A 144,179-nucleotide genomic window follows, 5' to 3' on the forward strand; every position below is an offset into this window, starting at 1 on the left:
TTCCTAAGAGGTTTGAGAATGCTGCAGAAGGGGTGTGAGTAAACAGTTAAAAAAGAAAACTTCAAGACTAGATGAAAAAAATGGGTTATGATGTGTTCAAAAGAAATGGTTGTGATCAAACATCGGAGACACTGTGGTCACCAAAGGGGCAGCTGGGTGACAGTTCAAATATGACTTTGAGCTAAATCTGTCACCATTTTTACTTTCTTTCTATAGATGACTGCCCTGATTCACTTTGTAAAGATTTAAAGTTTTTAGTATCTGTCGGGTCATGTAAAAAAAAGGCTTATAATCTTTCAGCTGAGTCTTTCTGTGTGAAGTTCATATAGCATAATTCCAGACATTTAATTTGCCCACTTAGTAAGGAGTAATAAAAAGGGACTTTGCCGGTGGCTTTCTCAGCCAGGAATAGAGAAAAGAAATGAATCTATGTGAGGGATCATTTTAAAATGTTAACATTACAAATGGGATCTATATAATACTTCATGATCAGGAAAAGATTAAGACTGACACAAAGAGGATTGGGACACAAGGAAAATCAAACACATGAGTCCCCTACAAAATGGATTCAGAGGTCCTTATGTACATCTGTGTGTGTATCTGCATCTGTCTATGGCTATGGGTATGGGTATGTGCATCCAATCCTTTCATGCTTCATAAACACAAGGAGTGCAATGCTGTATCTGAAATCATGGTCCTACCTGCATTTTTGTATTCCACATATGGTAGTCCTACCAAAGGGCATAAGCAATTGTTGTTCAGTTGTTCACTCACTTCTGACTCTTTGTGAAGCAGTGGACCTCATTTCACCAGGGTTGTCTGTCAGTAACTGCTTCCTTGAGTTTTTGAAAGCTCCTGTTTCCATCATCAATAACATCTAGCCACTTTGTCTTCTGTCAGCCTCTTTTTCAAATGCCTTCAACTTTCAAAATGTCAAGAGTCATGCTTTCACATTATATATCCATTTTTTTGGGGGGGGGGACTTTTCTTCACTATTAGAACTGTCTGGTTTTACTCCAGGTACTACTGAATTATTTGGTTTTTCTTTCGGTCTAAAGTATTTTCAACAATTTTCTCCAGCATCACAACTCAGACAACTATTTTTGTTCATTCAGCCTTTCAGATGGTCCAGCTTTCACTGTTATATGTTTTTACCACTGGAAAAATCAAGGTCTGATAATACATACTTTGCTGTCATTGTGATGTCTCTGTACTTTAATGTTGTGAAGATGATTGTCAACTTCAACTATTTCTTCAAGTAGCAGATATCTCTTTATTTCATGGCTATAGTCAACATCCCTATGAATGTTTGAACCTAGAAAGATAAAGTCTTCAACTTCTTCTCTGCCTGTTTGCCCAAGGTTGGCATTGCCTGTTGACATAACCTTAGGGTATGTGTATGGATGGATAGTTGGATAGATGGATGGATAGATAGATATAGATGATAGATTGCATTGCCTTCTTTCACCTTCTGCAAAAATCTTCCTTTCTTCCAGCCATCAAAATTATATCATCAGCTAGTACAGCTCATTCTTCTTTCATGTATTATTGAAGATCAGACTGCAGAATCACAAATATTATCTTACTAGCATGTAAGTGAAGTGCATAAGCCATACAAATATTTGTTCTGGGATTAGGAATCAGATTTGTGGATCATGGTGACAGTATTTCCTTTTTTGTTTTTTGTTTTAATTGATCAATGGACAGGCTCTCATTCCTCCTAATGTGTATTGCTAAACACGGCTGCAGATGGGGTGGCAGAAAGGCTAATACAGCTTTGGGCTTCGTTCGTTTCACAGCTTTTGGCTCCTTAATGTGGCCAGCTGCAAGTTTTAACTTTGCTCTCTATTGTGTTTATGGAACGTTAGTCTTCTACACTGGTCTTGCTAACACAATTGTGTTCAGTTCAGTTCCTAGCTCTCTGAATATGTGCTTAAGGCTGACCAGTCTAGTATTCAGTTTTGAATCAAACCTTACTTACAAAGTCTGCATGACTGACACAGGTTGAATTCTCTTGGCATTAAGTGAACACTGAGAAAATCAACTAACACTGAGAGAGATTAGCCCACACATGCGCTGCATTTAAGAATAAGGGGTAGCAAAGCTAGTGTGCAGCTGTGGCCTGCCTACCCTGGTATCACTGTATCTCATTATGCCAGCTTGCTTCTGCTATCTCTGCTAACAAATTAATTAACATACTGCATAGTATTGCCAGGAAGCCACAAATTGGGTCTCATGTCAATCCTCTGGCATCTCAGAGAAATTTTTTTTTTAGTTCAATCCCGAAGGCCTTCCTTGACTTTGGCATCTCCTGAAGCTAGTGCTGAGGGAAATCTTTCCCTAGAATGGCAAAGCATACCGACCAGCTATGCCAACTCTCCTGGCCCTCCGGAGAACTCAATGTTCAGAGGCCACAAAACACAGCAACCCAGAATGGAATGTCTTCAGAGTTCTGCTAAGTTGGCACTCCATAAAAGTAAGTTTAAAAGTAAGAGTCCTTATTATGCCCTCTTCAGATCTTGATTCCCAGTCTGAATCACATCAAGACTGATTCCCACAAGCCTATTATGTATTTATCTCCTGATTATAGAGCAGGAATATTTATTATTATAATTGGTAATGGGCATTTATAAGAAATATTTTATTTTTATTTATTTATTAATCAAATTTATCACCGCCCATCTCCCAAAAGGGACTATATAATGTTGGTTATTTTATGTAAAAAAAAACTTTAATGGAAACAGCATTAAATGATCGTACATTAGTGAGAACTAGGTGTTATGGACAATATGGTTGCTGCCAAAGGACCAACCATGTCCATCTTTCTTCACCAGTGCTCTACTGAACTAGTGAACAAGCGTTGTAGCGAAGGAAGTAGTAGTAAGAAGAGCAGAGATGAAGACCCATTGTCTTCAGTAAGATTGTGTAATTTTAAAAAAATCTACTGGGGATTACCTACGTTTTTGCTATAGAACGCCTCATTCATTTTGTGTTTCATTTGCTAAAATCTCACTCATTTCATGCCTCATTAATTAGCACTTCATCTGCCTCAATAATCACATTCGTCAGTAAATGTGCTTTTTCCAAATGTGTTACTACATTTCACTGCAACTTTTTACAGTATCAGCAGGAGAATCGATATCACAGCCAGTCCTGGTGGCTGCTTCCCCGCCCCCCCCCCCCGAAATATGGCTGCCACCCAGTTGGTTGCACTGAGTTGAGAAAGACGTAAAGGAGTTAAAGTGTGGTGCGAACTGGTGGCAGTGTGCCAGGAGAAATAAGGAAGTTAAACATCTGGGTGTCAAAAAATTGATTGTAGAGGTCTCTAACTGAAGGAAATCAGAGTCAAAGAGAAATAATCTTGGGTGAGAGAAAATAAATAGAAATTAAGGAGGAAATAAAGAACTTTTGGAGTCAAAGGAAATCAGAAATCAGAGCTCCTCAGCCAGGGAGTTGTTCTTTGTCATAACGCAGCATTTCTCAACCTTGGCAACATTAAGATGAGTGGACTTCAATGCCCAGAATTCCCAGAAATCTGGCCTGGTGTCACAACCAGAAAAAAGAAGAAAAGGAAAGGGTTAGCTGAGAAATCACCAGCTGAAGGAAATAAAGGGAATGAAATAGCAACTTTAAAGCAAAAAAGAAAAGAAAGACTACTCATAAATAATCAAGAAGTAAGAGGGAGAACGTGCAAGGCTTTTCTCCTTGTAGCCCTTACCAAGGCTTCAGAAAAAAAAAACATGAAGCTATTAAGACAAGAAGAATAGGTGCACACAAGGTATTCTGGATCCTGAACACTCATAATATTCCTTGTCTTGGACTTGTCATGCAGTAGCATGAATGTGTGCATCTGCCTACACTTAAAAAGTTATTTCTAGTAAAACCCTCTTTGAATTAATGGCAGCTATTTAATGTAGGCCAGGCATCTTGCATTACAGCTCGGGAGGAAAAGGCCTCTTAGATCTCTGCCCAAGTGAGCCATAAGAAAGATAAACAAATTGGACTTCCAAGTGAGGAAAATGGCAATTTAGATGTCTCTGAATGAGCAGAGACCACGACACAACTATGACTGAGGGACCAGCAGCAAGCTTGGTCCAACAGAACCTCCCCAGACAAAAGTCAGTCTTATGAAAATGTTGTTTCTTCATTCAGTCACTTCCAACTCTTCGTGACTTCATGGACCAGCCCATGCCAGAGCTTCTTGTCGGTTGTCAAAACCCCCAGCTCCCCCAAGGATGAGTCCATCACCTCTAGAATATCATCCATCCATCTTGCCCTTGGTTGGCCCCTCTTCCTTTTGCCCTCCACTCTCCCTGGCATCAGCATCTTCTCCAGGGTGTCCTGTCTTCTCATTATGTGGCCAAAGTATTTCAGTTTTGCCTTTAATATCATTCCCTCAAGTGAGCAGTCTGGCTTTATTTCCTGGAGGATGGACTGGTTTGATCTTCTTGCAGTCCAAGGCACTCTCAGAATTTTCCTCCAACACCACAGTTCAAAAGCATCTATATTACTTTGCTCAGCCTTCCTTATGGTCCAGCTCTCGCAGCCATATGTTACTACTGGGAATACCATTGCTTTAACTATGCAGATCTTTGTTGTCAGTGTGATGTCTCTGCTCTTAACTATTTTATCGAGATTTGTCATTACTCTTCCCCCAAGGATTAAATGTCTTCTATTTCCTGACTGCAGTCAGCCTCTACAGTAATCTTTGCACCTAGAAATACAAAGTCTTTCACTTCCTCTACATTTTCTCCCTCTATTTGCCAGTTATCAATCAAGCTGGTTGCCATAATCTTGGTTTTTTTGAGGTTTAACTACAGCCCAGCTTTTGCATTTTCTTCCTTCAACTTTATCATTAGGCTCGTCAGTTCCTCTTTGCTTTCAGCCATCAAAGTGGTATCATCTGCATATCTGAGATTGTTAATGTTTCTTCCAGCGATTTTAACCCCAGCCTTGGATTCCTCAAGCACAGCATGTTGCGTGATGTGTTCTGCATACAAGTTGAATAGGTAGGGTGAGAGTATACAATCCTGCCATACTCCTTTTCCATCCTTAAACCAGTCTGTTGTTCTGTGGTGTTCTGTTCTTACCGTTGCTACTTAGTCGTTATACAGATTCCTCAGGAGGCATACAAGATGACTTGGTATCCCCATACTGCTAAGAACTTGCCACAATTTGTTATGGTCCACACAGTCAAAGGCTTTAGATTAGTCAATAAAACAGAAATAGATGTTTTTCTGAAACTCCCTGGCTTTTTCCATTATCTAGCGGATATTGGCAATTTGGCCCCTAGTTCCTCTGCCTTTTCTAAACCCAGCTTGTACATCTGGCAATTCTCGCTCCATGAATTGCTGAAGTCTACCTTGCAGGATTTTGAGCATTACCTTACTGGCATGTGAAATAAGTGCCACTGTTCGATAGTTTGAACATTTTTTAGTGTTTCCCTTTTTTGGTATGGGGATATAAGTTGATTTTTTCCAGTCTGATGGCCATTCTAGTGTTTTCCAAATTTGCTGGCATATAGCATGCATTACCTTGACAGCATCATCTTGTAAGATTTTGAACAGTTCAGCTGCTTTGCTGTCGTCTCCTGCTGCCTTGTTATTAGCAATGCTTCTCAAGGCCCATTCAACCTCACTCTTCAGGATGTCTGGCTCTAGCTCACTGACCACACCGTCAAAGCTATCCCCGATATTGTTATCCTTCCTATATGGTCTTCCGTATATTCTTGCCACTTTTTCTTGATCTCTTCTTCTTCTGTTAGGTCCTTACCATCTTTGTTTTTGATCATACCCATTTTGGCCTGGAATTTACCTCCGATGTTTCTAATTTTCTGGAAGAGGTCTCTTGTCCTTCCTATTCTATTGTCTTCTTCCACTTCCATGCATTGCTTGTTTAAAAATAATTCCTTATCTCTTCTGGCTAACCTCTGGAATTTTGCATTTAATTGGGCATATCTCCCCCTATCACTGTTGCCTTTTGCTTTCCTTCTTTCTTGGGCTACTTCTAGTGTCTCGGCAGACAGCCATTTTGCCTTCCTGGTTTTCTCTTTCTTTGGGATGTATTTTGTTGCCGCCTCCTGAACAATGTTGCTAACTTCTGTCCATAGTACTTCTGGGGCCCTATCTACTAAGTCCAGTCCCTTAAATCTATTCTTCACCTCCACTGCATATTCCTTAGGAATATTAGTGAGCTCATATCTAGCTGTTCTGTGGGTCTTCCCTAATCTCTTTAGTCTGATCCTAAGTTGTGCATTAAGAAGTTCGTGATCTGAACTACAGTCAGCTCCGGGTCTTGTTTTTACCAGCTGTATAGATGTCCACCACCTTTGGCTGCAAAGGATGTAGTCAATCTGATTTTGCTGTTGTCCATCTGGGGAAGTCCACATATAAAGTCCACATCTCTTAGGTTGTTGGAAGAGAGTGTTTGTTATGCAGAGTGAGTTGTCTTGGCAAAATTCTATCAGCCTATGTCCTGCTTCGTTTTGTTCTCCCAGGTCATGCTTACCTATAATTCGAGGTGTCATTTGACTGCCCACCTTAGCATTCCAATCTCCTGTGATGAAAATAATGTCTCTTTTAGGTATATTGTCCAGTAGGTGCTGCAGATCCTCATAGAACTGCTCTACTTCAGCTTCTTCAGCATCTGTGGTTGGGGCATATATTTGGATCACTGTGCTGTTAGATGGTTTGCCCTGAATTCAAATTGAGATCATTCTATCATTTTTTTTGGATTGTTATAGATCCAAATACTGTTATGAATCCAAATACATATGAAAATACTGTCTCCAAATCCAGACATCTTTAGAAAGGGAGAGACAGTCTGGTATCCTGCAGATGTTTTGGACTTCAAGATCCATAATCCCTGATCACTGGCTATACAAGCTGCAGCTTATGTAATTTGGGCATGAAAACATCTAGTGAATACTAGCTTATCAACCTCTTCCTTTACTAGTCACTAAAGGAACCTTTTAAAAGTGATTAAAGATATGTAGGATCTCTACTTTGATATGGTGATGTACTGATCCACATCTGCCACTTTAAGGTACTATTGCCTCATCTTTTGGTTTTTTCCCCTTGTTTTTCTTCATTTAAATTATTGCTCTGAAGTGATTGATTCTGGTTCTCAATTTGAGTAAACAGAGAAAGCAAGAATCACTCCTTCTTCATCTGAGGGAGAACAAATTTCCCCCCTGATAAACAGCCAAAAGCTGAATGTATTTGGGAGCCGAAAGAGAATGTGGCAAAGAAAGTAGCACAGAAATAAAGCTATATGTAGTTGCTTATCTCTTTAAAAGCTCCTTCTCATGATTTATAGTCTTTTAGAAAGCCTGAATGCATGCTGATAAAATGTACAGTGGATGAAATAAAACAGAAACAGACACTTGATTCTTTAAATCAGAAAACAGTGGAATGAAAACTCGGTGATTGTTTCAACCTGCTTGAAAGTGCTGTCAAATAACTTCTATCAATAATTGATAGATGTTGAAACAGTGATGCAAATAAATAAAAATACTAAATTTTATTTATTAGCCTCATTTAAAAAGGCAGTCTTTCTCTTTATATCTAATTTTGGAGGGGGCATGTTATTTCACAAAAAAACAAAACAAAAAAGGACCAGTTTATCTTGGAAAGGTATGCTATGCTGTCTTTTAGTATATCTGTTCCAGTGCTCTCTATTGTACTGGATTTTTTTAGATTTTTAGATTTTGCTTTCTATCTTGTTTTTGATTTTTTAAAAAGACCTTCACTAGTTTTAATTCACTTATTCAGTACTTGAAATTTATTTCTCTTTTTATTTGTGGTTTTTCTCTTAGCTCTTTAAAAACTTTGTCTTGGTTCACGCGTTGATAAAATTGTTGGCAGAGTGCTGGAAAGCATTTGGCCCAGAGAGATCAGAAAAAATGGCACATCAGGCTTTTCTATAAAAATAGATTTATTTACAGAAAGCACAAAAACATATTTACAGGCTTGTGCATTTTCACAGGGTCTGAGAGAGGAGAGAGCTCTCTCAGAGAGCTGCTTACTGGCTCCAAGGCTAAAAGAAAACTGAAACTAAAATAAGTCCAGGCAAGGTTCCTCCCTTCAGGCAATACAACTATTAACACCTAAACTGAGGACAATTAAATTCGACCTCTTCACCTGGCCAGAATGATTAGTTACCATAGTAATCTCAATCTCTGTAGCAGAAAAACAATATACCAACAAAAATACCATCCAGATGTTTTTTCACAGATGTTTTGAATATCCTTTTGGTTTAGCTGTGCAACAGATAATTATGACTAAAGATTCTAGTCAAGGTTTATTTCCTTTGTCAGATAATACTGTTCCAGCTAAATTTATGTTGAAGTGCTTCTAACCTGATCGTTTAATTGATGGATATATTATGACTTTTAGATCCTTCACAGCAGTAATGAAACTTATTTTCCCAATTCCACACCAGACTTGTTCCTGATTGCATTATTCTTAGTATCTTGATTTTTAGTTAAATGTAACATTGGTCCTGTTACAATAGCAAAACTCGTTCTAGTAACATTATTACTGTAATCACAATAAGAAAAAAATTCCAGTTTTCAAGGTGGTATTTAAATACATCACAGTTAATGGATTAATACAGGGGAGATGGGCCATGATAAAATTTGACAAATAAATAAATAAATAAAAATAAAACAGATCAAACAAGATTTTGAAACTGAATTGTTTTGATATAAATAGGCACTCTGTAAAGATGGGAACTTTTTAAGGCATCTATTCTATTTATGGTGTTCTTTATAGAATTTTTATATATTTTTAGTTTTATGTATAGTAAACTACCTAGTGTTGTGAAAGTAAAGAGCATACAAATATTGATAAATAAATGATTGGTTATTATTGATCTTATTGATATTTATGGTTGTATTATTGCTTTTGCTTCATAGAGAAGTAAGAATAAAAGTTTTAAACAGGAACTTTTAATAAGTGGTATCAAGGAACTTGAGAGTACATATGCAAGACAACCCACACGTGAACTATATAAAACTTATATCTGCTAAATTGGAACTTGAAAGCGAGTTTGTTGTGGTGGTTAAGGCAACAGGAAAAACCAGGAGACCGTGAGTTCTAGTCCCGCTTCAGGCACAAAGCCAGCTGGGGGACCTTGGGCCAATCACTCTCTCTCAGCCCTAGGGAGGAGGCAAGGGCAAACCACTTTTGAAAAACCTTGCCAAGAAAACTGCAGGGACTTGTCACCAGGAGTCAAGAGTGACTTGAAGGCATCAAAGAAAAATGGAACTTAAATCCTTTTATGCTGCCAGTCAGGATGGCTATTCTATTAAGCATATAAGACATGCATTGATTTGCTTCTTTGCTCGTTAATGCTCATATATTGTTGGAGGTTTATAATGATGCTTTTTTCCACGATCCTTTAAAAATGGTTGGATTCTGCCGATTGCAATTATCAAGAACACTGGCAATAGTTCGTGCAATGTCAACATTTTGACAGCAACTCTGGCATAGAGACTACAAACATGATTACCTTCCACTGTTCACCTCACAACCATAGGAGAAAGATAACAGAGCTGTGATAGCTTGTTAATGTTGTCCTGATTTCTGCAGTTTGGCAGTTGCTGATTGATTACTGTAATTGACGATATTATATTATAATATATATTATATTCATTTACTGTGCCTCCAATCATCAACGTCACATGCATGTGTATTGTAAAATTGCTGTTTTTTCTATAATGACCTAAGAGCTGTTGCTGTAGGGCAGTTGTTTTAGAAATGAACAGCAAGGAATAAATCTTGGATCTGTAGAAAGTGTGGAAACATAAAGTATTGGTTTGTTTCATTGGCTAACAATTATCTGATCACAGCTCCTTGGCTTGCATTCCCTGTACTTTAAAATAGAAATGGTCAACCAACTCACCTAATACACTTCCTTTGGGTTAATGAATTAAGGATTGCAAAGTCCTCAATTCTCTCATTGCATTCTGTAAATGAGATCTAACATTTGCACAGATAAGGAATATTATTGTAATGGTAAGGATAAAAAAATATTGGCTGGTTGATGTTGACTTCTCCAAAATAGTTTCAGTTTTGGTGATGAAAGGATGTTAGTAAAACACACCTTTGGGGTTAACATTCTAAAATCATTGACATTTGTTTATAACCATATCTTTCATTTCAACGAATTCAATGAATCGCTGAGCAGTTGTAGTCAAGATGAAGCTGTCAGATGGGCAGTGGTGCTGTGAACACTGGAAGAACTGAGCTACCAGCAAGTGGCCCAGGAGGAATATGAATCTAAGGAGGTACAGAGGCAGAGAAGGTTGAAGACAATGGCATTTGCTTCAAGAAGGCCCAGAGCACTGGCACCCACAATCCAGGGGGCTGGCAGCTGTCCAAGGAGGCTTAAGATATTGGTCTAGTGGGTGAAATTCACCAAGAAGGGGAATATAGCAATATAATAGTGAAAATATCTTAAGAATATGACATATTGTTCTACAGAAACTAGAAGACAGGAATAAGATAGGATGTAAGACTTACGTATGTGAGATAAGAGGTAGAAAACAAGGCTTAAAAATAGGAAATAAGACCAAATAGGACTTGCAGCATAGACTTTCTACCAATGTTAAGGGAGGGCAATAGGGTGAGCTTTTAATACTTACCTGGTAAAAAGCTTATACAAACTCTTGCTTTTATCCAAAGGGACTTTTTATAGATAAAACTTTTATAATAAAATCCCTAAGTACCCAAATTGGGGTGCTTTATGGCTGTGCCTGGTACCATCCTAAATTGAACTAACAACAGGGGAAGAATTGGAGTGGGGAGGTGCAAAGAGGAAGGCTGTGTAACCCTTCCCAGTAAGGTGGCTTTCCTCTTGTCCTCCCTCATCTCCTTCTTTCTTCCCTGTCCTCTTGAGGTTCAACAAACCCCCAGGATGGGAATCTTATGTTTTCTGTGCCTAGTTCTTGTGTACTGCAAGCTTCATCACTGTCGGCCCATTTTTCTTACCTTCCTTACCAAAGTCTGCCGAGGGCTTCCAGAAAGGAAGGAAGGAAGGAAGGAAGGAAGGAATAGGGAGGGAGGGAAGGGCACTCTGAAGAGTCATGCAAATATTCTTGAGTCCATGCTGCATATGTTGGAAGTGAATGTAGTTGTTTGGAGATAAGTTTTATTCAACACATTAAATCACTCTGAGCATGGCTGAAAGACACTTTGGGGCCTGGCCTAGTTTGAAGTTGTAATCCCTTTTCCAGCACAAGAGTTCTGTGTCTCTATAGCTCAAGTTTTCTTTACCCTGTATAGAGCTTTAGGCATACTGTACATAGCTGTTCAAAAAATTAAGCAAGCACCTAACTGGGTGTTCACATGTGTCAAGTTTCCTTAGATCCTTTCTTTTCCCTGGAGAAGACTGCTGCTTTAATGCAGTGTGATGCAACTGTCGGGGTATATTAGCAGCTTTTAAAAAGTCATTAAATAAAACTACCCTTGGGTATCAAGGATAAGCAAATATCCTACCATCAGCCTGCTTCTGTCATAAAGTTGATTGAATTTACTTGGCCTTCCTTTCAAACCTACTCTAAACCCTGTGTTTTTCCTTGGTCATCTCTTTATCCAGACTAATAATCCAAACAAACTTTATCAAGGACAGCTTAATAACTAGGAATGACAAGTCAAGAGATACTTAGCAAAGGCAGGTGTTTAACGCTGTTAGGAAAGGAATACTTGAAATGATGGTAATACTTTATTTTCTTCATACAACATGAGCAGGAAACATTTAGTGTAAGGATAAAAAGGTAAAGGTTTCCCTTGACATTAAGTCCAGTCGTGTCTGACTCTAGGGGGCGGTGCTCATCTCCGTTTCAAAGCTGAAGAGCCGGCGTTTGTCCGTAGACACTTCCATGGTCACGTGGCTGGCATGACTACACGGAATGCCGTTACCTGCCCACCGAAGCGGTACCTATTAATCTACTCACCTTTGCATGTTTTCGAACTGCTAGGTTGGCAGGAGCTGGGACTAGCAATGGGAGCTCACCCCGTCACGTGGATTCGAACCGCCGACCTTCCAATCACCACCACTAGAATGCTACAGAATGTAAATTAAAGTCCTTTCAAAGAAATGTGAGGCCAGAACCCTTCTGCTTCTAGAGCAAGTAGTTTTTTGAAGCAAAACCAAGAAAGTCTTATGGTACTTTAAAGACTAACCATTTTATGACTGCTCATGCTTTGAGGATCATAGATGACTTCATCAGATAAATGGTGTATAGACTTAGGAAATGATATGTAGACTGTGGCAGAGAGAAGGAAAAGAGTAGAGTGGAGTGGCAAAAGAAAAGGTAAGAGGAAGAATTGCTTAAGAAGAGGGGAAAGAACAGAAATGTGTAAGAAAGACCTTCTTGCATTCAGTACCTGATTTACATATATAGAATGAGAAGAAGCCTTAGTACTGATTTAGAAGAGCTGGAGTGCAGAGATTCAACTGGAAGACAATTCAGCAGACTCTTCAAACGGAACTGATTTTTCAAATCAAATAGGAAAGTTAAATAGAATCAAGTAGCTTTATGCCAAGTTAATGATTTGGAGGAGCTTTTGCAATTCAGAAAATGAAATCAATGGACCCTCATTAGGTACTAAAACAAACCGACTAAGTTTTCCAAATGAATTCAAATAATCTATCAGACTGATGACTTGAGTCAGATTGTCTATTTGAATTGTACCAGAGCCAGTTCAAATACCCCTGTTATTTAGTCTGTGAAAAACTGTGGTTAAATGTTTCAGTGAATCCTGCTTGGTTAATTCATATGAAAGCGGTCTTTTCATTCCTTTTCTCAAAGATTGCCATCTTGAGGTAAGCAATAGCATGTTCTGGAGAACTTAAAAGTTCCTGTTGTAGCATCCTTGCTTTCCAGAACGACTTGGACACTCCATATATATTATCTGGAGGACTTTATAGGTTCATGAGAATCGATTAACAAAAGGACAGCATACGGTTGCTTCTTGTGATTTTTTTAAAGGTTTATTTCTAGGTATGTAAAGCAATGTAGGCAGATTTCATTACAGTAGCTAAATCAGATGGATTCCTTTCTCCTACTCTCTTGCTTCCCTCTACCAAACTGATGAGCAGCAATAAAATAGTAAACCAAAGGCTTAATTTATGTACCTATGTCCCAAGCATTTTAAAGTTATTGAATATGTATGCAGCCCACACTGCTAACTAAATACCTTAAAAGTGGCCAGTATAATCTTACCACCTCTAGCAGAGAAGTTAAGAATAGCTGTGGGACTTATATGCTTTCTGCTGCAGATTTTACTTGCACATTCCAGGTGCCCGAGACAGGAAAGCAATCCTAAAATATCTAAGGGCCCTGACCTGTTCCATATATTTTCCACGAATCTGCTGTCCATACCCATGTCTCAGAGGTCTCTTTGCAAAAGCTGTAACCTGCATTTTTGTAAAATTTAAGAGTAAGCTTTCTTCAGCAAAGCAAGAGGCAAAAATCTGCATTGTTGAAAGAACTGCTGCATCATGATAACCCTACAGGAGCACAACCACAGATTAGTTGGCAATGTTGGGAAGTGAAACTCGCTTTTAGTTAGAGACTGTACCGTAGAGCTGATGGAGATGTTGAGATGATATAGCTGAGAGGCAAGATAGGAAGCAGTCTTGCCTGGCTCCTTTGCAGTAGGAATAAGATCAGCTAAATTACATGCAATATTAGAGGTATTGTAGTAACAGCTATCTCTCGGTGTTGAGTTGATTCAGCTTCTCCATAGCCTGCTCAGGGATATTAGCCAAATGCAAAAATTATGCTGTTAAAGGTTACATGCAAGGGCCTTCATAGGATACAACATTTCTCAGTCAAGTAGTAAGCTGCCACATACTTTTCAATCTGATCTCCCAAGATTTTCTCAAGCACAAGGCACTACTAGTCAATTTTGTGCATGGGTGGTAATGCAAGTGATGTGCTGGCAATCGCTCTTGCTGTAAGTGGTTTTTTCCAATAGCAAAGGTGGGCTCAGGAATAGACTTAAACCTTGTCTGTCAGGGTGGGTATGAGTAGTCAAGGACCCGAGAGATCGTAAATTCCCCTTTCTCTCTTTCACTCTTACTTGGTGGTTCAGGTAGTCCTTGTTTAGCGACTGCCTCGTTTAGCAACCGTTCGCTGTTGCCACAGTGATGAAAAAATAACTTTGTGAGCAATCCTTGCATTTGTGACCTTTGCAGGTCTAAAAATCAAAAGGAAAGCTGTAGTAAGATCATAAACACAGTCGCAGTTTCACTTAGCAACCCCTTTGCTCAATGACTGAGTTGCCGGTCCCAATTTTGGTTGCTAAACAAGGACTACCTGTATCTCATACTTCTGTAGCTTATTCAAAATAGTGGTGTGTTTATGTCAAGCGGCTTGTTTTCAGGTTAGCAGTTCCATTATGGAGTGGAAAAAATAAACTCCATGAACAGTCTTTCACTTCTATGCAGAAACATAGCTCTGTAGCGTGGCAGTGAATGATTGTAATCATATAGATCCCGGAAGAAAAACCAATGGAATGAAGTGTACCTTGCATTCATTTCACAGTCATTCAGTCTCTTTCAACACTTGGTGATCCACTGGACTTCACTTTGCCAGGATGGTCAGCCAATAACTGCTTTTCTGAATTTTTGCAAGCACCTGTTTTTATCATCAGTGATGTTGTCTTCACACCTTGTCTTCTGTGGGCCATTGTTTTGATTGCTTTCATCTTTGCAAGTATAAGGGTCATCAATGAATCATGTGTCCCAAGTATTTAAGATTAAGTGTCACCATCAGTGTTTCCAGCAGGTAGTCTGGTTTTATTTCATTCAGTATTGAATGACTTGCTTTTCGTACAGAATTCTCAACCATTTCCTCCAGCATCACAATTCAAATTCATCATTTTTAATTCATGTAGAATTTCAGATGGCTCAGCTTTCACAGTCATATGTTATAAGACATACCTTGGTAATCAGTGGAATGTCTCTGTACTATGCAGTCTAGATCTGTCATAGTATTTTCCCCAAGTAGCAGGTATCTGTTTATTCCCTGGCTATAGTCACCATACAGTCTATGTGGATTTAAATACTGATACTGCATTGGATTGGCTGTCCCTGTTGACATAACTTTAGTCTTTTGGATATTGCTCAACAGACCAGCTTTTGCCCTATCTTCTCCTTCAGCAAGAGGTCTTCTTTGTTTCCAGCCATCAAAATAGTATCATTAGCTAAGGTGGCTAATATTTCTCCCAGCTCATTTCTTCTAATCTCACAATTTATTTACTATAGTAATACCTCAGCATCACTATCAATTCTGTATATAAGTTAAATGGACAGTATATGATCTTGGTGCACTCTTTTCCCAATTTTGAAACATGTCATTGTTATATATTCCATTTTAATTTCCTGGGCATTATAGAATTTTTCAAGAGATAGATGAAGTGGCCTAGGACCCCCATGGTTTTAACAGCTATCTACAATTTGTGGTATAAACAGTCAAAAGCCTTGGTAAATCAATAAAGCCAAAACAGGCATCTCTTTGGAAGTCACTTGCTTTTTCCATTACTCTGACCATTCTGATCTACAGTACTGTATATGTATTACATTGTTCTGTAAGGCTAAGAATTGATAATTCAGAAAAAGGGAATTAATGCATATAGACACACGTGGATCCATTACATAGATCATCACTTCACAAATCTTCAAGCCAAGTATGCAGGCCTTGAAAAAACAATTTTGGCAGCATTAAGCAATAGAAAGAGAATATCGGATGCATACAAACTGTTGAGAGAACCCAGTAACAGAAACAAGGTAGGAAAAACATTCAAAACATGACTTCTGAAATTCTTTCTAATCCTTTTACAAGTGGTGGCCATAGGAGACCTGTAATTTTCTCCGCATCACAAAGTAATTGTGTGTGTGTGTCTTTGTGTCTCTGCTTTCTTCTCATGTTGGGTCTATGTTGGGGTACGGGAAGCACAGAGCTGGCTGCATAATCCTCACTCTGGATCATGTTATGAAGAGGGAGAATGGCTAAGGACTTAGTGTGGAGCAGTTGAATTCCAAGCCACTGCCCACTTGCCCCAGGGAAATCTTTTAAGGAACATTCTTCTCTACAGCCTCAGCCAGAACTGACCTGTTCTGAAATTTTATCTTTCTTTTGCTGACTTCTCCCCCCTTACAAAAATTTGCTAATGGACAGGGAGATCAACAGAATCCTGAGATTCTGTATATTATTTATTTCCAACATTTTCAGGGGGGGGGGATGGAAAGGATAAGAAATGTTAATGGTGGGATCTTTAATAGTTTGACTATAGTGGGAGAAAAGAGACTTTGGCATGTGGTTGACCAGTATATTGCCTTGGATCTGCCTTTGTTCAAGAAAGGAATAAGAATATTTCAAGACACCTTTCTAGGAAAGGTGTGATAGAAGGGTGTTGACGATCGACAGGAAGCTCTGGCGTGGGCTGATCCATGAAGTCACGAAGAGTCGGAAGTGACTAAACGAATAAACAACAAATCACAGGAGTAGAAGCTGCCCAGACTGAGGTCCAAGTAATGTCTATTTTAGACAAAATGGTGACCTCATAATTGTTTGACATTTTTAATATACTTTAGACATTTCTAATTGCCACAGAATTTGAAGAAGGGTTAATATTATTCAGCATGATATAAATTCCACTGCTTCAGCTTCACATTTAAAAGATGCTCCCTTTATGAATGGTTGCCCCCAACCTTTCAGCAGGACAATTTAGTTTCAGTTTATAATTTCTCTTAGAGCTTTTTCCCACTTGTACCTAAATTTGGCTCCAATATGCCCTGACAATCTCTTTTTTTTCTGCCACAACTTCATGGCATTGCCTTCATCTGATCCCATACTATACTTGAGGTGGCTTAGTCATCCATAGAGGTTCTGGTATTAGAGCTTTTCTCTATAAGGAGACAAAAAGGGACAGCAGTTTTGCCAAAAATGCCTTTTTTTTTTTTTTTTTTTGCTGAAATGAACTTGTGATTTATGGTTTGACAATTAGGGTAGCTCATAGAAAGAAGGAAATCATGATGCAACTTTAGAGAGAGGAGGTAAAATATAAATGCATTTATAACTGCTGTTAAGAAGATTGGAAACCACTTCTTTATAATCTTTTCTTTTTCTTTCTTTCCTATTCCCTTTCTTTTTTCTATTATCTGTTCACTATTTTTCTTTATTTTCTTTATTTCTTTTCTAAAATTTGTACTGCAAATTTCAATCATTTGGGCAGGATGAATAGATGTAGCCACTAGAGACCTGAGTAAGCCTTAGAAAAATTATTTGCATAGTTTGGGGGATTGTAGAAACTCTGTAGAAGTAAAATAGTCTAGAAGATAAGGCATGGTTGTAAATGGCTGTTATATGCCACTCCAAGTATACCTGAAAATACTCTGAAAAGTACAACTCATGGCATTAGGTGTATCTTCAGCCACATTCTAATCTCGGACAATCCAACAGTGGCCCCAGTGATGCTGCTAAAGCTTTAGATAAACGACTAGTTCATAGGCCATAATTTTTTCACAAGAATCTGATGCAATGCCCAGCTTCAAACTTTTTTTTTTTGGAAAGGAACAGTTTTCATTCAATAGCGTTCAACAACTGCAGAAAAAACAAAATCCGTGCTAGGGATTTGGAAGAAAAGGAGAGAAACGAAACATTTTGTAAAAAACTCTAACATTTTTATACCCAGGTGAATTGTAAGGAATTTAGAAAGCTGTGAATAATTCTGTCCCCTTTGAAAACTGATAAGTGTGAGACTGCACAGAATATGAACCACCAAAATGATTAAGGAGCTTAAGCAATTCCCCTGCAAGGGAAGTTTTTACCATTTGGAGAATGTTATTTTTTAAAAAATGCACAGTGGAAGAACTAGCTGGGTACTCTGATTCTTCTAGAAGGTGAAGTCATCAAGGAACCTGGAAGCAGTTGCAGGACAGATCAAAGAAAGTAGATCTGCATGTGAGACATTATCTATTGATGAAATTAGCCCTGAGAAGATGTGATGATGACCAGTGGTTCATGGCTTTAAAAAGGATTGAATAAAGTCATGGGAGCTAAGCTAGGGGTATACAGAAGCTCCCCCATTTTGCTTCAGAATAGCCTATCAGGAGCTACAGAAATGAACTGGTCTGAGTCTAGATCCCTTTAAAGGTAACTAATCTAATGAGGCCCTGTCCTTTTGTTGTTCTAGGACAGAATGTGATGAAATTTGCCATGATGGTGGAGTTGAATATTGAGTGATTGAGATAATGCTACAAAGGATGAACTCACATAAAATCAAGCATGTACTAGGGGAGATCAGTTAGCAGATGTAGCCTATAATACATCATCACATAACTGCTCAGGACAAGAGACCAGATGGCAATGAAGTGAGGCAAATGCTAAAATTTTGGAAATATCATCTCTTGGGACTCTCTCCCTCCCCTCTCTGAACAGGGTAACAATTGTGGTCTGATCGCAAGAGTCATTTTTATTTGCAAACAAACCGATCAGGCCATTGAGCTATCTCTTTGCACAATGTCTTATTTAAATAATGGAAGTGTCTTGCAACATTCTAGAACTGTGAAGAAACAGACCAGGGACACTGTGGAGATGAAGAACTGGGATGAAGCAGTGTCAGACTGTCTGTTCCAGCCCCCACTAAAGTGAAAATGTGTTCCAAATTTCACTACAAGGTCAGGACTTTGGCTGAATCCAATGCATGACTTTCTTAAATTAGGTTTTTGTTGTTTTGTTATTATGACATGAAATTCATAGTGGTAAGATTGGAATTTCCTCATTTAATCTCATAGCAACAGTTTTGTGACATAGATTGAGCTTAGAGAAAGGGACTGCTCTACTCACTAGTCACCTACTAGTGGCCTCCATGTCTGAGGATGGAATTGGACCCAAGTCTCCCAGATCCTAGTCTAGCAATTTTCTCAGTGGGCCACATTAGCCCTCATTATATCAGACCAGGTCCCATTTTAAAAATAATGGGACCTGTGATAGCTACACAAATTAGTGAAGAGGTAGAATGGAATGAATTTATAAAGGAACAAATGTGAAACTGACACCAAACAAATATACAAAATTATCTCCATCCACAGAACATCTAAAGAAGTGGTCACCTGTAAGTTCATGAAATCCAGAATACAAAAATACTTAACTGCACCACCGCTGACTAGAAGCTCTGCCAGACATCCTACACTAAAATCTGCAGGTCTTAGAACCTCAGCGTGGTAGTCATCATAGCCCATGCCTCCTTTTAGAAATACAGAAGCACAAAGCCTGCAGTGCAGCTTTTGTAAATAAAGTTAATTTCTTAAGAAAATAAATCAATGAACATATTATGCTTTTCCATTTCCCTGATATGTTACACTGTATTTGGCATTACAAAAGACTATGGCTTTCTTCAGATATTGATAGATGGTAGATGGTGGATGGTAGATGGTAGATATTGTGTGTGTATTTTGAGGGGGCAGCTTTGTTTTCTTTTACTGCTGACCATTCTGAGCATAACTGCCTTTTCCAATTAAACAAAAAATACGGTGGCTAGACACCATCAAAGCCAACACCAGCCAGAGCATAAAACAACTAAAAGAAGCCAGACAAGATTGGAAAATGTGGAGAGAGCTGGTCTATAGAATTGCCAAGAATCAGACACAATTGAACAGATAGCATCATCATCATCAGTGTGTGTATATGTGTTTGTGTCTGTGTGTCTATGTATACACATGCACACATCCTACCAGGAGGCAGTCTATGCTGTATGCCTAGGAAAAAAGTCAGAAGGACGTGACCTCAAATTAGCAGTCTCAAAAATTTGATTTGATTTGATTTGATTCAGTCAATTCATGGCAGCTTATATTCAGTAATTTGGAATAACATGTCCAAAGCATAATCAATCAAAGTAAGTGGTCCAAAAATTGCAAAATACCATCAAAAATATAAATTCTAACACACACAAAAAAGGAGCAGGCAAAAATTACAGACAGAGAGGAGACAGAGAATAAACCCTTAACTCTCTTCTACCTCCTCCTAACCCATTGTGTTCAGTCAGTGATGAGATCATTGGATTTGCACCTTCAACATAAATAACTTAAAAATTCCAATAAACTAGATACTGTTTCATTTATCACAAGATGATCTATCAGTTGCATAACAGAATGTCAGGGTAAAAAGAAAGCTTTACACGGGCTTTCTAAAGCATGGTACATCGCTCCATTCACTCCTTACTGTATTCTTGTCAGGAGCATCAAAGCTCCACCTTGTTTGTTTTCTTTGTTAAGAAGGACACGCTTTTGATAACTCTTTCTAGTTCTCCTGCTTTGAAAATAGCTGTCAGTTGGAAAACTTCATCTCTGGTCCTATGAATGGATGCAGATAGTCTCTTGGCCTTAAGTAAATCTGTCCCAATATATATGGACAGAGAAGAACAGGAGCAAATGAGATCTTTCTTTAAAACCAATATGCTAAATGAGGATTAGTAATGTGTTGCTGTACCAGCCTGCTCCGCAAAGGATCGTTACCTTGTCGTGGTGCTGGAGCTTGAGCACCTCAATGATGCCATGAGCTAAACCGTGAAGGGCCACCCAAGACGGGAAGGTCATGACAGAGAGGTCAGACTAAATGCGATCCCTGGGGAAGGTAATGGCAACCCACCCCAGTATTCTTGCCGTGAAAACTAAATGGATCAGTACAACCAGAGATATGTCGGTATACCATCGGAAGATGAGACCCCCAGGTCGGAAGATGGTCAAAATGCTACTGGGGAGGAACAGAGGATGAGCTCAACTAGCCCCAGTCGTGATGACGCAGCTAGCTCAAAGCCGAAAGGACGGTTAGCGGCCGACGGTGCTGGTGGTGAACGGCGAATCCGATGTTCTAAGGACCAACACACCATTGGAACCTGGAATGTAAGATCTATGAGCCAGGGCAAATTGGATGTAGTTATTGGTGAGATGTCAAGATTAAAGATAGACATTCTGGGCGTCAGTGAACTGAAATGGACTGGAATGGGCCACTTCACATCAAATGACCACCAGATCTACTACTGTGGACAAGAGGACCACAGAAGAAATGGAGTAGCCTTCATAATTAATAGTAAAGTGCCTAAAGCAGTGCTTGGATACAACCCCAAAAACGACAGAATGATCTCAATTCGAATTCAGGGCAAGCCATCTAACATCACAGTGATCCAAATATACGCCCCAACCACAAATGCTGAAGAAGCTGAAGTAGAGCAGTTCTATGAGGATCTGCAGCACCTACTGGACAACACGCCTAAAAGAGATGTTATTTTCATCACAGGAGACTGGAATGCTAAGGTGGGCAGTCAAATGACACCTCGAATTACAGGTAAGTATGGCCTGGGAGAACAAAACGAAGCAGGACATAGGCTGATAGAATTTTGCCAAGACAATTCACTCTGCATAACAAACACTCTCTTCCAACAACCTAAGAGACGGCTTTACACATGGACTTCACCAGATGGACAACACCGAAATCAGATTGATTACATCCTTTGCAGCCAAAGGTGGCGGACATCTGTACAGTCGGTAAAAACTAGGCCTGGAGCTGACTGTAGTTCAGACCATGAACTTCTTCTTGCACAATTTAGGATCAGACTAAAGAGATTAGGGAAGACCCACAGATCAGCTAGATATGAGCTCACAAATATTCCTCAGGAATATGCAGTGGAGGTGAAGAATAGATTTAAGGGACTGGACTTAGTAGATAGGGTCCCGGAAGAACTCTGGACAGAAGTTGGCAGCATTGTTCAGGAGGCGGCAACAAAATACATCCCAAAGAAAGAGAAAACCAAGAAGGCAAAATGGCTGTCTGCTGAGACACTAGAAGTAGCCCAAGAAAGAAGGAAAGCAAAAGGCAACAGCGATAGGGGGAGATATGCCCAATTAAATGCAAAATTCCAGAGGTTAGCCAGAAGAGATAAGGAATTATTTTTAAACAAGCAATGCGCAGAAGTGGAAGAAGACAATAGAATAGGAAGGACAAGAGACCTCTTCCAGAAAATTAGAAACATTGGAGGTAAATTCCAGGCAAAAATGGGTATGATCAAAAACAAAGATGGCAAGGACCTAACAGAAAAAGAAGAGATCAAGAAAAGGTGGCAAGAATATACAGAAGACCTGTATAGGAAGGATAACAATATCGGGGATAGCTTTGACGGTGTGGTCAGTGAGCTAGAGCCAGACATCCTGAAGAGTGAGGTTGAGTGGGCCTTAAGAAGCATTGCTAATAACAAGGCAGCAGGAGAAGACGGCATCCCAGCTGAACTGTTCAAAATCTTGCAAGATGATGCTGTCAAGGTAATGCATGCTATATGCCAGCAAATTTGGAAAACACAAGAATGGCCATCAGATTGGAAAAAATCAACTTATATCCCCATACCAAAAAAGGGAAACACTAAAGAATGTTCAAACTATCGAACAGTGGCACTCATTTCACATGCCAGTAAGGTAATGCTCAAGATCCTGCAAGGTAGACTTCAGCAGTTCATGGAGCGAGAATTGCCAGATGTACAGGCTGGGTTTAGAAAAGGCAGAGGAACTAGAGACCAAATTGCCAATATCCGCTGGATAATGGAAAAAGCCAGGGAGTTTCAGAAAAACATCTATTTCTGTTTTATTGACTATTCTAAAGCCTTTGACTGTGTGGACCATAACAAATTGTGGCAAGTTCTTAGTGGTATGGGGATACCAAGTCATCTTGTATGCCTCCTGAAGAATCTGTATAACGACCAAGTAGCAACAGTAAGAACAGACCACGGAACAACGGACTGGTTTAAGATTGGGAAAGGAGTACGGCAGGGCTGTATACTCTCACCCTACCTATTCAACTTGTATGCAGAACACATCATGCGACAAGCTGGTCTTGAGGAATCCAAGGCTGGAGTTAAAATCTCTGGAAGAAACATTAACAATCTCAGATATGCAGATGATACCACTTTGATGGCTGAAAGTGAAGAGGAACTGAGGAGCCTTATGATGAAGGTGAAAGAAGAAAGTGCAAAAGCTGGCTTGCAGCTAAACCTCAAAAAAACCAAGATTATGGCAACCAGCTTGATGGATAACTGGCAAATAGAGGGAGAAAATGTAGAAGCAGTGAAAGACTTTGTATTCCTAGGTGCAAAGATTACTGCAGATGCTGACTGCAGTCAGGAAATCAGAAGACGCTTAATCCTTGGGAGAAGAGCAATGACAAATCTCGATAAAATAGTTAAGAGCAGAGACATCACACTGACAACAAAGGCCCGCATAGTTAAAGCAATGGTGTTCCCTGTAGTAACATATGGCTGCGAGAGCTGGACCATAAGGAAGGCTGAGCGAAGGAAGATCGATGCTTTTGAACTGTGGTGTTGGAGGAAAATTCTGAGAGTGCCTTGGACTGCAAGAAGATCAAACCAGTCCATCCTCCAGGAAATCAAGCCAGACTGCTCACTTGAGGGAATGATATTCAAGGCAAAACTGAAATACTTTGGCCACATAATGAGAAGACAGGACACCCTGGAGAAGATGCTGATGCTAGGGAGAGTGGAAGGCAAAAGGAAGAGGGGCCGACCAAGGGCAAGATGGATGGATGATATTCTAGAGGTGACGGACTCATCCCTGGGGGAGCTGGGGATGTTGACGACCGACAGGAAGCTCTGGCGTGGGCTGGTCCATGAAGTCACGAAGAGTCGGAAGCGACTAAACGAATAAACAACAACAACAACCAGCCTGACTGCTATTCTGCCAATCAGCAGAGCCAATATATTAGGCTATCAGTTACATAGGAAAATTTCAGAAGTTCAGAGCACCTGTTTGACCTTGTCTGGTCTCAGAAGCTAAGCAGAGTTCAGTCTGGTTAGTAATTGGAGGGGAGAATACCAGCACTAGAGGCTAGACTGTAAAGGGGAAAAATCATCCCAGAAGAAGGCAATATGGAAACTTCGCTTCCCTGAAGCAAAGGAAATAATATGGGTATGTCCATTATGTCACCAGGAGCCAAGCTCAGATTGAAGGCTGTATATGGAAAAGAACTCTAATTCAGAGACTGTGTAGCGAGGGTCCAAGATGCAATCTCCTGTTAACTTTAGTTTGAGATGGACCAGATCAGTGAAAAAGCAAATCCTTTGCAAGCAGAAAGCCCTGTGTCTGAAATTCTGCACATAAAACAATGATTTGAGTTAACAGACCTGGGTGCAAAAAAATCAGACAATAACTTGGTGCTATCAAAGAGATACAGAAAACTCTCATTCTTTTCTTCCACCCTGATAATTGCCTTATCAGTTTGGTAGCCTGACTAGTGCTAAGACAGCAGAGATGAGAGGATTTGGTATGGTCAATTTTTGATAGGAACTCACCAAACCCACTGATGTCTTCATAAATAGGATGGAAGGAAGAACAGAACCAAAATAAGTAAGGAAGTGATACTGACAGATTCACTTACCCAGATAGAGGACTTCGATTGCCTCACTCAAGAGTCAGGTTTTGAAATATCATCCCTATGGATTCAACCATGTGGAACGAATTAAAGTGAATGAAATTATTCTTTAAAAGCTCCTGCAACTTTAAAACCACGTGGCCAACAATTACAGCACAACCCTTTCCATGCTGAGAGTAGCTATATGTCAGACATTCCTCCTAGCAATCTGGAGAGGACAGGAAACAACTCAATTTTAGAAGTCTCTTAGAGCTCTGATTAGCAACATTTATTAGAAGGAGGGTTAAGTTACAGTGTGAGAATTCCAGCAAGGACTTTCCTTTCCAATGAGGCATCGAGATGTGGAAAATTCAGGTGGCAGAACCTTCTTCTGTATTGTCACATTTTTTCAGTAGACAGGGTTGGAAGCCCACCACTTTTGTGAAGACCGATCTGCTTAGGTCTGTTGATTGCTTTGGTAACCACTACTAAACTTATCAGTATGAGAACCAGCTCTCATATTGTACATACTTGAAGTTAGCCACTACAGAAATGTAAACATTTCCTTTTCTTACATTGGTTTCAGTGGCCAAGGACCCCACTTGGCTTTCTTCTCAGTCCAAGGGACGGTGGTGAGAAGGGTTTGACCATTCTGGTAGGATGCAGGACAAATATAAGGCAAACTTCTAGACTCGTGATCTAACTCTTGCTTCCTGTTCCTGGGCTCTTAGGTATGAATGCAATGCTTCTGCAGCAGAATACTTCTCTGTGTCTTCTTTAATACAGCCTCTTGCTTTGCCCAACAGTGTGAGAAAACTCTCCATTAGCTGTACTATACATTCGAGTCTAAAGTGACTTGCTGGTGAACTGCAATTTGTTCTGTGGTGTGTTTAATGCTATTTTAAGAGAACACATCTGCTTCACTTAATTACACTCCCTTCTTTCCTTTTATTCTCACCCACCTCTTACGAGCTTCTACAAAGGAAGAATGAGATGCTGATCAACCATTCAGTAGGTGGTCACAGGGTCTGGGCAAACAGATTGTTCATTCACTGGAAATGATGCATAAATGCCATTTTTATAAGCCCTGTCCAGATCCTGTCTCCCTGATGGCCATGTATTAGGACTCCCATGAGCGATAATGGCTCAAGGGCAAGATAGTAAGTACAAATTAATGGCCAACGAAAAGTAATGACCCACAGCTTTTTCCATCTGGTCATTAATCCCCAGGCTTTGCCCAGTGGCTTGATTTTTATTGTTTATTTATTTTAAAGATTTGTCGTGGTGGTTATTTCTGTTTTCCTGCAATCGGATAGTGCAATTCAAGGACTAGCCTAGAGAAGGAAAAAGCAAACTGCTCTTATAAAGTCTGAAGTTCAACTTCATGACAGCTCCAAATGGAGGCTTACTAGGGTGAGCTAATGATGCACAAACAGAATCAAAATGGATGAGTTGGTGATTTAGAGTAGATGAGCTGGTTTGTATTTTCCAGAATAGCCTATTAATTCCCCATTGCTATTTCATTCTACCACACGGAGCTAATGGTAGTGGCTCCAGATATGGAGAAGCCAGGTACAAATCTTTGTTTAGCTATGCAGACTATTGACTGGCCAACACCATTAAGAAGTTTTAATGAGGGGGGAATAGATAAATATGAGCTCCTGAAACAATGATGGAATAAAAATGCCATACATTTATGTTGTACTTCAGAAGGAGACCACCCATGTTCTGTGGTTCCCTAACAGCAAATGTGCAGCCCTCTTGAAATCATACTGCTGAAATTTGGCCCTCAAATGGACAAATTGCAGTGACATAATTGCATTCAGGTTTGGGGGGGACTTTAAGTGTAGTGGTTTGCTTCCATCCTCACCTTAACCCCCCTCCTAAAGGCCAACAAATGCTCCCAAATTTAGCAATGCCTCATCATAGCATCAATGGATACCTCTAGCAACCAATGATGGCTTTCTGTTTAGAACCCTGGAAAATGTAAATTCTGAATTGAAGAGGGAACCTACATACAGTTAGTAGAAAAGGTCTGTCTGTTTCCAATAGTCATTCTGGATGTCATGTGGAATCTGAAAGCAGTTACTTTACAGTAAAGGCAGAGCTACCCCTTTAAACTCCTCAAATGAGTAACACCTATATAAGACTAAGCTAAGAGAAGGCAATTTAGTGTCCTCCAGACAGTATCAGTCAAGTGCAGTTGTCCCATTCTCTTACTATTGAGACCTGGGCATGATAGCTGAGTCTAAAGGTAGTTGAAGTCCAAAATATTGCTACTGCTGTGGGAAGCTATGTGGAACTTTATTTTTTCCACTTTGAATTTTATAGAGAGAAGCAGACCATCAAAACACTTTTTTAAAACTTCTTCCCTCCAGTCTCTTTCTCCCAATATCTGAAGTCTTTTTACTGACTGTGGTCCAGTTGTTAGTCATTTGAATTAAGTGACCACTTGAGTTATCCCTTTCACAGTAACACTCTCGTGAATTTGTCCCATATGGATGAGGATGACGGTCATTTGCATGTGCTTTATACAGACAAGACAATGTGCATTTTAGAGGCACAATAGTGTAGAAATTTCAATTAATCTGTTGCACAGCATGCCTGCTTAATGCCAGATAATCTTGGTGCCAGATGTGGATGTGAACTAGAATAATAATGAAAAGGTGAAGTAGGTGTAACATATATTAAAAATAGCCTGATACAAATAATGTATTAGGTTCATTGGTCAGCACATAAAATACAGAAAAATACCAGTAGCAAGAGGTTTATAGAATCCATGTGCATATATCTGCTCAATGTATTGAGCATGTGTTGGTACAAAATTTCTTTATATTTTCTGAGGCAGTGAGCACTCAACAAGAAATGTGTTCCTATGGAGGTTTAGCAAAAAGAATTGTGATACTTTCTAATCACAGACTCTGTAATTGGTGCAATAGCATTTGAACTATCAGTCGAATCTTATCTGCATAATATGGGCTGATATGATCCGAAGATGGCACACATCAGAATATGTGATCCCAAAGGTATCAAGAGATGCTCAGGTAAATTCATAACAAGGTAGCTTTTCCTCCACAATTTTGCCTGAAGTAGTCCGTCAATTGTTCTGGAGTATCAGAGACTAGATCTAGAAAGGAAAAATAACAACTCTCTTCTTAGCGTTTTTCCCACACTATGGCACGGTCCGCTTGTCAGCATATCCATCTCCATTTGCCTTGGTCCAAGGCATCTTCAGTGGTGACGTTCATGCATTCCATGTCCTCCTTAATGCAGTCCATCCACTGTTTCTTAGGTCTACCACAGGGCCGCCGACTGCCAGGTCCAGGCACATGGCTGTTCTCGCCACTGAGTTTTCTTTGCCGCATATGACGTGTCCATACCATCTAAAAATAACAACCTCAGCCAGAATTTGAAAACACTGCCCCAGTGTTTTTAAAGCAAGACCTTACATGGTCTTACTTGCAGCTGAAAAACTGCCTTTGGGACAGACTGTTGGAACACCATTTCTATGAATCAATGAATGCGTGCATGCATGCATGCGATCTCCATGTGTGGCTTTTTCCATCTGCAGTTATTCTATCAGTTTGTGAACTTCATGCTAGATGATTAGCATCTCTTCATGCCATAAATCTGACCTTATCTCAGGAGTTGGAGCAGGATTGTCTGTGGTTCTGTATCTTGTAAAAGAGCCATTCCCAACCTTTCTTACCACACAACCCATTTAGATCACTTTCTATGAAGTACTGAGTCATTAGATCATGGTGCATGGTCAGCTGCATCTGTGAATCCCTAGCCATTGAAAATCTATTGCCAGTGAAAACCCAGTTCTTGTTTCAGACACCCAAGTTGCATTTTTGGCACTTTAATTTATTCCAAGCTGATGAGCAAAGAAGGGAATTCTAGGAGAGTCTTTAATTATCATGGTACCTAAATATCATAAATGAATAGACAAAAGGGAAAGGGCTGCATCTGTATGGGTGTCCTGAAATTCTAACATTGCAAGTGACCTCCCATGTTCCCAACGGTGTTGGAATAGGCTTGATGTCTGAGTAAAGGGAGAATGAAAAGGATAGCCGAATCTTTGCTGAGTGATGGATGAGCCAACCAAAGTCATTTCCTAAGGTCCTTGACAAAGGGTTATGTGGCATGCCACCCAGTTGCATTTCCTCACCTCTATTTTCTTATGTAAGAAAAGTAGCATAAAACATTAGCCAGCTCTTACAGTGGCCCATGTAGAAAGAAGCATGAGCTATATGATCCTCTATTCTGGTATTTTATAATTCTAGCACCTTTGGGGTCAGGGAGAGGAAAGGAATGTTTGTGGTACATAAAAGTCTAGTTTTAGCTCATTCCTTTGGTGGCAGATGACATTTTCCCAGAACCCAGAATCATCAAAGCTTTGAATTGCTTCCTTCTACATGTGTAATCTGTTTAAGCAATTATGAAAAGCTAGGGTTAAGGATGTGAAAATATTCTTTGACAGATCAAAGTGTTCTGCAGCATGATGCTGAGCAAATTCTTAAACACCCTCCACCCAAAAATATGTTCAACCCCGTTTCTACCATGATGTCTCCACTTCATATGGGTATGCATTTATGTAAAATAAATTTGCGTTCGTTCAAGGCAAGCATTTCAGAATGCTTTTTCTATTCAGACACTTCTAAATACATTCATTTCAAGGCAAGCATCTTTAGGAAGGACTGTTAAGCGTAGCTCGAGTTATTTATGAAGTTACACGGAAAAGGGAGGTTTGAGAAAAGAGTTGAAGGAAAATAATCACATAGAAGCGTTCTTGTTTTGCAGTTCCAGCTGCATCAAAGGACAAAAGTGAGAATATTTCCAAGAACAAGTTATCCCTGAAGAAAAAGCATGACATTTTGAATACCTGTTTATTTGTGCAGTGGAAGAACACTTGGGTTTACTGTATCCTTGTGCAATGATTTCCTGCTGCTGAATATCCCATTGCTCAAATTCCACTCCTCGGTGCTCTAAATTCCACTCTTCAGTGGAAGTCCTTCTTATTCAAGGAATGGATTTACAGACATATAAAAAAGGAAATCCTCCTAAGTTGGAGTTCATAATTGATTTGTTACTAAGAAGCTATTGTTCATGGCATCCCCGTTTATATTTGTGCTCACGGAGCTTGAAAAAGCTGAAAGGAGCTCCCCAGAAAACAAATGAGATACACTGAAAAGAACTTTATCAACAGGCTGAAGTAAACATTGTTCCTCGATTTTTTGCCATCGGCCTAAATTGTACTCCTAACTGGCTCAAGTTTTTTGCACAGCCTCAATGCTCCAGCCAGGCCATGATGCCAGAAAGCTCACCCGTGGGTGCTAGAAGGTGACTTTTAAAGAAATCATAGATGGCAGAGAAGCAGTGTGCCCACAGAGACCCCTCCCATGTTCATCTGCACCATTGGTGCCCTTTTCAAATAGCTACGTAACTGTAAGTGTGCACCAACCCCCTGGTTAGTCTCTTCCCATTTGTTGATTGCCAGAAGACGGATCTAGCAGGAAGCCATCTGCATAGGTACTTCCTCCAAGCCATGAATTCTTTCTGGGCAATTCATTTGTCAATCAAATGAAGAAGCCAGATCTATCTCAGGGATTCTAATCTCTTTCGCAATTATTTGTCTGGGCCAGGAGGAAAGCAATTAAACAATCCAACCAGGTGACAAAGCAGGTGCCCCTTCTTTGTTTCTTCTTGATGCTGCTTTTTGGAGTTCTGCCACCTTCCTTTTTCCTCCATTTTCCTCAGGTGGACATACTTGAATTTGCAAAACTTGTGACTCAGGACAGAAATTGCTCATAAAATGCAAGGTGTGATCAAAAAGTCAGGAGGGCGGTCACACCAGAAAATGGAGCCGTGATCATTATGGCCATTTTGACTTTATCATACTCAGTGGAAACCCTGGTTATATTTCTGTATTCACAGACTGCCTCTCTTCCTTTCCTACTCCCAACAACACTAAAAGAGCTTGCATCACACCCAAATCAGCAAGACTAAGCTTGGCAGGAAAAGGTACAGTATTCTATCTCTCTGTGTGTGCTTTCTCATCCTCCTCAACCCCCAAATTCTTGCTCCTCTTTTTCTTCCCCAATAATGGAGTCTTCTTGCTTCTCCTCCTCCATTCCCAGCTATGTTGTGCCCTGCAACATGTTCAACCGCTCCCTTTGTATGCTTGTGGCTACACTGCTTTTTCAAACCGATTGCTGCAGGACAATGCCTTTGCGCCACAGCTTTCTGCTTTGTCCTGTTTTTCGTTTATAGCTGAACTCTGTATATGCTCCATTTAAAGTGCATCACCTTCTTCCATTGCCCTTCTTTGAGCTTGCCCTTCTCTTTCTGTCACTGAACTGAATGCATTAAATCAGCTGCTTACAATTTCTGTGTTAGCCTTTAGACCCTGAACTCCCTACCTTTCCTGTGTTAGCCTTCAGACCATGAATGGTACTTACTGAATAGTGATTGCAGAAGCAATTGCTAGATGTAAGCAACTCTTGTACATGAGGTGCTGGGGTCACAGGAGATCCCACTCAGCCCACACTCAATCCTTGGCAACCCTCCTAAGGCTTCCCCTTCTGACTTCCAGCAACCTACACACTCCACACGGCAGCTAATTGTCAATAAACCACCTTCTGGGGAATTCCATGACTGGTGCAGGTAAAGAAGAAGGTCGAAGCCTAAGTCCTCCACCACCACCACTTCCCGTCAGCCCAATTGAGATCCCAAGTATCCAGGAATCCAGGCTCTGACAACAGCAGCTCCAGCAACTTCAGCAGCTTGGATGGTCCCAGTGGCTTCAACAGCTTACATATTTTATATAACCTTGATTTGTTTTTGATGTAGATGGTATGGATAGAATATTCAGTCAGTTTCCAGCTTCTATTTTATGTGTGTGCATTCTTTCATGAGTCTGTTTTATTCCATTTTTTCACTGAATTAAGCATAGCTGTATTATTTAACTATATATCTTTCAGAAGCACCTATCAATTCGGGTATTTCCAAAATCTGCCAAGATCAAATTGCTCAAATATCTCTACCCAGCATTGGTCATGAGAATGCCACTCCAGTAGCATTCATTACATAACAGCAGGAATGTAGGTTTCAAGATCACTGGGAAGAATAGATAATCAGGGCTTCTTACCAAGGGCCTAGACAACCAGGAAAGTTACACTTTCCAGAGATCTTGTTACATACAATGCTTCCTCTCATGATAAAGGCTATAACATTCTTACTGCTACCTCCAACAAGTTCAGAACATTCATGGGCTTGGATTTAGTGGATTTCAGATGCAATAGATAAAAACTGTCCTTATGCTCATTGTTTCAGTAAAGGTAAAGGTAAAGGTTTCCTTGACATTAAGTCCAGTCATGTCCGACTCTAGGGGGCGGTGCTCATCTCCGTTTCAAAGCCGAAGAGCCAGCGTTTGTCCGTAGACACTTCCATGGTCATGTGGCCGGCATGACTACACGGAACGCTGTTACCTGCCCGCTGAAGTGGTACCTATTAATCTACTCACATTTGCATGTTTTCGAACTGCTAGGTTGGCAGGAGCTGGGACTAGCAACAGGAGCTCACCCCGTCACATGGATTTGAACCACCAACCTTCCGATCGGCAAGCTCAGCAGCTCAGCGGTTTAACCCGCAGTGCCACCGCGTCCCAGTACATGCACAAAATCATAAAATATACAAAAGATATATGCAAAAAATTCATTTGGATTTAACAGATGTTCAGCTTCAGTGGACATCCCCCCAACTCAATTAGTCTGTTAAATCAGGGACTTACTGTACTCATTGGGGATTATTTATTTTAAAGCATTTTAAATAAAATCTTCCTGAGGCAAGGTACAAGATGAAACCAGATGAAGTTATTCAATTAAAAAAAACAATAATTATAGATTAAAAACACCAGATTCAAAATGAATAGAAACCCATACTAAGTCAGCCGATTTTGTCAGACTAACTTAGTTTTGCCCACTGCAGTGTTTCCCAGTCAACTGCAATTTCCAGACATGTGGACTAAGTTCAACTCCCAGAATTCTCAGTAATGGCCCTGCTGGTTGGAAGCTGAATGTTAGTGTTCTGCATATCTCTTTCCTGCCATCTAATGTCCATGTAGCTCTTTGCAGCTTAGCTATGGGATCCCTAATTTATGCACATGTATATGCAAGCACAGAAGGGACACGGTGGCGCTGCGGGTTAAACTGCTGAGCTGCTGAGCTTGCCAATTGGAAGGTCGGCAGTTCAAATCCGCGTGACGGGGTGAGCTCCCGTGGCTAGTCTCAGCTCCTGCCAACCTAGCAGTCCAAAAACATGCAAATGTGAGTAGACTAATAGGTACCACTTCAGCGGGCAAGTAACGGCATTCCATGTAGTCATGCCGGCCACATGGCCACAGAACTGTCTACGGACAAACACTGGCTCTTCGGCTTTGAAACGGAGATGAGCACCGCCCCCTAGAGTCGGACACGACTGGACTTAATGTCAAGGGAAACCTTTACCTTTACTATATGCAAGCACACTTTAGCAGACTGCACCATCTGGAGGCCTTCAGGACTTACTAAGTTCCACAGAGGGAGGCCTCTTTGTGCAGCTGATAATTTTGGAAAGTAGAAATCTCTAGAATTTGAAATGGCCTGAGTTTAAAATGAACCAATTTAGCTTTCAACTAAACCAAGTCCTAATTAGCAGAGTTGAGATGAGGTTGTTCTGTACTGAGTCCAGAGAGCAATGTGGGGATAGTAAAACTGTTAGAGTTAAATGGACATTAAATGGCATTTAATATGCGCTGTATAGCTTAGAAGTAACATTGTTGGGATTATTGTTTTGAACATCAGTTTCTAAATGTTGAGGGCACTTGGTATCCAATGCTATAATTTCACAACATTTTATCATTACACTATAAAGCCCCAGAAATTGTACTTTGGCCAACAATTAATTTTAAGCAATTTGATCAGCAAATAATTTGGCCTCCATTTTGCCCAGACCTTTCTTAAAACATAATGCTATTCCAGATGTAAATTTGACATAATACCTACCAAATTTTGCCAAAGGTTATGTGGGCTTTGCAGTAAATTGTGTAATTAACAAAGCGGGATGGCTGGATGTCATCAGAAAGTCAGGCAACTTAATAAGCATTAAGCAATCTCATAAATAAGGTACTCGTCAAAACTGTTTGAATTTGAATGACCAGGACTGGAAGGCAGATGGCCAGAAGGACTTGTTTATCAAGTCTATCATGACTTGGACTTCCTAATCTGTGTGACTATCCCAGTGATCCGGTCAAATGTACTTCTCTATACCAGGTCTGGATATATGAGAATACCAGAGGACAGATGGCTTAGTAGATGAGGCAGAAAGGATGTTGTCCTTTTTAAAAGCACCAGTCAGCCTCCTTTGGTGCATCATGCCTCTTTTGATAACCATTGAATAAGCAAGTCATAGCTATTGATAGTATTCCTGGTCCTGAGATTTTGTTCAACTGACACCTGGCCCAAACCCAGAAAGAATCCTAACAGGCCATCAATTTAAGCTACTTGCAGGCCTTTTGTAGCAAAGTGGGATGATTCTGTCTGCCCAGATCTACAAGTGACACCTGTGTGGAAGGGATGAATGGACCAATTTAAGCAACTTTCTTGACCCGAATGAGTACAGATAACTAGGAAGGCAGATAGTGCCTGCCCTTGGAATGGAGTTAAGCCTATCCTTTCACTTTTTTCCATTAATCTTCAAACTCAGCTAGATCACCAAAGTGGATAGCAGAGAACTCGTATTTCAAGGCCTAGATCCTGATAAAGTTGAACCTATTTCATAGGGCTATTGTGAAGATAAAATCTTGACTTATACTTAAGTGATGTCTGCCACACTTAAGAGTTATATGATTGTTGGTTGATAGCACATTTTATTTCTTACAATTTGCCCATCACTGTTGGCATATGAGAATAGACTTCTGAAGTCTAAAATAATCTACACATACATAGATCTCACTTGGGATAAGAATTGCCATGCAGTTTGATAGTAGCTTAATTCTTCCCACAATCCATCTTGCTTCATGGAAAACAAGAACTCTAGGACTTTTAGGGTGTGTGTCAATCTTCTATATCTTCCATTTCCCTGTATTGAACATTCAGATCTCAACTAACTTGGAGGTGTCTATGATCATCCCTTTGGCTTATGGATTCAGGTATACAGGAGCCTTGTGCCCTGACTGAACAAAGAATAAACTTAATGAGGAAATATAAGAAATGTTGCTTTTCCCAGTAAGCAGAGTTCAGAAATGAGCATCACTTATTAGGCTAAGAATATTTTCCTGCAAAATGTGAAGAACTTTTAAAATCTGATTATGTGCAGTGTGAATGAAATCAAATTCCAGAATAAAATATAAACTACAACTTTGCTTTCTTCACTTATATTTTCTGCCATCTCCCTTTAATGCTACCACTTCGAGGAATTCTTTTCCTCAATTTTTCTTATTGATTTATCTCATTCATTACTTAATACTGGGGTGAGCTGAGAGTGAGAATAATATTGACTTGTCATATGAGCAATCCCAGTTAATTAGTGAGTATACTGAATAGGATTATCTATTGGTTTTACAATATTTATAGCCCATCCCAATCCGAACAGATTGTAGGTGGGTAACAAGGATGTGTGTGTGTGTGTGTAGTATATATACACAATCAGATTTTGCTATACCTGTAAGACAATCAACAAAAATTAAAGGAGAAGAAGAAGATAGAAGCATGAAAGTGACTAGATGAACATCTTTGCACATATTGCCTATATTCATTGCTCATCTTGGAGAATCCTATGAGTAGTACAAACTCATTTAACCAAAAATCGCTCTACACGGCACAAATTTTCAGCAGCTATTACATGGAACATTTGCAAGTGTATTGTACTTAGATGTTAGTGACTATTTTAACTAAAATATACACTGAATAGGATCTGCCACATCACCTTCAGTTCCACAAATATTCTGTATCTCTTCTCAGGCCAGTATAAAACCATTGTTACACCTAAGTTACATAAAGGAGTTAATATTTGTCAGAAAGTCTGGCCCACACAAAGTAAATGCTTCCTATAAAGATGCTTGCAGATGTCCTGTGAACTCAGTGAACGCCTGCCTGGCACAGAAGAATTGGTTATGTCAAGTCAACACTGGCAGCTTTCAGACTAAGTGGAGCCTGGGATCCTAAAACAGAAGAAAATAATTTGGAACAGGTTTTCATTTCCTAGCTAAGTATAAAAACACCCTATTTTAAGAACTGGGTCTCAGTGAAGTGTCAGTTCCAACCTGCCTTCTTGGAGTTTTGGGGCAATGCCACAAAATAGGCATTTAAATGCCAGGAGGAAGAAATGGAATTGGATTCAGAATGACCATTCCATTACAGTATCATGGAAATTAAGAGATTCTTAGCATTGTCCTTGGTCCCATGCTGTCATTCTGAGCAGTCGTGTGACCGAGCAGAATTAGCTCCTGATCAGCTTTGAATCTCAACTACTAGTTTAACTGCATTCAAAAAGAAATTATGCACGTCTCTTTCCTCCCATTAAAATCCTTCTACCTCTTTGACTGAGATTTGGCACAGGGGTTCCTCATCCCAAGAGCAGAGTTTGAAGAGCATAGCTCAAAAAAACATAAACACTTCTTTTTATGAACTCTGGCAAATGTCATCCATCAGAATAAAGCTTGAGTTTGTCCACAGATTTCATCCTATTCTGGTGAAAACAAAAGATGCAGCCATTTTGATTTTTCTCATGATACATAATGGGAAAACAGAACTCCACTTTCCCATTCTTGTTCCATTCCTGGAGAGAGGAACAAGGGAAGGCAATCTTCAGAGATATCCAAACTAGATTGGGCTATTGTGGATTAGGGTCTGAATGGGATGTGGTGGGGAGGGGTACACTTAGTGGGTTGCTCACCTCTGCTACAACAATCCTGAGGCTGCAGCTTTAATGGACTTTTGAGAATGTAATTATTTAACAGGAGTATTTGTATCAAACTTTTCTGGCTACTGAAAGAATAAACATTATCTCAATAATTCTCACCATGGATTTTTTAAAAGACTATTATTATCCCATAATATAAATAGAACAAGTGGAGAAATAGATTATTTTAAGTCTAAATTTGCTGTGCAAATAATGAATCTCCTCAGAACTAACTATGATGGCCTATTCACTATATCTTACGTCCATCTACCTATGGGCTACCATCAACATAACATTGTGATATTACAGATCTTAGCTAAGGATTTTCCATTCTCTCAACCATAGCTAATAATAGAAAACATGAAACAATAATAACAATTACACTTGAAAGTGTAGAGAGAATCCCAGCTGTAATGTTCTCAAACTCCAGTATTGTACAACACAGAACTTTTTCTAATATGGAGTTTCATTCTACACATGATATGAACACACACACAGCACAGCCATTAGCTCACCCTTCAGAAGGTATGGTTCCTGTACTATAATTGCCACTTTGGTGTGGTTTCTTTCTATGCCATGACTGGAAATGACATCACAAAGGGTCACTGTTATCACACTAGGGCTGCTTAGATATCTGGGAGTGGTCATGCTAATTGATTTGTATTTTTTTATGTATACTGAATATTATACTACCTATGTATACTTCTTGAAGGACTTCTAACATGTAAAGTTAGAATGAGACCTTTTGTCTCATTCTATGCAATTTTCTAAAACTCAGGTCTGTAGCACATCAGAGAGCCCGAGGAAGTGTCTGGGTTGATTTTATTATTAAAATTTGGTTTCCACTGACAAAAAGTAGCTCAACATAATATATACTGGAAGGGCCTTACTGAAATTGCTTTGGGTATATTGTAGGTTGCCCTGCTTTCCTTTTTTATTCCCCTTTCTTACATGGAATTACCAAGCAGAGGTAGAAACCACACCATGCAGAAGGTACAGGAACCAGGTATGAAGAAAGTTTAATTGAAAATAAGGAACAGACATCTTTTTCTCTCCATTAAATATTTTGTTGAGGAATGCTTCGAGTCTCTCAAAGTTGATGGCATATAAATGACACTTTTAATTGAAATTGTAAATACAGATGTGACACGGAGGATAGAAAGAGCTCATAAACGTCAGTATTTTGTATAACAGTGATGCTTTCATCTTTTTAACCAAATTTGGAGTAGACTGACAAATAAGCTGTTCATAGTCTCATGTCATATGTCCAGACGAAACAATTTTATTCAAGGAACAAACAAAATATTAACTGGACACAGGGAGGGAAAGAAATTTGGTCATAGTTAAGAAGAGTTACCTTTGTCTCCATGACACGTATGTAATGATTAAAAAGAAAACATCAACTATTCTACTATTTTAATTAGATTGCATACTAACTCCTGCCCAGTTTGATCCTAAGTATTAACCCAAGCCATCAATCCCTAAATTCCTTCAGCCCAAGGGCCTGATTTCAGCCTATTTCTATCCCATTGCAGTGCCTTATTTATCAGTGGATTTAAATTAGGTCAATCAGTGCAGAAGTCTTTAATATTTTCCAGAGCAGTATCAATTATCAAGGTTGTACAACTTCATCACCTTTGGTCTAAAAGTTGCAACAGAACTAAACTGAACGCATTAAACCAATTATGAAGAAATTCTTGGTCTAATGTTTAAGCCCATGATCTTTATTAAAATTGATTCAAAAATGAAGGGACGTGCATACATTTGTCCTCTTGTGCCATTGTTTTCATCAATTTTGTACATAGTAAAATGTTAGAAATATCCTCATGCTTATTTTTGCATCTTGAAATGTCAAGCAAAAAAAACAAAAGAAAAATCAGAGAACTTTAACCTGCAATCTTAGTAATTGTAATGTGTTTACTAATGTCAGTTGTCCCCTTTCTGAGACTGTCAAAACTTGGTGTTCATAAGTAAAGGTACCCAATCCAATACACCAGGTTGAATAGGGCAAAGGCTGTGGGAAAGAAAATTCGAGAGTAGGAATCAATTTTGGCCACTCGGATGTGTATCCTTCCTTCTTTCCATGATCCTGTGCGACATTCATCAAAGCAGCAAAAGAAGCTGGGGCAGTCTTTACCTTCAAGGCACTCATATCCATAACTGCTGTCATGTTCTTGAAAGCGATGGACTTTATTAATCGGAACTAATGTTGATCCCCGGCGGACAGGTAGGACAGGTGGATTCTAAAGAAAGTGACAAGGGATTTTAAAGTTTTTTCCCCCCCAGGGACTAGTGAAATACTCAGCCAGTTTCTTTTTTTTTACCCCCAAAACCAAATACTTTTATTGATCCATTTTCAAACAGCTATACATAGAATAATATAAAATAAAATTCAACAATTTACCAAACGCAAAGAAAATAAAAACTTTAAACAAGAAAATGCATAAAACACACACAGACACAAGCAAGCAAAAACTGTAATTACAGCTATATCCCAAGTTCACCCAATTTTGTAAATCTTTAAAAGGAAAAATAAAACTTAGCTTTTATTATTAACCAAGCCTGTTCAAAAAAATTTCCCAAAGGGAGAGATAATGTGACATTTCCTGATTAACCAAATATATAATTTTCTCAAAAATTACTGTATCTCACATCTCTGAAATCCAATCCTTTATATCTGGAATTATAGTACTTTTCCATCTCCTAAGGATTATTCTTTTTCCTATGGTCAGAGCATGAAAAACTCATCTTTGTTCTCAACAAGTTAAATTCTAAGTAGTTGGTGTATAATTCAGTACAATACACATATATTTAAAAACCAGAGCTTTCTCAATAATCCTGACAATGCATTGTATAACATTACTCCAAAAGGGGTATAAGGAAGAACAAGACCGTAACATATGAGTTAAAGCACCCTCAAGTTTCTTGCAATCTGAACACAAATAATCATTAGTCCATCCTTTATGAAACAGTTTAAATGGTATCCAGTACATACGAAAAACAATCTTTTCATGGATTGAGTGTTATGGAGAAAAAAGATGGAGGAGTTCCTATCTATACATGCAGAAAAATCATGTGATGTAGCTTTTCCTGGATTATGTCATCTGGGGTAGCTCGTGTTTAAGTCTCCTTTATAAGGAACTTCTGTATTAACTGAAAAAAATATTGTGTCACAATGAAGAATTCTACCTCATCTTTTTTTGTACTCCGTTTTTATGTACAGAGATTTGCTTTCTACATGATCATTCACTCACACAACACACTATTTCAAGTAGTGCTAGCTCTAATCAAAGGATTTTCTACTTTGCACAATTCTTTTCAATTCACTTAATTTTTGCTTTCCTTACTACCATCTATCATGTTTCCTCTCCCTGACTCATTTTTTTTATTATACCATGAAATATTGTGTTTCCAGATGGACAACTAAGCATATGTCTTTGAATAAGGCTAGCAGGGGACCACAAACAATATGTGATGTTGCTTTGTTTGCGTAATTGTCCATTCCTCATTTATTTGGCTCTTTCTTTTTGGAAAGCATCTCTACGTCTTTCTCATCACAAAAAAATCCCACAACAGAGAGTCAGTGGGATACAAATGATCGTGTGAAAGCCTTACGGTGCAGTGCTGCTGTGTATCGTGGGGACAGAGTGGCTTGTAGTTAAATTTAGTATCAAATGTTCACCATGAAAGAACACAAACTCTAAGACACTTTACTGTTCGTTGTGGAGTGCCTCTCTCCTATCAGTCCTCTTTCCTAGCCTTTTAATATCTACTTGAAGTCACTATGAAAATTCATCCATCTGTTTGGAAGTCATGGAAAACCCCATACATGGGGGTGTGATGTAATGTAAAATCTATGTCTCTCTGCTCTGAGAGCTTAAAGAAAGGTGGGCTGTATATATAATTAAATTGGCTTCTATGTATACCTTCCTGCAACTGCTGAGCACCAGGACCTAAATAGCTCCTAAAAGTAATGCACTGTGAAGGTCTGTGAGTTCAATTCCCAGTGGAGTTTGAACCCCATTGAATAACATCTGACTATGTACATCTGAAGATTCGAAATAAGGGTGAAAATGGTAATGTACTGCCACTTGGCAGTTATGGTAACAGTTTGGGATGAGTTATCACATCATCTTCTCCTTGGTCAAGCTGTATATTTCCATCCTGGTCTGACCAGGAGATGTGGTCAAAATTTTGACCTAGTGGCTATGGAATGGCATGGAGGAGGCTCAGGCTGAATCCTAGCAAGATGGAGCTATTATTTATACAGAGGCTCTGTGACACCAAGAAAGCTTTTTGAAGCAATTGAGAATTCTCTTGGGACTCTCCTGGAAGACAGCAGCCTTTCATCAGGCTGGTCTTCCTGCTATGACTGTTCCTGGGTCCATGCTCTTGTCATCCCCCAATTAAGACTATTGCAATTTGCTCTAAATGGGGTTGCCCTTGAAGATGACACAGAAGTTCTCCTGGCTTCTGCTACCCGTTTGCTGATCAGCAGAAGCCAGGAGAGCACAAGGACATCTATGCTGCAGGAAAATCTGGGAAAATCTAATTCTGTGGAAGTCAAGGGAGAATGCTGAGCATTCCCACTCCCTGGGAAATTAGGGACAGGACGCTACAGATGACTTCCTAGATTACATCCCTTTCCTTTGGAACAGCTTCCCCTCTCTCAAGATCAGAATGACCCTTATTATCATTCAGGAGAACAGTAAAAAGTAATATAAGATAGATGGCAACTTTGAGGATTGAATTAGGCATCAGTGTTAACTGATTATGTTTTCAACTTTAGTTTAAAGGTTTATTGGTGGTAATTGTAAGTCGCCTAGACTTGATAGATTAGGCACTATACAAATATCTGTATAACTCAAATGAATAGCATAACCTGTGAAATATATGAACATATAGCAGTGGAAAAACACTGATTATGAATTTAATCAAATAGTGCAGAGTTACAGTGCTATTAAATGCAAGAGCATCTGTTAATGTATTAAAACGCTGATGTTTCAGAAACGGTGTCTTCTCTAAAACAAGTGTTTTCAGAGCAAGTATCTTAGGAACAGAGTTGGAATACTATGAAACAATCAGCCAATAGAACTTAAAGGTTCAATAAAAGTTGCTGAAATTATATGATTAAATTTTAAACAGGCATTTTAACCCAAACTGCTTTTTCAGCATTCTTGGTAACATTTAGATCTAACAGAGCCAATTATACTTCTGCAATGTTGTTAAAATGCCGTGCTTAAACATATTATAATGCAGTAAGCAGATAATTTGTTCTCTGCATGGGAAAAAAAAGTTTAGAATAGGTCCTATTTATGACATATCGACCACAATATAATGTTTCTTTGTTATTAGAAAAAGAATTGATTTTTCCCAACCCAATAATAAACCTTGTAGAAGTAATGTAGGATCCGAGATGGATGTAATCCATTAGGCACTGAATAGGCAGACCAATTACCTCTAGAATAATACCTGAGCAATTTATCCACATCTCTAAATATTTAAAAGAGATGTTATTACTGCCATTAATTTATTACACTCATGTTATTATTGCTGCTATATTATTCTATTTCTACATCTCTTGTAAAGTCACCTACAAAAGTTTTTTCTTTAAGGAAAACTTCAATTTAAATAAAGAAAAGCCTCAGCTAGAACTCCTTTATTCATCCTTTTTTACTTTTGCCAAAGAAAGACTCTGATTTAAAATAATAATAATAATAATAACCAAATCCATTCCATGTTCTTCTTTCTCTCTATGTATGACTTCTATCATTCTGCTGGCCATTGGTGAAGAACCTTCTCCATTTGGGGCTCCACACAAGAATTGGTCTGCTTATTTGCTTCATTCTGTTTTCTGTAATTATTTTGACAGACAAGCGGGGAGGAGGGGGGTTTGGAGTTACAAAGGTCCATAAGCTAAGCAATAGTAAAATAAATTTATTTATTTGTTTGTTAAAAGATTTGTATGTCCACCCATCTTAAACAACTCTGGGCAGCTCACAACAGCAATAAAACTGAATAACTATAAAACATGACCATAAAACAAAATTAAAAAATGATACCTTAATCATCCCATTGGGATGTCCCACAGCCAGTTCTAAATATCCTCATTCTATTCTGTTCTGTTATAAAATTATACTTGAGTGAAATGTTCTGGGCTGGTTTTTGTGTTACTTTAACAGTTGTGTTATTTTCACAGTAAGATAAGAGAGTGTGTGGGAGGTCATGGGATGCTGTGAGTCAGAAATTTCATTGCTAACCATCCATTTTGTTTCTTTGTACTCTATCACAAATAAACATTCATTTAGCTGCAGTACTGATACAAGACTGCATCCATCCATGGACATCCATCCAGACCTGGGTCTGGAGCTTTAAGGAAAGATGGTGGGATCAAACTGCTTCTCTACACAGACCAAGATAGATCTTTATTTTTATGTAAGAATATTTCCTCATGTAAACTCCTGTCTTCATTTAGGAATAAATCATGGACCTTGACATGTGAATATTGCAGCAGAGCATTAAGGAAGAGCAAATGGGAAAGATTTTGTTATAGATGTATTCTTATAATGGATTTGTAGGGAAGGAGTTGCCCATATGGATGCCTTGGTCAAGGACAGGGAGCAAAGGGTTCAACAGAGAAAGGGGAAACAAGATTCAGAGTAGATATATAGAGTGGATAATTTGCTTGTATTACTATTTTCCTAAAATCGGTTATCAGCTTTGTTTATTTTGTCCTGAAGGTTAATTCTCTAACGACCAATAAATCTTTATAAAAGCCAAAGATAAAAAGGGAAGATGATATACAATGAGGAAGGGGGTTGCAACCATTGAGGCACAAAAAAGGGCCATCCATGTGTTAAAAAGCAAGGACTCACACATTTTGAGTCTGTTCATGGAGCTATTTATGATGCAAATAATGTACCGATCTGGATTTGTATTTTACTTTAGAGACAGTGGGCACCCCTTGGATTCTGCTCCCCAAGATACCTGTTCAGTCCGTTGACATGGTAGACAACAAGCAATAAAAGAACATGTATTTGCCACAACACTAATATTACTAGTCATAATGCCACCATGTTTGACAATAGATACACTCTCCATTTGGAGGTATAACTTTTGCAAATTCAGAATTTGCTTTCAGCATGAAGATTTGGCATAATGCAGAGCCAACTGAATATTACATTTATCTGAAATAAATACAGTCTTGAGTTTAAGGTAATGACTGAAGACTTTGCCACTCTGTTCAGTTAAAAATTATCAGCTCCAGCTAAAACCAATCTTAGAGATTTTACATCCCCTTGTAAAGGTATGCATGTATCACACTTGTGTGTGTATATGTGTATTTGTGTATGTATACCTGCCAGAAGCCACATACCAGAATGAGCAGAGCCAGGGTGGTGGAAAATAAACAAACAAACCTATTAATTAGTTTTAATTGTTTGTAAAATAAGAATCTCCATTTACAAAATGAATTGATCTCCCATTTCCATCTTCATATAGCTACCATTCTTTCTCTTACCCACAAATCAATCTCATACTCTAGCATAGAAACATAAATACCCATGTATATTCCCCTCTTTCTTACCAGTAGAAACAGCAAAACAAGAAGAAAAACAGGATGGAGAAGGATAAAGAAGGGGAAGGGAAATGTAAACTGGGAAAGGAAGAAAAAGGAGAGACAAAATTAGATGAAGGTAAGTTGAGGAAAATAGATTACTAGACAGGGAAGAAAAGAGAAAGAAGCATTTTTAATAATAAGGGTTAACATTCACCTCCCAAACTATGATGGATGGATGGACGGATGAATGAATGAATGTCTTTATTACAGTCTTTGACCAGCCTTTTACCCAAACTATAATTAATGTTCAAGGGCGTTCTGGCTTTTCGGGAGAGATGTTCACAACGATTTGCAACTGTACTGTCTTCTGCAAACACTTCTTTTGTTTGCAACAGGTTCTTCTGTCTTTATCATGGACTCTACCATCCCATCAATCTACAGATAATTATTTGGGGGAAAACCAGTGAACTTTTATGTCTTAATTTTCAGTTTAGCCTTTCTTTGATTTGAAAAACGTCTTTGCAGTTCTCATGATTCTAATTAAGTTACCTCTTTTTCTAACTAAATGCTCAGGACTTTGTTTTGTTTTGTTTTGTTTTGTTTGTAAAAGACCCTTCACATTAGTTAAATAAATTAACTTGTTTATTTATAGAAAATGGATAGTTGCACATATTGCTTAATATATGCTGCATATTAATATTTTAGCATGTTTACTCTTTGGGGGATGATTAAATGCTCCTTCTCTGTCCAATTATTTCTTTTGAAGTTCAATTCCATTGATGACAAAAAATAAATTGTTATATATAGTAATTGAGATGGTGGCATACCAAAACTGAGTTATCAACAAATATAACAAAATGCCTGCTGCTCAGGTTATCTCTGATGAAAACTGCCATAACGTCTACCTGATTCTTCTTTTCCTGAAATCATGTATCTTGAATATGATTTCAGAAATATAAGAAATGAGTGTTACTATTTAGCACTGTAGCATCTTCCAACCTGGTGCCCTCTGGATACCAATTCTCATAATTCCCCAAAACGTCCACACTTGCCATGTCTAATGCAAATTGTAATCTAGCATATCTGGAGGGCACCTGGTGAAGACAGGCTGCTCAACAACTTAGGAATGTGCAAAAGACAGAGGAAGAAGCGGGAGAAGGTGTGGGTAAATAAGAAACAGCTTGCTCTGAGTTAGTACCAGTGGTTTGGCTGACAGCACTCATTTATGGAAAATTCGATATCACTGCAGTCAGTGACTCTGTCCTAAAATATAACATTTTTTTTCCTTTTAGATTGCTATCACAATAAGCAAGGTTATCACTTTATCTACACTGCATGCACATAAAAACAAAACAGCCAAGTATAGAACTGCATGTTAGGCAAGAAATTCTGAAGCACCATATCCATCAGCTGAAAGCCTACAGGAGCCTAGTAAGATGGGCCTCTCTAAAACGGCCTACTGCAAATAATGGGATTTCTTTTTGAACTATCCCACAATATTGATTCCTGCTCTGAGACCACTACCCACAGTGTTTTGCATCCCCTCTCATCCCAACCTTTAAGCACCCTTTGATGAGCCAGTGCACGCCCCTGTATAGGCCTGGCCTGATGGAACATTTCTGGTTGCTCCAATGCAAGGACGAAGCTGCACTCATTTCAGCATTACAGCAAACAGCAGCACTGAAGCTCTAGCACTGTGGTCTTTCCTCATTCTGGCTTTTCCAAGGTGGGAAGTAGGGAGATGGGGTAGAAAGAGTCTCTGTTTGCAATATCAAATGGACCAGAACAGAGCCAGGAGCAGATGGACTTGATTGTCGCATTGCTATTGATATCATTTGACTGATTATTTTGGCATTTATTAGACATCAATAAATAGAGGGATGCACTTTGTTATTGCAGTCATCTCCATTATTAGATTTGGCAGTAAATTTGAGGCTTTTGTGTTTGTTGTGGATGCAAACCAAATTGCATGAACAGAAGGAAGTATTTTCTTTGTGCCAGAAATCAAATATAAGCCCATACATAGTGCCCATTGTCACTGTTACTACAGCTACTGCTCAGTTGCTGTATATATTGATTTAATTATTTTATTATATTATAAGGAGCTTAATTCCAGGAAGGAGGGCAATGACAAACTTAGACAAGCTGATGAAAGATAAGGACATTTCAGTGGCAACTGGTATCACAGTTAGAGCAATAACCTTTCCAATGGTAACATCAGCTGTGAAAGCTAGGCACAGAGAGTAAAACTGATTTAAATTATGGATTTGGAAATGGTTACTAAAAGTTCTTGAACTGCAAGAATGAAATCAATCGATCCTTGACCAAATAAAAGCTATCTGCTCCTTGAGGTGACAATCAGCATATAAAATATCATATATTCGGAGCATGTGATATGAGAGAATGGTGGATTAGGGGAAAAAAAAAGCCCTTGTTAAGGCAGAGGGAAGTAGAAGAAGGGGAAGACAGTGGAAAAGGTGGGTGGACATAACATTACTGGAATGTCCTTGGAAGAGCAACAGATTGATTATTGGTGACTGCCAAGATGGCACCATTTGTCCACGTGCTCACCTAACTAATCTAACTGTATTATGATCGGATTCATCCTCCAGAAGTATAAAACGGGAAAAGAAAGCCAATCGGCACACAGAAAGAAAAAAATAAAATATAAAGAATGATTTTCCATGAGCTAAACTAGAAATAAAGTCCAATTCATGAGATGAAATCCAATTTAAACTACAGCCCACCGTACCTTTATGTGGAAGGAACAGCTTCAAGGACCCTTTTCCAACTCTGCACTCTTTGGATGTTTTGTATGACAACCTCCAACTTCCTACAAAGCTGGCTAGAGGTCATGGGAATTCCAATCCAACACCTGAATAATACCAAGTTGAGAAATGCTGCCTAAGAATAACAGAAGCCCATTTTCCTTGGCTTCCTCTTGTGCCTAAAATTGGCTGTCTATCCTTCTCCTCTGCTGAGTCAAGGAATACAAATGCTGCCTCGATACTATCTAACTTTATGTTGCTGGATGAACTCTGTTCAAGGCTAAACTTCATTCAGTTTCAGTGTAATCTACAACATGCCATCCGTTGAGTATTCCTAGAGCTACATAACAGAAAGCTGAACCACAAAATAGTATCGGATACTAAAATATCCCTTGTATGAACTTCCTTCTGTGAGATCATAATAACAATGAGGACCAGGGAAACCCAATGTCAACATTCTCCCAACTTTTAGACTTACTGAGGACTTGTTTTTTGATTTCTTGCCTTTCTCTTTGTCCTCCTTTCTATTGCTGGTGAAATAATGCAAGGCTCCATATTCCATCAAGGCAGCAAAGACAAAAATAAAGCACACTGAGACAAAGAGATCCATTGCTGTGACATAAGACACCTTGGGAAGAGACTTTCTTGCAATTGTACTCAGTGTGGTCATGGTCAAAACAGTAGTGATGCCTGTTCAGAAATAAAGGAAACAGTTTCACCCAGAGAACCTGTCAATCAAATGTGGGTCTTGGTAAGATAACGTAATTATGAGTCATTCCCAGATCGGCGAGGAGACAATAATAAACTAACTGTCAGTGGTTATAGTGTTTAGGTTCCAAAGAGATACAAGGAAATGGAAAATGAGATCTGATTATGGCTTTAATTATGCATTTATTGTATTTTAATTGGCTTATTTTTGTCAGTGCTGGCTGAGAGCAGAAAGGAAAGGAAAGCCTAGCACTGCAGACGCCATGTTATACGTTAATAAAGATCACAATATGAATAAGTCTCAGAAGATTATGATTAGTGGAAGGTTCCTATTTTAAGCCTGAAAACGTTTTTGCCCTGGTAAACTTGCATACTGTTTTATTTATTATTTTAAAAGTTGCAATGTTGGGGTATGACTGGCATTTGTGGTTTTCCGATAGTTTTAAAGATGTTGCTAGATACACTGATGGTCAGATGATTAAAGTGCCTTGAGGCTCAAAAGCAATAGAATAGTTGTAGACACAGCAGAATCAAAGGGTTACTTAACCTTAGAAATTCCATCTTTATTATAATCCTTCATCTCTGACAAGCATGCAAACTGCCTCAGAGTCTCCAGCAGTCTCCAGATGCAACTGAAGTTCTCAGAGTCCCGTTAACATAGGCATGTTTACCATGTTGCGGTTAGTCGAGGGCAGGAATTCAGCAATCCCAAACGCATCTAGGGAGTATCAGTCTGGGGAAAGTTGATCCATGGGTTTTCATACCTTCTATAATTCTGGTGGTATTGTGATTAGTTACATCAAGAAGTCCAAAGAGAACCCAAATCTGAGAAATGTAGTATGATTTTGTGGAACTTTGATAGTTCATAATAAACAGCTATTGGTCCACGTTTTTATATTATGCTACAAGTAATTTCTGTTTTAAATACCTCTGTGGGAATCCACTTGCATGAAAGGGCTTTCCATATGTTTCAGCTCATCTTAGTGCAATGGATTGAGCTATTACATTTAAACTGGCTCAGGGAGTCCAGTGTGATCAAGAAAGCCAAGATGGTGGCCACAACAGTGCAATTGAAGCTCCACCTTTTTCCTATGTGGAGCTCCATCTGTTTTTATGTGGAGCTTCAACTGCACCATCAAGGCCACCATCCTGACTTTTTTTACCACACCCTCCAGACACCCCTGAAGTTCTGCTGTCAAAAAACATTCACTATGGGGCTAGTTGTATTGTCAGAGACAAGGTAGTTGAAGCCTCAGACTGCTGATTTAGGATATCCTAAAAAGGTGCATATTGTCCATTTATTATTCTACTTTATTGCTAGGGACAGGAGAGCTGCATACACATTGGAGCGATTTGATCAGCCTTAGGGGTATTGCAGTCTTGGGGGAAAAAACCCTTTTTGTTGTTCTTCTTCTGCAGACTATCCTTGATCAAACAAGAGATCAGGCAAAATTTAGCTGCTTATTTTTTTATTTAAAGAAAAGAAATAAGGGGAAAAAAGGGAGGCGACAAAGTTTTGGAGGTGAGTGGGCAGCTGTAGAAAGGTTACCCTAGAGAACTGGTTCTTTAAAAAAAAAAAAAAAGTAATAATTTGGCTGTTTCTAACAAGAGCAATCAACTTTTTTTCAATCACCCAATAATAGGCTGCCGGGTTTTTGAACAATGTCTAAGGGAAGTATAATTAACATAAGCTTCTTCATCTTCAAAGGAGAGTTGCATAATCAAGATAACAAGTCTGCCTTAAAACGTTAAGCTAGCGAACTGCAGAACTGGATTTATATTCCACTTTGGGTATCCCCCACCTGAGATTATTTTGTGCATCTGGAAAAGAGGCATGCAGATCCTGACATTAAACTATGCAGATACTTTTCATGCTTTTAATGTTTATTTTGTGTCCATGTGCTGACATATTTATTCATTTCCTGACCTATCCCAGATGTTCTCTGAGCAAAACAAACTGAGTAATAAAATACCATATGAACAACAACAACGATTTAAATCTCAGCTCAGAACAGGATGCAAATAGAGATGATTTGGAGAAAAAAATAGGTACCTAATGATGTCCTTGCAGGCACAGCATCTTTATTAATCCAGAATGAGACCCAGGAAAGCACCACAGTTAGTATGCAAGGGATGTACGTCTGAATGGTAAAATACCCCATGCGCCTGCTCAGCACAAAGAAGATTGTCATGACAACATAATCCCCTGAAAGGAGAAGGAAAATATCCATAATCAACACTATCACACACATGATCCATTGCATCTTCCTTTTTGGCTTCCACTTCTCTGCAGTGGAATAGTTGCTGATGGGGAGGAACTATTTCATGGAAGGCTGAAGATCAATAATCACATAGTTGGAAACCAAACACAGCAACTCAAATGAGTTCAAAACCAGGTCCATGAATTAATTGCTTCCTAAGAGATTATTTTCTGTGCTTTTAGGCTGTCAAACTAAAATGACCAACTAAGGAGGAGAAACATAACTGTAATTATAATTATTTTTGTCATTTCCAGGGGGAAGGTGTGTGTGTGTGTGTGTTTTCCTGTATGTCTTGTTTTAAGAACTCAATAACACAATAAGCTGTTAAGAAAAGAAATGATCAAATATTGTCATGCTCCATTTTTTAGTAGCTGGGCGGGGCAGGGGGCGGGGGTTGGCATAATATCCCCAAAACTTTGACAGCCCAGTCCTACAGTATACAGTCTTCTCAAAATACGAGCCACCAACAGGATAAGTATAGATAGGATTGCAGTATAAGAATACTTTGCTGTGTAAATCCAGAAATACCTATGACATGTAATCCCAGTTAAACAGTGTGTAGGAATTCCAGATTTCTTACCAGACTGTGTATGAGAGATATCTGTTGTATTTCGTAAACCCACAAATGCAAATTGATACAACCTCCAGTATTTGGGGTCTGCTACTTCAACTGACGATTTTTTCCATTTGTATATAATTTCATTCCTTGGATATCCATCTAGGAAATAGTAGCAAAACAAGTAAGAACATCAGTTACTGGTCCCAAAAGAAGCCTGGAGTAATTTGGTGTAGAACATGTTTTCATTCTGGTTGTAACTGCAAGGTGGAAAATTGTAAAATCTCATTGGGTCAAGCTTGACTCTGGTGACTCACATGGGCATGTCCATACTGTTTTCTTGGCACATGTGAAATGTAAGTGGCTTGCCAATCTCTCCTTCTGGGATCTATGTTTTGAGTTTATTTATTTGTTTATTTATGTTTATCCCGCCTTTATTATTTTTATAAATAACTCAAGGCGGCAAACTTGCCTAATACTCCTTCCTCCTCCTATTTTTCCCACAACAATCCTGTGAGGTGAGCTGGGCTGAGAGAGAGGGACTGGCCCAAGGTCACCCAGCCGGCTTTCATGTCCAAGGCAGGACTAGAACTCTCATACCACACCTGATTGGCTCTTGGGCTGAGAGAGAGGGACTGGCCCAAGGTCACCCAGCCGGCTTTCATGTCCAAGGCAGGACTAGAACTCTCATACCACGCCTGATTGGCTGAGAGAGAGCGACTGGCCCAAGGTCACCTAGCCAGCTTTCATGCCTAAGGTGGGACTAACACTCTCAGTCTCCTGGTTTCTAGCCCGTTGCCTTAACCGCTAGACCAAACTGGCTCCCAGTTCCCAGTCTTTCATCCAAGCACTAACTAGATTCAACCTAGTTTAAATTTAAGAAGAACAGCTAAGTGCTACTACCTCAGTGGACAACTTCAGGGACACTTTTAGGAAATTGTCCAACATATTGCTGGATGAAGTGTCTTGCCTGAAAGTGAAGTGGAGATATAAATAAAGATGTTTTTCACTTACATTGTTGAACTTGGCGCAAAGTCCTAATTAAGAAGGTACTTTTTGCCACATTAGATTTGGACAAGATCCAATGGCATATGAAGTATGTCAGAAGATGATGTGGATTATTGGCGTGCTATGACTGTGTCCTTTGGTCTAGGAAGGTATGACTATACAGGCAACGGGTGCTGAAATTGCCAAAGCTGCAGGTAGTTTTTAAAGAAGATTTCCAGGAGCTGCAAGTAGAACTTCCATGCTCTGCATAACTATGCCAAAATAAATTATGTAGATTGATACAAATAACAGAATTATGCAACCCAAGGCAAAGTATTGATATCCTTAATTAATACAGGTCATAAGCCCTGAATGTGGAGGCAAGATGGGGAGCTGCCTTCAGATTGCTGACTCCCAACATCTGTATCTGATGGCTCCACTTCTTCTACCTCTCCATGCTCAGTGCATTCAGGGGAACTGAGGTCTGTTGCTGTGTGAGATCCAAAGCATAGTCCTTCTCAATGTTGGACCACCGGAAGCATTTTAGAATCCCAATCTACTAGAATACTAATTGGATTAACCTAGATAGGTGAACACACCTCTGTCACACTTCCTGCCAAAGGTGGAGCACTGGCATGGGGAAGATTAGAAAGGTGAGCTAATAAATTCCCCCCCCCCATCCAATGAAGAACTGGAAAGAACTTAGGAGCAGGACTACAGAATCCAGCTGTCCTGGTGTGGCTATGGAACATGCTGAATGTTGAAGGAGAGAAGTGTCAGTTGGGGAATGATCAAGACCATCTGGGCTGGGGTGAGGCCTTGTTCTCAAGAAGTAAAAATCAGGACCTGATTGTTGGAAACAACATTCAGTGTTCCTGCATCAAACCTTATATCTTGCTCTCATCCACCTCAAAGAACTTGAACATGGAATATGACTTGCCTCTTCCTTGTGGTCCCTCCACTGTACATGGGAACTGGTTTTACAACTTGGAACAAACTTGATTTTATTCTCTGTGTATTCTGTGCTTGGAACCCAGACTTCTGACACACAGAAATGGTGCTTTCCCTAAGAATGAACAATCTTGGACATCCCGATGGCTTTCAAGACCATCATTCTCCAGATTATTCTTCTGGATCTTTTTTTTTTCCCGGCTTGAGCTGCAATTCCTATTTTGTCTTAATTCTATGGATAATTTTATCTCACATTTTGTCTGACTTATGGTGCTGCGGGTTAAACCGCTGAGCTGCTGAGCTTGCTGATCGGAAGGTCGGCGGTTCGAATCTGCGTGACAGGGTGACCTTCCGTTGCTAGTCCCAGCTCCTGCCAACCTAGCAGTTCGAAAACATGCAAATGTGAGCAGATTAATAGGCACCGCTTCGGTGGGTAGGTAATGGTGTTCTGTTCAGTCATGCCGGCCACATGACCAGGGAAGTGTCTACGGACAAACGCCGGCTCTTCGGCTTTGAAATGGAGATGAGCACCGCCACCTAGAGTCGCACACGACTGGACTTAATGTCAAGGGAAACCTTTACCTATGGTTATTATATAACTATTTATTCCTTCTAGGTTTGACATTTAAAGTGAGAGCTGAATATTCTGTTTCCACTGGTCCAGTTACCACCATAATATCTTCTTTAAAATATTATGGAATTAAAATCTAATTGTAGCAATTGCATCACATGCTTCATCAGAGGTAAATTTTATTCCTCCTACTGTTCGTTCTTTCTACAGAATTTCAATTGTCTCTCCTTCCTAGGCAAGGAATCATGTTGGATTATCAATGGCAACTTAGGGGCAGCCCAGATAAACATTCAGTGAATCAGGACATGCTCTAAATAGTGGTGAGAAAATCGTTCTCATATTTCTTAATTATTCCTCTCATTCATGAGCTCTGATTCAACTGCTTCTGACAAATAATTTCCAAAATTACTTGCAGAATTTTGCAGAGACTGGACATTAGAGGGTAGTCCCAACATTCTCAGCTTGGGTACTTGCACTTTCCCTTTTACAAACTATCCATATTATAAATGAATTCCAATATACTGAATCTTATCAAAGTGTTTTTTTCTCTCCTCTCCTCTGCTTCATCTTTCTTTCAAAGACTTTGCTTGACGCAAATGAGTATATGGGCCTTAGCCATATATTAGTTCACAATAAGTCTTTGGAACAGATTTTGCATCCTTCTAGTTGAAGGACTGCAGTCTAAAAGAAGTAATAAATTACAGTTTAAAAAGATGCCATGTAGTTAAGTTTCATCTCTTATTAAAGAGTCCCCTTTTTGGGAGAGATGGGCGATGATAGAAATTTGAAGAATGAATGAATAAATAAATAAATAAAGTTTAACATTTAGAAAGAAATGGTTTAGATGCTCTCAGTGTTTTATTCTGCCCACAATAGTGTTATGTGCTTGTGAGCAAATTAAATTTGCATGCTTGTTATAGTTTGTAACACAGAACATAAATCTGAAATTAACTGAAGCTAGAAGTTCTTAAAGAACTGTGGGCTCGGGGAGAACAGCTCTGATTATACATTCAAAGGATTGGGGCGCAGTTCATTAACGATGGTTGTATATGAATCATTTTCCTACCCAAAAAGTTAATTTGCATTCTTGTTGTGACTGATGGCTTTTCTATTCTACCAATTCTATCTCTGACAGAGTTCAAAACATGTTAAGCTTGAATACTTGAATTTAAGGTAGATTTCAGTGGGGCTGTCAAGGCCGTTGGCCCAGAAACCAACGTACAAAATCTTATACATCTGCATCCTGAATTAGGAGGTTCACGACTTTCCCTGGCCAACAGCCATGGTGGTACTGAGGAGATAGCTCACATGTCTGCTGACCTGTTGCACAGCCAAAGAGAGCAAGAATTACACAATGAACTGGCAACTGTAACTCATGGTCTTGTCACCTCCGCAATGCACTCTTCTTGAGGGTACCTTTGAAGAGTACTCAGAAGCTGCAATTTGTATGAGATGCAGCAACCTGCCTTTGGGTGGGAATGAGCCACTATTCACAGAGAACACCAGTGTTGGAGGCCCTGCCCTGGTTACCAGTAGACTTAGGGTTGCAATTCAGAAGCCTGGATGGCTTGGGCAAAGGCGTCTACAGGATTAGCTGCTTCAGGTAGAATCTACTCATCTGACCTCAAATGGGGATGTTAAGAGTCCTCCTCCCCAACAGACTCAAGAGTGGATCCAGGAGCCAATGCTTCTCAGTGATGGTCCCAACCACAGAGAAAAAACTTTTCCCTGGAGATCCATACGGAGATGGTTCTCTAAGAGAACTTACTGAGAAAGAAAAGGTAGTATTTTAAATGTCCCTAATGATGAGCAGATAGATGCTTCACTTCCAGGCTTTCCTGGAAAAAAAATGGCAGTTAGCCCTTCAGCTCCACATTCTAGGATTAAAAAAGAGGTCCCAAGAACTCACAGAAAGCCTGCTAAATGAGTTCATTCATAAGCAAGGGCAGGATGTGCTTCTTTAGTTTCCAAGATTCTGTATCTTAACCTCTTATTCCTTGGCATTGACCCTGATGATAAAACTCTATGTGAATCTTGCCCCCTGGTCATGCTCTGCTTTTAGGAACCTGACACACACACCTTTTCCTGATAGTCAGGAAGGCAGTGAAAATTGAGCTGTTTCATAGGGCTCTAAATTCTATGAAGATCTAAGATAATTGTTGGAAGAGGACTCTATCTTATTTTGGCAACTTATGTTGGACGTTTTCTTTTTTTATTGCTCTGTTTGAGTTAATTTTAATATGTTTTGTAAATCACCATGAGTCTTTTAGGAGGGTGGGGGTGTAGAAACATAATAAAGAAATAAAATGATGGACAGCTCTGGTGGCTTCCCTTCCAATTACTAACCAAGCGTCACCCTACTTAGCGTTTCCTACTGCTGTCCCTTTCTATATGCATCCATTTAAATTGGAAAAATGTGCCACGAGATACCAGTGAAGTCATCCAATTCCAAATCTAAGCAAAGAAACAGTGCAAACTGTTCTTCAGACTTTTGAGCAGCAAGAGCTCAACTTCAACTTCATTATATAGTAGAGAAATACATATAAAAGCTTTTACCACCTACAGCTTGAAAACTCGAGTGGACAGGAATGCTCATCCATAGGAAAATTATGCAGCTGAAGGTAACATTCCGCATTAATTGTCAGCCTGAGAAGAGAGAAAAGTCTGATATCAGAGGTTTTACAGGTACCAAGAAGTCATCAGACATTTTTTTTTTCCCCCTTTCTGGGGGTGGTGGTATTGTTCATCTTTGGATTCAAGAAGCTGTATGTTGTGGGGGTTTTGTGTTTTTAATTCTTGTATGCCACCCAGAATCACTTGGGCAAGATGGGGGGTGTATAAATAATATAAATAAATAAAATAAATGTTAACCAAGACATCAGTGGCATTCCCTTTCAGTGGTAGGCTTTCCAAAAAGTAATGCAAACTGCTTCTGAAGCTCTGTTCAGTTCCATAAGCCTTTCCCACGTATTATGCACATGGAGAAATGACACTTAAGTAATGCTTGACTCACTGCTGCGCAAACTACAGTTCAGACAAATTCATGACATTGATGGTGTCCAGGACTACCACTAATGATTGGTCATGACCGCCATATGACATAGCCACATCAAACCATGCCCACCTCAATTGGAAAAAAGCATTTTGCTGGAAAAATGCTGAGATCTAGCGTTTCACCTCCACTGCTCACAGGATTTTTTTATGTGCAAGCAGAAATAGTAGCAAGGTATCTGGGAAATCTTTCAATGCTTTGATTTCTATTTTTTGCAGTTGACCTCTTCCCTGCCTAGCAACCTCTCAGAAGTTGTTAAAGGTTGTTGTGCTTTTGATTTTTGCTGAACTGGTATCTCTATTTTCTTCAGCCACAAGCAGCATAGAGAATCTGGACAGAGAAATCTTTCTAACGTAAGTCACAAAAGACAAGAACTGACAATCATGTATATTTATTCTGAAGGCCTTACATTACATTGCTTCTGATTTTGCTGGGAAGAGGACCATAAGAAGCATTATTGAACAGCAGTCATAAATAAATATAATATTTACTAGGACTGGGTCAGGGGCAGCACACTGCTTATATGCATGCTGGCGCAGCAGCAGCCAAAGATGAAATCCGGCAATAATGCTCCTAACTTGTTCAATAATGTTGGAATTGTCAGATGACTTCTCTGAAGAATAAACGATTGTGCATCACAAGAAAAACACAGAGCTGTCCAAAATCCTAGCTATTTTCAGCCTCTATGTTTGTTATTTGAAGCCAACACTATTATAACCTCTACTGTATATTTTGTACAGTTCTTGACATGAAGAGAACACACTGGAGTTTCTTCAGCTCAAAGGCAACAATTGACTGGCTTTAGGGGAACTGAAGGAGTAAATGATTAGCCTGACAAAAAGGTGGAGGTTGAGAATTGCCAGCAAGCCATTTCTCCCTTTGCCCTCCAGGGGAAAGAATACCACCCAGCCAAGGAACACACCGAGGACCGTGTCAGATTCTCCTACTGCATCTTCAGTCTCTACCCCACAAACCCTGCTTTGTTTTCCATAATGGGTGAATCTAATCATACAATTTTTCCCTGCAAAGAAGTCTTGCTGTTGGCAAGTCCAAGGGGCGCATGACACACTTAGGAAAGGGCAGGGCTTTGACCGTGCAGCTGCCATCTTGGAGTTTTGGGCCCTCCCTGCACAGACCCCTGTTTTGGCCCTAAGGAGGACCTCGGTGTCTGAATCAATATGCAGATTTCAGATGCTGCAAAATTATTGTATGCAAAAAGTTGGAAAAGCAATGAACAGTGGGAGACTGGATTATAAAATTAACTGAACTTGTAGAAATGGCGAAGCTGACCATTTTGGTCAGAGAAAAAAAACCCCAAAGATTTCCTTGAAAGACTGGAAACCTTATATGGACTTTTTGTTGCAAGAAGAAAAGACTGAATTGATGATTTCGGGATTTGGGGGTTAAAAGGGGATGGAGAGGATGGGGAAAAGACTAAGATGATAATTATTCAGTAGAAAGAAGGGCGGAAAGCATAATTGCATGTTTTCTTTTTCCGTTTCCTTTCTTTTTCTCTTTATCTTAGTTTCTCTTTTTTTGTTTTGTATAATTTTACTGTATAGAAAAATTCTAATTTTATACACACACAAACACAGATTTGAGGGGACACATATGAAGACATGCACAACGATAAAGACAACACTACACAGGCCCTGCATAAAGGTGCAGCATCCCCAGGGTGAGGATCCAGGTCCTTTCCCTCCCAGTGATCCTTCTGCAGTGATCCTGACTTCCTCCATTATTGACTTGGGAAATCATTGATCTGCTTCCTTTCGACTCATGTAGATGTTCAGTCAACTGGGCAACAAGGAAGACAGTTCCATATTTTTTGTGACTAAAGGATACATGATGAGCCCCTTTACTAAAGCGACATTCAAGCACTTTATCTGGCTCCAGGTTGCAGCTAAAGGACAGATACTAAGTTGGACAATTTCTATGGCTCTGCTGAGATATACTGCTCCTCTGTTTCTTCTCCCATATACACTTAGTCATTCCTCCAGCGTACTTGGACTGTTTCATCCCATGTGAGGATTAAAGGAATGTAGCCTTAGCAACTGATCCCTGAGTTTTTTTCCTCTCCCTTCCTCATCCCTTTTCCCTTTTGTGCCATGACTGTCGGTCTTTCAGCCATTCTAGAAGCCTTTGGGGGCTGAAGGGAAAGATAAAATGAATACTTTAACATAGCAATCCAACTGTGTTAAAGATTAGGATTATGCAGATAAGTAGAAATCTGGTCCACTTTACAGTCTGCTTTAGAAGAACAATTTATGGGAAGACGCCATCCCCACCAAAGTCATGGGTGTTTTCATTGGCAGCTGTGCAAAGCTTTTGGAAGCCAATGAATTACAGGGAGAGAAAACAAACACTGGATTGGGGGACAGAAAACGTGTGTGATGGCAGCAGGGAGCCTAAATCAGAAGAGAAGCTGTTAAAAAACAAAAAACAAACTTAAAATGCGTATTTGTTAGCAAATGCTCAGAAAAAGGCTAACATTAGGAGACTGGCTTTTTGCTGCTATCCATGCCAATAGTGGAATTTATTTTGATACATTGCACAAATCCAGTCCAAATCCCTAATGCAATGTTTCTCAGCCTTAGCAACTTCAAGATATGTGGACTTCAACTCCCAGAATTCCCCAGCCAACATCTTGAAGTTTCCAAGATTGAGAAACACTGCCCTAATGGATTTGAACTGGCAGCCAAAAGGGAAGCAGAAACAGATTTTTTTTCCCTCCTCAATTTTTTCCTAAAGCAAGTTGTCCCTTCGCAACTAATCTCTCTCTCTCTCTCTCTCTCTCTCTATATATATATATATAGATAGATAGATAGATAGATAGATAGATAGATAGATAGATAGATAGATAGATAGATATATAAAAGATTTGTGTCAATTCCAGGAGTGGAAAATATTTCTCTCCCTCTTATTAGGTATTTCTAGAGAGTGGGAAGACTTTGAATCTGCAGAGAAAGGAATTTGGACAGAGAAGAATGAAATGAAGATGAGATACAGACCTGGGATTTATAATTAGCAAGGGGTACAAGATGCCTATTGATGTATTCTGAGCAATGCAAATCCATGCTCTGCCTGTATTACTTTTTCTGATATACACATAAAAAAGGTAAGATAAACAGGGATTATATGCTCATTTTTTATGAGCACATATTTTACTAACTTCAGCAGGGTTTCTTGGCAAACATTCTATGCAAAAATTTCCATAAACTGGTTTGTTAATGTCTGTGAAATGAGGCATGAGCTATGGAATAGTTTCCTGCTATTGCTCATCAATGTTTCTTTACTTAAATCCATGAATGCACCCAAAGTGGAACCCACTTTTTAGTCATGCACCAGGTCATGCTCCAAAGAGTGCAGCTCCAATTTCAAAAGCTGTGGGTGAAATAACAGGGAATATAACATAACTGTGTCTCCTTATTTGGCAAATTTCTTTACCTTAGGGTGTATAATACTCGTCCATCACTCCAAATACGAAGCAGGCGGTTTGGTGTGGTGATCCAATGGGCATCTGATTTCCTTGAGTTTCGGAAGAAAGTGTCAGGAATCCAGATTTTGCCAACCATATTGCTGTTCAACATAAGGACTTTTATGCTGCTGTTGAATTTCAAGCGACTGTCATACCAAGTCTGGGCAAAAATTATGTCTATGGTGTATTCCTAAAAAAAGAGAAATAATAATTTTACATAAAGAAACAGAAAGTAAATAGTATATGGAAAGTAACATTTAAATGTTGACTAAATAAAATTAGGAAAAAGCAGAGATCTGTTGGTCAATAGCAAATCAGGCTGGGATTCCGGTTCAACCAGTTTGTATTTTCAGTGAAAAAGCAAGTCAGAGTAGACATCTTGATCCTCTGCCGTCCTTGAATGCAGAAATGGGATCTATGATAAGGAACACATTTGCACATCCAGGCTGAGTGTACAAGCTACATCCACCCCTTAGCCACTTGGATTTGGCAAGTATTATTCACGCACCCTGTCTTGACACTTGCAAAGCAAAATTGAACTGCATTTTTTATTTTGGTTCTTGACCTTGTTGTATCCCACCCAGAGTCCCTTTAGACTGGGGGAAGGAAGGAAGGAAGGAAGGAAGGAAGGAAGGAAGGAAGGAAGGAAGGAAGGAAGGAAGGAAGGAAGGAAGGAAGGAAGGAAGGAAGGAAGGAAGGAAGGAAGGAAGGAAGGAAGGAAGGAAGGAAGGAAGGAAGGAAGGAAGGAAGGAAGGAAGGAAGGAAGGAAGGAAGGAAGGAAGGAAGGAAGGAAGGAAGGAAGGAAGGAAGGAGCTGATGCCAAACACAGCAGCCAGGCTACTAAAAATCTGTGACACTGTAACATAAGAACATAAGCCATGCTTTGCTGAATCGGACTCCTGGCCCAGCTAGTCCAGCAATTTGTTCCACAGTGGCCAAGCAACTACACGAGAAAGCTCACCAGCTTCACAGCAGGTGGACTTCAGAGGCAGTCCCACTGCTGTCAAGGCTAATGGCCACTGCTCCCCATGACATCAGTGAATTGGTCCAACCCCTTTTGGAAGCCAGACAAGCTGGTAGCTACGTCTTGTGCTAGCAAATTCCAAAGTTGAATTATGTGTTGGGTAAAAAAAAATATTTCCTTTTGTCTGTCCTGATTCAATTTTATTGGGTGACCTCTGGTTCTAGTATTTGGGAAGGAAAAAAGAGCTTCTCTTTGTCTACTTGATCCACACCATGCATAATTTTGTATACCTCAATCATGCCTCCTTGTTCTCCTTTCTAGACTAAAAAGCCCCAAGTGTTGCCACCTTTCCTTCTACAGAAGCTCCAGCCCCCGGATCATCTTAGTTGTCTCCTCTGAATCTTCTCTAGCTCCACTATATCATTTCTGAGGTGTGGCGGCCAGAACTGCACACAATATTCCAGATGTGGTTGCACCACTGATTTATCAGTATTTAAAGTTCTGAACAGTTTCCAGGTGCTTACTGGACACAGTTTAAGGTGTCAGCCTTGATTTTTCAAATCCTAAAGGATTTGTGACTGGACTATTTAAAGAAACTGCCTCTCCCATCATGAGCCTGTCCAGTTCTTAAGATCTGCAGATCATGTTCCCTGAAGATGTCTCTTCCTGGGTATCTGGGTATCTGGTGATGGCTGCTCACAGCCTTCGGTCCCTACTTTCTTAGATTTAGAAAACCTATTAGATTAGAACCCATTTTTTTCCCAAGCTAATTCTCTTTAGGATCAATCTGAAGTTAAGTTTTAAGCTTTCTGCCTTGTTTCTTAATTTCACAAACTGCTGGCATAGAAAGGCAGACTATTAATTGACTAAATACTTTCTTTTTAGTTCATGCATGGAGGAGCAAGATCCTGAACTCTGCATTGCCAGAGTGACTCACCCACTCCTTATAAAAACATACTGAGCCAATCCGAGATAGCACCATAGTGACAAACAGCTGCAGTTCATTAGGCTATGGCATGAAATAAAATCAGCAACTGTCCCTTACTCTTCACGTGCCAAAGACATATTTGAGGGCATTAGTTCTGACTGTTACAGACTGATCTAGAAAGAACAGCTTGTTGTTGCCTGCCTTTATTTTTTGGAGAGGGAGAAGTGAGAAAGAAGAGATATTAGATGAAAGGAAACAGACACTGAGAGAAGACACAGAATAACTGGATGAAGATAGAGAAGATAGAAAAAGAAAGAGAACATTGCATAATGGAAGGTAGGCAGATGTTCCAGATGGGTTATGAAGTGTACACAGGATAAAGAACATGTTTATGTACAAATTGCCCCCAACCTTGAAGAAAAATACATAAAGTTATTACAATACAGTGAAGGAGATGGATGCACATCCATGAACTTTGGTTGTTAATACTGTGTATAAAAGTAATCATCGTAACACCACCCACTGCTATAGTGAAGACATTAATTAGTAAGAAACAAGTGATTACTTCCATTCAGATTTACGTGGGACCACTGAAGATCTTTCCAGGCTGAAATGTATCTAGTTAAGGATATCACTGCTGTTATTATTTTTCAGAAACTGGTATGTCAATTGGTGTCCTTACACCAATAGAGGACTCTTCATCACACATCAGTGTGCACCATCAATCCTGCACCTTAGTGTCCCCATGGTTCTCTTGATCTTTGGGAATGAAGCTGCTATTCCAGCATTTCTTCTGAATCTGCAGGGCAGATGGTCTCCCACTGGTGGGAACTTTCATTTCATCCCACCCCACAGCTGCTTGAACTCTCCTCCTTCCTGTTGGTCAACTGTTCCAAGAGCACCAGGCCAACATTTCCCTGTGGCTATCTGCTGAACAGAGAGGCAGGTCAAGCACTCTTGGCATCATTTCCAGGGATGATCCTTTTCCTTTCTTCTCGCCCTCAAACATGGGTGAGAATGAGACCAGGATGGCCATGGTGAGGAGTAGATCCAAGCAGCCTGAGACAGCTGCAGAGGGCAAGATGGGTGGCTCTGCTGAAGTGCTCTCAGTGAAGAAGGTTAGAGATGAGATGGAGGGAAGAAAGAGGAGTGGGAAAGAGGACAAAACTCAGAAAGGAAGAGAGACCCAGGAGAGGAGACCACATACATGAGTGGAGTAGAAGGCTTTCTTCTTTTCTTAAATGTGTGGAGGAAATAGCTCCATCCACTTAAAATGGAAAGGGGGGATGGGGAAGCACATACTTTTTCTGCCAAAGGAAGAAAATAATATAACCCCATCTCACATTAAGGATCCTCTTAACTCAAAGATTCTCACTGGGTACTTTCAGCTAGAGATCACTTTTTTCCCTTCATGCAGGTAAATGGAGGAAGTGATTTTTCACTTGCCCAAAGGGTGTTAAGATTAAGGATGCTACTCTGACACATGGCATGTTGGAAGACCATTTTAACATGCAAGGTGTAAACTTCAGCATTGAAGTGGCAAATGCTGTTACTGACAAGGGCTAACCTGCTATAAGGCTCAAAAGATTATCTTCAGGATTTAGTTGTGTAATATAATTAGGTAATACAGTTCCTGCCACATGAGAAAACGGGTCCAGAGCACACAAGGAGGACCATCTTCCCTAACAGCAGATGCCAATTTTTTTTGTTTCTTTGAATGAACACAGTTGGGTGCCAAATATTTGAAAATCAGCTTTGCTCAATCACAGATCTCAAGTTTAACTTCAGGCATCTAGTACCAATAACTACATCTGAGGTGTGTCTGTATGTGTATTCCAAGGTTATATTTTTCCTCTTTCAAGGAACTGGATAATATTTTCAAAACAGCAGCAGCAGATCAAAGGAAAAACAGTAGTTATTTAGCTCTCACTGAGAACATTAATCTGGCTGCTAAGTTTCCTTTAGGGATGCAGTACCATTAATGCTAAATAACAGCAATAATACCATTATTATTGCCCTAATCAAATACATTTTCCACATATCCCACATCAAGCACAATTCTATTTGTCCAAAGCCTGGATATATATTCTTACACCAGCATTATATAGATTCAAATTAGAAGATACCATAGCAGATCAAATTATTTGTTGATCTAAAAACTAATACACAAATCCAATTATCTTTCAGCCTATTCTATCTTTTTCCAATTTCATACAGCTTTTGCCTCAAAAATGAATTAAAAATACACATTTTAGGTAAGGTACACTTAAAATAAAAGTGAGTTTTCATTTCCTTGCCACCCATTATTAAAAGAAAATTGTGAGTGGATATGGAAATGAGATGGAACAAGCCACATTAGTAAACAGTGATTTTGCTTGGCAAGTTTAAGAGAAAAGTAAGAAGGATACAGATAATGGAAGGACAAAGCAAGATCAAAGACAAATAATTTGTAATAATCCTTGAAAAGCAGAGATGGCAAGGATGGATTGAAGCTGTGGTTTGCTACATGAAAATGTGAGGGTTGAATGAAAAGTAATGCCTCTACCTGCATAACTGTTGTTTAAATAAAAATATTTTAATACATGAAATAGGAAAATAGTCCTTGAAATGAGCTCTCTTGCTACTTGTATGTACATCCCCATATAATCATCCCCACACTTCTGCCAACAATAGACACATTTCTTAAAGTCATCATAAAAGAAATCCACATTTTGTCTCTTCAGTTGGGTCCTTACAGTTCTTCCAACTTCATTTGCGTCAAACGTGTCCATGAAGGTATTCCTTTAACTTGGGGAAGAAGTGGCATGGTGCCAAGTCTGGACTGGATGGCAGATGGCATAAGATGGTGAGATCCAACTTCACAATCACCTCTTGGGTGACTCGTTAGGTGTGAGGCCTGGCAATTATTTGTTGCAGCAAATATTTTCTTCTTTTGCTTCCAAACACTGCTAATCATCATTCCAGAGTGTTGAGTGTTGCAATGTAGCACTCTGAGATTATAGTCATGCCAGGCTCAAGGAAATCCATTTGAAGAACTGAATCCTCAAAAATTAAAAACGTAAGTTTTTCTCCCAAAACATGAATTTTCTCTCCCCCCCCCACCCCCCGTGAAGTTTTGTCATCACATTCCATGGACTGATGCTTCATTCCTAGGTCATGTTTTGTCAGCTGTCACAATGCTGTGAAAAAATCCCTCACCTTCATTTTCACAGTGTGACAATAACTGATGACAAATTTCAACTCTTGAAACTTTCATCTCTGCCATCAGCATGTGAGGAACCCGTCTTTGGTTGGGTTCTGAAATTTGTCAGCTGTTGTTATGGTTGTCCACTTTTTCTGATCACATAAATCAGTTGTTCCCTATTTGCTATCTATGTAAATTTTTTGGCCCAGCAACACACAGTACTCACATCAATTCAGTCATCATCATAAGCAACTTGAATTCAATAGTGAATTTCAATTAAAGGGACTCTTTCAAGCAGAGAAAAATCCAGTCAGGGTACTTTGCTTACAGCATACTCAGTGCAGGCTTCCATTTCATGAACACATAGCAACACAATCTTTTCCCACTGCAACTTTCCACCAACTGAAGTAACAGATGCTGATGAAGACATCAAAAATTCTAGTCATCAGTACTGCCATCTGCTGACAACATATGACATTGGAGGCATTATGTTTTAATTCAGTCCTTGTATGTGCTCTGCAAATGGTTTTTTAGGAAATGCACTCCCTATTCGCCATCATAGCACCCACATTCTCTATATGAACTTTTGTGGAGAATTGGGTGAAATGCCAGATTCATTTATCAACTGAAAAGATTATAGTTATTGAATTTGATTGTGTATTCTGATGCACAAGGTTTTATTTCCTGATAATTTGGAATGTGTGCACAGCAGATAAAATTGCCTCTGACGCTAATATAGAAAAATGAGTTGGTGGCATAGGCACAGGATGGAAGACTGATCCTGGTTAGTTGCATTATACAGGGAGCATGAAAGGGCAGACCACTGGCATAAAGTTATGGCGCAAAGCTGTGTTGACAGGGGGCCTGGATAACAGTGCATCTGAAGACACACTGTTTAAGCACAATCTCTTTGCATGCCTGGGCTCCCAAGTGTAATGCCTCTTGTTCTCAAGTTATCACTTCCATAACAAAAACAAATTTTCTCACTATGGGAACTGGAGTTGGGAATTTGTACTGTTCTATGACTGTAATAAAGAATGATTGATTGATTGAGTTGGGAACTTTAATATAGGGAGGAAGGTGACAATTTAGTGTTCTCAACATGGTGGCCATCAGATTTCTTGGGACCACAATTTGCTGAATTCCCAGCCAGTCAGTGTGGAAAGGCTGAGACAAGAGATAAACAGCATATACAAAGATGCCAGTGTTTTAGCATGATTCTATAAGTTGCAGAGAAAGGACATTAAGATTTGTCTTGCTTTTCAACACATGCCTTTCACTCATTTAACCTGGCCCCAAGTGCCTGCCTTAAGAACTTTAAAGCTGCCAAGCAAAGTCCTTCTTGATGGTGGTCAACATTCTCTTGTATTCTTTTCTAGGGGGTTGGGCCACAGCCTTCTCTGCAGACTTTTCATTGAGCAGCAAAGAAAAACCTTCCCATTAAAGGTATCTAGTCTGACATCTGTGGTCCAAAGATCTTTGCAAAATGTACCATGCTGGTTTATGTTAATTCTTGTGTGTTGTAGATCCTTGCAGGACCATCTTTCCCAGCACCCTTTGGCCTGCTCAATGCATTCCCTGGTGAAGGGCTTGCTGAGCATGAAATGAGGGGATGGAAGCCCATGGAAACTCTATGAGGTACATCAGGTCAGAAAACAGACACCACAAGAACTCTGTTTTATTGATATAGGCTACAGTAACAGAATCCTGAAAGCCTGACCTTTCTCTTTCCCTCCCTCTTATACTAAAGAGAATCAAGGTGGGGCTCTCTTGAGTTTCTTCCTCACTCTTTCCTGTTTTTCTGGGCTAAGTTCATCCTTTCCTAATGGCTTCTGCAGATCTTCTTCAAAGCTATCTCTATCCTCCTCTACACCCTTCAGTGGGCTTTCTCAGCAGCTGCCCCTACACCGTGGTTCCAGATGTCTGGTTGCAAATAGTAGAATGATCACCTTGGTTAGTTTGGCAGAATTTGTTAATTTTGCCCGTTTTATTTTATTTCTTTTTGCATACCACCTTGAGTCTCAGGAAATAGGTGGCATATAAAACATTGGTGTAGGATGTTGGTTAAGCACGAGGGAATTCCCAGGTTCAAGTCCACCTCTAGCTGTGGAAGCTCACTGGGTAACTTTGGGCCCATCACTCTCTCTCAACCCAGCCTCCCTTACAGGATTGCTGCTATGGGAAGGAAGTGCTATGTACTGTATGTCACCTAGAGTTCCTGAAAAAAATCAGGATTATAAATTTGATGATTATAAAAAAAAGAAGACATAAAATAAAATACATATCAGCATGTCATAACTATGAGAAGGGACTTTCTGCAAATAAATATATTTGCTGATTGAATTTTTAAAAAATATGTTTTGCCTGAGTATAGAACAAGAGTATAGAACAAGATATTACCATCTTTTCACATCACTGGCCCTTGAAGGAATTCAAGATAGCATTTTGCACAAGCATCATGAAAAACTACACACATACACACACATACATATACACATATATTTCAGAAGGTCCTTCCCTCTTCCGGGCCCCTCAAACTATGGCTGGGGATTCTGGGAGTTGTGATGCAGTACATTAAATATCACTCTGCAGGTGCCTGCATGTAGACACTCTAATTGCATCCTCATTTGCATATACAGCATTTTATTTCAAAAGGTATCTCTGTCATATCGCTCCCTGAATGGTCAAGGCCAGCAAACCACAGGAAGTCAGTGAGATATCTCCTAATGAGATTTTCCACTCAAACCAGGTCGGCTAGGGTGACAAAGAACAAGCCAATAGCAAGAACCGGCAAAATAAAGATTAGATATGGGGCTGCTTGAGAAATGCATTCTTTATACATTCTGATATGACTGTTCTGATGGGTTCTCTATTCAATTAATCTCACTGTGTATTTGAAAAATATGAAGTGTGAGAGACATTTCAAATACCTACTAAAGGAAGTATTGAAATGCAAATGCTTTGTACCTATTTCAAAATGGGAAGTCCCTCACAAGTTATTGCAGAGAAATAATCCAAAAAGACACATGAATGAACACTTCTTTAAAATACAAGAGGATAAAAATGAATCCTTCCCACACTTCACAGCTGCAAAAGCTATCTTGGCACTTCTGCAGGAAGACTTCAAAGGGCTGATAACATGAAGCGGGTGGAAAGAGGTTGGAATCTCAGATATTGCCTTCCCATCCTCTGCAGCCTCCCTCTTACATCTTGTCAAAAACACAATGTGCGAGCCCGTCATCTCTTTAGTACGTACAACAGGCGAGAGCCCCTTTTGGGGCCTGGGGATGCCAGCAGACAGGCAGAAGATGCTAAGGGGGTGGAACTGGTGTTTCACTTATTTTTTGAGCGGGTTATCTATTTGCTAAGAGCAATGTTGAGCTACTCTCCAACTCAAACAACTGATTACCTGTGTTTCCAACCTTAAAATGGTGGGAAACTAAACCCATTTTCAGCAACTATGGTTCAAAGAAGCTCCAGGGACTGCCAAAAGTGAGTTTGGGGGCATGACTGTCCTTCCTGAATACAGAAGCTGAAAAAAAGATTCTCTGCTGTTCTTTTCTCTGCTGGGAACCAGGATTTTCAAAGGTAACAAACCCAGGCATATAAAATCAGAGCTCAGCAAGGTAATTAACATACAGTATGTCAAAAGAGCAGTGGGGAGGGAGTGCAATAGGGCCCTAATTGTTTTATTCACAGGTTTTTAGGGATATGCAAAATAATAAACAACAATAATCACTATGGCACGCCTACATTATTTCATGAAGGATGAAAACAGACTATCATTTAGCAAGAAGAATGTGAAACAACTTCTCCCCAATTTAAATCCTACATCAGTCTAGCCCAGGGTTCTCCAAAGTGGTCAGTACTGACCCCCAAGGGTTGATGGGACTATCCAAAGGGTCAATATAATTAATAGTAGTTATACTAGTATTTATTAAATTATTTTCATATAATAATGATTGGGGGACAATGAACTATCTGAAACTTCACGAAGGGGTCAATGAGCTGAAAAGTTTGGGGACCCCTGGTCTAGCCACTTTTTGCATCTGATGAAGTGACCAGAAGCTCATCAAAACTTATGGTTTCTAATAAAATGTGTTAGTTGGAAAAGGGGCTATCAGAGTGCAGCTCACAGTCCTTGTATGCTCCTGACATGCAGGGAGGCAATTTTCATTACATCAGCCAGAAATCTAGCGAAGAAAGAGAAATGATAACATTCTCCTTGTTAATTTGTTGGAAAATGTTCACCTCTGGCTTACAAAAAAGTACCACTCAGAGAACAGTTGCCGAGATTCAGCCCTGATTTGCACAAAGTCACGGCAGCAGTTAATGCTCTGAACGTAACTGCCAGAGAACAGAGCGGCTTGCAAAGAATTCTGCCAAAACTGCATCAGCACAAATGTTGCATATACCATCCTAGGTTTACTTAATTATACTCTGGGCCCTGTCTCCTTCCATTTAAAGGAGACAATGTCCAAATTATATCTAGGCATTGTTATCTAGATTTCTCTTATCTAGGCATCATTCCTCATGTACCATGCACAAAATGATAAATATCCAAGCAATTCTTTGCCATTTATTCTCCAGACAATATGTAACTCCACTGTGTTCAAAGTTTGCACCTCGTTCCATAGGGGGAAGATGCATTTTGGTCAACCAAGATATTCTGTCATGAGTAAGGATGGCGAGCAGGGGGCTCCCATCCAGACTGTCAAGTGCATGCGTAGCACTGATGAATTGTTCAGCCATTCAAAGAGACACAGATCGGGACCGCCTTAACCCTTGGGGGTTATATGTCTGGGTTTTTCCCATGCTTCTTCAGTTTGTTAGGATTCCTGTTAAGTACTAGCAATAAATATTATAGACCAGTTCATTGTCTCAGTGTGTTTCCTGGTTGTTAGGACATATTCCCTCCATTCCTACTTTATTTTTTTTAATTCCTTAATGGGCTGTTAAACTTCACTGACTGATCACTTCATCTTTGGAGGTTTGTGTATGTGTGTGGGAGACTGCAATTTCATAATTGGATTTCTATCAGTTTTAATCTCATGCCAAAGGAAATGTATTCATTTAAATCAATTGCTCAGAATATTTAGTAACTATAAGAAGCTGATATGTCACAATACGCTAATGCAATACAAATTCAAAGTGAAGTGTTACCGGATACCTAACATATGGATGGATGATGTCCCATATGCAAATATTCAAACAGGTAAAGTTTATTTGCCCTTTCTTTCCCATTTTCCCCTTACATACCATTGCACAAAAGGTTTGTGAACACCTCCCATTTCTTCATCCAACCTCATGCCTCTGAACCATGAAAGTTACTCATGTTCTAGAACCTCGGAAACTTGAAGAACGCCAGAAGAACCTATATAAATGTATTCATGGGTACTCAATGGTTCATCAATACTATTTGTGGGTGTGCTCTGGCTGAGAAGGGAGCCAGATTCCATACTTTGTGGAAGCAATTGAAGGTAGAGCACAATGTCATCTGGTAGGAGGAGTACTTGAGACTCATTTGCTATCTTTCCTTCTTCTCTTGACTCTTCCTTGGTTGGTGCCTTGGAATATGTGAAGCAGATACAGCCTTGAGAGGAGCTATTTGTGGGAAGAAACAACTGTTGAGAATCAGCATAATTAGAGAGATGAAGGTGCAGGTGATGGATGTGGATGCTTGCATGAAGGACTAGAAAGGGTCTGTGGAGAAATGGTTGGAATTCTCTGCCAATCAGCTTGTAAGGGCCAGGAGCTCCAGACAAGAGGTGAGCAGATGGAGGTGACCTAGGTAGCAGTGGGTACAGTCACAGGAACTGGTGACCCGATTGGAACCACATGCTCCTCTTCCTCACATCCTGAGGAAATTACTATAGGTTGAACAGACCCTACTGGCAAATATAGAGTACTTCCTCTTTAGCTTGCCAAAAACCATCAGTTTTCTCAAGAGAAAGAGTACTCTTTTGTTTTGGCTTTTCATGTCACGTCTCCATTCCCAGAAATGCTTCCGTGTTTTCCAGTTCAGGTGCTGTGGGTGTACTGCTTTGAAAGACATGTCCAGTCCTCCCCTGGCCTCTCCTCCTGTCAACTGGGAGGTTCCTCCTGTGTTGTTCCTTACACATGACTCGTCAGCCATGATCATCATTCTCCCTCCCCCTACAGTCATCCCTGCATCTTCACTGCTTATAAGGGGATGCTTATAACCTATTTTCTTTGATTGTAAAAGCTGGTCAAAGACCGAAATAAAGATATTCATTCATTCATGTTAAGGTTGAATCACACGTGTATTCATCTGTGTGTCTCCACAATTTTACTAACCCTTCCTAGTCATGAGACCCCCTTGCAAGGTTTTGAGCAGGTAATATCTGATGAAAGCAAGAAAAAATGTCCACTGTGCATCTAGGAATACCAGTATGTGTCCTATGTGTGGTTTAGCAGGGTACACTTTAAGCTTCTCTCACTTCTTGCTGCTCTGTCATGTTGTTGCTTTTGGAGAGGTCAAGGAGAAACTAAGCTCCTTTAATTTGGTAGAGGAAGAAGCACAAATTATTTAGCCTTGGAATGTGTGGTTCAGCAGAATTGGTGATGGAATTCCATGGCAGTACCAGCTATCTCTAATGGGCTTTCTGCATATATCCCATATCTGGGGCATGGCTTTCTGGCAGACTTGGACCTGACTTGTCCTGTCCAGATTCCTCCATTTCCAACTTGGCACCCTCCTGGAGCTGGCAATGTTGTCCTAAATGTTGTGGAGGTACTACATTTTTATGCCACTTTGTATATTTTCTGGATCTGATTTTTTTTATTTCTGAAATACACACTCTATAAATTGATAGTAGCTGCTTATTTCCCTCCTCCTAGTTATGTCTATACCAGATTTTAATTAAGACCTCATAAAAAGATGTTCTTTCAGGAAAATGTTTTTTTATTGCACAAATTTAGTTTATCAACATTCCAAAATTCATTCATTCATTCATTCATTCATTCATTCATTTTCTGTCTCTCTCTTTTGTCAGGAAAATAACTAGAACATAGAACAGAACAGAACCATGGAATAATCATGCTTATCCTAGTTCCCAAGCAGATCTCATGCATTTGAGTATGGTGCAGAAAAGGATACTAAGTAATATCAAAGGATACAATAAAGTTCTGTTTAAGATAAAATTAAAGCACTGCAGGTTAAGTATGCATAGCATGGAGAAAGAGAATAGAGAAAAGTCTTTCTCCTGATCTAAGATTTACCAAATGAAATGTACTGTCATTGAATTCTAAATATGTAAAAAAAAAAGCTTCTTCACTTACTGTATAATTATTTCTTAAAATTTTATGTAGTAAAGTGTGGTGATGCCATCTTCAAGTGTGGCGTAAATATATAACACACGGTCACCCCTCTAAATCTTCACAAAATACAAACTTTTTCAACCCACACATCTACATCTTCTGCCATAATTGAGGTCATTATGTCAAATAATGAGCCATCTATTGGAATGAAAATGAATTAAAGTGATTGGACTTTGCTCCACACAGCCAGCCATGACTTTAATTTTAAAAAGTGGAAAGTGTGCTGGTGATTTCATTTGTTTAATCATAGTATCAAACCTTGAACAGACTATAATCTCTTAGGCATCTGCAGTCCTTGGTCTAATTTCAAAAGTTCTCTGTAAGTTACCAATTTAGACCTCTTACGAAAGAAACCTGTTGCTTCCCCTCATTAGGCAGGGAGGGGGAGAGAGAAAAGGGAAAGAGAGGGGGGGAGAGAAAGAGGGAAGTAACAGCTATGCCCATTTCTGGGGCCTGATTCTGTCCCCCACTGTTATTTCTACCTCTGGCATGAAGCACCAATAGATGGAATAAAGGTAAAGCATTCCTTGAGTCAAGCCCGACTTCTGGTGACCACACAGACACATATGTACAATTTTCATGGCTACGGTGCAATTGACCATGTCTTTCTTCCAGGATTTACTTTTTTTCTTTTTTACTTCCCAGTCTGGCCTACAGCTCTGGAATTCTCTGGTGGTCTCCTACAGAAGTACTAACCAGGCCTGGCCTGGTGTAGTTTCCAAGTTCAAACAAGGTTGGCTAGATTGCCACCTGCTGAGATACAATCCCTTTAAAGATGTTTCATACCTCTGCCTAAACATTAAACAAATACTTCGGCATAACAGCAGCATATTGCATGTGAAACCCACCTTTAGGACCAGCCGTAGAGAACAACAAAGTCAGGATACCCAGTCTTAGGATGGAGCACCTAGGAAGTTGAAGGAAGTTGATGAAACTCATGTTGTTTATTAAATCTCTAGAGTAATGAGCCTGAATGGCTTCTTGTGGTAAATCAGTAGAAGATTACTTTAAACAATGTGAAGTTAATTTCCTATTATTTAAAAATGAGGTTAATCAACAAAGACCAAAGAAACGCTTTTTGTATGTTGGATAATTCAAAGAATATTTAATAAGAACTGGTACAATTGCCTTGTTGTTGCAGATGAACATTATCTCATGTGGTTTGGCCTGTCTTACTAATGACACAGTTGGGAGGACGCCAGTGGAATTTTTGGATGCATTGATGTGTGTTAGATGTGTATAGCTTTTCTGGCATACACCCAGTAATGGAAGTTAACTATTCATTAACTTTTGTTTTAACAAAGAGGTAACAAGAAGACTTTTAAACAATATGGTCAGAGTCTGGAGTTCATCTGTTCATAACATAATTTTCCAGGGGCATTTTTCTTTTTTCCTCCTTTTTATTGTTTTGATTAATTTAAAGTGTTATTACTTCATTAATTATATTGTGTATGTTTATACTTTTTATTTTATTAATTACTTCGTTTAAAAGTTTGGAGCACCACAGATAATTTTCTATTTCCAGGTTAAGAGAATCCTGAGGTCAGTGTCAAAGTCCTATCTCCACAATTTTAAAATTAGAAGCTCGAAGCACTTCCTGATCGGTACCCATAATTCAATATGATTTTGTGCCAGGTTTACATTATGATTAATTTTTACACAGTCTTGTCTAATTTAGGAACTGATAAGCAGCTGAGATCTACCTTATGCTGGGATTTTCATGGAAAGATCTCATCAGACATAAATTGCAATGTCCTTCAGTTGTATCATAGATACCTAATGTGCAAAAAAGAATGTTCCAATTCCCTGACATTTTGTTAATGGAGCCTAAAGTTCTCAGTTTTACAAGGTATTTTCTTTATACAAAGGATAAAGCATCAGTCTGAAAGACTTGTGGACAATGTGAAAATAGGTAAATATCAAAGCAAATTAAAAAGCAGGTCTAATGTCTCTTAGACAAATGCAGTACGTTTTTTTAAAAAACTTTTGTGCTGGCCTCTTTTATTGGATGTGTGGGATGTAAAAAAATTCATTCTTCAATTAATTATGTACTTCAGAAATAAATTCCTGTTATCCAACAGATTCTCACTATATAAATCAACAATTCCCGTCTCGCGTGGGGCAGGAAGGTGGGCAACCATTCAGGGGGTTGGCTCGCACCTTAGAGCCCCTCCCACTTGATTAGAATTTTTTAACCTCTTGGATTTTATACTTATTTATATTGTATTTTATATTTGTAAAGTGTTTTTATAGGATCTTAATTGTTTATTATTATAGTTTTAATTTTATTGTAAACTGCCCAGAATCCCTCTTTAGGGGGAGATGGGTGGTAGCAAAATTTGAATTTTATATATATATATATAAAGCCCAGTACTCAACTTGGCCTCTTACTATGAGAAATTATTAAGCAATTACATCTGAAAAACAAGGCACATTTAATCCACTTGGGTTTTAATTCCTCTTCATTTGTTTCTGATCCTTAAGTCTGCTTTGTTTTCAAGTTGCTATGTAAAACTTGAGATGGCAGGCTAGTGGATCCTGAATGGGATTGGGGTTATAACCTGCACTTTTGAATTATGCTGATTTTCTTCCAACCCATGAAACCGTTCACATGGTAGTTAAGTCAGGGGTGTGGATAATTTAATCTTCTAGATCTGATGATATGTTAGCGATATTTGTTGGAAGAGAATTATGCTAGATTGGTTATAACCCTATTGTTCTGGAAGAGCTCATGATTCTTCTAAAGGGAAAACAGGAAAAGGTTTAATGCAGATGAAAAAGCGCACAACAGGGTTATGGTACCTATCTAAGCTGATTTCCTAGCTGCCAGGTCACACTTTGATTCTGCCTTTGGTATCCAGTGCATTGAATAAAAACTGAAGATTTTTTTTAAAAAGAAAACACAGCATTTCAGCAATAATCGTATAGCATTTAGTACAGTCTCTAGTGCAGTGTCTCTCAACCCTGGCCACTTTAAGATGTGTGGACTTCAACTCCCAAAATTCCTTAGCCAGCAAAGCTTTTTACTCTAGTGTAAAAAGAGTTTGAAAACCTGTGATTAAACACTGTAGAATTTAATGACGATGCACACACATGCCCATTCAGGCAAGTATAGACAAAAGCAAGCTCGAAGACTGTTGCTAGAGCATCAACTTCCAGAAGGCAACAGGGTCCAAGCCAGCTAGGATAAACAAGATGTTTCATCTTCTCTCACTATAGCAGCTGCAGAAAGGACAGGCCCAGCTATGGGGGACCGAAGAAGCCATATGATGTGCTGGCTACTCCTTTAGCAAAGAATATAATACTCTCCCTATCCCACAGAGAAGGTCCAAAATTAAGAAAACAATATGTTGCAAATGCCTTCTTCTCTGTTTCATATTACCTATCAGATCCAAGAGATCCTAATCTGATTGGGCAATGCAAGCCCATGAAAAGCCCTCTTGAATGTCTATCCTAGCAGTTGCTTAGTTACACCCAAAAGGCAACATCATATAGAGAATCTATATATTAGTTACCTTCTGAATAACCTGTCTAGAGAACCAAGGCCTTGGCCTTCTTTGGTTTAACTTACGGGTTAAGGAATTGTTTACTCTGCCTGACTGTATTTTCCAAATGTGTGCATTGGTAAAATCTGCTTTAGATCCTTGACATTTTTCAAATAATAATTTTTATTAAAGTTTAAACATACAAACTACGAAAAATATAAAAAGGAAAAAGGGCAGAGAAAAAGAAAAAAATAAAGAAAAAAGATATATGAAGAAATGACTTCCCTCTTCATCAAGACAAGCACAAACAATCCCAGTGACTTATCACCTTCTCTGACATTTCAACAAAAGATCTCTTCTTCCCATAGCTTATCTATAAACAAATTATAAAGCCTTGTCAAGTCCCTGACATTTCAATCTTTCAGCTTTTATTTTCAGTCTCTATGCAGCTCAGGTGCATTTACACCATAACTGCACAATTGTTTCTTGAAACAATCAAATTTGCTTTGAATTTCAGATTGGATTATAGTCCAATCTTCATCAACAGTGACCTCTTCCTACTGCAGATAAGAAGCTTCCATGGAGGTCTGAATAATATATTATGTGAGGTGATAAAGGGAAATATTGAGCAAATGTTTATTAAACAGCAGTGACCCCAACAATAATGTGAAAGAGCTTGTGAGAGAAACATAATGCTAAGAGGTGGCATTTTTTTTTTAAAGCCAGTAATACCAATTAGCAAGAATACAGAACTGAATCTTAAATTAAATTGCATTTCAAGGTCTGGCACTAATTTTTGAAATATTCAAAACTGATTATTCCACTTAAAGCTAAGTATTATGCAAAAGTATCAAAATATTTCAACAAACAAGACTGTAATTGAACATTATCATATATTTTGGAAGTCTTGAAATATAAGCTATGAACAGGAAAATAATTCATGGAATACTGACAAAAGTATATAATTGGTACAAAAGGAGAGTGATGCTGATATATTTTAATGTCTATTTTAGAATTGGGGTGGGGGGGGGAAGCATTCAGTCTGAACAGCTCATCCAAAGGGCAGCTGAGAACAATCAGGGGTTTTGAATGATAGTTGATTTTAAGCCAAGCTTATCAGAACGGGCAGATTAAGCAAATCATAGTAGAGCTGGGCTTGGTTTTAACTGAGTGTCAAGCTTCTTTTCCACTGAGATTAGCAGTGGCTTTTGAAAATTTTGCTTTAAAAAATCACCTGAAGAAATGAAAACAAAACAAGGGGCAGGACCAGGAGAAAAACTAAATTTGATTTAATATAAATAAAATTTAAATAACACATTAATAGTTCATATTCAATAGTTCAGTACAAATATTCAGTACAAATATTCAATAGTTAATATGATTACTTCCCCTTTTATTTCATAATTTTCCCCTTAGGTGGCATCAAGAATTACAATTCAAAGCAACTTTTGAAACAGCTACAAGGGCTAGTCCCTGGCTTTGGAGCTCTATGTATCTTCAGAACCTCAACCTTTTCCCCTTTGATCTAAGTGCATTGTGCATTCCTCTGATCCAGAGCCTGTGGTCATAAAAGCTCCATATTTTACTGAATGGTTGTCATGTGTTAGCTTTCCAATGGTCAGAAAGGTAGCAAGATGACTAAGGTAGATTCCCCACTCTGTTGTCTTTAAGCAGAGTCTTCTTCATAATTCAAATCTGCTTCCTAAACAATCTTCTAAGGCTTGATGTAGGATTAAGCCTACTTAAGACACCTATATACTAATCTGGGATCAAGCTGAACCGCTTGTTAAAGGAAAGTGCATTATTCATAAGTGGTATCTTCATGTTAGTGATACTCAAACTGAAATGGATTCACTTTGGAATGTCACATTTCTCCACCCCACAGGGGAATCTGCGCTCTAGGAGGAATGTACATTTCCATCACAAAATCCCAGGGCTGTGGTCTAGACTGGGAAGTTGAAAAAGCATCCTGGAAGAACAGAATGGCAAACCATTTTGGTAAAATTGCTAAGAATATGTCCATGAAGTCACCAGAAATCAAGATCAACTTGGAGATGTCTTTACCTTTTACCTTTCATCATCTAGATGGTTTGTGGTGTTCCAGACACGATCCTTTTTGCTCCATTCCAGGAGAAAAAAAGAGGACATTTTGGAGCTGAACTGCTCAATCTTATCCAGTTAATCATCAACCCAAATCTCCAGTGCTCCTCTGGAAGGTGATAGGAGAGAAACAGAATTGGCTATAATCAGCACTGTGATAATACTGTAAATCAAAACCAAATAATTCCCACAACAGTCTTACACCAACATAAAACAGAAGCAAGACAAATTCCATACACCAGTGAGTAGGCACTTTTTGGTTACAGAGCACATTTTAAAATCTAAGGACATGTCAGAGGCACTACTATTAAATGACTGCAAGAGGGTGTGACCAGTCACAAATGACTATCACATCAAAAGAACAGAACCATAAATGGTGCGGTTTTAGAAAACCGTTAATGAAAAACATTTGCATGTAAGAAAGAAGAAAAAGGGAACCTTCACAAGTTTTAGAAAAATCCAGCTGTTGCAACTAAAGTATAGGCTGGGAAGGAGGGAAATTCTACAGGAAAAAAATAATAATATTAATTTTAGACTCATAATTTAATGGATAGAAACATCCAAAACATCAACTACTATCATTTCTCCCTCTTGACCTAACTTCTTTGTTTCACTGAAAGCTCCATAATAACATTTACTAAACAAGATGCCGAAATTCAGAAGTAAAATAAAACATTTTTAGTCACTCCCAAATGTTCAAATACTCCTTTAAAGTTTTAAAAAATAGACATATCAAGTAAACAGTATGCCAGGAGAATCAAGATTCTGTGCCCTACTTACCTCTGAAGTATAGTGAATTCTAAACCAGACCCTGTTTCTTTCATTCGTCGATCAACTGATGCACAAAAATCACCTTGCTTTTTTTTTGTATTTTGCAATTAAATAAATTAAAAGTGCCATCAAATCACAGAATAGAGTTTAATGGACTGAACCATAAAAAATTAAAGGGAAAAACCCTAGGGATAATTTACTAAGCCCCATTAACTCACGCAGTACCTATGTAGGCATAGAGTTTATATCAGATCAGATCAATTTTTAATATAGTAATAGACCAGGGGGTGGGGAAAGTGTATCTGTGATTAAAAACAAAATGCTGTGGAGGGGGATCTTTTGAAATATATGTAATGATCCATGATCATTTATGTCTTCAGAAAAGCTGTACCCAACTGGAAAGAACAATGTTCCACACATTTATCAAGGCACAGATCACAAGCTTGCATTATTAACAGGTTGTGTCTTAACTCATGACAGGGTGGCTGCTCAGATTAGGTCATTTCCACACCATTATTCCTGTATCATGTTAGGATCAAAACTGCTCATGACTGATATCAGGCTGCCCTGTTTCTTGGGGACCTGAGTCAATTTATTTCTATCTCTACTCCAGTTATTGGAAACATGTAACTGGTACTTTTCTTTGAATGGTTCTAGCTCTTTACAAACTGTGAGTAGCTCATGTTTCCATCAGCAGGAGAATCTTGGTTTCTAGGCTGCAGCCAACCATTTTGCCTCTCCTCATTCTACAAACAGTGATTCACTATCCTGTTTATGAAGCTGGTTTCTTGCTGTAGGCACTGTAGAAGTTACATACCTGTCCCCCAGTCTAGCCACTCCACAATTACAGCTGTTGGGAAAATTAACTGGTTGCAAATTACCAGAATGCTAAAATTTCACTTTCATAGTTCACAAGGGCTTTTAAGTGAAACTGAGGAATGGTGGCTTGGTAACTGGGAAGACTTCAGAAGATTTCAATGTTTTTGTTTATAACTTTTGTAAGACTTTCCTCACGCTGCTTCCTGGCTTTAATAACCTGTCAGCTTTTTTTTTTTTGCAAAACACTGGACAAAAGGAAATAAATGCTGGTACTGCAAAAGATGAATAGATAGGGACATTAGCAATTTATTTTATTTCCCTTTTTGTATAGTAAAGGTAAAGGTTTCCCTTGACGTAAAGTCCAGTCGTGTCCGACTCTAGGGGGCGGTGCTCATCTCCGTTTCAAAGCCTTGGAGCCGGCGTCATGTGGCCTTTTTGTATAGATTAAAAAAAAATTATCCTAGGACCAATGATTATTGAAGGAGTTGGACACCAACTAGATATGTCCTTTGTACTATAGGGGTATGCTGGTCTATGACTGTAATAACGATTTGATTTGATGTACTCCATGGGTCAACTGGTGAGTCTACACTGATTGGCTCATAGTGTTCCTGAATGCTTCCTGTATTTCAAGGTTGGCAGAAATGAAGACCAGCAGGGGTCAGTTTCAGCTGACTGTGGGGTTTTGTATACATATGATTCCCTAGCAACCTGAGGAATGGAAGGGCTGTATGTCACTCATTCTACTACTTAATACACTTGCCTGATGAAGCTTGGAGTCATTCTGGCTGGTCCTAATAAAGGGCATATCTAATTATAGATTCAAAACCTGGATGTAGTTCAGGCTTCATTTCAGTATCCTAGTGGGAATCATAAAGGTGAAAGGGACCTTAGTTCCAGCTGGAATTATTCTACCATATTATTAAGAAGGATCTTGATGTAGTGAATTGTCCTGTCAACAGAGCAGATTTGCTGTGTGTGCATGCATCATTGTGGCTAGGCCTCCCATTTCCATCTTCCCTTGCATTGCCTTCCTCCTTTCTTTTCTTAATAAAGCCTTTGTTACAAGACATAGGTTGTGCCATGCCTTGCTCCAGATAGGTACGACATTTAGTGCTGAAATCCAGGGGTTGAAACCTTCTTCCTTGTAAAATAAATCAATCTGCCTTCTTAAAAAGCTTTCCTTCCATTTCTTACAAACTGCAGTATTTGCATGCACAATGTTCCCCTTTATAAAACAAATTGATTTTATTAAATATGTTCCTAGAATAAACCTATTTTACAGTAACGACTTTCAAAAAGGAGTACTTGGCTCAGGTAGAGTGAAAAAAGTCTCGTTCCTTTTGCTACTCTTCGCTGTGAGGTCACACCAATGCACCACAAAAGAAAAGGAGAAAGAACTAGAAATGCAACTGCTGACCTAGAGCAGCTGGTGTTCCCAATAATCTTTCCACCACATATTAATTCGGCTTTCATCTGCAAAGCCTTCTTGACCTTCCCCTCCCTGTTGCTGTTTGCAGAGTGGGGAAGATGGAACACAGCTGAGGGAGGCTGATTCTTGCAGTTTTCAAGGAACTGCAATGGATAGGAGGAAGAGAAATCTGTTAGCCTCTGTGGCTGCGCCTTGTAATTAAGCACAGTGGTAGGGAGTGTGGAGAAGACTTGATGGAGGATGGGACGAGGGTATTGTTGTCACTTCTTCCTCCACCCCCATTTGCAGTCAAGAATGGCAGGGGGAAGGGGTCATGGGTGGGCTAAGACTGTCTTTGTAGGCATGTTTGAAGGGGCCTGTAGGAGCTACAGCAGGGGTCACCTTGCTGACCAGATCCATAACCCAATACTTATGGGACTGAACAGTAAACCCTAACACCACCTTTATGAACCTAACTTCAATGAAGGACTGGAAAAAGATATAAAGCCAAATTCCATTTTCACAAGGCAGCTCAGGATGGCAAGATGTTCAGCAGAACCAAGAGAATTGTGCTCCAATCAAGTCCTCAGCTTAGATCATTCACCAGAGCTGTCTTACTAAAGCTTTTCCTTAACAGTTTTACTTTCCTGAATATCTTAAACAGTTCAATAAATGCACTATTTAGTAACATTCAAGATGTACTCAAATCACATTCAACTTCAGACAGATTTATTTTTGATCTGCCCAGCAGCATAAGAATAAAAATGGACTAATTTGAATAATTAAAACATAGCATTATCACTTATGTTGGTTATTTCAATAAGATTTCTTTTGATTATGGAATGCTTCTTTATATAATACTTGACATCTCAACTAGGTTACTCAAAGCAGCGATCCCTTTTTCAGAACTGCAAGGCTGCCCTGTAACTTAATCACACTCAAAGTATGAGAGGCATTAGCAAATAGATATCTAAAAATCTTACCTTGATGTTTTGTTGTAACCATAACTTACCATATTAATTGGATCCACTGGACCAATGCTGTTAACGTACACATCTGTTTCAATTACGGTAGTTCTCACTAAACAAAAGAATAATCATAATTATACATGGAATTCATTGTTTTCTTTATGGTCTAGTAATGTAATTTTTCTGAATAAGAGCAAGCAAATTGATCTTTCTGTGCACAGAGAATGACATGAGATGCCCTCTAAATCTGCAACAGAATCTTCATCAACATTGCAGGGAGCTGCTATCAATCCTCATTTTGATACAATGGGATATACCTGTCTGCCTTCAATAACTAGAAGCCCATGCTTACCTGACATATGTTTTCCTCTATTCTGCAGCCCACAACATACAGTGGGATCAAAACACGGTAGCAGAATATATTCTAATATTGGAGTTCTCAGGTCTTGTTGCTTGTATCTCCAGTTTAGATGTAGGATAAATAGAAATGGGGAAGACTTCTGACCATTACAGGAGGCATTAATGAGTTAGATGTACCAATAATTTGACTTAATGTAAAGCAACTTCCAGAGAGCCAGTTTGGTATGGTGGTTAAGGCATCAGGCTAGAAACTGGGAGACTGTGAGTTCTAATCCTGCCTTAGGCACAAAGCCAGCTGGGTGACCTTGGCCAGTCACTTTCTCTCAGCCCTAGGAAGGAGGCAATGGCAAACCACTTCTGAAAAACCTTGCCAAGAAAACTGCAGGGACTTGTCCAGTCAGTCTTCGAGAATCTGACATGATTTAATGGATTAAAAAAAAAAGAGCAACTTCCAATGTACGTCTTGGTTGGAACAATGCTGGAGAGAAGGAAGTTGCTGAATGCCATAGCGTGATCTGAAATTGCTGGGATGTTAAAGTGAAACTGGCAAAACAAAATGATTTGCTAAAAGCCAAAGGACAACTCCCTATAGTTCAAGCAGGAACTTCTCCTGAAAGCAGAAAAGCTTCTCACACTCTAATTTGCACACCTATGAGATTAGGTTTACCATAGAGCTATAATTTAGTAAGAGGAAACACTTGTAATATAAGTATCCTGTTTTTGCAGCACATCCAGCCTAAAATAAACATTGCTCCTGTGTTGTTCATTAAAAACAAATCAAATTAAAACATAGATTAAAACAGAGTGATTTTAAAAAAATGTTCAGAAACCAACAGTGGATTGGGTAAGAGATAACATGAATTTAGACGGTAAAGATAGATTAATATATGAAAGTTACAAATAAGAGCGTAAAACCAAATATGCAGCTTATGAATTAACGTGTTGAACAGACAAGGCCAATACTGATGTTTAAATATATTCTTAGTGTAAATCTGTTACAAGAAGCCATTAGTTTTCTCAGTCCCTGTAATCATAACCAGACCAAGGCACATTGTGTTTATTAGATCTCTACAGCTATTCCTGATCAATGCATTGCACCGGACACACAATCAATTGCGTATGTGAAAGGACAGTGACTCAAAACTTAAACCTTATTTTGTGTGAAGGTGTAACAGAAAAAATGTGCCTTCATCTGACTTTTACCAACCCTCTCTCACAGTTTGATCTGATCTCCTTCCATGTCAGTGTCTCCTGAGGTATTTTTTTTAAACAAAAACAAAAACAAAACTCACTCATCACTCAGAGATATCAAAGGAAAAGTGCAAACTTGAAAAAAACAACACACTTTTCTAACTAGTATAAAAGCAATTCTATAAAAAATGACTAAAAATCATGTAACAGCAGTAACTGCAAACATTAGTTTATGTACAGTCTACTTAAACACTGGAAAAAGCTAGTTTATTTATTAAAAGTGTTTTTATCTAGCCTTTTCTGTTAAATTCAAGGCAATTAGTAAGATCCAATAAAGTACCATTTAAAAATAATGGCAAAACTAAACAAAACAAAAATAGTCTTAAAGATTAGCCTAATTTTTTTCTATATAAGGTTATTTTATGTTAAAACCATAGCTTACAAGATAGTAACATCACAACTGCTTTGGAAGTCAGCATGTATGGAAGAATAGAAGGAAATGAGAACCAAAAATGGAGTAGCCACCCAATGGGACAGAAACAGGGGAACAATTAGCAGTGTAATACTAAAAGAGTACTAGGTTTTAAAATATAGTTTTTTGTTTTTGTTTTTTTCAATTTTTCTGAAGCCCAAAAGCATAAAAAAAGCCTTTCATGTGTAATGGTATGTGGGAATGACCTTGGGAGACAGGGGGAAGAGGTGCTGCCTAGGGAATGATCAGATTAAAGGGGGAGGAGCACACAGCTGCATAACAAGCACAGGAAGAAACTCAGAAAGGATCCTCCCTAGCCTATCAGGCAGTAAAAAGAGACAGCGGGAGATTTGTACTTTCAGACTTGCAAGATTGATGTCAGCCTTTTTTTTAATCAATGTTCAATTGCTTTTTTTAGATAACACCAGAAAAAAAAACAATACACAAATATAATGCATACAGTATATTAAAAAAACTGCTTAAAAAGTGATAAAAGTATAATAGAAAAATAAAAATATGGAATATGTCATTACAACAATGAACAGTTACAGTTCTATATATATATATATTTATTCAATGCAAATATGATGCAAATATATATCTATATTTATTTCCAATAGAATTAAATAACCATTATGCTTCCCCTAAACTACTGTATTTTATATAAATGAGTCCCATATTTCATTATGTTTATCAATACAAAGTCTACATCTATAGGCAATCCTCTCATAGGTGGCAAGTATAACCAGGTCTTCAATCCATTGAGAAAATGAGGCCGTACATTTATCTCTCCAACGCTGCAGTTAGCCATAGTAAGGGCATGGAGAATCCATTTACATTGTCCTATTGTCAAATTCCATGTACTAGGTATGTAAATCAAAGAAGACTGATGTCAGCCTTACCAGGTGGACCAGACAGGAAACACAAACAGATGAGCTAATTCTACTTGTAAGGCTACATCAACAGAATTTTGCAAGTCTGAAAGTACAGATCTCCCACCGTCTCTTTTTACTGCCTGATGGGTTAGGGACGTTCCTTTCTGAGTTTCTTTCTCTGCCCGTTATGCAGCTCCGGGCTCTCCCCCTTTTATCTGATTGTTCCCTATGCAGTATCTCTTCCCCCTGTCTCCCAAGGTCATTTCCACATACCATTACACGTGGGAAGCTATTCCACAACTGAGATTCCTCAGCCAAAAAGATATCCACTTGCCCCCTTCCAGATGGAGGAGTCATAAAAAACAGTTATTTCTCCCCTATTTCCACTGAAATCGTTAGGGTTTTTTTTCCCTTAAAAAATATTATTACTTCCTTTTTCCTTTTTTTCTACTTTTTAGGTATTTTAACTTTTGTTAAATTTGCTTTGTCTACCTTTTATTTCCTTTTATCAACATATCAACATATATTACACATGAAGTAACAATACAGTGGATCTTAATATTAAGTAATTAGTTCAAGACTGAAACTATTAACATATAACTACTACTTTGATGTGAATTGCAGTGGTTCTTTTATTTTTTTAATCTTATACTCATCCTTGGATGAATAGTTAAATAATCCTATGTTTGTAGCACTGACATTCTAAATGGTAATTATTCCTGATAAGGTTTTTACTTTCCTCTTTATATTTTCAATACTTGAAGCTTTTTAATAGAATGTTAATAATGTTTAATCTTATTATATAAACACTACTGCATTGAAATTTGCATTGAAATAATACAATGTATCAGATTTATAACATTACAATAAAAGGGGGAGGGGAAACAGTTCTCTGAAGTGTTTAGTTTGACATATGGGTGGCACTACAAAGCAGCCCAACAAATATTTTTGGGAAAGATTTTGTGCATCGTGGAACAAGGGCAAAAGTGAATCTGTTTTCTGTCCTTCCTGATCTTACTTGGACAAAGGATTAGAAAGCAGTCTTCCTCAGCTGTAACGGAGATCTGAAAAGTACTGGGAAAAATGCATACTTTAAAGCAGTGTTTCTCAACCACAGCAAAATTTGGCTTTGGAGGATGCATAGGCACACAGGTAGCACCTGCCTGCTAGTCCTTAAACCAGTGTTTCTCAAACTTGGCAACTGTAGGACATGTGGACTTCAACTCCCAGAATTCCCGAGCCAGCACGCCACATACCCCTTGTATTTACCTGGAAATAAGGTGATCCTAAATTTAAGAGGATCCTCCCAACATACAGAAGGATGTTAGATAGGGCACAAATCATCTTGCCTATTACTACTTTCTCAGTAGATGACTCTCCTATTTTAAAAGCTACATTACTGGGGGTGGGGGGGAACCTATTATTTGGACATAGCAGGCTGAAAATCATTAATAGGGCCAGGCACAAATTATTCTGATTTTTCCTTTTAAAAAAAAGAGTGAGTAGTGACTCTTTTGCAAAAATGAATGCTGCAGCAACAGCCAAAACAGATGCTGCCAAACAAGCTGTGAAGCTGAGCCAGTGAGTAAACTGAATATAGATTGAGGACCTGCAAGGTGTGTATGGGAGAAGGCTGGAATAAAATGTAAAATGTGATGTGAAGCATCTATATCACCATAGCATTTTACCAAATGAAACAAAAATTGGCTGAAATCACCAAGCCTTTCTACAGCTAAACCTTCAGCAAGAGTGAGGTAATGAAAAAGGCCAGTGAGATTCCACATAATCATCTAACATCTCTAGCTTGGCCTAGTGTTCTCCTTTTTTTCCTCTAGACATACTTTTCATTTTGGCCAATTGTAGTCCAACAATTCTTAAGGACAACAGATTGGAGAATACCATGTCAGGTATTCTTTTTAAACAGCATGGGTAATGGTGCTCTTTTTCTGCATGACTCAGGTATATGGAAAAAGATTTCCTTTTTACATTGATTTTCCTGCCAAAAACTCTCTTCTAACTACTGTGTGTCCTTGAGAAGGCTTTCATATTGATCTGAGCTCATCCAATGCAAAAACTTCATAATGCCTCCCAATTACAGAAACTGACAGTGCATTCACTTATATCCACTTACACCTGAGAGGGCTGAGAAAGCTTAACAAATACTATTTACAGTCATTCATAAATTGGGATTTAGGCATCCAGGGTAGAGCCTGCTTTTTTGCTGCTGTGAAATGTTCTGAAAATAAGAGTGGGACAGAGCAATGTTTTTCAGTACTATAGTAGAGGGAGATTCAGAACAGAATCTTTATTTTTGCACACAGCACATAAATGGTGGTATTCAGTTTCTCAATATATGATTATGGGCACCTATTTAAACGGGATTTAAAAAGGGATTTAAAAAAATCATGGAGGATAAGATTATCAGTGGCTACTAGTGATGAGCCCTTTGTACTGTTCTAGGATTAAAGGCAGAATGATACTGAATATCAGTTGTAGGGAACAGCATGGAAGAAAGCTATTACATTTATGTCCTCTTCTTAGATTTCTCTTAACCATGGAGAGAGACACTGTGGGAAGCAGATTTTGGTGGTGTCATCCCACAAGGCTCTTATGTTCTTAAAGATTATTTTGCTTCTGAGGGAAACAGAGGAGACCTAAATAAAGAATTGCATTTCTTATCCTCCTTAAAAAAACCAACCTCAGCACTGAATACTTAAGCAATGTTCTCATTTTCTTTATTAGGAACCTTCTGTGGTATTGAACAACAGGTCCTTATCTCTCACAGGGATGAACATGTGGGGCTGTGGAAATGCTAGGTCCCCAAATTTTGGGATGGATGTAGCCACTATGCTCCCTGTTTCCTGCAGAGGAATAAATAGGGGGCAGGACTCAGTGGAAAAAGGAAGAACAAACTAGTTTATGTACTACAAGGGGGGGAAAGGGAGGAAGGAAGCAAAAGGGACATTCAGATAAACATGGTTTAAAAAATGGACAGAATGGTAGGTATCTGCAAAAAACAGGAGATATTTTATTTCAGGTTAGAACAAATCAGCCCCACTTGAAACATTCTGTCTGAAGGGTCAAAGTAGCTGTGTTACATCCATGTTCCAACAAAACCCCAAATGGTTTTGCATTTGGAGCAGCCCATTTCAAGATTGTCTCCTATGACCAGAACACCTGGAATGTTGCATAAGATGACCAAGTTTTGTTCCAACCACTTAACAGGAACCTCAGAACACACAAATTATGTTTTGAGTCAAAATGCTTGAAACATTCTGCATGACCCAAGGGTCTGATCCTAGATCTGAAGGTAGCCATAGGCCTCAGCACCCACATCAGTGTAGAACAATTCCTGATTGGTTGTGAGACGGTAATTATTGGGAAGGCAGTTGAGAGAGAAGAGCAGAACTCCTCCATTTCCTTCCTGTTTTCTCTTATTTTTATCCCTCCCTCACACGTGAGACTCTTCTTCCATAAATTTCCCTCCATGTGTTTGCTAATTGCTCTCAATTTCCTTTTAAAATTCCGTTTCATCTATTATTCATTCCCCTTGGAACCGCCTCTCTCCAGATCCTCCTGCAGCTTCTCAAGATGCAGGAGGACTACACTTTAGGCCTTCTACAGGAAGCCACCCTGAACAGTGTGACAGACCATAGAAAACCATGGTTGAGATCACCCCATTATGAGGGTGAATGTGAGGTAGAGCAAGGAATTCACCCATATATGCTACAAGGGTTCTGAATAACAGGCCCAACCAGGCTTAGAGAAGAAAATCAGGTCGATTTTTTTTCTCATTCCTTTTCCCAGTAAGGCACAATGAGCTTCAATCCAATTAATTCAGAGTGGCAGTTTTTTAAAAAAAACAGAATAAATGTATCCACATTAGCGATCAGTTTCCTCACTTCTGAAAGTTCAAGCAGGCTGTTGGTGCTGGAGAACTTGTTTGAAATTCAAGGCCCCACAATTTCTGACGAGCTTACCTACTGGCCTCTTAATTGTTTATATTGGTGAAGATGCTGAGTCTACCAAAGGACCCAGTTTTCCAAGGGAGGCTTGTAGGGAAGCAGCTCTGTTTGGTGCTGGCCATTAATCTTGCAAAGTTATTATTTGTTTTCCCATAAGGATTCTTAGTGTCTTTCAGCTTCCCTGCTTCACCTCCCCATATTCCTGGCTGTGGACAAAAGTCTTATCTCTTTCTTTCAATAGAAGGACATAACTTCTTGCAAGTCACTATAACCATCAGCTGGAGACCAAAACTCTATCAAAACTCATTCTCCATCCATGACAAAAGAGCTGGTGCCCTTTCTCCAGCATACCGTCCTAAGGAAAAGCGATGACGACTCTGATTATATCCAGGATACATCACTGGAGACTTAAAATATTAGCATCTAGCAATTTAATATGTCACAAACAGTGTTTTCATTCCCCAATTATCTATAACATATTCAGTAAAAAACAAATGCTACTTACCACCAATATCTGGCCGAAGCTTATTGTCATATCCTTGGAGCAAGGAGTTTAATATATGAGTGACGTCACCTTCATGGATCTTTGGAGCAAGCACCCATGTTTTGTTCACAGTTAGGTCTTCATCATCCTCATCATCTGCCTTACCAGTGCTAATGGTAGTGCAGTGAAATATTGGAAAGGAAAAATAACAAAACTAAGCAGTGCACAAAAATGAACTATAATCATCAGCATAGCACAAAATAAAAAGGGGAAGGTGCAATTAGGCCAAGACTTAGGATCATGGATGAAGTCAAAAGCTAATTTCAAAAATGTATTCAACTGCTCATTTCTAGGACAACAATCTTAACCTTCCCACAGAACTATCAGAAGCATTTTCCTAATCTGACTTGCAGTCAGAGACCTCAATTAACTCATAAAATTATTCATTATACTCTCATACAGCTCCTAGTAATGGAGAAACATTAAAAAGAGGTTAAGGATAATTGTTTATAGAATACTGGCACTTCTGCCCAGTGATAGAACTTAGGATCAGTAACGACACCCAGTGTTTATTTTTATGATGTCTGCTCATGCATTCTTGCCTTCAGGAGGTATGGAATAAAATGTTTGCTCGTTTGGTAGAAAAATTTATATACTGCTTGCCCTCCAGGAATTCAGTGTGGTTTATACAGGGATCTTCCTTTTTTTCCACCCCCAAAACAACCTGGGATATAAGCTGGGCTGAAAGAAAGGGAGTAGGTTCAAATTGGTCAAAGTAATTTTCATGCTGAGGGTGGACAGGAATAATGACAATATTGTTCTCATATACAAAGGGTGTTGTGGGACAAGGGAATGGCCTTGAAAGGAGGAAGAGCTGCTACAAAGACAACAGTCAGATAAAAGAAATCTGAATCCAGAGCAGAACTGTAATCTGAGAAAATGTCTCAGACAAGTCCCTCCCTCGTTCTCAAGAAGATAAAGGGAGGGAAGAGGGAAGCACATTCATACTTGCAAGATTCTGTTACTATAGCATGATAATAAAAGTAATAATGGCCTGCATGATTTTGGTTTCCTAGTCTGGTCTACCTTGGAGGGTTCACAAAGGGAGAGGTAGCAAGCAAGAGTGCAAAAACTGCCAGCCAATTAAATGGTTACATATGCCCGAATTTGCAGAATTCTGAATGAAAGGGTGTGAGAATTGACATTGAGCAAAATATGGGAAGCACAGTGTAGGTTTACGTTCTTCAGCAGGTCATTGTCAGCCCCACTAGTCACTGATAAATGTCAAAAAGTTTACTGTATACTTGATGATTTAGAGAAACCCTTGAAATACGGAATGTTTAGCATAAAACAAAATTGAAGATTAGTTACCAAATATGGGAAGAGCCATATATAATGGAAATAAAACACATGGGAATATATGGAAAGGTTTAGCAAAAGCTTCAGCACTGAGCAGGAAATAATACAAAGGTATATGATGTCCCCTTGATTTTTTTAGTGTATTTATCGACAAATGTATATTGAACACTTGTCATGTATCATGGATTGAGACATGAATGTACCTTTAGTTTTATATGTAGATTATGCTATGTTGTTGCATATTTGCAGGAAATGTTAGACAAGGTGCATAATATAATGAGTAAATATCTAGAAATAAATATATATTTCAAACATAAGGGAAGTTGTATTTGAAAGGGAAAATGAAGTAAACATTGAAAGCTATGAATAAATGGCAGAAGAAGAAAAAAACCACCACCCTAGGACAAATATATTAAGTTTTGTACCTTGGTAGATTTTTAGTAAAGATGAGAAAATGGAAGAAGACATTGTAATATGTACAAATGCCGCAGAAAGGTAATCAGTAGTATGAGGTCTATTGCAAGGAATATTTGTTGAAAGCAGTGAAAATGATTGTATGTAAGAATGTGCTTCTTCCAACTGTGTTATATGGAAGTGAGAATTAGGTATGGCAGCTGAAACATAAAAATAAGTTGAATACAGGGGGAATGGGCAATTTAAGAAGTGCATCTGGAAAAACAAGAATATGGTCAAGAATAAATAGATGCTGAATGAATTGGAATGAATACAAAAATGAGTGACCCACAAACATGTTCTTCTTCATTGCTCCTTTTATACAGACATTTGAATCAGATTTATCCTCCCTCTGATCAGCAGATATTCTGATCACTCAGACTTGACCTATGTCCAGATGCCACTTACAGATGAACTGCCACTTATTACAGTGCATATGGCTAGGTTTTATGCAGCATGTAAGATCCACCAGACCTTGATAGGCCATGTCCCTGCTACACAGACTGTGGGAGGTTGTGTGGATCCAGAATTGGCCTTTACAGACACTTACGAATCCACTGTTAAGATTTTAATCCTGGAAGACAATCTTAACTCGGCTACGAGTGATCACCAACTGTTAATATGTTTTCTACTACAGATTAAGGTTGCTATGGTAACTAATCATTTTGGCCGGATGAAGAGGTTGAATTTAATTGTCCCCTTTTCACGTGTTAATGGTTGCATTGCCTAAAGGGAGGAACTTGCCTGAACTTGTTTTAGTTTCACTTTCCCTTCTGTGTAGTCTTGCAGAGAATATGCAGCTGAGAGAAATCTCTCCTCTCAGAAAACAGCCTTTAAATAAGTTTGTTTTCTGTAAATAAAATTATTTTTATAGAAATGCCTGGTGTGTGACTTTCTTGATCTTTCCTGGGCCAAATGCTTTCTAGCACTCTGCCAACAGGTTATGGGCCCAGTAAGCAGCCCAGTAAACCTAGTAAGCCCAGTAAAACCCCAGAGAGAATAGAGAGATCAGCTCCACACCTCATGCACAATTTAAAGGCAGGTAGCAAAGACCTGTGAAGATTTTCTTTGGAGCCACCTGGAGATTTTCCAGTAACTGCTGGTCTACAGGACAAAGAAGTCAGAGGTGACTTGCAAAAGAAGGAAGAAGCCATGGCTACCTCCCAGCCCTCAGCAATGCCTCTGGAGCACCTATCAGAGACCAACTATTTGAATTGGGCCCTGAAGATGGAGATATATCTTTGCAGAGAGAATCTTTGGCTGCCAATTGGTGAGCAAACCCCACAAAATCCCAGTGCTGAATGGCTTAGACAGGATGAGTGGGCTACAGCCACCATTATCCTGGGAGTTGAGGACAATCAGCTAGTCCACGTGCGAGGCATGCAGTCTGCAAAGCAACTTTGGGATGCTTTGAGAGACTTATATGTAAAGGCAACAGCAGGGAGTAAAGTTACTCTGACGAAAAAGCTGTACAGAGCCTACCTTGCAGAAGGAGATAGCCTTCCTGAGCACCTGCAATATATTCAGCAGCTGTTTGTTGAGTTGCAGGAGAGAGGAATGGAATTTACACCTCTCACAAAATCTATATCCTCCTGTCCTCACTAAATGAAACATGGGACACGCTGATTTGTACCCTGGAGGCTATGCCTGAAGCAGACCTCACCCCATCATATGTTACACAGCGCTTACTCGCTGAATGGGAGAAGAGAGAGGAAAGATCCCCCCCCATCTCTTCTGGAAAGCTGCAGTACCAGAAAACAAGGGAAAAGAAGGGAAAGGAAGCTGAGGCCACAGCACTAGCCAGCCAATGATGCTTCACTTGTGGTTCAGCTGGACATTTGCAGAAAGACTGTGCCTTGAGACCCAAGAGTAGAAAGACAGAGAAGAACACAAGGGCAACACAGAAGAAGGCTCTTCAGACAACCCAAATTGCACAGGTTGCTGAGAAGGGTAATTCTGATGTATGGGTGTTAGATTCTGGGGCCAATTGTCATTTATGTAATTGTAAAAGCTCTTTTGTGTCACTGTCTAAAACTGAAAGACAAAATGTATCTTTGGTTGATAGGTCTGTGACCAAAATTATGAGACAAGGTGACTTGTATTTATCCTGCTTGGGAGAAACTGTAAAAGGTGTGTTGTATGTGCCAAATTTACAATCAAACCTTTTATCTGTGGCACAATTGGCTGCAACAGGGTATATCATAACATTTAAGAAAAATGGTCGTGAGATATGTAAAAATGGAAAATTGTGTGCTACTGGTATATTAAAAGACGCCTTGTACATTGTGCAAAATGCAAGGAAGCCAAGCTGCAAGGCTGCAGTTGGCAACACTCCATATCATGACCAATGTGTACACCTGATGCAGAGGAGATTTGGTCATGCAAATTTCAAGTATATAGCACAAATGCCACAGCTGTGTGCTGACCTAAAGATAAAACCCTGTGACAAATACTTAGATTGTGTAGTTTGCAAAGAATGCAAAACACTAAATGCTCCTGTGAGTAAGCACAGTGACAGAGTTACAACTAGACCTTTGGAAATTGTACACTCTGACATGATTGGTCCTTTTGCTCCAAGTCTTGGACAAGCAAGGTATGCAATGACCATCATTGATGATTTCTCAAGATACACATTTATCTACATCTTAAAACATAAAGATGAGGCATTTGAGAAATTTAAAGGTTTTGTGACATGGGCAAATGGAAAATTCCCTAGGCCTGTATCTGTATGTGATAGAGGAGGAGAGTACCTTTCTCACAAATTCAAAAGGTTCCTAGTGGAAAAGGGGATAGAACAAATTCTTTCTAACCCTTACACCCCTCAGCAAAATGGTGTTGCTGAAAGAAAGGGCAGAACCTTGCAAAATGCGATGGAATGCATGCTAAAAGATTCACATTTATCTTTTAAGTATTGGGGAGAGGCAATATCTACTGCCTGTTATGTACAAAATAGATTGTATAACCCTGTGATTCAGGACACTCCATTCCATTTGTTTTATGGTGTGAAACCAAAGGTAAACCATCTTAGAGTGTTTGGTAGCACTGCATGGGTTCATATTCCAAAACAACAGAGAAGGAAAGGAGGCCCCACAACAAAGAAAGCCATCTTTGTTGGCTATGAACAAAGCCAGAGGAGCTACAGGTCCATACTGGGAGAGAAATTGATAATTAGCAAAAGCGCTTCTTTTGCTGAACAAAACTGGGGGGGATTAAATTCTAGCTCTCCAGTTGATCTGACCACCACAAGAGAACAGCAAGGACTTGCTGATAGTGATCTTTTGCCAGATGAGGACATTAAACCAGAAAAGCAAACTGAAGATCTGTCTGATGAGACAGATGCTTCTCAGGAAAGTGATGGGAGTCAAAATTTAAGCCCTGTATTACCTCACAGATCTCAGAGAAGTAATAAAGGCGTTCCTCCATCACGTTTTCAGGCTGAAACAGTAAAGGCTTTTCACATATTCACAGAACCTGAGTCTTTAGAACAAGTGAATGCTTTACCACCTGAGATTGCACAAAATTGGCATTCTGCCATGGAACAGGAGTTAGCATCCTTGAAAGAAAATAAAACATGGAAACTGGTAAATCTACCTCCCAATGAACACTGTCTAGGTTGTAGGTGGGTTTTCAAACTGAAAAGGGATGCTGATGGCAAAATCCAAAAATATAAAGCAAGGTTAGTTGCAAAGGGGTTCACTCAAAGGAAAGATTTAGACTTTGACAAGACTTTTGCACCAGTTACTAAAGGTGAATCAATTAGATTACTGTTAAAAATTGCTGCACTCAAAGGAATGTCAGTTCACCACTATGACATTCAAACTGCATTTCTCTATGGTGATTTAGACCACAAATTATACATGCAGCAACCCCCTGGCTATGAAAAAGGGGAGAATCTAGTCTGTGAACTGCAGAAGTCAATCTATGGGTTAAAACAAGCTGCTAGATCCTGGAACCAAAAATTAGATGAAAAACTGCAGAATTTTGGTTTTGAAAAAGGAAAAGCAAATCCATGTGTATATATGAAGAAAGACAAACAAGGCTGTATGTATCTGTGCATTTATGTTGATGATTTGCTGCTGTTCACATCGACAGAAAAACAAAGGCTTGATTTTGAAGCCTGCATGAAAAGCCATTTCACATTAAAAAGCCTTGGAACTGTAACAAATTACCTAGGTTTGGAAATACACAGGAAGAAGGATGGTAGCTTTCTGTTAAGCCAAAGGGGAGATAATGTTAAAATATTGTGAATGGAAAGACATACAGAGTTGTCAAATAAAATTGGCTTGCATCTTATTCTGTAGTATAAAAAGGGGAGTGTTAATGTGTTTTCTATTACAGATTAAGGTTGCTATGGTAACTAATCATTTTGGCCAGGTGAAGAGGTTGAATTTAACTGTCCCCTTTTCACATGTTAATGGTTGCATTGCCTAAAGGGAGGAACTTGCCTGAACTTGTTTTAGTTTCACTTTCCCTTCTGTGTAGGCTTGCAGAGAATATCCAGCTGAGAGAAATCTCTCCTCTCAGCAAACAGCCTTTAAATAAGTTTGTTTTCTGTACATAAAATTATTTTTATAGAAATGCCTGGTGTGTGACTTTCTTGATCTCTCCTGGGCCAAATGCTTTCTAGCACTTTGCCAATACCAACAACACAGAGATGCATATTATGTAGCTTTATTTATTTGTTTATTTTGCCCCTGAGTCAGTTTTTGAGTCCTGGCGACTGCCTGGACTAGTCCCTGCAGTTTTCTTGGCAAGGTTTTTCAGAAGTGGTTTGCCATTGCCTTCTTCCTAGGGCTGAGAAAGAGTGACAGGTCCAAGATCACCCAGCTGGCTTCATGCCCAAGGTGGGACTAGAACTCACAGTCTTCCAGTTTCTAGCCTGATGCCTTAACCACTATATCAGTCTGGCTCTCTTTATGTAATTTTAGAGATTGTTAGATTTTATGTAATTTTAGGTATCATATTCTACGTATATTTTAGATATCATCACATTTTTGTAATTTTAGATGTTCTTACATCTTACATAATTTTAGATACTACCTCACTTATAACCTAGACTTAGATTGCTCCTTTTGGACTTTACTCATGGGTTCTAGTCAGGTTGTTTATATATACATACATACATACCCTGTGTGTGCATGTGTGTATATATACAGTATAACAGAATCATCTTTTAATAGGGAAGGAGATGTGGAGCAGGAAGTAATGTTGATTGTTTATTGGGAGTTTAACCCTATGCATTTCTACTCAACATTAAGCTGAAATCATGGATCTTGCTCCTAGGTAAGTACCCACTGACTTGCAGGCATAAATAAATGAACAAGTTGGAGAGGATGTGTAATTTAATTTACTACAGTCATAATACAAGTTTATGCCAATATACTTCAGACAGGTTATAATTTAAAAATATACTGAATGATTTATAATTTTAAAGTAATAACATATAGCTTAAGAAATGTTATATAAAATGAAAAAGGTGGAAATAAACTGACAAAATCCATTACTAATTCTTACATAGATGTATATTCATATGGTTTTATAGTCTCGATAAGTACTGAAACATAAATTATGCCATCAATCCTAGAAAATCTGACTTATATTATTACGTGGAAGCATGTTCTTTTTTTAAAAAAATGCACTTGCAAATATTTATATATCTGCCTTTTATATATTGACAATTTTAATAAAAGTGCATATAGTGCACAAAAGTAATAAATAAGGAATATAAAAACAAGCCTTGTGTACATTATTATGGCAAACTTTAAGAGGATAATCTTTAAAAAAAATTAAAATGAAAGTTGTATTATAGCTTTTTAGCTATTACAGGATTTCAGATTTCTTACATCACGCTGGCCTAAGAGCTATTAAACTGTTAGGACAATAAAATGAAATCCTAAAGATAGTCATCCTACATATGTTAGGACTAGTTTGTAATGCCAAGCCATTATGCAGTTTTTTTTTGTTTTGGGCTGTGATGTGGACACCTACCATTTATGGTTTAGCATTACACAGGAACACATAATTTACCCTCACTTACAAAAGAGAATTTACATGGCACCCTGAAGAAAATGTATTCTGATAGTAGGTTCCGTGGACTTCAACCCTAAATTTACTAGAACTGTGGCACCACAAAACTCTCTTGGTTTTGTTACAACACTATAATATAAGGCTACCTTTGTGGAAAAAGATATTATACTGATGTTTTTCCTTCAAGCATATTTTCTTTTATTATGTCCTTCACCTTATTTACTTTGCATTTTAAAAAGGTAAAGGTTTCCCTTGACGTAAAGTCCAGTCGAATCCGACTCTAGGGGGCGGTGCTCATCTCCGTTTCTAAGCCTTGGAGCCGGCGTTGTCATAGACACTTCCGGGTCATGTGGCCAGCATGACGACTCGGAACGCCGTTACCTTCCCGCCGAAGCGGTACCTATTGATCTACTCACATTTGCATGTTTTCGAACTGCTAGGTGAGCAGGAGCTGGGACGAACAACGGGAGCTCACCCCGCTGCGCGGTTTCGAACCGCCGACCTTCCGATCAGCAGCTCAGCGGTTTAACCCGCAGCGCCACCGCGTCCCTACTTTGCATTTTAGAGCTGCAGAATTCACACTAGGGTGTTCAAATTGCTCTAAGACATGAAATCATGATAGCTGGTTCATCTCACCTTCTTCCCTCAAAGATCTAAACTGTCACCTCAATGCATCTCCAGGGTGGCAGGAACAATAGCTATCAAGACAGAGTCCCTCAACACTGCAAGAGGGAGCTACACCACCCTTTGGGTTATCTAAACCCAATTACAAGCACAACAATTAATGAGGTAATAGGGTAGCAGCTTTGATGCAACGTCCAAAAAGACTGCAGACCTCCTTTTTCCAAACTGAAAATTGCTTTGAATCTGAAGAGACTTTCAGAATATGTTTATAATATGGTATTGGGGTGAGGGCCTAGTGTTCAAATAACACAAGCAAGCCAGCCAAAGATGACACTTAATATACAGATGTTTAACCACAGCTCTTTGGCTGTAATTTAGCATTGTGAGGAAATAAATTATTTTTCCGTAAATGACAACTCAGACTTGATATAATTCTATGGAATGCTTATCAGCGTTGTTTTATTAAGATGGTGGAAAAGGGAACTACAAAATAAAGACATTTGTTTGCCCAAGATTAGTTACTCCTCAGTTGGATAGGGTATAAATTGCCACTCTCCAATACATGCGAGAAACAAATTGGTAAAGCTCAAGCAAATTCATTCAGATGAGCTTTTCAAAGGTCACAGAATTCCTGGATGTAATTTTCTCTCTGTTTGAATCAAAGGAGTGTGGATTTCAAATATTCTATGATAGCCAAAGTTTACAATCTCCATTACTCATTCCAATAAAATTGAAAGTAATTGCTGGAGGCTCCAAGTCAAATAAAATGCACCAAAAGTGAAAGAAGAAACCATAGCAACTTTGATTATATCTTGGCCAACAAACGGTGATCTTTAATTAATGTGCCATACAGAATGCACAGACGTCCATTCTAAATCTATACTAAGCTGTTACCTCTGACAGAAAATAATAAATACCTAATCTTGTTAAACAGATGCTAAAGGCCATAGCATTGACAGAGTACTGCTCAGTCTGAAAATCAGTGTATTCTTGGGTGCACCCATTTGTCTATTACACAGACGAGCCAACCCAGTCCAGATGATTGCAAGACATCCACTTGCATTAAGGCATGCTCACATGGATCTGCCTTTTCCCACAAGCATGTGGTACAAGCCTCAATGATGTCATGTGTCATGTCTTACTTACTTACTTTCTTGCCCTCCCTCTTAAAGCAATTTGTCTTTTGCTCCGGAGCTAATGCACCTTTAATTCATCATTAATATTTACTATGGGTACCTATGCAAAAGCACAGGAAAATCTTGAAGCAATTTATACAATATATAGAATTTTTTTTTTTAAACGTGTTAACAAAACAAAAGAAAATCCAGCCAACATCCATAAAAAGATGGCTTTGGTGAAGAATCAGATCCTTACAAATTTCAATAAATGCACTCCAGAGTATAAGCATTACCCCAGAGAAATTTTGCCTGTGAGCAGACACAAATGATTCCTTGCGACATGCAGCCTCGCTTAACTTCAGTTGGATAATATATGTCCAACTAGTCTGTTAGTGAACAATTTTTTTTCTCAGTGTACTTTCAGGTGATTAGATTTTCCATATCCAAATCCTTCCAAATGCAGTTTAAAATGCAAGATTGATCTGGGCTGATTTGTTTTGAGATCCAGTAGAACATTAAGAATTATGTGCTTGTAACGGTAAGAGATTATATTTGCAAATGCATTTATATCTGCATTGGAGAAGGTCAGAAGTCACTTTCTGTTTTCTCCCTAACAATGCACTTTTAGTTCTGTATTCTATCTTTTCTATATTCTACATTTTGTATTTTAACTATACTCTGAAAATTAATAAAATTCTTTTTAAAAAAAAGACCTATGTGCTTATTTACATGTTTGCGGTGTACCTTGCAGAAGACTGCCAACCACTCAGCGTTTGGGGTTTCTGACCTCCAAGAGTTGGCAGCCAACCAGTGCTTGCTTCCCCATCAATAACTGAATGCTTTGTTCCATTCCTCAGACACATGCCTAAACAGACAAATATTCTTGCCTCTTCACAAATATGAATGAGGAAAAATGGCTTCTATTTCTCTGTGTTTCTATGCTCAGCACAGTGATAAACATCCATTGCCTTCAAAAGTTCTAATGACGATGTGCAAGGACTTTAGGTGCCTCTACCTAATTGAGAGGTAGACAAAACTAGTTTGGTGATGCTGTGGTTAAAGGTGCTGGGTCAGAATACTGTGAGTTCTACTTCTACCTGAGACACAGCCAGCTAGGTGATTTTTGGCCAAGAACATTTTATCAGCCTAGGAAAAAGTTACCAGGAAGCCACTTCCACAAGTGTTGCCATGAAAACTGTATGGATTTGTTCCTGCAGCCACCAGGAGTCAGGATTAACTTGATGGACCATTGTAATGGTATGTGAGAAAGACCTTGAGAGACAGAGCAAAGATTTTTCCATTGACAACCAGAAGCAAGTGTATGGCAATGTGTAATGGTATGTGGGGAAGACCTTGGGAGATGGGGCGAAGAGATGCTGCCTAGGGAACAGTCATATAAGAGAGGGCATAGCCCGCAGCTGCTTAATGGACGGAGAAAGAGGCTCAGAAGGGACCCTCCCTAACTTCTCAGGCTGTAAAGGAGACGGTGGGAGACTTGCATTTTCAGACTTGCAAGATTCTGTTAATGTAGCCTTACAGTAAAGTAGAATTCACTCATCTGGTCATGTTCCCAGTCTGGTCCACCTGGGAAGGCTGACATCAATACTTCAAATCTACCAGCTAATCATACCTGCATGGAATTACAAGAGAGGCAGGTAGAACAAACCAAGAATCCCTTCCAGTTGGGGCACAGAATACTCCTTTGGGAATAAAGCTGTTTCTTCACAATGAAAACAGAACAAAGCCCCCTAATATTGATTATCCTTGTTTGGGCTGTTGTCTAGTTTGCTCAATGAGTTGTAGATACTATGGCAAATATAAGGCTTTTCCAACATAAAAAAGTCCATAACTTTATTCCCTCTTTTCCATAATGACTAGAGATCCTCAACATGTTGTGTGATTTCAGTGCATTTCCTGGTCTTGTAAAGAGACCCAAGGAAGTGCACTGGGGAGAAATCTCACATTCTGAAAGCGTCGTGTGAATCTGGGTATGCCTAGACATTATGGTGAAGATGGAAGAAAGAAACAAAGGCAGTTCGTGATAACATTTAATTCTAGCCTCAAATGCTGCTAACTAATCGGTATAAAAGTATAATTTTAAACCTATAAACCAGATTTGTAATAGTCCCCCTCAAGAAGCTGTATTGCTGAGAAAGTCACTAATGAGTGATGAATATGCCACTTAAGAAACTAGCAACTGTAAATGTGTGTTTCTGCAGGGGGAATTATAAGTAGGGAACTTTTTGACTTCATGCCATGAATTTTTAAAGATTTAATTACTTCAGATACCTGTGGCAATATTCAAAACATTTGGATAAGGAGTATAAATTATTTGTTCACATCAACATGGGGGCTCACACAGTGAATTCAGATAATTAAGAATTACTGAATATCCAGATTTGGATAATCTGATTTGCCACTGCTTGGCTGATTGTTTGGTCTGGATGACAGCAGATTTACTCAAGTTCGGGCATCATCATAATTTGCACAGCTTCGGAGAATGAACTGAAGTATCTGATATGTTGAGCTGGTTTTCCTAACACAAGTAGAGGAAAATGCCACTGTGTATGATAATTAAGATAACTCATGGATGAGGATCAGGTAGAATCATGGAATATTCTTTATTCTCCCAACCTCAGTATGGCTTTCCATATTGACCTCTGTTGTCAGTTATACATTTGCCATAAATGATTAGCATGCCTTGAATTCTAAGTATTTGGGAAAGCAGAAGTTCTAACCCAGTTTATCAGAATGTTGTATTAAAAGGAAACAAGCTGTAAGTTATTTGTCAATAACATTCATAACGGTTGCTCGATTTTGCTGAAGTACAATACACCCCTTATCACCTCACCAAATAGAAGAGTTGACACATGCGCTACTTGCAGCTGCATAGGATCTATTCAGAGAAGCCAGAGAACTGAGGGCAGGACCGTCTCTCCATCAAACCTACCTCACAAGTGGTAGATGAGAGAGAAGAAGTGAAAAGAGATGAAAGAGAAGAAAATAACTCTGTGAAGAACCGTGGAATATAAAGCTAGTAAACTAATAAACAAACAAAAGAGGAAACCACTCAGGGATCCAAATGCCACTTCTCATGAAGCACAAACAGTAAGAAAGTTTTCTTTCATTTTTTCACATTCTATCTTGCCGTATTTTGTTTTGTTTTGTTGGCCACTTGACTCCATGCCCACTCTGGGCAGTATCCAGCATGAAATAATTAAAAATAGAATAATGCAGAGATCCTACAAAGCAGCATCCAGAAAAAGGAGGATACCACCACCAAAACAAAATCTCTCAAGGGGCCCACCCACCACTCTAGCCCAAGGCCTGGCGGAAGAACCAAGTTTTAAGGGCTCATTTAATACAGTCAGGGTGGAGCACGTACAAATCTCTGGGGAGATTTCTATTTATGTACTGATTTAAAATCTACCTAAGAGAGAAGATGGGGGTATCTTTCTTACTCCCAATTTTCAGGGTGTCTTTGCCTGCCTGAAGAATCCATTATTCCACCATCCCATTCCACGAATTCTTTGCTCCTTCAAATACAATGTACTTAGGCAACCTTTTTTTTTTTTATTGTGAGAGTTGGCCTCTGACAATGTCCACTGTATGTAAACTGTGTGAAAGAAAACATGTGCCCTGCTTTTCACCTGCTCAGTATAGTACTGAGCATACTGCACAGCCTTCAAAGTGAAACCTATTACTTGACCTTCACAGTAGAAGAAAAGTTCAGGTGTACGCTGAAATACACAGAGGTTGCAGTGTGGAGAGCTCCTACTCAGAATAGTCTGTTTCATTCCCCTTCCCATCTACTTCTTTGCTCTTCCCCCTTCCTTGTCACTAGAATCAACATTCCATAGCTGGAGAATATGCTGAGATTTCAGTGGCCTGTTTTGGTGTAAACTGGATTTTGTGCTTCTACAAATCTTGGGCTACTCCCAGGACTGCTGATCTAGCCCTTGTGTGTGTCAATAGTACCATTTGGTATACTGACTGGTTTTATAAAATATTATTTACACTCAGTGGTAATTGCTATCTTGGTTTACAGATAGGGTTTTTCCCAGCGATGTCCTTGCAGTCCATTAACTGGAGAAGCCAAGACTGAACCTAAGATCCAGAGATGTTAGCTGTGTTAGGACCACTGGACTGACTGTGTGCCACCAAGTCATTTTCAATTCCTTGTGACCACACAGATGTACAGTAGACTGACTACAGGGCTTATCCCCTCTCCCCACCCCACACTTATGGGACCGAAAGCCCTTTTGCAAAAGGGTGATTCCTTCAAGCCATATAGTATCTTGGTCTCCTATCATGAGCTGTCATCCTCCTGCAAAAAGAAGAGGCCTACAAGATGCTGCACTCAAAACCAGGAGCTAGTATGATGCTTCTTAAGAAGCACCCCAGGAAAAAATGAAAAGTCTTAACAATTAGTGTACAAAAAGGGGATCAAAATGCTAGATAGCTACATGCAGGCTAAGGCCCCTTTGTGTAAGTAGGTGCTCAGCCTCCGAGCTGTGGTTGTAGCATCTTAGTGGGTGCTGTGAAAACAGCACTGCATGTGCATTCTGTGATGAAGGGACAAGACACTCCCCATCTTCTGGAATTGTTCCTCCCATTCACTAAGGAGAGGAATGTCCCACTATCACTTCCCAGAAGAGCACCGTTCAGGTAAATTCATGGGTAGGGGTTGCTACAGAGCAAAATAAGGTAGTTGGTTTTGTCAGAGCTCAGAAAGGCAAACGTAAATCAGGAAACCTCCTGGAGGAATCGACAGGGGTGCAGCCAATGGTGAAGCTCTGCTTTTGAATAACAACCAGAGTTCCATTCCCAATAAAGCAGAAACACTATTTTGTGTCTAAGTGCTGAGAGGTTTGCTAATATACGTTTGTCATTAATTCAATTGTACTCATTATCTTGCTCTTTCAAGTGAACCACAGAGAGACTTTCAAAAGCCTGGTGGATGGTTAAAAATTCCCCAGACAAACCTGCCTCCTAGAACTGCCCTACTTCTTATAACGAGGCACAAACATCTGCCTCATTTACATTTCACAGACTCAATTTTTGGGACGCAAAAGTCTACACAGCAATCGTTTGGAGACTCAGCTCAACTGAATTTCCTTCAATTCTTTCCTGGACAAAGTGCTGTTTTTCGGGCAACTCAATGGTAGCAGTAATCACTTCTCCTGCAGATGGAAGCAGGGTTAATTTGGAATGGAAGAGGTTACCATAAAGAACAGATTTAGCCCATTCCACAAAGCAGGTGGGCGGTGCTGGTGGTGTGTGACTGTATCAACCCTCCCACAGGGGGAAGAAGTGAAGTCCGTGGAGTTACCAACCTCTGTCTTCCATACCCAGAACATGCAGTTCTTTCAGGATGCGAGATTCCTCCCCAATGCACTTCATTGGGTACTTCTTACTAGAGAGAGAAACTCTGCAGGTGAAGTCACACGTATGCTGAGGATCTCTAGTCATTATGGAGAAGGAACAAAAAATTAATGAATCCATTATTTTGGCAGAAGCGTTACATTTTGCCATAGTATCTACAGCTCAGTAAGCCAGAGGCAGTAACCCTACTGTGCATGTCTTTTGTTAGGCAGGTATGGGGGAGGGGGGGACCAGACAAATTATTATTCCCACCTAATTAGAAACAGCGCCATGAAGTAATAAATTTCCAGACACAAAATCAATTATTGTAATGATTGAAAAAGTCTCTTTAATAGTAAGAGCCAACAGAATCCTCAGTACTGGGGACCTTTGTTCTGTTTTCATTATGAAGAAAATGGCTAAAATTGGATTTAAATTATAACTAATTCCTGTCAGAATATGCTAGCTTATCTCTACCTGGTGCCCTCTAGTTGGGTTTTACTCCCAACAATCCTCAACTCCCACAATCCTCAACTAGCCCAACATTTTCCCATATTGGCTGAAGTTTGACAGCTTGAAAGTAACAGCCGGAAGACAGTTTATGTAACAGATAATACAACAATCCTTTTCTATTATTATCCATAGCACATGTCAGCTTTGGCAACAGCTTTGGGTACCATGAATGCTGTAGAGCAACATGAATTGCCCAAATGAAGTTAATGGCCTTAAATATTAATGGCTTCCATCAAGAATGACCTCATCAAAGGCCCAAACTTTATGAGAGGGTACTTTATTTCTATATAGCAGAAACCTCTGCACAATAATCTTTCAGTAATTCCAATCATTTATCAGAAGGAATCTGGCAGCATCTTTTCCGACCAACAAATTTTACAAAAAGGCATCAGCTTTATTAGTTTGAAAAGGCGTTATTAGACTACTTCTGATTTGGAGCTACCATAAACAAAGAGAACTCTCCTTCTAGAACATTTCCCAATATTTATTTACTTATTTATCACATTTCTTCACCGCCCAACTTGGCAAGCAACTCTTGCTTATATGAAAGAGGACATGTAGTGTTCTACATTCCCGACAACACATTGTGCAACTGTTGCGATTGTAGCCTGCACAAGCTGCCAATTCAAGCATATCACACATTCCCATAGGCTCAGGCATCAAATCCACATCCACAAGAAAAATATATTCTCTGTCTCATGCACACACAGCCAGGCTACTCCCAACCCATCACACTGCTCCAAATATGGGGGTGGGGAGTGTTGGTGTTTTTAGAAAAGGACCAACATTGCTGAAGCTGGAAAAGAATGAGGTTTAAGATTGCTTTCTGGAATTTCAGATTAAAGTTTTGGAATTTCAAAGAAGCTAGAACAGTCCAGGTAATAAACATAGGGAAGCATCTGTATCAAGAGTCTTGTATCTCTGTAAAAATAGATAAAAATGTTCAACTAGGAATTGTGGTAGGTCTAATTGTACTAAGTTTCAACTCTAGTTTATTTCTCTGTAAAAGCCAGTGAATAATGTGTGATTTCTGCTTTTACCTATTCTTCAGGCTGGTGGATTTTTTTTTTAATTCATAATCTTGTCTGTAATATTAAATTGCCAACATCTCCTGTCTCATTGGGACAATGTGCCATTTGTAGCATTTGTGGTCTGCCTGACACATTGCATTTTCCTTTGCAATTTATCTTTTAAGTGTCAATTATGTTACTGGGATGGGCACAGCTCTATAATTCATCACGAACAACATGGATTATAGTACTTGCATTTTAGTATATAAGGTTAAAACGTGATTTTACATTTTAACTTTGCCTCTTTTAAAGTGTGATTTTGTTTTTCTCTTGTAAGGTTAGTCAGTCTTCCAAGAAAGAAGAGATCTGAGGTCTGTCCCTTTTTCCTCTCCCTGTTCCACATTCCACACAGAATGCACTTTTAAACAGTAAGTTGCATTTAAGGACTTGGGATAATGAGCTGTTTTAATAATCAAATTCTTCAGTGGTTTTCATTTATGACATCTGTTTAATGTGGTTGACCTGAGGCATCCATGGTGAATTATAACCAAATGGTTTGTTGTCTTTTCTTGCTTCAGATTACTTTGCATGGAACGTTACAGTCCAGCTAATTGGATAAATCTGGAATATGTTGTTCACAGAAGATGCATTTGAAAAGCAGTTGATTATGCCTTCAGGGACTAGGAAAGAGCTAGCACACAATTATCTGATTTTTTCCCCCAAAGAATTAAAGTATATGTACTATTTGTGCATTCCTAACCATGTAAATAAATGATGAACAACCAATTAAAGGGCAGCCTTATTTTTAAGCTTGTAAATGCAGATACCAGAGCCGGTTTGGTGTAGCGGTTAAGGCACTGATTAAAAACCAGGAGACCGAGAGTTCTAGTCCTGCCTTAGGCACAAAGGCAGCTGGTTGACCTTGGGCCAGCCACTCTCTCTCAGCCCTAAGGAGGAGGCAATGGCAAGCCACTTCTGAAACTCTTGCCAAGACAACTGCTGGGACTAGTCCAGGCAGTCGCCAGGAATCAATAGCAGGTACTGGTGGGAAGTAGCAAGCTATTAGCCCCAAAGCAGGAGTTTGGATCAGGGTGTCAGAGGAAGTTTGAGACCTCTGTCCTTCCACCTATATGCTCAGCTGTTCTGCTATGGCTTTGAATGTTAGGGGACTCTCCCATAATTGGTGTGTCCATTTCCCAGCCCTTTGACTATTTACAGGCATTGGAATGCTAAGGATTCATCCACGTTTCTACGTTTGCCGGTCTGGTGTATGCAAAGAACCAATAGCTGTCAGAACAGTGCCCAAAGGTTCCTCTGATGCGGAAGGGAAGAAGGCAATGCCTTTGCAGGACTGGGATTTACGGAAGGCAGAAGAATTTGAGCCATTCCTTGAGAATAAGATGGAAGCCACATCTTTGGAGCAGAAACTTCCTCTTCTAGAGGAAGAACTGCTGGGTGTTGAGCCTTCCCTTCAAGACTTCTTGATGAATGCCTGCTATTAAGGCTCAAGAAATTAGGATGCAGTGAGTGGTTGACAGTAAGAGTGGATCGGAGCAGGACTACTTTGGATGATTAATCAGGCAGCGCTTATAGCTGCCAGCCTGATAGCTATAAGCAAGCTCACTGCTCATTCCTAGCATTTGCTCACTTTAGCGCCACACCTATCCCATGAACTGGATCCCTGGATTGTCCTTCAACCACCTTGCCTCACCTGCCCATTGGAACCACCCACTGCAAAAGAATGTTGAAGACTCATCCACAAACACTGCATTGCTAAGCTGCAACTTGCTGCCTGACTGCCAAAGAATGTATAGCTCTCTCTGCTATAAAATAGGATACACACCAATCAGCATTTGCCCTTCCTGACCAACAGCTGAGCTACTGTCCAGGTAAAAGGTAAAGGTAAAGGTTTCCCTTGACGTAAAGTCCAGTCGTGTCCGACTCTAGGGGGCGGTGCTCATCTCCGTTTCAAAGCCTTGGAGCCGGCGTTGTCCATAGGACACTTCCGGGTCATGTGGCCAGTATGACTCACGGAACGCCGTTACCTTCCCGCCGAAGCGGTACCAATTAATCTACTCACATTTGCATGTTTTCGAACTGCTTGGTGTGCAGAAGCTGGGACGAGCAACGGGAGCTCACCCCGCCGCGCGGTTTCGAACCGCCGACCTTCCGATCGACAGCTCAGCGGTTTAACCCGCAGCGCCACCGCGTCCCTCTCAAATTCCTAATTAGAGCACAGGGATGGGGAGGGAGGTAAATTTGTTGCTTCAGCAATGACATTTGTTCCTTGGAATGGGATTTCCTCATTGGAGGAATAAATAGAGGCTGTTATACAAGTAGAATAATCAAGTTAGTCATTGCATCATACGATCAGAAGTGGACTCATCTCAATTCACCCTCAAAACCCAGGGTAAGCATGCTCTCTGATTCCTTTCAACACTTTCCAACTGGATGAAGCAAAAGTAGCAGATCACTTTTCCCCCCATCATGGCTATCAGCATGCATTTAATGTTGATTGGAGCAACCATCTGTTTCTAGGTACCACCCCTTTGTTTTATCACTCCTAGTTCTGTGGCAGCATCAAGACTGTTGAGGTTTTCCTACTAATAGATTAAGACTGCTATTGTGCCTATCATTTTGGCCGGGTTAAAAGGTTGTGTTAGATTGTCTCCTCTCACGTGCTTCATGCAAATCACCTGGGGGAGGAAACCTGCCCGGACTTGTTCTCACTTCCTTTTTTTTTTCTCTCTGCCGGCAATGTAGGCAAGGAAGGCTTGCTCCAAAGGGAGCTAAGTCCTTTAAATGTGTTTTGCTTTTGTTTTTGCTTTCTGTAAATAAATTATTTTTATAGAAATGCTTGGTGTGTGACTTTTTTGACCTCTCCTGGGCTAAAGGCTTTCCCAGCATCTGCCAACAAAGACTCAATTCACCTCCAAATTCAAAGCTTTACAAAAGTATCAACAGGAATGTTTCCAACAACTATTAAAATCTAGCTCCATCTAGGAACAGATCTATTACCCCTGAAAAGTTAGCTAGCATTGAGGTAATGAGACCCATGATAAAAGAATTGTTTCCAGTGACTGGTCCTAGATTTTACAGCCTAGTGAGACTGTGGCAGACAGTTAAGTAGAGCCACCATAAATCAATTCCCTTACTACTGAGATGGGTCATAAATTCACTAGTCTTTCATTAATGTTGCAAGGGATTAGCAATGCAGCATCAAGGTGAGCAATCTAACATCAGGGTTTCAAGGGGAGGAGGGGAGACGCAGTGGCCAAATTAGGTCCAGGGTCACAAAAATACAGGGATCAGATTCCTGACACCAAGGTAAGGATATCAACAAAAGTAACTCCTGCAAGACACAAGCCTTTAAATAACCCCAGTCCTCTATACTCTCTGCTCAGATGCAGCTGAAGCTATGCAGCCTCAAGTTTGCCAGGCTGTGATCCTGCAAACCATTAGCTCCCATCGTCAGCCTTCCTTTATGGTGGCTAACATCTTCACCAGACTATCCTTTGGCTGTCTGTTGTCTTCTGCATTCTCAAAGCCTGAAGCCTTTGTCTCTAATTCCAGGTCTGAACGCTCAGCATTAGAGTCCAGAATAATGGGATCTGCAGCTGCCTTTCAAAATTTGTTCTGGGACTAGTCCTAAATATCTGGAATTCCTAGTTCCTCAGTCTGGTGGTCCGCTCAGGAAGATGGTATATCTGCCTGGGCCCCAAGGCCACATTTCATTCTATCCATGTTTTTATTTTTATTCTTTTTATTTTTTTGTAGTTTGCATTAGTTTTTATCTGTTTAACTATAATGTTTAATAAAATCACTGTAAATGCTTTTCCTAAGCAATTGTTGTGCTAGCAAAAACATAAGAATGATGATAAATCTGCAATTAAACCGCTTGCTTTTAAGCAACAAGAATGATAGAAAATAAAATGTGAGGATTGGTTCAGATTTCAAACAGAAAAAAAAGAACACATCAATTAACAACTGGCTACAGATGAAGGGCCAAATATTAACTTATTGATGTATTTGTTCATGCTGGTTAACAAATTCAAATTTTTCTTAATTTTCTTAATTTTAAGAGGGTTTTTTGCATATTTATATATTTGTGCCCAACCCCTTTATTTCCAAGCCACTTTGTTATAATCTCTGAATTACAGAATATTATTGGACTAAAAATAAGCAGGAAGAGCTGCTTACTGCCACAATTTCTGACTGGACAGATTTCAGTTGCTTCTTCCAGCAGAATATAAATTTTAGCATCCATCTCACTCCATGTATCATTTGTTTTTTACCTTTGGTACGACCAGAATAGAAGGGCTGAGACTATCCTGGTCCTGTTGGACCTTCAGCAGCCTTTGGTATCATCAGTCATGGTATCCTTTTGGACCAGTTGCAAGGATCAGTTGGGGACACTGTTCTTCCTGAGTGGCCAATCCCATTATGGGCAGAAATTGAGCCTCTGGCCAATCCATTCTAGGATGCCTCCATGCTCAGTCTTCTCCCCTACTACTGTTCAACCTCTTTAGGAAGGCTCAGGGGGAGGTCATCATCAAAAGAGGGGGAGGTGTCACCAATGTGCTGGTGATACCCAGTTATATATTTCTACCTTAGACCAGACAGGAGATGCAGTGGCGGTCCTGACTTGATACCTGGAGACAGTTAGGCTCTGTATGGGGAAAACAATTTGGATACCGAGTCCAGAGATAGCCACCTTTTCCTTGGATAGTTCCCCCAGATATTGCTGGCTTGCAACTTGGTGGGCCTTCTAGACTTATGGCTCCTGCTTCAACAGCAGAGATGGTGCTGTTGAGATGGTAGGAAAGTGGAAAACAAGGCATTGGAATATTAACCTCAGAAGAAGAACTCAGTCTAGCTGCTGTGTTTCAAAAATACCGTCTTAATTAACTCACTATAACTGAGGCTGAAAAATTCCTTTCATAGTTTTCAAGATTCTGTATTTATTCCAGACTAGCATTGAAGCTACCCTCCTGGAATCCATTCATTCTTGCTTCCCATGTGGGATTCAATAAGCAGGCAGAGGCAGTGATCAGGAACATCTTTGCACTTTTGCATTCTATTTTTCATATACCAGCTGCAACCCTTCCTGAATCTTTACTCATGCCCTTGTTATGGCCACATGGCTGGATTACTGCAGTGCATCCTACATGGGGCTGCCCCTGAAGATCATCCAGAAACTTCAGCAGATATAGCATGCCAAGCAGTTATAGGCACACTGAGTTTCAAGGTGACAGTTGTCCCCTTTGAAGCTGTACTTAGGTCAGTGCCTGGATATCTCTACATCTTTGTTCTCCAAGTTGAATCTGCCCACCCAGTAAAGTTTTGGAAGACAGACCTTGCTGGAGGTCCCATCACTTATGGAATGCCATCTTCAGGCTTGATCCTTCTTGGCAATGCCTCCCCTCCTTTGTAAGAGCGCATCCCATCATGCCCTCCTTATTACATTTTTGGAGAGCTGTGAAACATTGCTCTTCAAAAAGGCATTTGGGGACAAGTAAGATGGTGGCACATCAGACTGCCTGATTTTAATTGTATTTTTAAAAAAATACTTTTTTTTTTACAACTTACACTTTTTAAAAAAAATCTTATTAATACTCTAAGCTGCTCAGAGTCTTCAGAGATGGAGCAGCATCTAAGCAGTAGCAGTAGAAACAATACACTTTTTGATGTGACTTGCATCACAAAACTGCTGGTATTTATTTGAAAACTGACACGGTGCATTTCCTTTCCATCGGGATTCATCCATTAGAATGGTATATAACTGGTAATTAAATCCATATCACTGTATATAATATTGCAAGTTATGTAAAATTTTACCGACTCTTAACAGCTTCATAATGTGCAGTAACTCAGCACCCCACCTCAATAAAATTATGCTACTTAATTCAATGTCTACGTTAAGAAAGAACTGTGGATTCACTTTTCAGAACAATTAAGCCATGCTTCTTCCTTTTTAATACCCACAAAAATAACTTACATTTCTTGTGCTATGATCCAAGATTTTCATGCACAGTCTTATCATACCGAACAGCCTTCGAGAGCTCATTCTGTATGAAATGCCTTCCATGTAAGTGTTCCTGCTGATATATTCAAGAATTATTATCTGTTAAACTGGTAGGTACTTATAGTCCTTCACTGTACAAATTTCAAGTTAACATAAGTTGATAGCAAGACAAAGGTAGCTGTGATATTCAGGGTGTCATCAAAAAATTAAAATGACATCAAGGTATTGTTCTGATTTTGTAGTATCCTATCCAGAATCCATCAAAATTGGTTATAAAGATTGAAAAATAAGGAAATATATAAAGGTTGCTTTGGAAGTTCCTGCTATGAAGAAACATCCAAATAATTTTGAGAGGAAACAGCCATGATGTAACCTTAGAGAGAGAGGATAAAATATAACTTTATAACTGCTGTAAAGATTGGAAGCTGCTTCTTTATATTTTCTTTTTCTCTTTCTTCTCTCATTTCTTTTCTACTTGCTTATCACTTTTCTTTTACTTTTCTTTTTTTACCTTTTTTCTTTAAATCTGTACTGTTTTGACTTTGCAAAAACTCAATAAAAATAATTTAATAAATACGCTCTTCTATTTAAAAATCATAATAATTTTGAGAGGAAAGCAAGACCAAAAATAAGTGGTCATTAGTTTTTATACACATGCACACACACACACACACACACACACACACTGTATATACTTCAGCATACACTGAATGGCACAACCAAATAGCTGGCATTGTGTACAGGAACATCTACAATGTATGGATTAGGCCCTCCCAAGTCCAGATGGGAGATGGACAGGCAGGTACTGGCTAATCAACCAGACATCGTGGTAGTAGACAAGGACCAGAAGACAGCAGTGCTGATAGATGTACCGGTACCAAGTGACAGCAACATCAGGAAGAAGGACTATGAGAAGCTGGAGAAGTACCAGGGCCTGAAAGAGGAACTGGAGAGGATGTGGAAAGTGAAGGCCAAAGTGGTCCCAGTGGTGGTAGGGGCACTTGGGGCTGGGATTCCCAAGCTGGGAGAGTGGCTCCAACAGATCCCAGGAGCAACATCAGAGCTGTCTGTCCAGAAGAGTGCAGTGCTAGGAACAGCCGAGATTCTGCACAGAACCCTCAAACGCCCAGGTTTCTGGTAGAGGACCCGAGGTTGAGGAAGACACACACCACCCATAGGGGTGAGAAGGGATATACATACATACGTGTCTCCATCCATCCATTCTAAAGCAGGTGATTCATCTAACTGTTTGGTGGATTTCACTTGCTTTTCAGCAGCCACATCTCTCTTCTTAAGAGAGGAAAGAAATTTCCTAGAAAGCGGATGCCATTGACAAAAAGTGTGACTAGAGTTCCCAGTACATACCACATGTAGTAAAAAAAAAAAAAACCCTCTGAAGCAGGGTTTTGAAAGCAGACTGTTTCTGCTTTCTAGACTGAGCTATTACATTTACAGGAATGAAAAAACCTGGATAATACTTACAAACTTCAGCTGTGCTGGTTTGAGATCAGGGCCATCCTCACAACGCTCTGGGACTGAGAAGCAAGCTGACCAACTTGTTTTCTGCTCCTACTACAGGAGGAAAGTGGCAAGGAAAGTGTTGCAGAGTTTCCCCTGTCCCACCTCCAGAGTCTCCCTGGAGACATTATGACACCTTCCCATCTTCTCCTGCACCATGGCCAACTGTTTTCCTTTTCTCCATGTGAAAAGCAAATACAGTGAGAACAAAACAAAAGTGCCAGTATAGCATTGACTACTGTTTCTGTCACTTGTCTTGCCTCCTCCATGGGAAGATGAAACACAACAATGGGAAAACAAACACAGAGGTCTGAAACTCTTGCCCAGGATTTGAAGGACAAGGTTAATGACTGTGCAGAAAGGCCCTAGGTTTGGCATTTAGATTGCATTCTTTACTTTTCTACACGGAGCTGGGAAAAGAAGGAAGAGGCAGGGTATTTCCATGGCTTTGGGAAGTTTGAAGCAGCCTTTTTGCCACATTCTTAAATCTGAATAGAAGTATCAGAAGGCAGCAATCCTTGGCTGCTCCTGTCGTGCTTGAACATTAAGCAGGCTAAGGCTCATTGGCACTTGGATTGTTTATGTATGAGATTTATCCCTGCCCCCATCCTTAAATGGATTCTACATGGTTTGCAGCTGAAGCAAAACTAATAAAAGATACAACATTAAATACAAAAAAAAAACTTTAGACCCTTAAAATTAATACTGGCACTAATCCCTCTTTAAAGGTGTCCTGGAAGAGCCAGATTTATCAGCTGCTAGAAGATTATGGAAGTGCAAGCCATCCTCAACTTGATGGACAGGATAGCCTCACCTTGGGGGCAGACTATTTTGTAGATGGGAGCCCTCACAGAGAAGACCCTCCATTGGACCTACTTCTACTGCATCTCTACAATGGTGGGGACCCTCAGCAAGCACTCTCCAGCCATCTGAGCTGGGCTGGCAGAATATATCTGCGAAAGACAGAAAGGTTCGCAGATATCCAGGCCACAAGCTTCATAAGGCTTTAAAGACAGCAACCAGAGCCTTGCATTGCACTCAGAAACATAACCGGTAGCCACTCTGTCTCACACTGGCCAGTGAGCACATAGGCAGTTGCTTTTTAGACCAGATGAAGTTCCTCTTTAAGGGCATCCCCCTGTAGAGTACATTACAATAATTGAACTACAGTTGACAAGGATATGGGTGTCCGTCTTCAGTGTATCCTGTTCTAGATAGGGCAGTAGCTGGTGCATCAACCAAAGTGGGGCAAAAGTCCTCCCAGCCATGGTTTCCACCCGCTCTTCCAGCATGAGCCATGAGTTCAGGAGGAATCCTTGTAGAACATAAGCCCATCAAGAGTCAAAGTTCTGGAATGCTGGAAACTGTAGGCTTCTGAATTAACAGCCACTTTGACTTGCTTAGGTTGAAATATAGCCTATCTCTCCCCATCCATGGGACAGGGAGGATGGAAGACCTACAGGGCATACCAAGGCTATAGGCTAAGCTGGGAACCTGAAAGAGGCAGCAGGAAGCCATTGATATACCATTGCCAACATAAACTGTGTGGACATGTCCACGAAATAACCAGGAGTCAAGGTCAGAGATGGCTTAAAATGTCAAATAGACTATAGCTTTAGAACTGGAGAAATTCTTACCATCTGCCAGTCAGATGTGAAGAGAGGTGCACTGGCATCCTGGCTTCAACTATGGACTGGGTTCAATGGCAAGAGATTCATCATATCAACAGCTTTTACCCATCACGCACAGTCGGAGTGGCCAGAGCCTCTCAGTATTATAACACTGCAAATAAAATCAAGGACAAGCTATTGTCTTCATTTCTTATCTGTATACTTTCTGGATCATCTGGTTGTTAATTGGTGAAAGCAGAATACCGGATTAGAAAGACTCTTGGTCCAAGCCGGTAGTATTCATTCATTTGACCTACTGGTCCTGGGCTGGGCAGTATTCTGTGTTTTACTCTGCTCTACTCTAACCTTAATGCTATGCTTTTCAAATACACTGTATTTGATACAGAACAATGGATTTTTAACCTGGATACAATATTCAGTTATGAAGAAGTCAGAAAGATCTCTTCAGTTTCTAAAGAGGCTTCTTATTATTTCCCCCCTACTGCTAGCCAGTTATTACTATGAAGTAGTCCAATTTTCACAAATGCAGCAATATCTTTTGTTGGTAGTTCCTTAGGTTACACTGTGTGAGTATGCCCTTCCTTTTAAAGACACTGACTCCCCAATAAGATCAGATTCAGCTGCCAGTTGTCCACAACTTCAACATGGGGAAGACCCAAATCAAACTTTGAGAGCATCCATGTAAAACAGATGGCATGCTCGAAGCAGATCACTGCTTGGGCTATTGAACTTCCAAAGCAACACTTTTACAGTCGTTCAGAGGTTTTGTTTTGTTCTTGTTTTTGTTTTGTGGAAGGAGGAAAATGTGAGACCAGAAAATTGTATCTGTTGCCTGTTTTAAATTTCCTGGTATGAGCTAGGCCATCCAACTTGTGATAACTTGATGAATACAGCAGGTGCCATGGATTCTCTTCTGAATCACTGCAGCTGTGAAGTACATCTCTGAAAGATATTAAACATTTTCTTCTCCACATGGAATGCTCAGTATAATTAACTAAATTCCCAGCAAGCTCATCACTTGAAAGAAGGGTTCCTGGGTTTATAGTGAAATTATTTCTGGCATATCAAAAATTTTCATGGAATGCAAAAGTGTCTTACCAGAAGCAACTGATAATTCAACATTATGGAGCTGAACTATTTCAACTGAAAAAAGATGCTACTTGCATTTTTCTTTTGTTTCTCTTAAATTCTGATGGTACCTAATAAAGTTCACAGTAAATGTTTGGGAGTGTTTTCCTTGATCATTTATAACAGCAACACAGGGAAGTTGTCTAACCTGAAGCTTGAACATTTCATGAAGAACAATCCTAGATAATAAGAAAAGGTAAATTGATAATCTGCTCTTAAAATACCTTCCAAGTGTTTACCAACTTCAATTTACAGGTAGTCCTTGCTTAACAACCATTTGTTTAGTGACAGTTTGGACTTACAACTATGCTGAAAAAAATGACTTAATCACCAGTCCTCACACTTAAAACTGTCACAGTGTCCCCACAGTCACGTGATCATGATTTTGGCACTTGGCAACTGGTTCATATTTATGACTGTCACAGAGTCCCATGGTCATGCGATTGCCATTTTCAACCTTCCCGGCCAGCTTCTCGCAAGCAAAATCAATGGGGAACCACGTGATTTCCTTCACAACCACATGGTTCTCTTAATGCCCACAGTGACTTGCTTAATGGCCATTGCAAAAAAGGTCATAAAATCAGGTTGGATTTGCTTAATGACTGCCTCACTTAGCAACCAAAATTCCTGTCCCAGTTGTGGTCATTAAATGAGGACTTCCTGTATACACTCAGGCAAAACAAAAAGGAAGTCAATTTCCTACTGCAAATCTAAACAAAACTTATACAATGATCAAATTATAGCTTTAGGCCTGGGTAAGTATTTGTACTTCAGCAAAGGATCGTTACCTTGTCGTGGTGCTGGAGCTTGAGCACCTCAGTGATGCCATGAGCTAAACCATGAAGGGCCACCCAAGACGGGAAGGTCATGACAGAGAGGTCAGACTAAATGCGATCCCTGGGGAAGGTAATGGCAACCCACCCCAGTATTCTTCCCGTGAAAACTAAATGGATCAGTACAACCAGAGATATGTCGGTATACCATCGGAAGATGAGACCCCCAGGTCGGAAGATGGTCAAAATGCTACTGGAGAGGAACAGAGGATGAGTTCAACTAGCCCCAGACGTGATGACGCAGCTAGCTTAAAGCCGAAAGGACGGCTAGCGGCCAATGGTGCTGGCGGTGAACGGCGAATCTGATGTTCTAAGGATCAACACACCATTGGAACATGGAATGTAAGATCTATGAGCCAGGGCAAATTGGATGTGGTTATTGGTGAGATGTCAAGTTTAAAGATAGACATTTTGGGCGTCAGTGAACTGAAATGGACTGGAATGGGCCGCTTCACATCAGATGACCACCAGATCTACTACTGTGGACAAGAGGACCACAGAAGAAATGGAGTAGCCTTCATAATTAATAGTAAAGTGGCTAAAGCAGTACTTGGATACAATCCAAAAAACGATAGAATGATCTCAGTTTGAATTCAGGGCAAGCCATCTAACATCACAGTGATCCAAATATACGCCCCAACCACAGATGCTGAAGAAGCTGAAGTAGAGCGGTTCTATGAGGATCTGCAGCACCTACTGGACAACACACCTAAAAGAGACGTTATTTTCATCACAGGAGACTGGAATGCTAAGGTGGGCAGTCAAATCACACCTCGAATTACAGGTAAGCATGGCCTGGGAGAACAAAACGAAGCAGGACATAGGCTGATAGAATTTTGCCAAGACAACTCACTCTGCATAACAAACACTCTCTTCCAACAACCTAAGAGACGGCTTTATACATGGACTTCCCCAGATGGACAACACTGAAATCAGATTGACTACATCCTTTGCAGCCAAAGGTGGCGGACATCTATACAGTCGGTAAAAACAAGACCTGGAGCTGACTGTAGTTCAGATCACGAACTTCTTCTTGCACAATTTAGGATCAGACTAAAGAGCTTAGGGAAGACCCACAGATCAGCTAGATATGAGCTCACTAATATTCCTAAGGAATATGCAGTGGAGGTGAAGAATAGATTTATGGGACTGGACTTAGTAGATAGGGTCCCGGAAGAACTCTGGACAGAAGTTCACAACATTGTTCAGGAGGCGGCAACAAAATACATCCCAAAGAAAGAGAAAACCAAGAAGGCAAAATGGCTGTCAGTGAGCTAGAGCCAGACATCCTGAAGAGTGAGGTTGAATGGACCTTAAGAAGCATTGCTAATAACAAGGCAGCAGGAGATGACGGCATCCCAGCTGAACTGTTCAAAATCTTGCAAGATGATGCTGTCAAGGTAATGCATGCTATATGCCAGCAAATTTGGAAAACACAAGAATTGCCATCAGACTGGAAAAAATCAACTTATATCCCCATACCAAAAAAGGGAAACACTAAAGAATGTTCAAACTATCAAACAGTGGCACTCATTTCACATCCCAGTAGGGTAATGCTCAAGATCCTGCAAGGTAGACTTCAGCAATTCATGGAGCGAGAATTGCCAGATATACAAGCTGGGTTTAGAAAAGGCAGAGGAACTAGGGACCAAATTGCCAATATGCGCTGGATAATGGAAAAAGCCAGGGAGTTTCAGAAAAACATCTATTTCTGTTTTATTGACTATTCTAAAGCCTTTGACTGTGTGGACCATAACAAATTGTGGCAAGTTCTTAGTGGTATGGGGATACCAAGTCATCTTGTCTGCCTCCTGAAGAATCTGTATAATGACCAAGTAGCAACAGTAAGAACAGGCCACAGAACAACAGACTGGTTTAAGATTGGGAAAGGAGTATGGCAGGGCTGTATACTCTCACCCTACCTATTCAACTTGTACGCAGAACACATCATGCGACATGCTGGGCTTGAGGAATCCAAGGCTGGGGTTAAAATCGCTGGAAGAAACATTAACAATCTCAGATATGCAGATGATACCACTTTGATGGCTGAAAGTGAAGAGGAACTGAGGAGCCTTATGATGAAGGTGAAAGAAGAAAGTGCAAAAGCTGGCTTGCAGCTAAACCTCAAAAAAACCAAGATTATGGCAACCAGCTTGATTGATAACTGGCAAATAGAGGGAGAAAATGTAGAAGCAGTGAAAGACTTTGTATTCCTAGGTGCAAAGATTACTGCAGATGCTGACTGCAGTCAGGAAATCAGAAGACGCTTAATCCTTGGGAGAAGAGCAATGACAAATCTCGATAAAATAGTTAAGAGCAGAGACATCACACTGACAACAAAGGCCCGCATAGTTAAAGCAATGGTGTTCCCCGTAGTAACATATGGCTGCGAGAGCTGGACCATAAGGAAGGCTGAGCGAAGGAAGATCGATGCTTTTGAACTGTGGTGTTGGAGGAAAATTCTGAGAGTGCCTTGGACTGCAAGAAGGTCAAACCAGTCCATCCTCCAGTAAATCAAGCCAGACTGCTCACTTGAGGGAATGATATTAAAGGCAAAACTGAAATACTTTGGCCACATAATGAGAAGACAGGACACCCTGGAGAAGATGCTGATGCTAGGGAGAGTGGAAGGCAAAAGGAAGAGGGGCCGACCAAGGGCAAGGTGGATGGATGATATTCTAGAGGTGACAGACTCATCCCTGGGGGAGCTGGGGGTGTTGACGACCAACAGGAAGTTATGGCGTGGGCTGGTCCATGAAGTCACGAAGAGTCGGAAGCGACTAAACGAACAAACAACAAAAGTATTTGTATCCAAGCATCAGAACTTTTTTTATATCTATCTTCATAGCCACAACTACAGTCTTTATGGTAAAATCAAGGGATGCTATAAAATAGCATAAAGATTCCTCTTTGGTGCCTGCCACATGACTGTCTTAAGGATTTTGTGGGTTCATAGGTATTTATTAGACAGCACAGATTATCTTCCTGTGAATTTTTTCTTCTCCTTTTATTAGCAAAAGAAGGCAAGCTCTGTTTCATTTTCAAGCATATAAAGCAATCCAGACACTTGTTCATTACAGCAGCTAAATGAGTTAGATTACTTTCCCCCTTTCCTACCTCCCTTTCTGGTAAGTGGTGATGCAGACATAATGTAAAGTTTTGATTTACTGTATGCGTCTCTGGCCAAGCATTTTAAAGTTAGCTACTTCTCTACTGGATATGCACACCGCCTACAGTGTTGATGAATTAGTAGATTCCTACTTTTGATGGCTGGCAATGTCTCTCAGGCTGCCAAGATAGGGTCTTCATTTCTTCAGCTTCCCATGGATGCCACTGGTGCCAGGAAGAAATGTCCCTTGGTCCCCATCTTCAGAAGTCTTGGGGCCCTGCTCAAACACTACAGGGGTCTTCTTTGGACCCTGCCCTGGCACATATCAATCTTCAATAGTTCAAAACTGCCTGGTTCATCTCAGGATCACCAACCATCTCTCTTCCTCCTCCTCCTCAAAACTCCAATCAACTCCTTCAAGCCTCACCAGCATCCTCTTCTCCCTGGTCAGCACAGAAACAGCCTCCCTTTCTCCTGTGAGAAAACTACTGTCTGTGAGAAAATGTGTTCTCTCTCAGTTTCTGTTAACTAAAAGAACAGCATGGATGTTTGGGTGAATGCACAACAGGATGGCAGAATGTTGGAAATAAATTATGAGAAACAGCTCAGGATTCTATGCATCTGTGCACCAGCAGGATTATTCTCCAAAAACAGAATGGAATGAGATTTAATTCAGTGGGGTGGAAGAAGCCAATGAAAGAACAAGTTAAAAATGGACTGGATCTAGCTAGGGTCCTCAAGGGGAAAAATCCCCAATGTATCCCTTTGGGAAAGGCAATTGACCAGCTGATTGAAATGCTGATGATTTCTCCTTTCTATGCACCCCTCTGTTTTAATTCCCAGTCATCTAATCCAGGGCAGAGATGTTTTTAAGAAGTTCTCAAAGTCTTGCTCTGCAAGCTCTCCCTAACTTACTTGTGAAGATACTTTTAATTAAGATAATGCTGTTCGGCATTCTGAAATGCTACAAAACGTAACACCAATCTCTGGTCTCATCTTTATTTAATCAGCTTCGTATCCTGGCTGACTGTAAAGCAGGATTCCTTAATTCTTGTACCACATTAAGCTACGGTTAAATCTGATGTCAGAAATGAGGCTCTAAGGTGACAATTGGTAAAGCATTTAATTCTGTCAATTGGTTTCCTAATTTTTTAAAAAGATCTCATGTCATGGCAGAAGACAAAATTCATCTTTTTAATACGCTGTAAGATGAAACTTGTTCTACCAACTATGTTTGGAAATCACTGATGAAATCATTACTGTAAATGTTTTATTCCTAAATGTATATTTTATAATTAATCAATAGCAATATATGTTGTAATACATAATTCAACATTTTAGGGAGAAGCATACATGATCTACAAATGGCACAGGAAGTAAGAAGCTCTTTAGGTTTTATTATTTTAATGACTGTAGTAGAATTAATGCAAGTGAAAGATAAAATGGGTAATAGAAAAGGAATACCAGAAGAACATGCTTGCTTTATTTAAACAGTTTGCCAGCTTTGTAGCTTTGCTGTTCATTTCAGCAACTCTGTAAAAAGTAGAAAGTCAGTGATTACACTACAATACAGAGCCACATTGGTTTGACTTTCCAATCTACTAGTGCTGCTTCAAAATCCCTGGTTCTGTAATGGAAAATGTGTGTGCAGATTCTGGACTCAAGATACAGATAGGCCATCTGTGTGGTCCTCAAGATAGAAAGGTTGCCCAGCCATGCTCTAAGAGAAAGACACACTATGACCGTAAGAAGTGGGTGGGGTTGGGGGTGTATTATTATTCTTTACATCTATTAGAATTTTAGCTCAGGGCAGTGTATGCAGTACTTCTTGTCCAGTTCCAGTCCATAACAACCCCGACTTTGCTCAGGCAGAGAAGCATGGCTGAAAGTCATCCCATATGCTTCCATGATCATATATGCATTTGAACCTACTTTTTTCCTGCCAAGTTCAAAATTATTAACATTGGGTCAGCCTTCCCAAGTCAAACTGGGAACACAACCAGAAGAGCGAATTCTAGCTTATTGTAAGGCTACAGTAACAGAATCTTGCAAGTCTGAATGTATAAATCTCCTGCCTTCTCCTTTACAGCCTGGGAAGCTAGGGAGGATCCCTTCGGAGCCTCCTTCTCCACCCATTATGCAGCTGCAGGCTATACCCTTTCTTATTTGACCGTTCCCTAGGCAGCATCTCTTCAACCTGTCTCCCAAGGTCTTTCCCACATACCATTACACATTGCCACACCCTTGCTTTTGGCTGTCAATGGAAAACTCTCTAATGGTACTTTGATTGGTAACAAGTCCAGCTCCTCTGCCCCACCAAAGGTCTCAGTGTCTAGCCACAAATCTGATTTTCAATTAAGCAAAATCATAATTCACTCGGTTACAATGGAAGCGAGCAGCTCAAACAGTGTTGCTCGGTTGCAGAGATGAGTTTCAATTAATCAGACGTAACCAAAGCACAAAAACGCAGACTAATATATAAAGAAGTAAAATAAACCTATAGTGATGCAAAACGCAGATACAGAGCCCCGCTATTATAAACAGAAGGTGGGACAAATCAATTAACAAAAACGCAGTGTTCCAACCTCCAACCTAGAGCTACTTGAGTGAAGCAGTTCCTGAATAAGTGTTATTCTGGCATGCCCCTATAGTACTTCCTCCCACTCCAAGTTTTTGAATACAAGGTCTTGAAAACAGGCATAGGTGTTGCCCCAGTAACAGTCCAATCAACCACGCATTGACTATTTATGGAAAAAATAAAATGTCTTCCCACTAAGTGCGAGGACAGCTCGGCCTCAAAATAACTGTAGGAGCAAAGGTCTGCCTTGTTGTGGAGAAGACGACATCCCCCTGGAAACAAAGCAAAAACTAATTCCCCCTTCCATTACAGTATCTGATCATCACTTTGTGCTATTATATACACAATAGCAGTTTCTGAATAATAGGGCAGATCCCATAGAATAGTTGAAGCACTTTAACAAGGTGTGTTTTCCAAATTATGCTCTGATCCTATACAGCATAGGAAGTCCAGGTATGCAGCACCCCCAGACAGAACTTGCTGAATGGAGCACAGGATAAACCATGTGCATTTTCACAATTATGCAGTTTGCTCAAATATTCCTTGCCATGTTATTGCCGTGTACTGTACAGGGGAAAAAAACCCTGCTTAGGCTAGGCTACTGCTGGCACATGGGGTGGGGTGGGGTGGGAACCTCTTCTCCAACGACAATTGCCAGAGGTTTGTTCAACGCTTTCTTGCCATTTTGAGGCTAACTGCACAGACTTTGCAATGTAAGCTCTAAGGTATGCTCAATTTTGTTTAAAAGACAAATACCCAAACTTTACCCTCCATCCAATTCTATAAAGCAAACCCAAAAACTTTGGCTGCACCCATGTACATGATAGGACCCTCTTTATCCCTTCAGCATGACTCAACTCCTCTGCTTCAAACTCCTGGCCAAGATTAGGTGAAAAAGATGAATTTCACTTAATGGAAATAGATGAAAAAAAGACACCTGAATAAAATGCTTTCATTTGGCTCCTTACAATGCATCCTTTTTAGTTTTGCTGGTAATTCTACAAGATGATATCTTTTCCTGCTAATTGCTGTCTATGCTTAACAAATTTTCTTTGGTCAACCAATCAGAGTAATTCAAGTGACCAGCATTATCAGATTAGGCCAAAACATTATACAAGTAGTCCTCGTTTAACATCAGTTCAAAGTTACGACAGTGCTGAACAAGGGGTACAACAGGTCCTCATAGTTGCAGCCATCGCAGCGTCCCCACAGTCACATGATTGTGATTCAGGCATTTGGCGACTGGCTCACAATTATGATATCACAGCATCCTGGGGTCACGGGATCGCCATTTGCAATCCCGTGACCCCAGGATGCTGTGATATCATAATTGTGAGCCTTCCCTGCTGGCCTCTAACAAGCAAAGTCAACGGGGAAGCTGACAGGAGGTCCCAGATGGTGATCACATGACCGCAGGACACTGCAACCACATGGGATTTGCCTAATGATGGCAACTGGGACTGCCGGAACTGCTGTCGTAAGTTGGTGCAGTCACATGACATCACGCCTTACAACCACGTCACTTAGCAATGGAGTTCCCAGTCCCAATTACCATCAATAAGTGAGGACTACCTGTAGGCCATACTTTCCAAGTTTAAAAGAGAGATTATTTCAGTTTGGTGTAGTCTTATCTGGGCAGCTAGGATATGATGGACACATAAGCCCATTCAGGCATTATAAAATCCAGACAGCTCCTAATTCCTGTTTATCACCACTGCCACTCTCATGTTATTGGCTTCAGGCAGACACTGATGTGTTTTCAGGCCTGCATCATGTGGACATTGATGCACATTTTGTTGTAGGCAGGAAGTTTTTTCTTCTATGGACAGTCGCAGTAAAGAACGTCTTCTGAAGAAGTACCTACCCTGTTTAGCAGATAGACAGTTTTCCCCCAAATAATTACCTGTCAACTGTGCCTGAGCTGTGCAGGGTATTCAATTCGTTGATAAGAAGTTCTTGAAAACAAAGGATTGAACAAGGGGGGAAACATCCACCAGTAAAGAATAAAGATACAAAGCAGAGGCGTCCGATATTCATCACAGCAATTATAAGTACAATTATATTTTAACCTCTCTCTCTAAAGTTACCTCATGATTCTCTTCTCTCTATAACCTATTGTTGTTTCACTGTTTTTCTGGTTCTGATTCTGTGGATGTTTTACTTCATTTTGTCATCCATGGAAGCCCCTGAGAGTCTCTGGATTGTATCAGGGAAGAAATGTGCAAAGTAAATATATAATTTTTAATTTATTTCTATTACTCATTCAAGAAGAATGAGGACAAAAATTCGAGGGTTGGGCCACTGAATCCCTGAATGTACATTCAGATTCTTCTGTTGATATGAAAAGAACATTTGGATTCTGTCCTGTCTTTTTTACAGTTGGATAGTCTTTTAGGTTAAGCCATTAAAGCCGTGTTCCTCAACCTCAGCAACTTTAAGAGGTGTGGACTTCCACTCCCAGAATTCCCCAGCCAGCATTAAAGAAACCCTTTTAGCTTCACAAAACCAACATGGAAGAACAGTGCTTGGCAGTTCATATCATTTTCCGCAAACTCTGCACAACCATTTCTATTGGAGAACACCACCTGAAATGTGCTCACAAAACAGTAAATGTTAAAAGCTTCATACCCTCAATAGCCTCTGCTTTAGAAAAGAGGGCCTTGATCACTAGTTCGTTACACAGGACACATTTCTCCAGCTGCATCATTCCTAGAACATGTCACTGGCTTCTAAGCTTTAGAAAGTTTTGTTTTGTGTACTTTTAAAAACTTATGGCAAATTGCTGCCAACAATTCAGTCTGGATTCACATATCAGGCTTCGGATTTGATCCCCCAGAAGTGCTTCTGACTGCCCAAGAATATGAATGTAGCACCTGTCTGCAGCTCTTTAAAGCAACTGCATCTTTTCCTGGAATCAAGGGCTGCCTTCTGCAGCTGCTATGTGATCTCGGTAAAAGGTGTGGCTGCTTTAGGATTTTGCAGGTGGCTCTTAACATCCCCATTTCTGCATACTTTGAAGAATCTTTGGGGAATCAAATCTAAAGCTCTGACTGACAACTTGCTCACCACAGCTGTTCAGAGTTGTGCAGAGCTGCATTAAGCCATAATGTTATTACTGTAGTGTCTTTTATCTTAGGGCAATGTTTCCCAACCTCAGCAACTTTAAGATGTGTAGACTTTAACTCCCAGAATTCCCCCAGCCAGCATGCTGACTTTGAAGTTTGAAGTCCACACATCTTAAAGTTGCTGAGGTTGGAAAATACTGGCTAAGGGTGATGTGCTGCACAAGCCTACTGTCAATCTCCCCCAATTCAGTTGCCATCTAAAATTTATTCTCAATTTGTATGAAAGTGAATCATTATCATTTTAATAAACCTAATCTTTATATAAACTGCACCTGGAATGTTCCATATTTGGCAACAAATAGGAACTTCAGAAGAAATGTACAGAAGTTCCTCACCACAGAAATCAATGTAAAAGTGATGGATTTGAAGAATCCCAAAGTAATTTGAATGGTTAAACTCTTTTCATTCTTGGGAAACTTGCTCACTTACCACAGGACATAGCAATTGTACCAAAGGTGTAATGGAAAAGTAGATTTAGGGAAGGAATTTGAAGAGTAGGTTTTTCTTTTTTAAAGAAGGAGTCAGCAAACACAGGCCTTTTGAAAAAGCAGGAGCCCTCCAAATGGCCAAGGATTGAATAGATGGAAAGCAAGGCCTAGAGCATTTCCTAATTCATAATCCACCTCTTTCCTTGGAGTACAGTTAAGGCAACAGGCTAGAAACCAGGAGACCGTGAGTTCTAGTCCTGCCTCAGGCACAAAGCCATCTGGGTGACCCTGGACCAGTCATTCTCTGTCAGCCCCAGGAAGGAGGCAATGGCAAACCACTTCTGAAAAAACTTGCCAAGAAAACTGTAGGGATGTCTCCAGGCAGTTGCCGAGAATCAGACACGAATGGCAGAAAAAAAAATCTCCCTCTTTCCTTGGAGTACAGGTAGTCCTCATTTAACGACCATATTTTGACTGGCAATTTTGTTGTTAAGCAAAGCAGTTGGTAAGTGACACCACAACTGTACTTATGATCTTACTTTAGCTTTCCCTTGCTTTACAGACCTGTGAAGGTCATAAATGCAGGGACTGGTTACTTTTTCATCCCCATCATATCTGCAAATGGTCGCTAAACGAGGCAATCACTAAACAAGGACTGCCTGTAGAAGCAACTTGATATACTTCAGAAAAGACTACAGCTTTGATTTTTCCTATGAAGAAGCAAAATGCAACAACATATCTTCTACCTTGTGATATTCTGTAGTTTTTGCTTTCCAACTGGTTTTTGGTTTGTTTGTTTGTTTGTTTGTTTTTGGCATGCATAATAGGAAAAAAGAAGAGAAGGAAGCTCACACCAAAACATAAATTCTTCTATACAAAGCAAGGTTCTTATTAAAGCCACATTGTACATTTAATTAACATTTAAATCAATTGAGCTGACAATATAAAAAACAAGGGAAATTTAAGTATATACAAATAAATAAATAAACCAATAGACTCTGACCAAAATTCTAAATTGTCCTCCCAGTGGGATCCATGGTGGTAAAATGTTTGTTCAAACACAGAAAGAGCCAAAAGAATATCCATTTTTGGCAATATTTTTGCAGTCATAAAACTGAATTAACAACAATTATGTCTGCTTCTGTAAGGAAATATAGAAACCAATCCATCTTCCTATTCTATAATTTTGTTAAGGAGAGTGCACTATAAATTGTGCATTCATTGTAGGCTACTCAATAAGTTCCTAGACAACTGATAGAATAGCATCAGTGTGCTTAAACCACCATGCTCAAGCTATGGCTTTTGCACATCAAATTATTTAAAAGCTGCATACTCTCTTAATAGCCCAACACGGACAAAATTAAGGTGTTCCTTTGGGCTGGTGCATAGATTTGGATTGTTTACAGCATGGAACCATCTGCCAAGTCACAAACTGGATACCCTGATGTGTATGGTCAGTCACAAAACTAGTTTGGCAGAAGATAAACTGGAGATGATAATCATTTCCCCCAGGACACTCCCATGCCTGGGCAGGTGATCACACTTCCAAAATACTGAGCTGTAATTACCCATCATTTCTATTTTCTTGCGAGGAAGCACATCAGCATTCTTGAAAATAAAAATGATGCTGGAAACTTTTCAGAGTGCCATCTTCTATTATAAATATTCTTTTAAAATAAAATTATACATACATTTAAGTTAAGTGGGACAAGAACTTGGTAGCCACCAAAACAATCTTTCTGAAAGTATGTTGGTTCCATTAGCATCATACTGGACACCACTAGCTTATTCTGTAATGGTCCTTCCTACACTTTAAAGTTTTAAAAAGCTAATAAAGAGACTTTTATTGATACACTAGAAAATAAATTTGTGCACAAAAAGCTTACATCTAAATTATCTGCTCTAGTTGGAATTTGGGGGGATTTCTTTTATGTTTAAAGAATCTGTCCAAATCTTAATAACAAAAATACAGAGATACATTTGTTGCTAAATAAACTATGGAAGAATATACCATCATCATGTTGGTATTTGTTTTTTCTGCGAGAAATTTGGCTGTAGAGGAATTAAGTTACTATGGTAACAAATCACTCTGGCAGAGTCAGAAGGTCAAACTTAAGTATCCTCGGGTTGGGGTGTGAAAAGAATGACCAAATAAGATAAAGCTGCCCATTGCCTAAGGGGAAGCTTGCCACCAGAAAGTTTTTTTGGTTTTCGGTTTAAGCCCAGCAGCAGCAGCTTGTTCCTACTCAGAGCAGTGTGTGTGTGTATGAGCTTATAAAATATGAGTTTGTAAAGTTTTTTGAGCCTATCCAGCTATGGATATGGAAACCTGCTTATGTTTTATGCTTTCTGTAAATACACTTATTTTTATAGAAATGCCTGGTGTGTGTTTTTTCTGATCTCTGGGGCCAAACGCTTTCCAGCAATCTGCTGCACATCATTCATCTATTCCCCCATGAAGGGGGGGGGGGGACACATAGCTGTAGATGCTTTTACTGAACTCTGAAGTGAGGATGCACCAGCCAAATAAAGGGGATGCATCATGCAATTTCCCCCTCCACTTAATCATGTTGTGCTTAAAGAGACCTATAGCTAAGCTGTAAAATAAAGTATTTTAAGATCATCGACTAAATAAATTACTATCCCTTGCTACTTTTAACATTCATTAACTTAGCAGGGTGATAATAGCCTATTTCTCCCCTTTCTAAACTGTTGTTCTTCAATCCTTGCTTAAAAGCATTTCATGTAGATTAAAAAGTATACAGACCCTTTTAAGAGAAAGAAAAAACTCATGATAATTGTTACTCAGGGAACAGCAACCTTATCAAGGTTCACACTGATTACGTTGACCTCCACTCCATTAATGCCTTTGGAAAGCAAAGGTTTTACCCTAATTGTTCTTCTCAATGAAGCTGACCCAAATTCTCCCAGCCTGGTTCTGGGCTTCAACTCCAATGAATCAACAGTTACACAGGATGGCGATAATGAGAACTGTAATCCAACACATCTGGACAGAATGAAGGCAAGATCATGACAGTGGTTTTAGTAAGTCTAAAACTGAATTTTTGGATGGGTTTAAAAATGGGTTTTTAAATTATCCTGGGTAACCCATATCCTGGACCCCATTATAGAAAAGGCAAGACATGTTCTGTTAACTTGCATTGCAATTTAATATCTTTATGAATAGAGGAAGCCACTGGCATAATATACGTTAGCTATGAATTATTAAAATCACTGAAAGGAAATAATTGACATGGTTACCTTCCTGTAAAAAATTTTAAGGACACTTACAAACAGCGTGTTTACACTGATCAGAGAACAGCTTCTTTAAGGTTGGATCTCCCTTTATAATTCATATTACAATCTTATCAAAATTTCAGTAGGAGACTTCTACCTTCTCCAAGCACACTCATGGCTGCAACTTCCCCAATGTTATGTACCCAAATCTATTTTGAATAAGGGAAATAGAGTGGGATTAGACTGCCTTTTCATTTGTAGCCTCACTAGAAAAGCAGAGCTCTTATAAAGTAAAAGCATCTTTTGGACAATTGTCTCTGAGTCTGGAAGATCTAAAGGCAGTTTGTGGATAAAGAAACCAGTTGCTTCTAAAACAAAGGATGGAGTTTGGAGTGTAAGGGACAGAGTTTCCAATTTTTTTAAAAAAAGTAACACTTTATTTGTGATTGCTTACACTACCTTCCAAAATAAATACCTGAGGTTGGAAGGAAAATAATTATTTTGGAGAAACTAATCCGGAGGAATCATTCCTGCAGAAAATTTCCAGAATTTCATTCAACCCTCTTTCTCTCTTCTTCTCTGCATCGCTAGAGGAACCGGTTTCAAATGTTCGGGCACCAAAGTGCAATCTGGTAAACCCAGCATAACGTATTATCTAAAGTTGTGCCCTGTTCTAACCATGTTTACCGTGATCAACGTTTCAATAGCACTATTTCTTGGGCAGGAAGCTTTGGGGCGTCAGAGTGCAGCACATTGGTGCCTCCCAGCCCAGAAATAAGTCCCGTTTAGCCCTTTGGGAGACAGGCTTGACTCAAAAGTGTGCCTAGAATCGCTGACTGCGGTAGTTACTTCGGAGCAAATCAGTCACATTAGGGAAAAACCAGGCTGTTGCCTGTTCAACATGTGTCTGCCGCACAGCCGCCTCCGCTGTCTCTTCGGGTGCTTTTTGGCAGATCAGCGGTCGGGGCAAACCAGTTTTGGACGGCTATTAGCCAGAGTCGAGTTGGACTCGAGGGTGCCTCTCTCTTTCCCTCCGCGCGGAGTTACTCGGAGCAGAGGGCAATCCCAGACCCGGTTCGGAGCGATTTCAGAACCGCCCAGCTCCCAACTCGCGTCTGTCTCAGAGCGAGTCTCACGAACTCCGGGGACCGACTTCGCCCGCGATCTCAATGTTAAGGCGTGGCGCGGCATCGCCAGCGGCGCAACTGGGACCCCTTCTCTGCTGCTGGCTCGACCGTCACTCCCAACGCGGCGCAGCAGGCAAGAAGGGCAAGTCGAAACCCCGCGGGCGGGAAAGGGCGAACGAAGGAAAGCCCTTTGGACACTCGCCTCCCCGCAAGGAAAAAAGCTCAGCTGAGCCCCGGGCGAGCCGTGCCGAGCCGCCCGTAAGCGCACCCGGGGCTGCTCCGCTGCGGGAGAGGCAGACGCCGCAGCGGGGCACCGGGGCACAACTCGCACCCCCTCTTCCCAGCTACTCACCAGCTCCCCAAGCGCACAGTCAGGAGCAGAAGCAGGAGCCTGACTCTGCTGCGGGCGCTCCACAGGGGCAGGGGGCACCTGGGACCCGACCAGCACTCCATGCGCCCAACTGCGGGGTCTGCAACGACGGCGGTGCCGGTGCTGCCGAAGCGAGGGGCTCTCTCTCGGCGCCGCCCAACGCCAGCCCCGCAGCTGGAGCAGCTGCGGCACTTAAGGGGCGCGCGAGAAGGCGCTCAGCAAACAGGTAGCCGCGGCTTCTGGAGGGGACCCGTCCAGGCTCGCTGGACCAATAGCGCCGGGGTTTTTCCATAAATTAGCCGCTCCGCCAATCAAGACAGCCGAGGGGCGGGGCTTCCCTCGGATCAGAAAGGATCGATTCCCTCCGCCGCCCCCCCAGCGCCCCCCCATTCCAACTTGGCGCGGGGTGGCGAGGCTCGAGTTACAACCGACGGGAGGACGGAGCCGCCGGTGTGGACGACGAGGACCGGCCGGCTGTGCGGACCTGAAACGTGGGGAGGGGAGGGTGCAGTCTCCGACCTGTAATTTCGCCTGGGGAAAAGCGAGCGCTTCTTGGCTGTGCTGTAGGGGTGCCCTTCCTCGACCTCAATGTCAGGAGGAAAAACTGTCCAGAGAGTTTCTTTCTTGTATGTAGCCAGTTCTGCATTCCGTTGCTGTCGAAATCCTGTCTTCTGCCCGTGTTGTGCTCTCCCATCCCCAGACACAGCATGCACACTTGCAAATACGTTGGGAAATTATAGTTTCTCCCATTTCTGAGTGGTATATTCTGCATAGGGTTTAATGTCCCCAGTTTCCACAGCTTATGGCCATTCCTCCCCCAGTGAATGATAACATCGCCCAACTGTCACCCAAGTATCAACACTCCAATGCAATGATAATGAACCGGTTTTGTACTGCCACAGCCATGGCTGGGTGATGCTGCAAGAAAGCCACCAGCTAATCAGCAGTGATCATTTCTGCCGAATAGTGAATACAGAGGACCATTCACCAATCCATGTTTCATGCTGCCAGTAACTGAGGTGCTTGCTGAAAGGTGTGTCCCCCTGCACACTGAAAAAGACAAATGCCTTAGCATTTCTTCACATTTCTGCCCTTGCCGTTGCCCGTTTTGATTGATTGATTATGTGCCATCAAGTCATTTTCACTCATAGCAACCACATAGATAGATTTCTTCATGATGATCTGCAGGTAGTACTTGCTTAACAATCATTTGTTTAGTGACAGTTTGGTCTTAATAACAGTGCTGGAAAAAAACAACTTACAACTGGTCCTCACACATATGGCTGTCACAGCGTCCCCACGGTCACGTGATCACAATTTGGGCACTTGGTAAGCAGTTCACATGTATAACCGTCTCAGTGTCCCATGGTCACATGATTGCCTTTTTTGACCTTCCTGGCCAGCTTCTGGCAAGCAAAATCAATGGGGAACTGCATGATTCACCACTTGGGTCACTTAATACCTGTGGTGCTTTGCTTAAGGTTGTAAAATTGGATTGGATTTGCTTAGCAAATGAAATTCCGGTCCCAATTGTGGTCATTAAGTGAGGACTACCTGTATCCCTAACCTGCATTTTCAGGTCTTTCAACTGTGCACCCATCACCACTGTAATCAAGTCCATCCACCTTGCTGCTGGTTACTCTCTTTTTCTCTTTCCTTTCACCTTTCCCAGTATTAGAGCCTATCAGAGCAAACAACCAAGCTCAGAGAGCACCAAGGACTCCACTATTACAGTATTATCCAGACAGCTAGGTCTTAGTGGCCTTCAAAAGTCCTAATGATGGTACAGCAGAAATTCTGCATTTAGGCTCCTCTTCCTAGTCATAGGTAAACATTGCTTTGGTGGGGTCCCAGGAAGTAGAAGGCAAGATAAGCCCAGAATCCCCTCCATTAAAAACTTAAACCACCCTTTCAAGCCTACCTCAGCAATATTTTCTTTCTAAGGGGCATTCTAGCACTGGGCCTGTGTGTGATGGTTGCCTTATTCGGAAAAAACACAGACTCACCAGCCAGGGCTAAGGATATCTGGTTTATTAAGAATAGAATGCAGACACGGAGAAAGACGGGAATGAGCACATGGCGTGCGAGGTCGCCGGTAAATACCCGCGGTGTGGACCTGATCCTTCCCCACCCCCCATTGTCCCAAAGTCCTGACCGATGGTGAACCCGGAGTCTCGATGGGTGATCAGGGGGCGATTCCAGAGTCTTGATGGGCGATCAGGGGGATTAGCGCTGATTACCTCTGTCCTCTTCCTGTGTCCGGAGCAGGTGTGCCCCCCGTGGTAATGCAGAGATGTCAGGGAGATAGGATGATGGCTTCCCGGGTCAGGGCAAAGGTATGGCTCCTTTGTCCTTTATCTGTATTGTCTTTCAGTGCTTATGGGATTAGCACTGATTCTTTCCTCCCCGCTCCCCTTCACCGGAAAGGCATGTTCCCCATTGCGATGTATGTATACATCGGGGGACATGACACTGTGCCTTCAGCTGGGATCCTTAAAATCATCTCTTGTGTAAAAATCTGTGAATAAGCTCAAGGTTTTGAACAACCAAATGATCCTACAGATCAATTTTTACTTGAACCAAAAAAATTTATTACTGCTGCCAAAAGCACAAGATAGCAATTACCATTTCCATAGGTCTTACCGATTGATGTAAGCATTGACCAAGAGCTACATGGGAGATTTGCAGAGGATGAAAAGAATATCTATGTTACATGATATCAAGGATCTCAACCATAAGCCACAATTTTCCCAGAGTAAAGGAACTGACACTGTGAGGGCCTATCTCAACAATTATTGAAACACTGCAAAACAAAAAACAGCCATGTAGAAAAATTAGGGAAAACAGTCATGTTAACATAATCTAGTCTTTTATCTTGCCCTCCTTCAACTTTTTATATGTAGTACTTAGTCAATGTAATAAAAAATGCTTTGAAAGCTGCAAACTGTTCCTGAAAATATACTGTATTTAGCTGAGTTGAGTGGGACTTACTTTTGAGGAGGCATGAACAAAAAAGCTGTTTGTAGCCGGACACACCTTGGAATTCAAGAAAGTAGCTTTTAGTACATCTAAAGCAATGACAAATAGGATTCTAAGGTGGGACAGAGTTACTAAAAAAAAAAAAAGGAAATAATTAAAAGCATCCATAGACTGTTCCATTAAGAGAGAGAGAGGGAGGGAGGGAGAGTAGGAAAGAAAAAGAGGAAAATAGCAGAAAAATCCAGTGTATCTGCACAAAAAGTGGGAACATTAAAATGGACACATATAGGAGCTACAGAGGCAAATCACCAAATGTAAGTAACTATAAAAAGGTAAAGATAAAGATTCCCATTTAGTTGTGTCCAACACTAGGGGGCGGTGCTCTTCTCTGTTTCATGGCCAAAGAGCCAACGTTGTTGGAAGACACTTCCACAGTCATGTGGCCAGCATGACAAGCACGGAACGTTGTTACCTTCCTGCTGAAGTGGTACCTATTTATCTACTCGCATTTGCATGCTTTTGAATTGCCAGGTTGGCAAGAGCTGGGGCGAGTGCAGGAGCTCACTGCATCATGCGGCACTCTGGTCTCGAACTGCTGAACTTGCAACCTTCCAGTCAACAAGCCTGGCGTCTTAACCACTGAGCCATCACACTGCATAAGTAACTATACTATCTCTCTATCCCTATCCCTATCCCTATCCCTATCCCTATCTCTATCTCTATATTGTGTGTGTGTGTGTGTGTGTGTGTATTATATATATAAGTAAGTATAAGTAAGTAAGTAAGTAAGACTAAGGGACACGGTGGTGCTGCGGGTTAAACCACTGAGCTGCTGAGCTTGCCGATCGGAAGGTCGGCGGTTCGAATCCACGTGACGGGGTGAGCTCCCGTTGCTAGTCCCAGCTCCTGCCAACCTAGCAGTTCGAAAACATGCCAATGTGAGTAGATTAACAGGTACCGCTTCGGCGGGCAGGTAACGGCATTCCGTGTAGTCATGCCGGCCACATGACCACGGAAGTGTCTACGGACAAACGCCGGCTCTTCGGCTTTGAAACAGAGATGAGCACCACCCCCTAGAGTCGGACACAACTGGACTTAATGTCAAGGGAAACCTTTACCTTTACTAAGTAAATATAGGTAGCCCAAATTTGCAGAGATGGATCAAGAAAACTAAAGCTCAGAATGAGATGAGGTTAGTGAAGATTCTAAGAATGAAAAAAGGGGGGGGGCAGTAAACCAACTGGCCAAAGAAGATGGCAAACATGTAGTCAATACCCTCAGCCCGCAAAAAGGGCAGCACTACACGTCTCCTATTTTGGCTGTGTCTTCTTTGAGAAGTGGATACATACATTATTTCCCTGGGCAATAATGAAGTATTGGTTGAAGCAGCAGGATTCTAGTTAGATCTTGATAGAAACATAGGGAAATTAATACTTATCTTGAAATTATTTGGATTTTCAGGCCCAGAGGCATTCTGAGAGACTGAGGGAATTTTTTGTTGGCTAGTCAAGCCTCTATCCATTACTTTTGAGAAAACCTGGAGAATATGTGAAGGTAGGCAAAGGGTATCAAGTGTACATGTACAGTGGGATACCAGTGGTAATACTATGCGCAAATAGTATCTTGGAATTGCAGGTGAACACTGCTGAATATGAATATAAATCAGCAGTGTGAGCTGGCTGCAGAAAAGGTAAATGCAACTAGAAGATGTATCAAGGGACCTACAGTTTCCAAATTATGAGAAATAATAGTTCTGCACCTCCACTGCTAGTACTTTGTCCAGTTCTGGGCACTGTACTATAAGGAAGATTTAGACAAACTGAAACAGTTTAAGAGAAGAGTAACAAAAATCATCAAGAACCCAGTTCTGTAAAAGAGATTGAAGAAAAAGGATATATTTAGCCTCAAGAAGTGAAAATGTAGTGGGGAATCTGCTAGCATTCTTCAAATGCCTGAAGAGGTATCACACAGTGGAAGGTCACTGCCTTCTTCTATCATCCCCAAAAGATGTGGGATAATGTTCTTAAATGACAGGAAAGCAAGTTCTACATGAATGTTAGGAAAAATGTTCTAAGAGTAAGTAAAAAGGGAATTAAATAGCGAGGGAGATAACTGTCGAGCTGGATGAGTTCAAGCAGAAGCTGGATAGTAATTTGTCAAAGATGGTTTAATTTACACTCCTACAGTGAGCAGGAAGTTAGACTTGATGGTCTAAAGGTAGGTTGTGCTAAGAGAATGACTGACTCAAAGTCCTCCAGTGACCTTCAATGGCTGAAGGGGGAGTAGAAATTGGGTCTCCCCACTTCCAGGCCAACACCATAACTATAACATTACACTGATATGGTGTTTCTTATCATCATATTATTTAAGATAAATCAACAATCTCAAACTGAAGGCTACCTGATGGAGCTTACCTTTCTTGCAGATACCAAGACAGTATACTGCTGTGGGTATATATCATAAACCAGTTCGGTCTAGTGGTTAAGGCAACAGGCTAGAAACCAGGAGACTGTGAGTTCTAGTCCTGCCTTAGGCATGAAAGCTGGCTGGGTGACCTTGGGCCAGTCCCTCTCTCTCAGTCCAGCTCACCTCACAGGATTGTTGTGGGGAAAATAGGAGGAGGAAGGAGTATTAGGTATGTTCGCCTCCTTGAGTTATTTATAAAAATAATAAAGGCAGGATAGAAAATAAATAAATATTCCCATAAGATATACCTTGATTTTGTTTCAAAATGTTAGATGCCAGCTAATCTACTTTCCTCCTAATGCCCACATACTCTTTGAGCCATTACCCAATAATGGTTGGTTTCAAGGCATGTAAGATCTGTGTGTCTTTGTCACACATTGTTTTGGAAAGAAATCAGGGAACAGCAGTGACTTAAGACAACAGAGATAGGTTAGCAAACGGCAACAGCTGTAGCAAATGTCATGTTAGTGTGGGATAGTTTCCTGCTGATTCAGGGACGGATGGATAGCACGTCAACTCTCCAGTGGACATGGCCCTCTGATTGGTGTCTAATCTGGCCTTTGAAGTTCTGTGTTGATGAGCAGCTTCCTGGGCTTCAGCTGTTGCCACGGGGATCGAAAACATCCAGCAGCAACAGGAGTCCCCAAGAAAAAAAGATAGAAACATCGTAACTGAAACTTTCAGTCTGCAGGATGCTTAATTCTTGCATCTAGACATTCTCCCATAGGCCATAGAATTGAGATGTTCCTTGTTGATGTACGGTCATGTGGAAGCACAAACAGTTTACATGGATACATATAGTGCTAGCTCTGGTGTAAAGTACATTTAGCTATGTCTCAGTTTTTCTTATCTCATGTTTTGCATTTCTTTGGCTTACAATTTCCTACACCTTTCCTGCATTCTACCTAATGTTGTTTAGGATGTATACAGATTAAATAAAAACACAAATAAATTGCTCATAAGGTCACAGACTAAGCCTTCAAACACCAGTAGTCATAAAATGGAACCATTATTAAAATGATTCAAAAAAGCTGAATTGCAAGGATTTATCCTGACATCCTTTGTGACAACAGAGAGAGTGGGGACCAACTCTGATTCCCAAGTGCCTTCTTCTGCCCAGAAGGCCTTTTCTAACAGGACTGATAAATGAAGGAGCAGATTAATCATTGTAGTCACAGATCATAAAATGATATAACATCATCATTCCGATTAGCGGCCTCTGCTATCAAGGGTGGTCTCTGCTGTACATCTTAGTATGTGAGCAGATTCAAAGCAAGGCAGGAGAGCTCTCCAAGAGTTTATGGTTTTAAAAGTTAAATCCAACTTGAACTGAAGGTAGAAAACAACTGACAACCACAGCAGATCTTTCAGTCAGGCTGTGATCTGATCTTGGTAGTTTGCTTTATCCAGCAACTTAACTGCCACATTTTTTATCCCTGAAAATTTCTGGATTTCATTCATTCACTCATTCATTCATTCAGTGAATTTCATTCATTTACACACACACACACACAGGCAGTGACTAGCACCCCAACCCCTAAGAAAAATTAATGGCTGAGGGAGTATTTGAGTCTTTCCTTGTTCCTAGTCCAGCTCTGCACTCTACTTCAGATTCAATGGTACGCTCTCTTAGAGCATATTGCAATACGGCTAATGTAACCAAGGGTATGAATCAGTTCAAACAGGTCACAGACAATCACAAAGGTTGTACTAACTGTAATGGCACAAACATAAAATACGCTCCTTCTTTGATTCCTGGAAGTTCAAGAATAGGACCAGAACTTGCAAACTATGAACTTAATCTTTCAGAAGGAACCTACTGTCAGACTCCACAGTCAAAGGATTGTTGAATCTTCTGATCATGTTTGTCTGCAGTGATGGATCAATGCGTGTCAAGAAGGAAGATGGGAGTGGGGAATTGCAAGGAGTGTGAATCACTGTTGTTTGGGTTGGAAAGGGGGGAGTCAAGATCATACTGCCAGAGACATCTGTGGCTGGCATGGCTGACCATTAGGAGTTGGATGAGAAAGAGACAGGAGGGGGGAGGGGGGCACTGGAAAGTTTTAATGAGTGAGTTTAGGCGGGAACCTTTTAATTGCAGCTTTCTTCTGTTCTGTACACTTGTTCTCCATAAACCTGAATTCTGCATATTCCAATCGTGCATGAGTTGGGTCAATACTGGGACGAATGGTGTCAGTTCTTACACCTATCCCTTTCCAGCATGGGCTGGATCCCAAACTTCAAGCCTGATTTTCTAGTCATTATGTGGTAGAAAAATCTCCCCCAAGAAAAACCAACAGTTGGAGAGGATCAAATAAGCAAGCTATAGTGAGTCACTGGACTCTTGCACCTAATGTGAAGAGGGTCAGGCAAAGGTGCATAAAGTTCTTATAGAGGAATTCAGCCCAATATAGAGGACATGCACAAACAGTCACTAGAAACAAAGGATGGCTTTACAACTGAGAAGGAAGACAGATAAAGGAGGGATGGTGGGTCTCCTCATCTCCCAGAGAGATAGTTAATTTGCTTGCTTTCAAATGCAGGAATGTACTAAGTCATTAATATTCCACTTGACAGTTTGACCACTATTGTACTTTGCCTGGAGAAGGCAATAAGCCAGGGCTTTTCAACCAGGGTTCTGTGGCACCCCACAGTTCTACGAGAGGTCACTAGGAGTTCCCTGGGAGAGCATGATTTATTTTAAAAATTATTTCAAATTCAGGCAATTTCACATTAAAGAGGTAAGTTTCATTCTTTAGTTTAAGAACAGTGTTAATACATATATACAGGCCTACACATAAAACAAATATATTGATTTTGTAACTTCTGCCCTGTATTTGAGCCTGCATGTGCAGGGGTTCCCCAAGGCCTGAAAAATATTTCAAGGGTTCTTCCAGGGTCAAAAAGTTGAGAAAGGCTGCAATAACATCCTTGAGAAAGTCACAGCTTTCAAAGTATGACTAAAAGGGAGAGATAGTTACATAATAACGATTCAAAGGTTATAATTTTATCCAAAGAATAGGATAAAGGGCTCCCATCACTGTGTACAAACCATACCTATGATAATTCTCAAGTTTATATTGCTTGCTCCTACAAGCACAAGAATTGTTCACCATCTCCAAATCTCTTCCACAATTACAATTGTTTTATCTTATCCATCCTAACTTAGCCCATTGGAGACTTTGAAAGCCACCATCTTCTGCATCACCTTTGGCAGAAACAGGATAATTGAGCCTAGCCCCACCTTTGGAAATTCAACAGGCATTCCAAAAATACTCACATTTTCCTGCTCTCTTAGACACAATGGATTTATTCCTGAAAATTCAGGATTGAAGACAGGGGCAGTCTGCTATTTGCATTTGCCAGTCCCACTGGCCAGCATGGAGCAGCTTTGACTACATTATTGTCTCCATTAAATGGCCCCTCAGCTGCAACACACTTATGCTTCCAGCTTCTGTGACTTCTTTCAATAATTTTGGAGTCGCGTGGGAGTTGCAGTCACCTGACTGCCACCATATATTGGGCTCATATCCAGCAGGCTTAGGACTACCAAGATTGATCCTCTTGAAGTTTGGTTTTTGTGAGTTCTAATAAGAACTGAATCTGGAGCAGCACTTCCTCATTCCCTGGCTTTCATACTTTCTTAATAAACTGATGTGCTGCTTGGCTGAAGAAATCTTTCAAAATGTATTTTAGAATAGGCATTCTGCAACAGCAACAGAATTAGTTTCCATATATGTGTGTGTGTGTGTGTGTGTGTGAGAGAGATTTTCTCTGCATTTTTATATGGAGAAGCACATTATATAGTATCATATTCTGGACAAAAATCTGTTACGTGGAGAAAGTGCATTTGAAATAGAGAGAAATTTAAAGCTTTTCTTTTAAGCATAAAACTAATTCTTTCGCAAAAGGGACTGAGGGACTGCTTCATGTAGAAACAGAATCTTTTCAAGATTTTTGTCCACCACCCCACCCCACCCCACCCCACCCCACCCTTTGAGATCCTGAATGGCTCCAACAGAAAACATCCGTAGCTCAGGATTGAACTGTGGAGTCCTTGGTGCTCTCTGAGCCTTGTTGTTTGCTTGCAGACATTTCAATACCCAACTAGGTAACAGCACCAGTGCGAATGAGTGTGGAGTTTGCTCCGTTTATATACAGCAGCTTGCCCTGCAGTGTACTACCAAGGAGAAAACCACACCCCCACCAGCACTGGCAGGGCAAGCTGCTGTATATAAAATGGGAGCAAATCTCAAAAGTCTCAGAGGAAGATGGGTTCACACAAAATGAATCCAAACATTTTTTTTTCCCTTCTGCTTTCCTTCCTTTCTGCAGTGCTGCATGAGGTGATTGACAAATGAGAGAATAAAAAGACAGGTAACAAACTACCTGAGGGGCAGGCATGGAGACCCTCTGACTTGAGGAGACAGAGATTGGAGTCTCAGAGGTGGCCATTTTTAAAATTATGCCACAAATCTTTTCCTTTATGGAAGAATACATATATATTTTATCAAATGCAGTTCCCAAATGGGGAACTTACTTTGATGTACCTTTTTCATAAGCACAGCAGACAAAACTTATGTCAGAGTCAGCTCTCAAGTCACAAGGGGACACATTACAGTTTTCAATTATTTTTTTAGAGTTAATTAAAAGTATAGACTTCTCCCACAGCTTCAAAGTACATAAAATCCATGCTGGTGAGGGATACATCTTGGACTGCATTATTTTACATACACATTTAGAAGTGAGTACCAATTACACTTCAGTGATTCAAAAGCTTCCAGACCTCACACAACCCTCCTCTGCTCCTCGTTAAAACAACCAGACTTTCTGCTAAGCTTTGTGTTATCCTGGAAAAAGGTACAGCTGCTTTAGTAGTCTGCTCATTATTAGTTAATACTACTCTTAAAGCAGTCTGATTCTTTTTTGCTAGTGGTGCACATGTCCCCTTTTAATGAAGAGCAAAGATCTCTTGATTTTCCACTCCTGCAACAACCAAAATACTCCTTTCAAACCATTTTTGAAGCATGCACCATTGTGCTGGGGCCAGCTGGAAGGCCAGTTCCTCTGTCTGTTTTACTGCTTTGCGTATTAAAGCTTTCATTTGCCTTGCTGAGCAGGGTGTAAGGTTCTATAAGAAAAGGTTAACTTTAAATGGCAGGGAAGACTCCATCAGCTGAAGGCTGTTTGGAAAAGTCTAGCGATGAGGTGCTTAGAGGGCTCTGCTGGACTTCTTGGTGAAGTCACTATGTTGGCAGTATTGGCAAGACAACTCTGCTTCTAGAGGATGGTCACCATGTCATCTGGCAACTGCATTTAAGCCAATGTCTCCAGTGTTGAGTAGAACATACACTTTGGACAGCCAGTGAACTCATGGTTGAAATAAAGGAGATTTTCTTCCCTGAACATACAACTAGGGCTACAAGGTCTAGATTGACAGGACCTTGCCAGATTGTCCATCCCCTAAACTCTCCCAAATAATAGCAGCAATACGATTTTGTAGGCTTCTATGTTCTCCTCTTTTTCATTGTTGCTTCCAAAGTCCATCATCAAAAAATCCTCCTCAGAGATGTTCTCTATTCTGTGGTATTGAACTTCTACCCTGGCAATTGTTGCTCTTCAGAGTTGGGTCTCAGATGTTCCTTCAAAGTAAAATGAAACAGAAAAACTACTTTGCTCTGTATTTGCTTCCCCAATGAATTGTTGCATTTGCTGTCTTTACCCTGTTAGCAATCACGTTAATGAATAACGTAAGCAATTGAGGCAGATAATCAATATATCAGAGATGAGATCTTAATTAAATGTTATTTAACTGAAGAAAATAAGAGCTTTATATAATTTCTTGCCTAGCGGAAGTATTGACTGTTTCAAAGAATGTGATTTTCCCCTGTATATTTATTCTAATATAAATGAGCAAAGAGATGTTAGGTTTCTATCATCTATTGTTGATGCCATTTAAATTAAAGTTTCCGCCTCCTCAAGGGACACTTCAAAATGCCAGTCATTGTTTTAGGTGATATTTTAAAATGTTTTCCTTAAACATTTTTGCTGTGACTAATGTTTGGCTTGCTCCAGTAATTTCCTTAAGGCTAGATTGACAATACAATAACCATTTTTCAAAAAGCCAAACAAATCCAAACAAAATGCATCCTGCATTTAATTAACTGGTGCTTCTTAAGAGGATTCTTAAAATGATCTATAAGAGTAGTGAAAGCATACGATTACTAAGATCTGATAAAGACATCACCATGGTCCCTCGTTCAGACTCCTCAAATTGGGTAAACAAAGGAATCGGCCTGTCATAATTCACTATTTTATTTGTGAACACCAAAAGGGGAAGAGCCATTTCATCAACTTTCTCCAGGGAGAGAGTTTCTCAAATGGTTCCTTTAGGAAACAGGCTCACAATTTCCAAATGGTAATTAGCACAACATCTGTCTTTTCTTTTAAGGGATACAGTTTTGTACATGTCTCCTTCTGATACAAGTGTCTACACAGAAACACTTGGCTTGTTGATGTGTGGATGTACCGGATATGCAAACATTTGTGAACTGCTTTAATTTAAGTAACTTCTTGAACACTATCTTTGGTCTAGACAGCCAGTTTGGTCTAGTGCTTAAGACACCAGGCTAGAAACCAGGAGTCGGTGAGTTCTAGTCCTGCCTTGGGCATGAAAGCTGGCTGGGTGACTTTGGGCCAGTCCCTCTCTCTCAGCCCAACTCACCTCACAGGGTTGTGATTGTGGGGAAAAGAGAGGAGAAAGGAGTATTAGGTATGTTTGCCCCCTTGAGTTATTTATAAAAATAATAAAGGTGGGATAAAAAAAATCTATATCTATCACCTACAGTATCTCTATCTATCTATCTATCTATCTATCTATCTATCTATCTATCTATCTATCTATCTATCTATCTATCTATCTATTCCATTATAGAAGTCCTGATCTTGCATAATGGGTTATGTGGAGGCAGCCTGGTTAATAAAAGGAAATAAATGAAGGAAGCAGATTATGGAGAAAGTATGAAGAACTAGATAGCCTTGAAGAAATCTCTTGATCTCTAGTAGCCTTATGAGTTAGCATGACCACCTTAGTCTTCAAGTGGTCAGAACTGGTTTTCTTTTATTTGTGCCTTCAAGTCAGTGTTGACTCCAGGTGACTGCCTGGACAAGTCCCTGCAGTTTTCTTGGCAAGGTTTTTCAGCAGTGGTTTGCCATTGCCTCCTTCCCAAGGCAGAGAGAGAGTGATGGCCCAAGGTCACCCCGCTGGCTTTGTGCCTAAGGCAGGACTAGAACTCACTGTCTCTCAGTTTCTAGCCTGTTGCCTTAACCACTACACCAAACTGGTTCTCACCTTAGTCATAAACTGGTCAGAACTGGTCTTTATTTATAGATAAAAAGAGAATGTCTATTCAGAATGCAGGTGCTATGAACTGTCTAGAAGAGCAATATTGTACAATATAATGTAATCTTATTGGCTATTCATGATTAACCAAATGACTATTAGTTAAACAATAGGTATACTGGAAACACAGTATATATTCTACTCTTGTTTCTAACCAAGTTCCATTTCCAGAAAACTGAACAATGGCCATTTTTATTTAATTTAGGGTGCACTTTGTTAACTCTTTCCAGTTTTTTGGGTTGTTTCACTTGGGATATTCTGTTGCTAGCCTATTACATTTGCTAACTGATAAGCAGACAGCCATTATATTTTTCTGTGAAATGTTCTTCTTGGTTTCCTCTACTGTATAAATCCATTAACTTCTCACCTTACTTTTTTTTCCTGGCTGCTCTGTATATTTAAAGGCCTGTAATAATTAACCCACTCTATGTATCTGATGTATTTTCCTGCTGGTCCCTGCTGGTCATAAGACCTGATGTCCCAATAAAGTTGTTTAGACTTGAAAGTGCTGTCAGACTCTGCACCCATTAACTCTTAGAAGTGAGAATTTCTAGTTGGTTTCTGGTTCTACTTCTAGTGACTTTGAATAATTACTCATTTTTATCCATTACAGATTGTATATTCCTGCAGAGCTTCCTACATTTTGAAATATATTGAAACTTTCAGAAGTCTCTCTGGGACTGCTAGATGCATACCTAAGCAATCTGGAATCTATGGAACATAAAGCTTTTATTTATTTTATCCATTCAGTTGTGTCTGATTCTCGGAGACTGCCTGGACAAGTCACTGCAGTTTTCTTGGCAAGGTTTTTCAGAACTGGTTTGCCATTGCCTCCTTCCTAGGGCTGAGAGAAAGTGACTGGCCCAAGTCACCTGCTGGGTTCATGCCCAAGGTGGGACTAGAACTCACAGTCTCCCGGTTTCTAGCCTGATGCCTTAACCACTATAACAAACTGGCTCTCTAAAGCTTTTATAAACACAGTCAATGGACATCACAAGAAGAAAGTAGTTCACATTTACAATGACAACAATCCTTTTCAGGAGGATTGGTTCCAGGAGGCCATGAGTTCTGGTCCTGATTTAGGCACAAAGCCAGCTGGGTGACCTCAGGCCAGTCATTCTCTCTCAGCCCTAGGAAGGAGGCAATGGCAAACCACTTCAGAAAACCTGCCAAGAAAACCGCA

General features: G+C 39.9%; 1 protein-coding gene across 1 annotated transcript; it reads right to left on the reverse strand.

Annotated features, from left to right (window-relative positions):
- Positions 1-38,353: 38,353 nt before the first annotated feature.
- GABRG1 (gamma-aminobutyric acid type A receptor subunit gamma1) lies at positions 38,354-103,625 on the reverse strand. Its single transcript, XM_063310473.1, has 10 exons — positions 103,486-103,625; positions 88,594-88,742; positions 81,270-81,337; positions 59,224-59,444; positions 55,288-55,370; positions 50,240-50,377; positions 49,452-49,604; positions 47,169-47,380; positions 38,502-38,607; positions 38,354-38,442 (listed from the first exon to the last, which is right to left on the reverse strand). Exons 1-10 carry the CDS (start codon positions 103,623-103,625, stop codon positions 38,408-38,410), a joined length of 1,305 nt encoding a protein of 434 aa, XP_063166543.1. The 3' UTR covers positions 38,354-38,407.
- Between the last annotated feature and the right edge of the window lie 40,554 nt (positions 103,626-144,179).

The sequence above is a fragment of the Candoia aspera genome, chromosome 8 (assembly GCF_035149785.1).
Source record: "Candoia aspera isolate rCanAsp1 chromosome 8, rCanAsp1.hap2, whole genome shotgun sequence".
Classification (NCBI taxonomy): Eukaryota; Metazoa; Chordata; class Lepidosauria; order Squamata; family Boidae; genus Candoia; species Candoia aspera.

Coding starts and splice junctions, on each gene's coding strand:
- GABRG1 (XM_063310473.1), bottom strand. CDS start 103,625: ATGACTAGAGATCCTCAGCATACGTGTGACTTCACCTGCAGAGTTTCT. Junction 88,743..103,485: donor GGTATGGAAGACAGAGGTTG/GTAACTCCACGG, acceptor CACTACCATTAG/CACTGGTAAGGCAGATGATG. Junction 55,371..59,223: donor CGAGTATTATACACCCTAAG/GTAAAGAAATTT, acceptor CTCTCTTCTCAG/GCTGACAATTAATGCGGAAT.